Raw genomic sequence first — 144179 nt, forward strand, 5'->3', positions numbered from 1 at the left:
ATATATATATATATATATATATATATATATATAGATTTAGGAGAACTCCGTTTAAGTGTTACCAAGTCCATCCCAATTTCGAGTCAACAAAAATATTCGCTCATGTAAGGTGATTTATTAATAGCATCCAATTAGCCTAGTGACATGAGGTTAAACCGCAAACCAGACAAACGAGCTTCGTGTCTTTTGGGTGAAATGCATGTGTGCTTGGTAAAAGTAGAAAGTTGTGGAGGAGCGTGTGGGAGGAGGGGGGACCGCGCATGGAATCCAATGGCACAGGCAGGCGCGCGTTTCTCAATATTGCACAAGTGGAATGACGCGCTCGGGGACCCACTCCGAAACGCTCCTGTCCGCCTGGACTTGTGGCTAAGTTATGAAACCAAACTTGGCCTACTTTCATGCCAAACGCACACGGGTACCACATAAGACGCACAGTATGTCGGCGCAAGGATTGCTGAGTAGCGTTTTCTCGTGCTCGTTGAGCCCCAAGATCATGTCCAAGCGGAGACTGAGACAGACTCGGAGTTTGGATCCCGCTTTGATACGACACTTCGGGAGTGAGGATGAAGAGAAGCCACGGGAGCCCTACATAATTCAGGTAAAAAAGAACTATATTTCCTGACTAATAACGCTGCATCGGGCGATGGTGATGCGTAATCTGGAATTAAAGAAGTCATCAAAGAAAATGGTAGCCTACTTATGTATCTCGCAAAAAGTAAACGCGCATTTTATTGTAGTGGAATAGAAGAACAGCATGTGAGAAGAATGAAGACATTGCATTGTGGTGCGCCAGATATTTTTTGCGTTTACAACATCTCTCAAACTTGGTGGATAAAGATGCCAAACTTTTCCATGCTAGTTTCGTCATTTTTACGGCTGAATCAGTGCATTCTTTCAGAAGTGGCGATGTCAACCTGAGAGCAGCGTGTGGCAACTTGCTGGTTTATGTGTGTAACGCAGCCCTGTCACATTGTTGCACGTCTCCAAAAGCACAGGTAGAACATTGCTCATCACCAGGAAGGTGTGGCTCTGGCTAGGGTAAACTATAGTGCTTTGCCAACCTGGGTGATGGATTCATTGTTTATTTGTATTGGAAATGGTCTCTTCTTTGTTTTGTTTAGCAATTGCGATTTCAATCAGTAACTTTCCAGTTCTAGAACAACTTAATAAGTCACTTGAGCTAACATTTGTACTTTCACAATAACAGTAGGTTGTCTTCTATTTGGGATCTTCTCACACAGTAAGCACATTTTACTTAAAACTCTGCTTTTCGTATGTTTACATTTCACACCAATTGCATAATGGCAAAAGAAAAATTGCCTTACACTGTGTAAGTCATGACATCATGGCCTATCTGTCCAAGATGCTTTGACCGTGTTTCGCCAAAATCCAATCTGCTATACTTTCTCTGGTTGTCATGGCAATACTGTTTGTTTGATGGAAATATACTGCATACAGTGTAGTAGCCATTTAATGAATACCAGGCAGGCCTGTCTGTTCTCTGTCACGGTCATCAGCACTGGACCCATTCTACTGCCAGAGCCCTTAGAAATGTAATCACTGTAAATCTGGCTGGGGCTCATTAATACTGAAGACAGCTGTGTACCAGAGAGCACATCTAATACAATTTATGAGTTTAAGGAGTGCTTGTCCTCCATACCGTTACGCCCCCGCTGTCATGCCATGCTCTGTCATGCTCCAAACGGCGTAGAATCCAGTCTTTGACATTCATCAAGCCTAAGAGCCCCGCATTTGATCAAAACGAACAAACTGCAGTTGCAAGTGAATGTCATATCTTTACTGTTATTTTAAGTTGTGTTCAAACTCAACTTTTGCTCTGAGTTGGAGATTCTTGGAGACACGCACATGACAACTTCCATTGACAGTGTGGGCAAGCACCTGACCGTATGCAATGCCAACTTCAGGCCACCAGGCCTCAGTGGTGATGACGGTTGGGCTATGAGATCATTGCAAGTGCGTAAGTCAGCTAAAGTTCACTAAATTCCCCCTTTTGTGAGCAACTCATCTGCACGCACACTCAAACCAGGAGCCAGCTGCACACTGTAGAGCTCCTATACATGTTATGCAACTTTTGGAATACTGTTTTTGGAGTTCTATACAAAAATTTGCTCCGCGGATTGTAAATCACAAAGCATAGCCTTAATGCAGAGAGGATCATGGGATATCCTTCAATGATAAGTGTCACTGGTGCAGTCTGCGCTGGTGCTGCGTTTACTGGGCTTGTTTAAAGAGAGATACAGTATGACATATTGAGATGCTTCTAGGTGAAAAGTACATTTGTTTAAATCATGGAACTTTGTATAAGAAGCAAATGTTGCTAAAGTATAATATTTTCAAGCTATATAACTCACAAACACTGCTGCTAGCTATTACTTTAATAATACTGCAAACATTACCTCGTGACTGCAGTTGCCTCTTCTAAAACGACTCAAAGAACTCCTATACTGTAACTTCTGCAATGAAACTATAATGTATTTCCAAATATAAACAGAAAAGGCACACATTTGTTTTTAAAATCAAATAAAAATGAGACTGACTTGAAAACCTCCACTGCCCACTCCACTTTGCATTGTTTAAAAGACCTGTTGTGTTGATTTTGGTGTGTTCTACATGGCCTTATGTCTCATAGGCAATGCTTTGTACCAGAGGTGCAGTCACTGGGGTCTGGGGGCGAGCTGAGATGGAAAACAGGGACATCTGGTTTACATGAAGAAAGCCTCCACTCTTATTTCTCACAGTTGAGCAGCATGACCTGATCCTTGGCTACAGTCCCTCAGGCACATACCTCTTCCCACTGGAGAACCTCCGTGTGCATGGCAAGACACTAAACATTGCCGACTGACCACTGTGGAGTGTCCACTTTTGAGCCTGACAATAAAGAATACACAATGGAGTTTGCATAGGTTACTGTTTGGCATTGACTCGCTGAGAAGCCATTGTCATAACTCTCAATGTTATGTAACTACCTCTACCGTACGGCCTACTTAGTGCATGTCAAAGCATTCTCCAGTGCTTTGTAAATGGTTGTCTCAAATGACCACATCTAGAAAAATAGCAATGCCCCAAATTAAAAGCAGGATTTTTTCAGAACTGTGTTACGTGTGTTTCCAATGAGTCACCAAATGAAAGCCGTCCAGGCCGTTACATGATTCCCCTCTCCACCACAGCGGTGTTTGTTTCTCTTTGCTGAATCTCATGATATAGAGACAGCAACGGTTGACAGGTACTCTTGGCTTGTTAGCACTAAATGTCAATGGCATTCCAGTGAGCTGCAAGAAGGAGAAACAGCCTGAAGGCCAGAAAACCTGAAAAAAAAAAAAATGCTTGTTTTGCAAAGTCATGTGGATTTCAGTGGAGAAAATCTAATTGTGCAAATTGCAGGTGGATCATTTATAATATTAAAATCAGATTCTTTCCTTAGTTGCATAACAGATTAGATTCATTTACTAATAACATATTCTATACATAAAGCATTTAGAGAAATACAAAATGGGGTATATGAATGTAAGCCAATTTATGAAGGGGATCTCCATGAACTTCCCAACAAAATTCAATTATCTGACCCCTTTTTCCCCCTCTTCTTCTTTTTGTTAAAGCCCCAATGTCATTAATTTGCCTAGATACATGTTCGGACTCACTTTTCTGTTGTAATCTTGGGCTAAAATTCTTCTCTCAGGTCTCCAGTGAATGAAAAGTCATCCACCCTCTACTGTCGACAAAATGATTTGTTTTGCCGCATGCTTCCTGTTTACCTCTGCAGAACATGGTGCACTTGTTAAAAAATTCCCTGAAAGGACTGCAATCCAAGAGTTACACAAAGTCCTCCCAAGGTATTGACTGTCAAACTTTTGTATTATTGCAAAAAATATATATTAAATATTAAACATATTATTTAATTATTTAATATTTTTACAATACATATACAATGCTATATATTTAGTTGCCTAGTTTCGCATTCACATCTTTTAGCATCATCAGGTAAGAGGATATACAGTCGTGTTTACTCTGCAGATAAGTCCCTTTGTTAAGTTGTGACCTGACACTACTGACTCCTGACCCCTCCTGCTAAACCACTCCCAATCCATTTATCAGTGCCAGCACCAATGTTATTCATAGGACTCTGTCTCGCCGTCATTTAATCACTCCCTGGAGTAGTTCGACCCGTCTATGCCGCTGGAGCCGCATGGGCAGGAATCAGCATGCATTCTGGGGAATAGGTCTGAATTTGTGCGAGTTTTGGAGGAGAGGCGACTTTGCCAACTGCTGGATTTGGTCAAGTCATGGGGCAACCTTTTTTCTTGCGAAACGTCTCTTATCGTGTGAGTAACGTCTGCTTCTGGTGGCTGTTTCACTTTATCCATTGAAAAAAGTATAAATAAAAACCTTTACTGAAGAAGAAAAACTGAAGATATTTGTCATGTTCAAGAAAATCAATATATCAAATATCAATAATCAAATAACAATTGATAACAACTCAAAAGACTCTTTTAAATTCAGCATTTATAGGCATATAGTGTATTTTTTAATAAAGAATATTCAAGGACTATGTGCGTGGGTTTATCCGATGGCAAAGACTTTGGAAAGTTTGTTATGTACTGCTCCATTGAATAGTTTCCTGCACTCTGAAGAATATGTATCACGAACTGGATGCAGTTCAAGTGGATTTGATTTGTCTAATCTCACCTTCAATCTCTCTAAACTTCCTCCCATTGTGTACAAAAATGCTTTGTGTTGTCAGCTTTGAATTAGGTTCTGCGGTCGTTGAACTCAAGGAGTAAGACTTAAAGTTTCCAAAGTGACAAAACATTTAAATGAATACATTTGTAGGCCTTTTTGAATGTAGATCAACGACAAATTATACAATCTGATTGGAGTAGACCCTCCATAAATGTTGTTGTGGAACAAGATTAAAACATGAAGCTTGTTTTGACAAAGAATGACAATTTACTAATTTATTAATTTTGTGTTGGGTGTGGTAGACTGACTAAGACTCGACTGCTTTAAATTATATGACGTAGCATTTCCAATTTTCTTTCTTTGTCTTGAGCAAGTGACTCATTAAAAAGACAAATTGCGGGAACAAGGCCCAGGCTCGCATCACCACCACCATCGTTATCATCATCATCATCATCATGGTATCATCCTGGTACTTAAAGTGACTATACAGAGTTTAAAAATGTTAAAATTAAGTATTTTCCTCTCCCTACATGTTCCAGCCATGTCCTAATGTGTAGAATGAGCTCAGACCTGTTCGCCACAACTGCCTCTAAAATCCTGCACTGTCACCCAAAAAGGTTTTAATTTGGGTCCGAAGTGCCGTCATGCACGAGCTTAATAAAGAACCTGCAGTTACTCGCAAGGCCTGAGATGGCAGCAGTGAGAATAAAAATGACCAACTTGCATCTAGTCCTTTTAAGCGGAAAGTCAAAAGAAACAAGTGAGTCAACACTTAGATTACAGCACATCTGCTCACCTAACACATAGAGACATGGTGTTTGATTATCAGTATAACTATAGCAGTGAACCCTGTGACATATTTCCATGGCTAAGCATGTTAATGGTTTGATGCCCTGTGCTACGTGATATGTAGTGTGCATGTACACGCAGTAGAGTGGTCAGCACTGCACTCTCGTCAAGGAGGTTACGTTTGATGCTTGCAGGTCAGCCCATTCACCTTCAGTGTGTGTACTGTATTTCCTCTCCACATTATATTACACTTCTTATCGTGCTGAGTTAATAAATAACTCAAAGTCTCCTTCTGGACTGACATAAGGCACAAGGGGTGCACAATATATCGGCAAATTATATTCATGGCAGTCATACATCTCACTGAGATTTGCATTCTTTGCTAACTCAGCCAGAAACGTGCAAAAGTTCAGTTTTAGTCATGATTTTACCTTGTCAATTTAGTACATTTAAAGACTTGTTTTGGCACAATTTGTTGATAACCATTTAGTTTATAATTTGTTGGACTTGAAATTGGGCTTATATTGCAATAAGACTGTCTTATTAATTTTCTCCTCCCTTTTTCATTTGTGTGTGTGTTCGTGTGTGTGTGCGTGCGCGTGCGTGTGTGCATATCACTTAAGTAATTGCACCTTTTTATAGCAGTTTATTCTTTGTACGGCTATAAATCTGAGTGAGCTGAATTGTTCAAAACAAGTCTCTTGAGAAGAGCATCCTCTGTAACATCAGAAGATGGAAGATGGCAGACTGATTATGCAAAAGGAGCCTCGTCAGCCTTATAGCATAATTGGCATTCCTTTTTTTGAGATTTTTGTTTCATTCTACTCTCCAAACATTGCTCCATCCTTAGATATTCATTTCTCGGTGCTCAGCCAGTCAGTTAATTGTTATAGCCAAAACTGAATCTTCAGTCTGTGGTTCTCAATCTGTGGTACATGTACCACGATGGTATTTGGGCTTCCTCAGTAAGGGCCATCTGCAAATTTAGTCCGTATTCATTTTTATTAGAGAAAATGTCATGCAGCAGGGGGCTCCAAGCTTTCTTTACCCTGTGAGTTATTTTTATCAAACATAAATGTCAGAAAGCTCCTGGAAGGAGCTTTCTGACACTTGTGTGAGACTTAGGTGGATTTACGCAATATTCTTGAGTTTCCTTGTTATACTTTACTATATTTACTGTGCTGATTGCATTTGACATATTCAGAACAACACAAAAATGCATCTAAGATGTGGCTCAAGCATATTTAGAAATGTAGAAAGTCCCTGTCATACAGTAATCATTAACATTAAGTGTATTTCTGATTCACACACAGTTTAGACATCATATATTTCTCATTTAATCCTTTTTTAGGCCCGGTTTAGGCCTAGTCTGGCCTTGATCTGGGCCTGGTGGTACTTAGGAGGTCAATATATATTTTGTGGTACTTGGTGTAAGTCATCTCTACTGTATGAGGATTCTGAAGTGCTTTTTTAATCTTCCCAAAAACCTTAAAATATGACTTAGAACGTTTTGCTAAAAGGTTGACTACGTATGATACAGAATACAACTGCAGGTATGGTCAAAAGAAGTCAGTAAAGCGGAGGGGTCCATCAATGTGCAAGTCTTTGTGTATTTAAGGATGTGAGCCCAGCATGTTGCCTATGTGTTAAATCGCTAATTGAAGCTACTGTTCTACTGTAAAACATGTTGCTCTGGCAAAGTCCCTAATTCTCATTTAATTGGAGCGAACCATTTAAGTGTAAGCCTTATCCCGAACATGACTTACTAAGCCTCTTTGGTAGATGGCTCATATGATTGGCTTTACTGTACTGGATCAAAGCCCTGTAATCTCCTGCTGGAAGAAGATGCACAGAGGTAGAGACCCTCGCATCATTTACAACATTTCTGGTACTTATCCCTCGGAAAGTGTGCGATCCCTTACTGCATTTGCCAATGAAGAAGCCTAATGAGCTGTGCTGTCATCTTTTGCTGACAATAAATAATGCAGGAACAAATGAAGAGTGCAACTAAATTAAATGCTGCAGGCAATTTAGTGGAGTAGAAAATTAATAAAGTGTATTCTCATGATTATTTAAAGCATAATAAACAGAAAAAAAGTGACAAACAGAAAATTAAACATTAGTGAACATTTTGTATCATTTAGTAGATATTGAACAAGGAATTCCCATAATTCACGCTCAAATTAGTTCTGATAACTTTGCATAACAAGGCATGGCATTGATGTATTGATGCTACTGATATGATCTCATTTATTATTCTGCGGCTGTTTCTGTTCAGGATGACTTCACCTGGAACAGCGTGTCGGGACGGCGCGTTGGCCTGAGGCCAGTCCCACTGCAAAGCCTCTCAGAGCTGGAGAGGGTTCGACTGCAGGATGTGGCCTTCAGGAGATTGCTTCAGGATTGTGACCTTGGCTGCCACATCACCATCCCCAAATGTAAGCGCTCACAGCACACAGCAGCAGCACGCAGGCTGTCCCAGATGGTTATTAGGCTGTTTCAGGCAAAGCGTAGATTAAAGATACCATGATGTCTGCTTTTATCAGACTGGCAAGACTAAGTAAAACTCGACCAGATGCTCATGGAACATGGCAAGCAAATTGATGTGATGATGTTAAATTTACAAAATAGGGTTGAATAAACAGAACAGAATTTCAGTATAAGAAGCTGCAAGTGTTTTTTTTATGAAGATGTACATTTATTTAACTACTGAAGTAAATCTGTTTTATTTATTTATTTATTTGAGCATACATTTTGCTCAAAAGGAGTAGGCTGAAGCAAAAGCTTATGAGCGCCTACCCCCAACTCAAAATGATGAACTTTTCATTTCTCATAGTATAATCAGTGTAAACAAAACAACAACAAGGAACAATAGCAAAGAAACAAAACAAAAAATGAAGAACTCGTTTCTTTTCAGAACAGCTTTTTGACTCACAACCTGTTGAAAAATAAATAAAGTGCAATTAGGTATATGAATAATCATTACATAAATCACCCAATCAGTAATACAAATGTTTTATGTCCGTTTTAATTTCGCTTTCATCATTCAAATTTATGAAGATATTACTAAGTAGCTCTTCATAAAAAATGCCAATGGACAAATAAATGAATACATCAATGCCATTGTGGCACTGTCAAAAGTTACAACATGTGTTTCTGAAGTCAGTTGACCCAACTGTCCATCTAAACATCCATCTTCCTCAGCTTATCAGTTGCCCAGTTGTGGGGCAGCCTGGATCACACTACACCAGTCCCTTATGGTTCCTTCTGCAGGTGGTGGGTCTCCGGGAGAACCCCACAACGCTCCTTCAGGCTCAGCACTAGAAATGGCATGTTCTCTCTGTGTCTGCGTAGGTTTCCCCTGACACTAAAGACATTTATGATAGTCCAGGATCAATGATGTCTGTGTATGTGTGTATGAATGAATGGTGGTGATCGAACAGTCCGTGTGTGCAGCTGGGCTTCTGTCAACCTACTCCAAGGGACAATGTGGCTACATATAGTACATAGCTTGCCACCATTGTGTGGGGAGTGAATGAAGAAAAAATCCTTGAGAATCACTTTGGGTGACTTTTAACATAGTTAAAAAGTGCTCTACAAAAAAAGCTTCCATTCCAAGTGTGACAAAAGCAAAAATCAAAGCATATCAGACTACAATTTGACCTAATGAACTCTTAAATTAATATTTGTTAACAGATCTGTTTTGCTTTTTCAGATGACCAGAAACATAAGAAGTCCCTCAGGCAGAAGTTGGACTCGTTATCCAAAGAGAAAAACAAAGATAAAGGTGATTTGGCGTGTACTTTTGAAGCGTAATAATACCTTTATTTTGCCATCATTTTAATCCCACATCATCAACTCCTGTTTGATGTCTGATGTTCAAAGGATGTGCGACAGACTTCCATTTGCTACTTTCACTAGAGCTACTGACTTTTGCCAGACTCCTTCCCACTTCCAGTTTGCAGCTTTAGCCCACCTTCTAACGCTTGAAAGACACTTTGATCCTTTTGGCTAAGGCTCTGTAAAATCACCAAAGTAGACACACTCCACATTTTAGCCCCGCAGCGATTTAAATCTTCTGTACAGTAAAGGATGTCTCAGAGGGGCTGGGAGCTGCCCTGCCTACTGCAACAATCTGGCAGGAAAGTGATGTTTCTGTCAGACGGGCAGTCGGGGGAAATAACCAAAACAATCTTAAGTGCTGGTTCATTCATTATGGGCCTCTCCTCTGCCTCTTTTTCCTCTGCAGCCCTTTGTTTACAAAGTCACTTCTAAAACTATGTGCTCTCCATTTTAAGACTATGCACTGCAAACCATGCTGCTAGAGGCAGGACTACCAATATAACTCATATGATTTGGAACATGCATGTTGAGTTTTATATAATTTCCATTTGACCGAAGGACTTTTTATAATAATAATAATCATAATCATAATATAATAATAATAATAATAATAATAATAATAATAATAATAATAATAATAATAATAATAATAATAATAATAATAATAATAATAATAATGCATTGATTTTATATATTTTTATACTTTTCTGGACACTCATGCTTTACACTGCATTATTCATACACTCCATACTTGGTGGTGGTAAGCTACTATTGTAGCCACAGCTGCCCTGGGGTAGACTGACTGAAGCAAGGCAACCAGTCTGCGCCATCGGCCCCTCCGACCACCACCAACCACTCACTCACTACATTCAACCAGGCTACCTGGTGTTCCCAAACGGTCTCCCATCCAAGTTCCGACCAGGTCCTTCCCTGCTTAGCTTCCAAGGTCTGACGGGATCAGGCATAGCAAAGGCAGTATGATATAATAGTCTATTTTAATTAGATTTTAATTAGACTTCATTATAAATCTCTGACTGAGTGATATCTTTCTTAATATCTTAACCTTGAACATGCTCAATACAGTAGGATAATCCTCTTGCTTGGCATTATTGTCTCTACTCCGAACCATGAGCCTCACTGCGCTGCGGTCGCGCCCTGCCTTAAACTATTTTCTGTAATTCTTATAGTTAGATAATAATGATGGATGCTTCAATTATACATGCAATGCAATTACATTATTATTTAATTGCATCATTTTGTATTATTAACTGTAAAACTTTGATTTATCCTTGCACATAATATGTTGGTTGGAATTATTAATTAAAAAATAGGTTCATTTTTTCCAGACTTCTCAGGTCCTGACTGTTTGGCCCTTATACGGTCAAACATGTGTTTTGTTCGTTGATTTAGACCCATAGGCTTAGATTTAGGTATAATATATGGAGAGCCATATGCGGTCTGAAGTGCTACTTGGTGTGAAAACTGTGCCGTGCTATTTTTAGAACCTTCTGTACAATACTTTACGGCCTTTGGGTGAAACATGTTCCTTCAAGTATTACACTCTAATCCATATTCAACAAGCCTCAAAGGACCCGCAGCCACAGCACGATCTTTAAACCCCTCCTTGCCCTTTTTGCTCGCGCAGAGACGTCGCCCCAAGCGTTTGGTATAGCGCTGTCCCAGGTCATAGCCAACGACCACGTGCACAAGCAGCGGCACGATCCCTCCAGGGCCGAGCACAGCGATCCCAGTGAACTGATGCTCTCCTTCCTCCACCTCACCTCAAGCTTCAAAAGGGCTAACAAAGACCTTTCCAGCAGCAACTCGTCTCTCAGCTCCACATGCGAGACCCCCATTGAGTCTCCATTACGCTGCACAGCTGACCCCGCTCCGAGGACGCGCAGGAGGGTAAGGCAGCTCCCGTCAATACCACGCACAGGTCTGAGAAGTGTGAGAAAGCAGCAGGGGTAGAACTGATTACATTTGTGTATTTGATTGACTGACCTTTTTGGGACACACACTTGGAATAATGCATATGTATTACAGTAAGCCTCTTGTGGTTGTGTGTCACTGACGGACATCTGGACTGCAAGATAAACGTTTGGTTTCAAGACTTTTGTGAATGAATGTAATCTGAAATGGTAGACTATGACTGAAACCTACCAACTCTGCAGTTCAAGGTTGAGCAGTTCAACCAGCTAAACTTCTGAAAAAGTCTAGACATCATGAATAACAAGCCACAACGCGCTTTCACTCCATCACATCCCGGCGTTGAATAAATCTCCACATATTGTCAAAAAAGCAGCAGGGGATTTGTCTGATTACACTTGCACTTTCGATTTCTCTGTGACCTTCTTAGATATTCACTCAGTCGAGGGACTCTGTGCTCCAGCTGTGTGCTCCTTCACTGTATTGTGGTCACCTTCTCCGTTGACAGGGTGGAGTGTCCGTGGATTGCATCACTGACCTCGACGATAACCAGTCCCGTCTGCTGGAGGCCTTGCAGCTGTCTCTTCCCGCGGAGAGAAAGAAGCGGCGCGACAAAAAGCTCAGCCTCAACCCAATTTACAGACAGGTGCCTCGAGTGGTCGATCTTTGTTGCCAACACCTGGAGAAATATGGTACTCTTTAACTTGGAGGTTTTATAAAGCGAATTCGTATGAGCCCTGGACTTTGCACACTCAACTTTCTCCATCTTTCCCTTTTCAGGCCTGCAGACTGTGGGGATTTTCCGTGTGGGCAGTTCAAAGAAAAGAGTTAGGCAGGTAGGGTTTCAAGGACAATTTGTAACAGCCTTTTTCATCCCTATAACCATTGACTCTTGATTTCTTGGTGTGTTTCGCGGTTTGTCTTGGCTCCAGCTCCGTGAGGATTTTGATCAAGGGTGGGAGGTCAATTTAGACGAAGAGCACAGCGTCCACGATGTCGCTGCGCTGCTAAAAGAATTTCTCAGGGACATGCCAGACCCCCTTCTGACAAGAGAGCTCTACACGGCCTTCATCCATACAATGAGTAAGTGCTCCAAACACAGCAGCTCTAGTTTTGTTTGAACACGATGCACAACTAATAATGCTTTCTAGGTAGACACTTTGTCTAAAAAGTTCAATTTAAATAGCATTTGTAATCTTTTTCTGTTGTTCTCCACAGTGCTGGACCTTTCGGATCAGGACAGAATCATCCAGCTCCTGCTCTTTCTACTGCCGCCCTGTAACAGTGACACACTCCAGCGGTTGCTTTGTTTGCTGTCTACTGTGGCTACACATTCAAAAGACACCGTGGACAAGGAGGGACAAGAGGTAAACAAGCGATGGCTTCGAAATGTGTACCCTGGTTATTCTCCCACCTTCCAAAGCGCATGTGTGTCCCGGTGACTCCAAACACTTGGAAGGTCATTCACCAAAGCGTTTGCTCATGTGCAAATGTGGATCAGCAGCAGAGTCAGTTTTGCATTTTTCCTCATGCGATATTCTCTCATTTACCTGTCCCTAACGCTACAGGCAATATCAAATAGTAAATTTGGTGCAACAGGCCCACAAAATAACATATTCTATTTTTCAGCTAGCACTTGCTCTTTAGCACCTGCCTTGATAAATTGGCCTTGACTCTTGGTTATAGAAACAATCATAGTTCGGATAGATATTTGTACAGGTTTTGAGATGCCAATTGCAATCTCTCACACAATACCATCACAAGCTTTAGAATCAATACAAGCAGAGTTTAGTGTGTTTTATATGATCTCCTAAACTTTAAGCTATTATCTCTTAAACTTTAAAAATCCCTGTAAACCAACATAATGGTTTCCCATGGATATGAAAGCAGTTAATTCTTGGCTTCAGTCCTAGAGCATACGTACTGTACCAGGGCACAGGGAGCCTCTGAACAGCAAGTCTTATTGTTAGTGGCAGACACTTGTTAGGCACACATTCCCAGCGGTTCCTGGGTGCAATAAGCCGCCTGTCCTCCACAAAGGCTCTTATAATGTTATTGTGACCTCCTGTGCCATCCAGCTTTATTGCGTTAAGCCCCTAAACGGAGCGCGAAGGACAATTTAGTTCAATTATCTTCTCGTAAACAATTTTATACATCAGCTCCGAACAGAATATTATTACAAATGTTGAGATAAATGAGGAGGGTTCATGCCTTTCTAGATTTTAGATTGAATCTCAAATGGAAGTCAGGGGACAATACAGTAGAAGTATGTGGGCGGTTTATTATTATTCAAATCTTTTTATTGTTTTTAAATTTAAGAACAACAAACACAAACAACACATAACAATAAAACAGCGGCAGTCGGTGCTCACAAATAAGGACAAAGACAGATGAAACAAAAGGGAGACATCTAATTAAGCATAAGTGATATTGTTAGAGATGATCGTTATCAACAAAATAAAATGGTTACATACATGATACAAAAGGTAGAAAGAAAGTAAGTAAAGAGATATGGGCTATACTCTGAAATCAGACTTAAAAAAATTGAGGAATGGTTGCCAGATCTTGTAGTATGTTTGGAGGGAGCCATTCACGGTATGTCGCAAATGTTCTAATTTTAAATGAGACATGACTTCCTCCATTAGGCCCTTTAAAGAAGGTGGAGCATTTTTTTTCCAATTGAGTAGAATCAAGCGTCTTGCCAGTAATGTTATAAAAGCTGTTGCACAGGCCTGATGCCCCGTTACAAAAATAATTGGTGGAACAACCCCAAACAAAGCTGTAACACAATTTGGTGCAATATTTTTCCTACATACAAATGAAATTGCTATAAATATTCCACCCCAAAAAGAATTAAGTGTGGGACAACCCCAAAACATATGACTTAAGTTAGCTGGGCCATAGCCACACCTTGTACAAGACCAATGTATGTGGGCGGTTTGTTGTTATTCAGGTCAGTCATGTTGAACTTCACTTTTTTGTTTGTTCAGAATTGCTCAAAATCGAGATATTAACATCTACAAACGTGTGTTAACATTGAGTTATAAAATCACTTATTTGTTTTGACTCTCAGTGGGACTCGGGGACACCGAGTCTGCAATGATATTGATTGTTGTCCTGATCTTTGTCCAGGTCACAGGAAACAAAATGACGCCACTCAATTTAGCCACCATTTTTGGGCCAAATCTCCTCCACAAGCTAAAGAGCTCGGACAAGGAGTTTGTGGTGGAAAGCCTGGCGCGCGTTGAGGAGAGCACAGCCGTCATCAGCCTGGTGCAGCGGATGATCGATACGCATGACACTCTTTTTATGGTAAGTGCGCTTCGGTGTCACAGCGCTGATGTACAGCAGACAGGCGGCGTTTAAACAGAGCTGCGCCAACGAAAGCACCGGGTTTAACTGCCGAACACTACTGCGCTTAGTCATTTGTATTCACACTGTATCGACCAGTTTATAGGTCGTGTCTGAGCTCAACAAAGTGGAACCATCTAATGAAATGTGAAATTAACTTCATAGGCCATAACTACCATGCTTATAGAATCACTTATAAAACCAAGTAAAAGAAATAATAAAACTAAGAGTGCATGTAATTCATTCAATAGGAGGACATTTCCAACATATTATCCAGTAAACTGTCCACTGCGAGAATACCAAGTGAAAAGCCAGACGGAATATTTAAATAGAGACATTTGTTCATGAGCTGTGACCGTGTGCAAGGTCAGACTCCTCGTCTTCTTTACCCTCTGTCTGTGCCTTTATAGAGAATCGTAAAGAGTTTTTTATTAGTCCCTCTGAGAAAAAAAAAAGACCATTAGACACTCACTATGCATCATTAGTGCTGCTGTGTAAGTATCTTTAAATGCTACCCTCTTCGCTGCTTATAATACAATGAGTGTTTATATTCAGGTTTTGTATGGGGTTTTAGTGTCCTTACTCGATGCACTTGTGTCGTCTGTAAATCAGTGGTTCTCACTTGGTGGGTCGGGACCCAAAAGAGTGTCTCAGGACCATTCTCAGTGGTTGCCCAAAATGACTGTTGATGAATTGATTTGTTGGATTTTGTTAGTCAGGCTTATGATCAGGCAAATGCAGTATTACGTATATTTTAAAATAGGGCCAAACAACCAAATTATTATTATTATTTTTTTTTACTATAGGCTGAAATCAATGTTATTTATTTAGGTCTGATAGAACTATTGCTATTTTTCAGAATCATATGCTTGCCAAATTTATTCAAAAAAATATAAGACTTTTTTGTGTGTTTGTTTTTTACCGTTTTAATGTAATGTTCCTTTTCTAATGGTCTTTGCATTTAACAAAATCTTTCTATCTTTCAAAAAGAGTTGTAAGTTTTATCTTCCATGTTTCAGTGCCTTGTTTGTTGCTCAGAATAGACAAACTAAATGGGCTCCAATAAGCCCACTTCACTGTTTATTCCAGGCATTTAGGGGAGTCATAGAATTTTACTCCTTCTAAATTCTCGGTGCACCTGTAACAATGTCTGCCTTTAGTCATAAAATCAAAGTAATCACAAATCTAGTGTTTTTATGTCTCAAATAAAAGTGTAATTGCCCCCCCAGGTACCGGCTGACCTGCAAAATGAAGTGCTGAAGAGTTTGCTGGAAACGGATCCCGATGTAGTTGATTACCTGCTAAGGAGAAAAGCTTCACAGAATTCGTATGTTTTCATTCTAAGCTGATAGATTGCAATGATATTGTTGTCACAACTCAAGCCAGTGGTTCCCAAAGTGGGGGTCGGCATCCACAGGGCCGTCACAAATTGCTGAGCTCAGTGCCTCTTGCTGTAATTGTTTTGAACCTTGAAATGAGTACAAGCACCAATTACTTTTTACTGAGTGGAGGTTGTGACCTAAAGAGTAAAGATTGCCAGCTCTACGCCACAAAAATAATACGACAAATTTGTAGCAAGCAACCTATTGTATTTCTTATTTCTTTAGGAACCCAGACCTCATTAGACCAGAGGACCACTTGTGTCTGACAGACAGGTGCTTATCCAGTGACTCTATCAAGGCGTCGAGTGGAGAGGTGTCTCCCTATGACAACAACTCGCCCGTCTTCGGCAACCACCTGATGTGTGAATTCCCAGGCGACAGCACCTCACTGTCATCAAAGCCCAGGGACCATTCATCTGGCAATAGTTCTCCTGTGCTTTCTACAGACAAGCAAGGTACGGGGCTGTTATTCAAAGCGGGTGTAAATTATCTTGTCCCTTTTACTGTTACTACTTGCTAATAATTGATTAAGTATAGCTTTGACAAACCTGCAGCAGTAATTTTCAACCAGTGTGCCTTGAGGGATTTTGTCAGGTGTGCCTTGCAAAAGCTTCCAGTTCCAATTAACTGCTTCACCCAGCCATTTTATCTTGTTATTTGCTATAATAGTGTTCTCTACAACACTAATCTGCTACAGCTTTTCTTACTACATATTGTAATGAATGTTCATCTGGGGTTTTTTTTTTTTAATCACTCATTAAATCCGCCTTTCTTGTGTGTTTGGTCAACTTTTCCCCCCTAGTCACCAATGACCCTTTCTGGGACGACTGGCATGAGTTGTTCCACCGGGACTTCAGAGGTCATCGCGTAACGGGTAAGTCCGCCTCTGCGTGCCGACGATGCAGATGTTACAGAGAGGGGCGATAAATGCCGGACCTTAATTAGTGTTTTCTCCTAGGCTCTGCTGGTGACACGTCGGAATGCGAGTCTTATGGATCATCCGAGGGGCTGAACAGTCACCAAGGCAACAACAAGCTGCCCGTCACCACAACAAAAACCTTATTGGGTGGGCTGGAGTTCAAGCCACACCTCCCAGTGACTCGAAGCAGCAGCGGGCCTCAAGACCACAGAGGACAGAGACAAACAGAAGCACCATTACATCAAGGGAAGCGCGGCCAATCAGGAGCAGTGAGCGCAGAAAACCTGGCAGAAAGGACAGGGCACTCAGCTGGGCCATTTTTTAAGGTCAGGACAGATGGCCACTCTCCTCTTTATCACTGTGCAGCGCTGAGAGAGAGCCACATTTCTCACTCCACACCTTCACTTGTTAAATATCAGCCACAAGGTCTTGACTTTCAGAGCCAGCAATTGTCCCAGCAGAGCACAGACTCCCAGACTGCACCCGCTGCCCATTTGCCAGAGCCGGGCCAGGACGGTGTAGACGGCAATGAATGGAACTCCGAGAGGTGGCATATATGGAAAATCTTGTCCAAGGAAAATGCAGATGCCCTACCAGAAACACTGGTGTGACACACATGTCACAAGACTTTATAGACAGACGTGTGAACCTGTGCACATTATATTGTACATCGAAATAATTATGAAGATGCAATTTTTAGTACAGTGATTTTACAATGTTATTTTGCTGTATATACAATAAATGTTTTTATGACAACTTCATAAAAAACTTTCTGACAGTTTCTGTATGTATATTTATAGAACTAAATCTTATCTGATGGTGAATGTACATGCATTGTTTTGTACTTGTCTTATTCGATAAAATGTGACATAATTTACCCACTTTATTTAAATAAAGTCATTAATGTATATAAGTGTTACTTGGAACTTTCTCAGTCTATACATGTGTATGTCTGCGGTGCACCACTTCTTTGGATGGTCACCATGTGATTTTTAATATGTGATGTTCTAACTCCATATAATAGTGTGGTTTCTTTTCTACAACTATTATTTTATTAAAATTAGAAAGTGTCTTAATGTTCTGTCCTGTGTTATTATCCGGAGCCTAAATGTGTCACCACATTATTGCAGAATAGTTATGCTAGCTATAATGATGTTTTTTACCAATGGATCAAAAAAAAAAAAAAAAAAAAAAACGATATTAGTGTTATTGGATATCATGCTAAACATACACTTCAATTTATGAAGAAATCTTTGTGCAGTACTCAGACTGGCCACTAGATGCCAATATAAGACCAACAATTCTTGCAAGGCACACGTGGGCTGAGAGCAACTTCTCCTGTGGCGTTTGCTCAGAAACAATTTGCCGTTTTGAAGGTAAACCTCTACCATTATCTTTGTGTGTTCAGATGTTTACATTGGTTAGAGTTATGCAGCTGCTGTGCCTGCCATGTTGAGAAGTGAGATCTTCTGGTTGCTTTTGGGATCTCACTGATATTCAGCTATAAAAGCATATTCATTACTATCATTAACAAACAGTTGTACATTTAACCTAGTAAACCACTAACTCGTTCAACTGGGGATTTACTTCTGGGTCAGACCCAGATTTGCGGTTCTGGGTCGAGTCTTCCTTCTCTTCTGTTTGGGCCAAGGCTCTATTTGACTGGACCAAAGAGACCGAACAGGCCGCCTGGCTGTGTTTTACCGAAAGCTCAAGCCCCGGTCATTCGCTTCAATTCTCTCTGAGATTTATTACAAAGGACAGACTTTCCACGGTCCCTTTTCCAAAAAGCGACAAAACAGCCAGGAGTGAAGTGCCAGTGTGTCTTTCTTTCTTTCAATGGTATAAACTGTCTCGATCAACATCAAATATTCTATTTCACATCTTATCAGTGTTGCTCTGATGGATGTAAGCTGATCCTCTGGCTGTGGATTCTCAACAGGGGGTCCATCAAGTCTGCCTCTGCTCTCTGGCATGAAGAGGCGCTCCAGGAGGACAAGGCAAGGTCACAGCCAAAAAGAGACACCAAAGTCTGGTTACAAGAGAGCACTGGCCCGGCTGCGTCAAGGTCGAGATGGATGCATAAATCTCAGCAGGACTAAAATAGCCCCTGGTTAGACTCATTAAGGTTATTGTTGTGTACACTGGGCTCTGTTTGGATCGGGATAAAAGTTAAAGCAGTTTCTGCTGCTTTTTTTTATGTAGTAAATTCTTGAGCTACAATGTTTCAGTTCTGGTTAAATAGAAGACTTAATTATCCTTCAGGGAACCTTTCCCTGTATTTGACTTCCTCCATTCTCTGCATTTGCTCCTCCTGCAGAGAAACCTGTCAGGAGCAGTGGGCAACCACAGTACAGCTGCCTCAGTGTTACAGGCTTTAGGATTATTCCAAAGTTTCTGTCAGATATGGACAGAAAATCCATTGAAAGGCCCCTCACAATATTAAAAATAGGATTTGTTGTATTAGTTCGGAATATTTCTTCCATATTATATTTAAATAATTACTGGAAACATTGCTGTCTTTTCTGGAACAACAGGGCTTGCATATTAAAAAGAGGAAAATAGAAGCGCTTCCTGGAACTACATGGAGTATGATTAAGAGCCATAGAAAGAACACTATGTGGGCTATATAACAGGGCTTCCATACTTAAAATCTGATGACATTTTGTCCATGTTGCCCCAGTCTTTTGTTTTGTGCTTGGTACCAGAGCAGACCACAATGTCTAGGCTACTCATAATAGGCATAGCCATTTCATACTCTACTACCGCCAATGCTGTTGATGTTGTTTAAAATGTACAGTACACTGGACTGAATAATTATTTAAACATACATACTGTATATAATCACATTTCTAGTGATTTTCAATACACGGTGAGGCTTGTTTTAAAGCTGTGCCAGTCATAGCTCAAACTTCTTACTCCCACTGAAAAGTAGTTGTGTCTTCCAATGGTACAAAAGTCCTCCTTTCCATTGCATTTTGTTGTCTACTTGTATGTGTAATTACGGCCAAAGTTCTACTGAATCTTTCAGTAGAATCAAATGTTCAAGCCCCTTGCGTCGAGTTTCTGTTTGTGATTTTGGCCTTTGTTTTCTGCCTTTTCTTCTAAGCAGCTTGCAAAAAACAATAAAAAAAAAAATAAACCCTTCACATCACATTTTTCTTGCTGTTTCTTTCAGACTGCTGCTGTCGGCTCACTCGTGGACCTCTGAGTTTCTGCTTCTCCACCTACAGAGAGGTAATTATTTCCAGCTCTGTCACAGCAGTGGACAGAAACAGAATTTTTGTCCTAAACACTATAAAACATTCTTAAAAAGTTTGCTACGGTCTTTTGTAACTATTGGTATGCAGAACGTGTTCTAGACGCAATGGAAGATCAAGTCAGGTCAGCTTCGATGTGTCAAGTGAGTGGGCCGGGAAATTAATGACTTACTGAGCGTACTGTAAACCTTACTATCAAAAAGCACTTAAAAGTTGCCCTCCATGGTAACTATCTGAAACAAGCTGGCCTTTCCTTCTGAGATTTTAATTATAATCAGGTCTGATCCTTCTTTAATAACAGTTATTAATTTAGTGGAATTATAGCCGTGTGAACTTCTTTATTCGTCAGTGTGAAGTCTTAAGAGTGTGCAGTTGACAGTGTGCTGCAGACTGGGATGGTTAAATGTTGATAGATTTCCCCAGAGTGCAGTGACTGCAGGAGACAGGAGCTCCCCTGAGACCACTGAAACCTATGAATCTTCAAAAATGGCACTCACACTTTTTCATGTAGAAAGTACGAATAGCCCCAAAATCACTGTCAAATAATTGGACTTTACTGGGGCTAAGCAATGAAACAATACACATAAATACAATATAATATAAAAAGGTCACACGCTCTAATACTAGCATGCATTCACTGTGGCATTGTTAGTTAGTTTGTCAGTTTGTTTATTTGAGCAATTTACATTCATCTTTCAAAGTTTATAACTATACAGTGTTGTGGATGCTCAAAATGGAGTAGGCTAAAGAAATAAAGCTTATATGTGCCTACCCCATATTCAATTCAAGATACATTTACATAGCATAATATATTATATGGTCTGCATTACATTGACTTTGGATGTAAACAATTCCTTCCTGAGCTGAACAGATACAGATTAGCAACCATACAATCATCAGTTTTAAACTTCGACTTTGACAAAATAAACGGTACATAGGATGAAGTTTGCCTAAAAGAAGCTTTACAACTTACCTTTGAAGATGTAATAAGAGATTAATTACACTGTTTCTTTCCAATCTATTGTTGTTTCTAATTATTAAATTCAAAACAATTTACATTATTATTAGGGCTCTGCATTGCATAGGAACCGGTATATTCTATTCTCTATACTCTATTCTTTTAGTCTTGTTACTTCCTTGTTGCCATTACCATCTCCACTACAGTGTAGTTGTTTTTTTTCTCTTTTCTTGTATAGTATTGCATTAAAATGCTAGAGTGTCGAATGGGCCAGCTGCCCTAACTTACTGCTCTTTCCCAAAGCCTAGGTGTCTTCACTTGCCTTGGTCTGATGTGGGCGTGGTCAGGCAGCCACATCATCACTCGCTGCCCAAGAGCTATTCCAATGTTCAAGTCGAGGCATGAGTCCTCCCTTTAATTAATTCACTTTCAAATTTTTATTTCTTAAGTTTTTAGTCCCCCTTTCAAGTTTTATTTGGTATTTTCAGATAGGTTTAATCATCTTTGACTACTTTTTATTCATTTATTCTTAATTGTCATTACTTTCATCAACTCCCCTGTATGAAACATACTCTAAGTGTGTGTTGAAGTGTGTTCCATTTTGGACCAAGGCAGTACACTTGCCTTGGACTGGAAGGAAGGAAGTTTGGAGGCACTGCCTTCAACACCAAGGCAAGGCGAGGTACTAAGGCTTTGGGAAACAGCCATTGATTATGTGGATGATCTTTGTATCCTACACTGTGAGATGTGTTAAAAGAGACAAGACTTTATGAGCCTGTTGGGGCTCAGTGTCTTGCCTTCCCTCATTTGCTTATGTTTTGTTTAAGTAGAAATAGCAATGACAACAACTGATAACAGCGGCAACAACAGCCTAGTTTGGTATTTTAGTTTTGTTAAGCTTCCCTTTTCACAAACTACAGTGTGCATAGTGTGCGCACTAAAAACATATTCACAAAAGATAATTTGCGTTTCAATAAGCTTCTGCAATGTAAAAGATCCAGTGTTGCATACATTTTATACCAAGATCTTGTATTGATGATGAGAGAGTGCGGCCACAGCGCAAAGCCTTCTCCAGCACATCCCAAAGATTCTGGGTTATGATCTGGACCCGATCAATCCTGGCATTGTCGCCTTGGAATAAACCCGTGCCAGCGGGGAAGAAGAGATTGATGGAATAACTTTTCATTCAGGATGTTCAGGTAGTCAGCTGATTCTTTGGGCACATAGTGTTGCTGAACTTCGACCTGACCTGCAGCAGAAGCGCTGCACTGTGGTCATTATGCATTCCATTCTTGGTGGTGATAAACTACTATTGTAGCCACAGTTGCTGTTTACTTTTTTTGTTGGAATTTTTCCCCCCAATATTTTATAAATTTTTCATAAATAATAACACAAACCTTAGGGGAGGTGCTTTAAATTTACACTAATTTCACATAAAACAAGCTTTTTATACAAAGTCTTACTGATGAAATATATTCAGACCACCGTTGCCATTTATTCTGAAATTTGTCAGCTACAGTTTACTTTTGAATTTTGAATAATTCCACAAAAAGACCAACAAATTTATGCCATAACAAAAAAAACACCTTTCTTGGCAGTGGTACCGGTAATTGAGTAAAAAATAAAAACGTCTGCCACGGAAGGTCAAATCTCATCAAAGGTCACATAAATAAATCATTTTGTCAGAAGTGAGTGCATGCTTCACATTTAGAGAGGCTTGTGAATTGGGACTTGGCCTTCTGCGCTCCTTGCTTTCCTTTTTCGCGACGAGGCTGTAGTACCGACTGAATTTTTGTCGTGAAAGCGTCAAACATGCCCCACTTGCTCTGTTTGAGAGACTGACGCTCATTGACATATCTGCAGTAATTGCGCTGCTGTCATTATGATCCTTAACCAAGCGTAAATAGCATCCGCTGGAGAGTTGTGCAAACGATCTTATAGTTCTCCAATATGACTCAACAGCAGCGCATGACTTAATTATGAGGCCTCTAATTGTCCCATAAAATCATAAACTGAGATAATTAGGTTTGTACTCATTCCATTGTCCTCATCGTTTTAGGCAAATTGTGCTTTGATGAGTTAAAAATATTACTTTTTGGTTCCATCATACTCGGTGCTGTGAATTGCCCAAGTGCTAGAAAGTAATGTGTGGCATTTAGGATAAGTAGGAGTAAATGATCTTAAAATTTAGGGACACCTGCCACTATTGTTCAATAAAAAGGGTGTTTTCTATGGAAATGCTAGTCATTGGTTTAATTTGCTCTGAGCCAGTTTGTGTATTACCCAATTATAGTTGTCTAAGCACATAGTAATTGCATCCTGTCCTGTGTTGCCTTTTTTAGTGTGAATTATAATTCCTCTAACATGATCTCATCAATGCAAGCTTCGAATTGTGTTTTTATGGTGACTCATATGTCCAGGGAAGGATCCTCATTTGGGCGGAGACGGCGCTCCCTCGCTAAATAACAATTCTTCTTTGTTGCCTGCTGGCTACAATGAATCCCAAACCTTATTCCCCCCCCCCACTCCTCGCCTGATAACTTAATGTAGCTGCTTCTGGCAATGAAGCAAAGCCCTTTATCTATATTAACTGCTGCCTTACAATACATCACAGGCAAATCCAGTTTTCTCACAGCGCTTTTTGTCCATAGCAGCGTGAACCAATGGAGGAGCGGGACCTTGTCTACAGGTACAGGTTGACTCCAAGAGGTCTGTCTCTGTTTAAAAGTGTAGTCACCATTTACTTCTCCGCGCGCTTGTTTAAGGGAGTGACAGGTTACACATGTGACAAGCCTCCATACACGAGTCTATTTAAAGTCACACGGAGGTAAATGATAAGTGACAAGGCCGAAGTGACAGCAAATCACAGAACAACATCTGTTCAGCACCCCAGAGGAATAGGGTCCAAAACTTAGCGCGTTGCACGCCACGTTCCCTGTCAGTGACTTGAACGCAGCGTCAAAACACATGTCATGTTTTTGTGATTGACAGGATGTTGTGTGATTCTCGGTCTGCTTCGATTTGAGGTAAATGTTAATTGCGATGAAGATGAGGAATTTTACAAAGTATTGTATATTTCACCATTAACACAAAGTAGAGATTAAGTTCATGTTAAGGCTATACGATATGAGAAATGCATGTGATATTCAATAATTGTCTGTAATGTCGCAATAATATAATGTCATCACTGTATGTTCCATTAAAATTTCATAAAACACAGTGAAAGTACTAAATCAGTGCCAAATCAAGCCTAATATGTAGCTAAACAGAACATTTGCACATTTTTAAATGACCATACGCGCTTTTGGTTATTGTTTTATTGTAGACAAACATTTGGCCATATATTGTGCAGCCCCAGTTCACCTACTTCAACAGTTTGTTTAGCTATTGTTCTTGGCTTCTTTCTTTCTTATTCTGTAGCTTCCAATGTTTTTTTTTTTTTTTTTGTCCTTTCCATAGTGCTAGATTGCCAATTATTCCCCTGAACCCTTGCTATGTCCATAACAGTTCACATCCTACAATAAGACATTTTTGTATGTATTTTGCAAACTCTAAACGTCTCCTCACTGTCTCTGATTCGAAAGGTTAACTAGGACGGCTCCCTCATGCTCTTGTGTAAACCTGCTGCGCCTCAGACAGGCCCGTGTACGTGTGTGTCAGCGAGGTATACGTCCACGCCCCAGTCATCAGCTCTGAGAGTGTGTAGGCAGACAGCACACCCCCAGCTCCTGTGTCAGGCCCCTGTCTCCTGTCTGTTCCACCTTAGGGGAAGTGCCAGCTGTCTGCGAGACGCACTCTGTACAAGGCTTGAATTAGACCAGAAAAGACATCCACCGCTGCAGCCATGGAGAGGCAGGTAAGACCATCAGCGGGAGAAGTCACCGACATTTGATCAAAGCTGTTAGCAGGAGAGAGTGCATTGAATAAAATGGGTGACTTGTGATGGTCTAATGTGGAATTGTTAATCGCATAGTGGGTAGGGTTTCTACATCTCTTTAAGGGCTCAGATGTTGAGGGTTCGATGATCTTCCTGACGGGGTTCTTTGGTCTTTATTTATCAAAAAGTGTTGCGAAGTTAGAAGTTGTTACAGCAAACAAAAGTTACTGGACATATTTCAAATATTTCCACAAATCCCTTGGGCAATATTGTTTTTTAGTACAAATGTAATACTACTTTTAGTTTTGGTAACTAAAAAGTATTTTTTTCCCCATGTCTCTTGTGCCAAATAGCTGTGGATAGGAAACTCTGGTGATTCAGTTTTGTAGTTCCCCCAAAACATCTTGTTCGGCTGTTTTCATAAACACCATGGTTAACTGTACAGACCCCTTTCATTCACTAAATCACAGCTTCAGTTGAGTTTATAATCTACAAACTGATTTATTATACTAATAGGTGTCATTCTGCAGCAGAAACTGGCTTGAACTTTACATCAGCTGCCAAATCACACCAAAGTAAACGTTTTAAAAATGGAGCATTTTATAGTGATGGCAGTATTAAAAGAAGAACTTAGTAACTTGTTTAATAAATCCTTTTCATTGTCCCTCTGGGGGTAATACAAGTGTTAATGGAATCATTGGGGGGTCTTTCAACTCCCCCGGTGTCTCTGGCCAGAATTGCAACTTTCCTGCCTCCCAGTCGGAGTCACCAATACACACTAATAGAATCACGAAGGAGAAGCTAACAGGCTCACGGGAAAGGCTGTTTGAAGTTTGAGTGAAAAAAAATATCATTGTGTCATTGGATGTGCTTTGTCTTTTCTTTTTTTTTTTGGCTCTCAACCTTTTTTTTAGCCACAACCCACAATCTAAGAACCACTGTTTGATTGATAATCTTTGACACCTCAATACTACTGCCAGCAACAGTTGGAATTTCAAGTTTAAAGGGATATTTCAGGATTTTTGACATAGGGCCTCATTTCCTAGTTATCCAGAGTGTTGTTGATTTCTGGAGATATATATTTTTTTATTTCATGCAGTCCTTATATTTGAAGAGTTTAGTGATGCTAGGCTAGTGCTATGCTAGTGCATGTCTATGGTAACTAGTAGCCTACATTAAAAACAGTCTGACCCAAGCACAGTGGACCTGAGGCAGATCATGTATTACACCAGTTTACCCATATAAATGTAAGCTGATATTTTTGAATTATCAGCTTACTGGTTGTAAGTGGTGGAGTGACCTGCTAGGTTACCGGATCTACAGTAATTTGTTTACCTGCGGCCGGCATTACTACACGTGGAATTCACAAAGGAGCTTTCTACAAGTCAGATATGGCAACATTTGGAGGACTACCCAATGACTTTGAAGAGGTTAATGAGGGCAACTAGTTACCATAGTCATGTGCTAGCTTAGCACTGGCCTCGCACCACTAAACTCTTCAAATATAAGGACTGCATGAATTAAACACAATATATATCTCCAGAAATCAACAGCACTCTGGATAACTAGGAAATGAGGCCCTATGTCAAAAATCCTGAACTATTCCTTTAATTCCAACTTTTATCTCACTGAACTAATCCCTCAGCTGCGCCTTAACAAATGTCTCATTCTTCGTATTGTAATGAATTGTGCACCTGTGTCTATTGGCTCTTTGCAGCAGTCAGCGCTGTGGGCCTGGTTTTTGTGAGTTTTGGGAGTCTGTGCTTGTACAGCGCCAGTAACTGTGGGTGGGAATGTACTTCTTACGAACGTCTTGTGACCCCGCTGCACTGAAAATCCAAAAACATATATTCTCAGATTTGACCAGTCATACCTCTGCAACTGTTTAATTCAATTGAAACTCCAGGAATGTGCTTTCGGAGGCCAAGACGAGACTGATTTTATAATGCATTTTCCCAATAGCGCCTTGGTGAATTTCAGATGCAATGTTGAGTCTGAGTCTGAAACGAATGAGAGAAATGGCCAGCTTTTTTATCCCCCACAAGTGTCTCTGACAAACCTCTTGGATCGACCAGCAATGGCACTCGCAGCAGCACGTCTTATTGAGAGCAAATGGAAACATCCTTTGGCCCGTGCGCAGTCACCAACAGCTGGGATTGTGCCCTTGGCTTCTCCCAGTCTCCTTGAACGCATCGCAACACAACAGATGTTCAGATTTCCTCCAGTGAGCCTTGGAGAAAGAATAGTAATAGTGATCAATGTGAGCTTTTTGGTTCTTCAGGGCTGTCATACGCTCTGTGTTGAGTGTGTTGAGTTTTATTTATATGTGAGTTTTTTAGGCAGTTGTAGGAAGGCGAGGTGAGAAGAAATGCTTCAGGAACGGCGTCACTGATCACTTGTTTGCTCTAATTATAAGAACGTGACACAGGCTTTCTCCTGTTGCATCCCTCAAAAGCTGGAAGCAATTATAGAGTGCTCCCGGCGCAGAGTGCTACAGGCGCTCACCGCATGCTTTCAAAAGGAGGCTGTTTTTTAGTAAAAAGTCTTTTTTTCAGTTTGTGGGCTGTGGCGAGGAAATAAACAAAATGACAAATACACAATGTTGACTGTACAAAGACAAGAAAAGCTGTGGGAAATCGACTATAGCTGGGTAAGAATAGTTGCCCTGAATGTGGTAAGCTTGAGGAAAAATACTTCTATATACAGTATGCATAGTACACTGCCATTTCTAAATGTTCAAGATAGCACTGTCTACTGTATAGAAGTGAATAAAGTTCTGTGCTTGCTTGGAAAAGTATCTTGCTGAGCCATTTTCAAGTGAGATGAAGGGAATGTATTGCCCTTAGGCCTTTTTTCTGATACTAACCAATATTTGAAGTCTTATCAGTGTAATGTTATGCTCTCAGTTTGTGTATAACAAAATAGCATACAGGAAAGCAATGAAGATAAGAAAGAGTACATTTTTGCTGTGCTCTTGCACCAAAATAAAACTTTTTTTTTTCTCTCTCCATTGGTTCATACTCCTGTTCCATTGCACTTATCATCATAACCACCATATTTCAGGAAGAAAGGCGTGGACAAATACATTTAGACGCAAACATATGACACCTAATACAGTTGCACACTAGCTTTTATATGGCATCTAACAGTCTTTTCTTTAGCCATGCGCTGTAAGGCCGGTAATGATTATGGTTGTGAAAATGGGCTCCTGAAAAAAGGCTACTCCACACAGCAGAAAGGCCAGAAAGTACTGTAATGCTATGGTACATTTACTGCTGCAGTTGTGTCTCCTCAAAGTGTAGGCCCATGGCTTTTAGAGTAAATGATCTACTCCCAGTATAGAGTATAGAGGAAGAAAGAGATGTATCCCTTTCAGTTCGCAAAACTTCAGACTGTATAAATAAAATGTTATAGTCTATATTAAAATTTCTATAAACTATATTGTACTTTATCTACTGTTGACATTTGATTGTTTCTGGAGGCATGAACCCACTTCCAATAGAGCCCCAGATCGCTCACTGGGAGAGAATCAATTCCAGGTCAATGGCCACCACAGTCCCATATGCTCTGCCAGTAAGTCATACAATAAACTTAATGCAAGTAGACATTTATAAATTGATTCGCCAAAGTATCGTTTCCTGTGTTATATTCTGATTTAGAGCCATCGATTGCAGGGGGAAATAAGCATCCCTCTAAAGCCGAGATAGGTGCTAATTGGCTTGCTATTATTGAGCTTGTTTACTCTGGTGTTGTTTCGATTGTCTGTTGCCAAGTTATGGACAGTGTGGCTCGGGGAAGGGAGTAATTAAAATCTTGAACCCTCGCCATTATTAGGCCACACAACTATGCATTCCTTATGTTTGCAGGTTTGTTGCCAAAAGAGGGAGACTAGCTGTACTGTTTTCGAATGTATTTTAGTTAGGAAACAATTATTAGCCCTTTTAGATCGATGCTTGCCCTCCTCCAAAAGACAATGCCAGAACTCAGTCAGGCGTGGTCGCTCCGACTCCACTCCAATTATGGCCCGCCGGGTAAACAACGTGATAGAGCCATTCCCTGTAAGCGTTATCTAATTGTGGCCGTGCTTTGCGTGATTTATTCCCATGTAAATGTATATCGGACGCAGTCATGCATCAAGGCCCCGGAGACTGACCCCATCTGCTGTAGGCCCTGTTTGTGTCTTTCCATCAAAAGTGCATTCCCCTTGAGGTACAGCACGCAACCCCCCCAAGGCATGCCCATTTGCTATGTCTTTGTCTCATTGCGAGGTTGTAGAGAGAGAGGGGAGGAGGAGGAGGAAGGGGGGGGGGGGGGGGGGGCACACTAATGGTGTCTGTATCCATGGAGTGACCCAGTGGAAGGAGGCAGTTCCTGGTTGTGTTTTACGCCTGCCCGAGCATCAAACGGCATGGGGCGCAGATTGGATTGGGGAGTGCCACAAATAAGGGAAGGGTAGAGTGGATAAGTCAGGCTGCTTCCCCATGTTGGTGTAATAGTGTTTCCAGCAGTAATACCAGATTGAGTTGTCACTTGGAGACTAACCTTTCACCCGCATCGGAGATCAGATCTAGCAGCATGTAAGTCCCGCTTCTTTGGCTCCACGCGAGTTGTCATGCGTCGCTTCAGTGGGTTGTACTACTAGTGGCTTTGCGAGGAATGTGGGGTTTTGTTGTTGTGGATGTTTGCATGCTCCGAGGCCTACTTCAGAAAGGCAGGTCAAATGTGAAAGCAGGCTGGAGATGATGATGTTGATGATGAATTGAACGTTTTTTGGGTTTAGTTTTTTACTTCCTTTTTGAGAATGGATGGGGGACATAAGACGATGTGAACACACACTGAGCGATTGCCAGTTCTACCCTTGAATATCGATGACTCCTACTTCTTGTGTAATGTATTCATTGTTTGTACTTTTGTCTCATAAAATTACCACTTCACTGGAGTAGAACTATAATTAGAACTTCACCTGTCATAAGCACTTTGGCCTCCCTAACCAGAGTACAAAAGAGTTTGAACTCAAGAAGAAAACTACTAATTAAGGATGAAAGAACAACAATGTAACTCAGTAACTACTATTCTATGAACTGTCTGCTATTTCAAGCTTGTTTACACCTGTGATTTACTTGTGTTTGGTTTATTTTGGATTACTTTGGTATTGATTCTTCATACCTTGCAAATAATCTCCTGATCCCTGATCATCAGAGCGATTATGATCCACAATGCAGATAAATAGTATTCCCCAACCCATCCCTGACCTTATCTGAAAGTGCATTCAAAATTAGCTTAACCTTTTGAGTAATATTGTTTGTAGACAGACAGGCAAACTTGCAGGAATAAGCAATAGCAACTAACAAACTTTTACATCTAAACATTATTTTACTGCATATACACTGGTTTGCGTGTCACTGACGGAGGCTCTACACTGCATACAGAATTATTAGGCAACATTCTGTGAACTTGGTCTATCAAAAACAATAGTACACTTCACACCTGACTATGCAAATTAAAGGCCACCTCATAGATTTGTTAGGAAAAATCCTAAAAACAAGAAATTACACATCACACATGTCTATTTTCATAAATTTAGTAAAAAATATGAACAAACAACTGACAATTTACAAAAAAAAAGATTTCTGACTTTACTAAAATCAAGCTCAATGACTAATTTACCTCTCTCTTTTGTAAAATATCACATTCAAATCTTTTGTCCATCTTGTCTTGTTTTATGATCTACTTTTTGTGCCGCAGCAACCACATTTTGCAGAGCCCTATTTTGTTCTGCTTTGCTGCAAATGTACCATTAAAGTAGAGCACTGCCGATCTCACTAGGTTTTAGGTCAGGCAAGGAGGGGTGCCAGGTCATTATTATTTCATCTTTAAGGCCTTGAATGTTGAGCCATGTAGTGGATTACTTTGATGTATGAGATGTTGCATTGTAGCATGAAATCATGGTTTTCTTGAAAGGTTCAGAGTTTTCCTGTACCGCTGCTTTTGTGAACCTGCCAGTAGGTTTGGAAGTTGAGTGTGAGGCCACTGGAGTGGAGCTTTGTGTATATTTCTGCTCCCGCCACAGATCTCTCCTCCTTGTCCAGCCAGAATTACTGTCATCTCATTAGCCTATGAAAACAATTTGTTCATTATTAAGCTTATGTGTAGTGTTTATTGGTGGAGCGGTTTCATCCTTTCTTATGATGGCACTTAACTTTCAAGAGTGCTGCATTGCCTCTGATAACCTTTTTACATGTTTTAATCATTTTCTGAATTTTTTAGATCTTTTTCTTGTCCACTTTGGCAGACAAAAAGAATCTGTATAATAATGGAGCAGCAGTGTCTTTCGAATCCTGGCTCCTGCAGGTGCAAACTGTTGCTGTGTCCTTGGGCAAGAGACTTCATCAGCGTTGAGGGACAGATTTGCAGCCTCTCTTCCTCCAGTCTACCCCAGGGCCGCTGTGGCTACATGAATAGCTTACCACCACTGAGTGTAGAATGATGAATAGTGACTACAGTGTAGCGCTTTGAGAAACCTGTCAATACTGGATTGTAAAGTGCGTAACATGTGTAGGCCATTATTATGATGATGATTATTATTATTAGGCCCGAGTGCCAACAGGGCTGGTTGTTTTTATGATTTGTAATGATTCGGCACACCAACTTAAGCCACACCTCCCTCCAATTACCCAGTAACTCATCACTGAAGATGCTTCAAGCTAAAAGGCTTTCAATTTTACACAGTTTTTACACAGTTGGAAAATGTGGAAAACAATGACCAAATAACTGACTGACCTAATTGTTCTGCATGCTGTGTTGTTCAATTAGTGTTGTGACGTCTATTTCCTTCATTTTTAACCACCTTTTGTTCCAATCATATATATATATCTCAACACAACACCTTTGTTTTATGCAAATGAGCGTAATAATGTTGCCGCTCGGAGGTGAAGCATGGCCCTGTCCCGTGATGACAGGTAACAAATGACTGCTGTCTCTTTGACAAATTCGCCTTTTCACTGTTCCTGATTAAAGTTTATTTAGCATCAGATTGCAAAGCCAATTCTTATCTGCTCCCTCAAGAGGGCTATTCTGGCCCCTTCTTTATTCCGGTTATTACAGCTCAGACTGTCAGCCAACAGCAGAAAGATTGCCTCTGGCAGGAAATGGCCTTATTGAGACGAGAAATGCATATTTACTGTTTGTACTGAATCATCTTCACTTTTTGAGCTCTGTTTTTGAATGATAAGGAATAGGCACAGTGCAATGTTGTAGTTTTGCATTTTTCCAATTATTGAAACAATGTGATAATTTATAACAAATTAATGGTGGCTTTAAGTTAGCACTAAGCAAGTTGTTTACCTTAATAAATCCTTTTTGTAGTCCCTCTGGGGGTAATACAAGTGTTAATGGGATGATTGGGGGGTCTTTCATCGCCCCCTGGTGTCTCTGGCCAGAACACCATCCTTGCGACTTTCCCTGCACCGGGTCGGAGGCACAATACACACTAATGGAATCACGAAGAAGGAGCTAACAGGCTAACGGGCAGAGCTAACTGCGGGATAGCGCCACTTTAGCAGTTTTACAGCCAAGTTTGAATGAAAAAAATGATCTCCATTGTGTAATTGGGTTGTGGCACAATGTACAATATCCCTCTCTCCCTTTGTCTTTTCTGTCAGTGTAAAAAAAAAAAGTAAAAGAAAACACAACATGCTATGACACCTGTGGTGGTGCTTATGGCCTCTGGGGGCATGAGTTCCGTAGTTCTGCTTTTATTTATTTATTATTAATTATTGCTTTTATATTTCTACTTAATTAGTTCTTCCACCTTGACAGAGATGTGTAAATAATGTGTGTGTGTAAGTAACTTTCTAAGGCCTATAGTTACTGAGTTGCATAAGTCCAAAAAGTGAAATGCTCTGATTGTCACTTTCTCCTGTGCATTTTCCGAATGACCCATAGAAAGTAAGAGCTGGAACTTTCTCCCTGAAGAAGCCTGCTAGTGGTTACATGTGAGAAACACCCAGCACACCATTTTAATAACTAGACTTTTTGAATTAATTAGCCTCTTGAAATACAGGCTTTTTTAGAGAAACTGTAAAGCCCAGACACGTTTTTTTTTACTGATGTCAAATTCTTCAAACATGACTATTTTTACTTATGAAAACACTTTGTCTCTGAACTGCTGAGGCTGTTATTGTGGGTTTGTGTGTGCTGCAATATGCGGTGAGAGTGGTTTCAGACACGTCTTTGGCCTCGGGCTGCGGCGGTAACACTTTGTTCCTCGTTGCTGGTGTTATTGGACTAGTGTCACTATTGTGAGGCGTGGCGTGGGAATAATGTCAACTGCAGTAAGATGGTGTCTGTCGGTTTTGGAGAGGAAGAATTGGTTGTGTTGCATGTAAAAGTGTCTCTCACTCACTGATTGAGACAGCCAATAGACGTCAGCCTGGCCTAATTTATCAACGAATCTTCTGTTGGCAGATTTAGTCATGGTGAGAATTAGCCCTCTTCGGGCATTGTTCCGCTAAAAGTCTTTACAAAACGCTACAGACTTTTTTGCAGATTGGCACGAGATGTTTTGAAGGAAGTGGAGAGTGACAGACAGCAGCGGGCATGACTGAGAAACAAACAAGCTGTGAAGGAGGAGAGGAGAGCTGAGAGGGTTTTGCCAGTGAAAAGATTAGAGTGGCATTTGGCTGCGACGCCAAGATGCATCGTTGCTCTTGCCACGCCGTCATGGCAACCAACGCCTCACGCTCTCCTCCCCGGTCGCCCCGCTGAGGGTCCAGACTGCACCAAAATGCCATTTAAGGATCTGTTAATTATTCTTATTGACCTCAAGCCATGGATAGTTCGTCTGTGATATTATCTTGAATGTCTTCTTTTGATCTCAATGCAAAACATGTCCCTCTAAAGGTTTGGTGAAGTATATCAGAAGTAGATTTATACATTGTCCAACTTGACTATGAATGTGTTTGTGTGACACTGTGGTGATGGTTGTTGAAGCTGAAGGTGCAGGTGCAGGTTGGCAGCCACTTTTCCAGCAGTTTGCCCTGGGAAATGACTGACCTGAATCCTGTGACATGTGTTCACAAATAGACCAATGCATTGTAACCATCTTGTACTGTAAATGATTCTTAATGATTAACACACTAAATAATTTGGCCAATCTGAGACCAGTGGCACTAACTTCATTCACAAAAAGTTCAAACAATAACTTTTAGTATTCTGTGTGGAGTTTGCATGTTCTCCCCGTGGTGAATTTTCCTCGATTGGTGCTTTGATTCCTCCCATCAACCTAAAACATGCGCAATAGGTTAATGCTATGAACCCTTAGTTCAACATTTGGAGATGGTTCCCCAGGTGCTGTGCTGCAACTACCCACAGCTCTTACCAGGTTCCCCCAGCTGCATTGAAATCATTATGCGGGCAATAATATAGTATAGTATACCTTCACTTTTAAGCCACAGCGTGTAACATTTCCTCTCCTAAGACCTGACTTGTAACTTTATGGGGAGTGGGACGTATGGAAAAAAAACAGGTAATCTAAGCAGGTTTTGATCCAAGTTGTGATGCTCTTGGTCCAGGTAGAGCATTGAAGGAAGTGACTTGTTTGTCAAATAAATCATTTTTCACCATTTCCCCTCCCCATTTTTGCCCATTTTTTTCTCTACTCTTCAAAAATTATATATATATTTTTTTTATTATTTTTGCTCCAATTTTTTTCTTGTTTTCCCAATATTTCCCCCCTCATTTTACTCATTTTTTATTACTAATATTTTCCCTTTTTCCCCCATTCCCCCCCAATGTATTCCCCTTATTTTTGCCACAATTCCTAACCCATTTCCCCCATTTTTATTCCCAAATTATTGCCAATTTTTCCACACAGTTCTTGACATTGGAGATGAACTCGATATTGTAAATTTGCAGATCTTCCACACATTATTGTTCTGTTTTCTGGTTCGAGATCACAAATATTTTAGTATAGGTATCGTTCAGGTATCGGTATCGGAAAAAATGCAACAGTACCTAGCCCTAGCAATAAATACTCTCAGATCTTGCTTTTACATTTGTTGTCACTGTTTATATATACTTTTCTAGCCAATACTCCCTTCTATACACCCAGTTTTCTATCACAGTACTGTCAATATAAAGCCAGTGTTAAGCATCCATGTACAGTGAGCGTCCCTAGACCTATAGTGTCCCCATTTGTCACAGGTGGCACTTGTTCCCTCGTGGCCAATCAAGAGGATCTTCCCCCCGTCGATAAAACAGCAGCCCCTTGCACACCTCATCATCAGACGTGATTGACAGCGTCCCAAAGGAAGGCTGGGGTGAGCGTGGGGGAGGCAGGCGGGGGGTGCTGGGAGGTTGGTGGTGTGGGATGTATTTACCTCCCATGCCTCTGTCTCTTTCTCTCTCTCATGGGAACTAAGTTAATGATCCCAGCCAAAATCATACAAAGAGCCTGAGAAGTCGGTGCGCGGCTGAACCATTTGGAGCAGTTTTGGGCTTTAGAAAAGGATTAGAAGCTGCAGTGAGCCTGTGTGAGGGGACTTTGCAGAGATAGCAGTGAGAGGCAGTCGAAAAAGTGAGAAGCTAAAAAGGAGGCTTGTGAGGAAAGCCACATTTTTTTCTTCCTTTTTTTTTTTGTTGAATAAATCTTTCCCCCTGGCTTTTGCTTGTGTCTTCATCTGTCACCAAGAGCATGGACTGCCTTCTGCAAACTGTGAGGTAAGCAGTTACTGTATCACCGATGCGTCTCCGCTCCTGACAGCCTGAAGTGCTTTTAAAGTTTATAGAAGTAAATTATAGATGACAATAGCACTAGAAAGCGAATTACATCGACGTTTCCGCATAGTTTGCATGATTGGACACTATACTGTTCAGATACGTAGAAGAACCTTCCAAAGTAGTCAGCTGGACTGACTCGTTTAGTTGGGAATATTTTTCCGGAAAACTGCAGCTACGCGTCAAACCAAAGGTGGCAGTAGCGAGTAAAAAACTTCCATCTAGTCCATTTAATTGATCGGGAATGTACATTTATTTCTTTGTTTCTTTGACCATCGACAAGTTCATCTTTTTAAGATCTGAGCCGGGATTTGGATATGGAATATATATAGCTTGAATATTTGCCTAATTATCTGCATGTTTTAGTATGATGGAAATTGAACCTGAGACCCTTTCGCTGTGAAGCAAGGAGGGTCTTAAAGCAGAACTAAGTAACTCATGCCCCTACAGGCCATAAGTGTCACTGCATGTTGCGTTTTCAACTCAACTCAATTACACATATTTTTTTCTGCTCAAATTTGGCTGTAAACCCTGCTAAAGCGCTTTGCCCGTTAGCCTTTTAGCTTCTCTTCGTGTTACCATTAGTGTGTATTGGTGGCTTCGACCCCGAGGCAGAACAGTTGCTAGCATGGTTTTCTGGCCAGAGACACCAGGGGGAGATGAAAGACCGGCCAATCATTCCATCAACACTTGTATTACCCCCAGAGGGACTACGAAAAGGATTTTTTAGGGTAAACAAGTTACTTAGTTCTGCTATACCACAAACTTCTAAGCTTATGACACTCAATGCAGTTCAGTTTAGTACAAGTTTACCATTGTGAGGTATAAATTATGTTGGAAAAAGACTTAACCGTGAACTCTAGATCGTGAACTATAGATATGTTTTGCCAGTCTGCTCTGAAGTAGTTTTGAAGTTCAAGGAAGTTGGGTAAACTGAACTATAAAATTCCTCCACCACACTTGCATTCAGTATGTTTTCAGCTATTGCTCCAAGCTCAAGTTGTTACGCATTTTTCTTGAGATATGGTTTGAAGACAGTTTGAAAACTGCAAGTGTAGATTACCTTGGTTAATATTGATATCTGGATTTGAATTATTTCAGAAATTGTATGTGGGTTTAAGCAGAAAAAACATGCTGTGAGGCTAGAAAACTTCACGTATCTTTTTTTTTGTTCTTGTGATGTATTTAGTAAAGATACTAACAAGGACAATTCTGTACCATTGTGTTTGTGTGTGTGTTTTTCACTCACTAAAACCAGTGATTAATCAGCAGATTTGCCGTTAAAAGACAACTAGAAATTTCTTTGTTGATTTTCTAATAACACATCTTTCTTAGGTGACAGTCTGTAGGGTTTGTGAAGTTTGAGAAAGTTGCATACATTATAGATTGCCTTGACAATGGCGTGCAGTCAATACCTGGAACAGAATTATCTCTGCAATCCCGCGTGGATTGCACAATTGACTATGCACTGTTTTTTACCAAAGTTACTAAGTGTTTACATTGTTTATGCCGCACTTTTTAACGATTATCATTACACCCTGACAACGCCCAAATCAAAGCTGTTTCTATTGCTCTTTCAATACTGTAATTGAGGGCCTTGGGCTAAACTGAAACTTAAGGAGTCTTGGCAACAGTCTCCAGTTAATTCCAATCGATATCTTCCCTTTGTGATGCTGCCTGGCCACAAAAAAATTACATCTGTTTAACCTCTGTATCCATTATAGAGACGTGGTGTGTCGGACCAGGTTGTGTCAGTTTTTCATAGGTTCTTAACAATAACTGAGGAAATAGATCAGACTTTATGGGATCAGCTTTACTTTCTGGATTTGGGTGGCTGTTGTCCGCACATGTTTGTGTCGGGAACATTTTTGATTTTGCCAAAAGCTATGGAGAACAGATGCCAAGAGAAACTTGAGACAACTTTCAACACTTTCTAAGTCAACAGGCTCAGCCGCACAGTGCATTCCTGTGTGTTATTTTTGCCAGGAAATGTTGCCGCAGAAAAGCAAAGATGTTATTTAATGTCAAAATTAAGTTTGCAAAGTAATTCTAAGTAATATCGAATCGCAGTCTAGAGCTGTAAAGTTAGGTACTTTATTTAACTGTTAAAAACCCGGCTTGATGTCACTGTACATTACATTGTCCAAACCACTTTATTTCTGGAGCACATTTTATAAACAAGCGATTCCAAGTGCTGCACGTGACTAGATTGATAGCAGTATATTCATTCACACCATGAACTCAAAATCATCAAAACAGTGTCATTAATTCTGCCTATGATGGTGATAAATCGATTAAACAGAAAAACAAGAACACTCCTAGCAAATATAATTTTGTGAATGCGGGCACATATTATTCCCCTGCTTTTTTTATTTAAATGTGTAAACACCATGATTGTGTGTGTGCTTGCGTGTGGGGTGTGTGGTTATGTTTGTGCGTGACTGGATAAAACAGAGAGAGAGAGAGAGAGAGAGAGAGAGAGAGAGAGAGAGAAATTGGGAGTATCATGGCAGTCTTATGATTTTAAGATTAGTTTCAACCTAAACAGTGACTTAGCAATTGCAGAATCAATATTGAAGGAAAAGAAGGAGAGAAGTAGAGCCAACTGAGAAAATGAGTAATGCAGAGATGTGTTGGAGAGGTGTAGTAGACATGGTAACAACAATAGCAGTGATGATAAAGAAGAGTATTTCATCAGAGGTCTAATAGTAATGCTGTTGCCATGAAATCTCGAATAGAATACACATTTCTATCCGCTATTCGTGCTTGCGAGTTATATTGACTTACCATTGATTGATCTATGTTTATAGCTGTGAAATTAACAAACAACAACACATCTTTGCTTAACCAGCGAGATGCCTTATTGTTTGTAAAGTGTGTCTTGATTTGCAATGATTTCAATGCGGCATGGTGTGGTTATGCTATGCTGAGGCAATAACATGGAAAAATATGCCACGCTAGTTGTAATCATTACTTTATTTTATGCACTAGTTCATTTTGTTGATGGGAGTTTCACGTTTCACACATTGTCGCATGTATTACCATGACACTTTTTGCATAGTGGCACATAATGGCACCACTGTTCCATTGGTTTCTAATTTCTGGCTTTTTAGTATTGGGATTTCAAAATGACAAAAATCTATTGTTTGCTTCCATGGCAATACTCCATGTGCTCATAGCCCCGAGTGCTTCACTGAAACAGCTCCAGTCCTGCCCCTCCCGCTCTGATTGGCTAATGTAATAACTTGCAGCCCACAGTGCGTGCATGGGATAGGTGCCGTTGTGAGAGAAGAGAGTTGAGAAGGGGCGGAAAGTTTCGATCATCCTTTTGAGTTTGGAGCCGACTTTGACAACAGGGTTTGAGGGTCATAGACACTGGAAACCCTAGCTGCTTTGGGAGTTCAGGTTGTTGCGTCGGATCACCTTTGTAGATCAACCCGAAGTGACAGAAAGCGACTCTTTCTCCCCTCGCCTGTATACGGATGTCACCATGTCCCAGGTAAGTCAGAGGTAGATTCTTTGTTGGTTTAAAAGAAAAGATTCATGTTTTTCGCCATTCTGTTACTTGTTTTATTTTTTTCCTGACCAAAACAGTGAGTCACAGCGTGTTTCGAAGCCTGCGGGGCCAGAGCTCTTTCAAACACAGTGGTTGTTTGGCCTTGTTGTGCTCTCAGATGCCTTCATGTTTAGCAGCACATAATACTGGAGGGATTGAGTGACTAAGTTTGAAGGCTATGGGAAATGTTTTATGATTGTAAATGCTTAGAATATAGTGCGTGCAGGCTAACTGAATCCTCTCTGTGGGTCAGTCTATGAGTAAACATTGAACTGGATTTCTGGAAACTGCATGCCCTTACAGTGCACATGTGGGACACAGTGGGTTCAGGAAGTATCTGTAACTCCCCTCTTTTATGCTATGTCTTCACGTCTAATACGGAAAGTTTCTATATGAGCAATGAAGTTCCTTAACTTTGATGAAAAATAGGTCAAAACAGCACTGCTAATGGGTCTGTAGTTGCTGTATATGGTCTGAAGAATGCAGTCATGATGACCATTTAGTTAACATTTTCCTATTTCCTTTTTAAATCCATATAAATTATTTTAGTATCAGACTACAGATGACTTAGAGCTTACAGAAAGATGGATAATTTATGTAACCTTGACCAGATGAATAGCATACCTTTCATTCTCTGATAAGATAACAGATATTGAGGGACAAGAATCTGTTCTTTTGAAAGTAGCCGACAAAGTAGTTTATTGTTTAACATGTCTTGAAAAAGCCTGAGCTTTTACTGTTGAGTAGGTGGTTTCCCATATAAATAGTTACTCATTTGTTAGCACAAAGCTAACCCCGCCCCCAGACCATGCTTTGATCTACCATGGGACAATTTTACCGCCTTATCATTCTTTTTATGTAAACTTTAACTCACCAGATTGCTGTTCATATTATTTTTGAATGTATCTGTTGTTACAGTACACTTGATACCCAATATCTATTTGCAGTTCTCCCTTACTGCCACACGATGTCCCTCTTTTAATGCCCTTGACACAGATCCCCAAGTTAAGTGGCTGCTTCTTGCTGGGGCATCAAATCAGCTAATAAGATCAACAGGGACACCGTGTGTAGCTCGTATTTGGCTTTGCGAGTTTTTTTTCTTTTTAGCTTATTTTCACAGCAGATTTATTGACGCGGGCTTAGATTTTGAAAGCGACACTGAGTTCTTGGGGGTTGTGGGGAAGGATGCGGTGCTTTCCCCAGAAGCCACATGCCACAGTGTTCCAAGAGGAAATGAATTTGGTGTAGCCTCCAATTGTTGCTTGGTTGACCTCAGGCCTGCTGTTAAGTAGATTAGGAGACCTGCCCACCAGGGGAAATAAAATACAAATTAATACTGTATTTAGCATATGTCTTAAGACTAAATTCTTTTGATATGAGCCCAAATCAAACAACATTGTATGTCTGTTGTTTAAGTATTGAATAGTTTTTAGTTTGAACTATATCCATGAATTTGAATACTAACCATGAAAATAACTCTCTTGCCATATCAAGGCTTAGCCTTTGTAGTGGAAAACAAAACATTTATCAAAGTGATGGTGTTTCAGGACTCAAAAGTGGATCTCGGGACCATTTTCAGTCGGCCATGGGTCTTTGTAAAAAAATAGTGTTGATAAATTGTTTTTGGTAGCAACTAGCAAGCCTAATATGAGTGCTTGTATCACCAAACTGTATACTATACTAATACTAATATTCTATAACTTACCACCCGCCTTAAATTAGTATATTCTCTCCAGTTCAGCTTTAGCCAAATCTAAAAGCTGACAGCCTTTTGGCCCGTGTCATGCCTCATTTGAAAGCTAAGACCTACAAAACTGATCTAAACTGATCTTTTTCCTTGCGTTGTTGCCGTGTTGTTGTCACTTTTTTCGCTTTCTTTTTCTTCACATTTTTGCCACTCTTTTGCTGCACTTGTTACTCTCTTTGTTGCGCTTTTGCTGATATTTTTTGCCACTTTTTAATTGCGTTTTTGTTGCACCTTCATCGCTCTTTTGTCACATTCCTGTAGCTTATTCGTTGCGCTTTTTCGTTGATTTCCCTCTCGTTATTGTCGCCATTTTGCTGCTTTTTTTCAAGACACGGTTAAATTTGGGCAATGCCTAACTGGAGATAATGTGCTCGGTTCAGGTGGAGGTTCAGAGGTTAAGAAGGGACATTTAGCAAATTGTTGGAGCCGGGCCTCAAACCCATGACGCTGAGATCGGAACAGTATTCTGTGCACGTGTCAGCAGCCGTCAACATTATACTGGCTGCGCTGCGGTTTGAATCTGGTCCTAATTTGCATCTCTTAAACATTCATTCCACATTAAGCTTTATGAAAATTGGTCTTTGATATGTCATTTCTTATTATATATGCAATCTGTAAGTTATGGCCCCTAAGCTCGACTGTGCATAATATTAACGCCAGTAAATGTTTGCTAACTGCAGTTAAATCATCAGCATAAAGAACTATATAATTCCTTTACTTCACCCTCCTGTCTTTTTCTATGGTCCAGCTAATAGCCTTATTGTAGCCTATGATTAAAGGTCTTTTAATTGTAGTCAACCCGTGCCAGGCCCAGCTCTGCTAATCTGGGTGATGCGTGCAGCTGCAGACCAGGTATTTGTCAGTGTAATCAGCTGGCCACTGCTGCTCCAGCTGTAAATCTTGTTACTGGGGAGTGAGAGTGAGTGGGCCACTGCTGAGCTGGCTGCTTCAGGAGGCTGCAGCTGGCCACCCATCGGTCACAGTGCAGCACAGACAGGATTAAGGATAAATATGTTAGGTGTCTGCCCCGGGAAAAAGACAAAGAGCAATATAAGGCTCCGTGCAGCAGCTGAATACATGCTTTAGAGCCATCATTAAGGGCGATAAAAGGCCATAACCAAAAGGATTAGAAAGTGCTTTAGCACAAAATATACTGTGTGAGACTGTAATTGCTTAATCTCACAATGACCTATTATTCCACAGTCAAATTTAACTTCTTATGTCCAAGTCCTGATGCCACCTCCACCCACTCTTATACTGGACTCATTCTTTGGTTACATTTGCACACACTCTTTTCATCAGTGAGCGATGTAATACCAAAGTAAAAGTACTATACTGCATGGTTACAACAATGGCTGGAGGGATGGTGGTTTGAATCCTGCTTCCACTAGTTCGCACTGTTGTCATTCTGTTCAACAAGACACAATATACATGATGTGTAATTCTACTGAAAGATGATATTATTTACATATTACTGAGAAGTGAACAATTCCTGTGGAGGCATGTTGAGGCATGTTTAGGCATGTTGAGGTATGTTGCTGTGGTTTACTGATTATAATTGTCTCCAAAGTAAACAGCACTGGTAGAACCTGTGGTACATCATTATTATAGCACATTATTATTACACTCTTGCATTGCATTGAAAGGCAGTACCATAGACTTCGTATTAATAGACTTACTCACCCCTCCACATTTACATTAAGTACTCCATGATGGCAGCTCAGTCTTTGCCTTATTTTGCGAACTGCATTTGTAGTTTATGTGTTCCACATTGTTTTGCTGGATACTTTAGTACATCTTTGCAGTGTTTTTGTGAGGTCCAGTGGATTTATTTTTACTGAAGAGAGTCCATCCTATTGCCAGATTTATAAACGTAAACAAACAGCAAGCTTATGAGCTAAAGACATTTGAGACCTACACATTTTCCTCTTCTGAAACATTGAAAAGGCATCAAGAGCCCCCTCTCCCCACACCTGCAGCACAGTGGAGGCGTCACAAGATGTGCCACAGGAAACAAAAAAGGGGCAAACGAGGAGAAGATGGTGAAAGACTGTTGTGGAGCAAAGCGGAGGGAGCTGCGCAGGAGGAAGAGGAAGGAGGAGGAGCTGACCAGAGCAGGACACTGCTCTGGAACAGGGACAAACCCAGGAGGCGGTGCACCGTTTCAGAGGAGCACTGAAGGCAGCCAGCCAGGTTTCCTCTGGGTACTCCGGTTACCCTACCTCCAAAACATGCTGGTCAGGTTGGCCCACAATGTCGGAGCGCTCAGTCGCAGCAGCTCAGGACTAATCCAACACCTGAATGCAATTTCGTTGTACAATTGTACAATGAAAAATAAAGCTCTTACTTACTTACTCCTACAGAACATTTTCCAATAAAGGCAGGAAATTCCGCCCCCGTGAGGCGGGCTGAGCAGCAGCAAGCTGCCATCGTGCTCCAGTGCCTGTTAATCAAAGTCCAGAGCTAAGACAAAACAAAAAACAGCATTGTTTAATCATTTGTAGCAGTCTGATATAAACAGTAAATACTTCAAAATCATTTGTATTGGTCCACATTGATGAACAAAACAAAACAATTTTTTTTACGAACACCTTTTGAAACAGCACAACTACCAAAGGTGACATGAGTGGTGCATATGCCATACAAATTTTGGGTAGTATATGTACATTGGGTAGTATATGTACAATATCACTGTTATTAACAATTGGAATACCCTAAAATGTGATTGCAAATCACTGTTTTTCAGTGTAACCACTTTGAATTATGGTAAAATGCACTTAGTCTGGAACATTCCAGTTCATATGTTGCTGCTTCATAAGAGCAACATGAGCTTCATTTTGTTCCTAATGATCATAACCGATAATGCTACTTTTGCAGTAGGTTGTAAAAAAGAAAAGAAGCATTTGGGAATGGACCTAGTGTTAACAGGTAATGTTTGGTCAAAGTAAAGTCAAAGCAAAATTGCTAAATCTCCAAGGAGATGAGCTTTAGTGAGCCGAGTGATGTCCCACTCCCTGCAAAGTTAGCAGTCAGGTCCAGCTGAGCCTCCTCACAGTAAAAAATATGTTAAATTAATAGGTATTTACGTATTTTACTCTATTGTTGTTCAATTGAAATGTCTTTAAATTAGAGACAAACCAAATTACCATGACATTGATCGTCTTACCTCCTGATTGTGTAAAGTGCTTTTAAGGAAACAGTCCCATGTCTGCTTCAGTTTACAACATGAGTAGATATGTAGACTATCTGGCAAAGTTTACTTGTTATGTGGACAGGTATTAAGGGCATTACTTATTCCTAAAAGGCTAACTTTGTTCATCTTGTATTTTCTGAAATGTCAGATGCTTCTACAACAATCTCATGTGCTTCCCATCTATATAATTGCCATGTCAAACTAATCTCCATATTTAGAGCTTGCAAATCTATCCATGTCTGCGTATATTTCTGTCAGAATGAAAAAGGCGATACAAACACAGAAACACATACTAATTAGCCTATTTTAATTTCCTGTGTAATTATGCGTTACATCTCTCCTTCCCCCTTTTTTGAGCGCTTTATTTTTGACGCCGAGGGAATGCCACTCACATCCCACACTCACCTCCCAGGCAGAGTATGCTGACACCCACCACTTTGTCTGAACTTTTAGCGCTTCTTTAATATTTACAGTCTGCCTGTGCTTGCTCTCAGCCAGGAGCATAAGTACTCCAGGGACCGCCCTTTTTTTCTTTTTTTTGACTGACAGGAGAATTCAAAGTCAGCCCAGGGGGGGTTAAGACTGCAAACATACAGGCAAGCAGTGCGCAGTGAGCAGACGAAACCTCAGCGATTCCCCACGTGAGGAAGAAGAAGCGCTATTGCCAGGACATTGGTGTACATAGCGCTCCCTGTCAACTATGTGTCTCTTCTCATTTGCAGTCACGTCCCTCATTCGGGCTGTACGGCTTAGCACACTACATGAGGTTGATGGGAGTGTTTCAAATCACTCAGGGTTTAGATCTGTCTTTGTGAATAGCTCTCAAGTGTCCTTTACTCATCTCTTTGAAGCTCTAGTGGCCAAAGAAGCTCACTGTGAAAAAAGAGGAATGAGGAGACAAGGAGAGGTGAAACTGATCTAGGCGGTTTGAATGGGCAGGGCTGGGGACACTGTAACCTGGCTGTAAGGGCATTGGCAACTCTCATTCTTGTGTCTTTTGTGTAGGTTCAGCACATATTTAAAGAGCTGCTTTTTTCAGGTATTCGTGTTCATCGCTATCTTGCATGTTGTTGGTTAGAATACTGATATTGATCTAAATCAGCTGAAACTACATTTTCAGTAGTTTCCCTTCGTGGAACCCTTCTTGATAATCCAAGCTAAGATAAACTCCTCCCACTCCCCCCTCCTCTTGCTCCCCTTCGCTACACAGCTCTTTCAATAAAGAGAGAAAGAAAATAAACACACACCACTCGGTATGTGTGGCTATGTGTCGTTTCACTTCGCTTAGCAAGAGATCGAAAGGTTAGGAGAGCATTTCCTGAATGTGTAGGAAGGAGGAGCTTTTGGGAGTGTCCGCCGCGCTGCTAACGATAGCCACTGGTCCAAAGATTGCTCTAAGATTTGCTAGCCCCTAAAAAGTCAAAGTCAGTAGTACCCCCCTTTAAACCCAGTTTAATCATTTGTAGCAGTTTGTAATATACTTTCAATGCACTTGCATTGGTCCACATTAATAAAAAAATGAAAACAAATTCTACAACAACAGTTTTTAAAAACAGCGCAATATGAAACTTAAACTGTTTTTTTTTTTTTTTTAGGTTTTTCATTCAAATTCAGTTGTTGTAAGAAATGTAAAACATGAACTCAAACACTATTAGAATTCTGCCCAATATAATATTGAATAAAAGAAGGGTATGCTTTCTGAACTTGTGCTGACTTAGCCTTTCCTCTCATCCCTCAAATGCAAACCCGCTATGTTTCTGTGCCGTCTGCTGTCCTCTTCCAGTACTGGCCAGCGCTCCGGCTGTAGGTGGAGCTGGCTTTCCTGGAATTGTCGGGCAACTTTTCCTGTTGTGCTTGCTACCACTCTGCTCCAGTCTTTTTTGCCCAATGACTGCTCTGGTCGAAGGATTACTGGCCTAGGAGGACTTGTACCATCTGGATGTCCCTCTCTAACAACTTTTGGGGTTTCATGGCGGATGCATATGTTGTGATGGGTATATTTTAATGAATCGGGACAGAAGGCTTCTTACAGCAGAGATGTGTCGGCAGTGCAAGCAAGTGCGAAATCCATCGGTGGGTAAACTATGTATGAATGGACTGCGTAATGTGCTCCAGGCAGTAAGCAGTAGCTTTCTGCCACAATATTGGTTTACAAGATTTGGTGACTTCAGTATATTTGATAACATAGACGATGACATCAGAGGATTAGACTCTGCATTGTATTAGTCGTACAAAGCTTTTTACTTATTCGTATGTGGGACAGTGGTGGAATTGGGTCAAAATTGGTATCGATGTATCGATCTAGAGTTCCTATGATGTAGTGAAACTTTTTGCACTCTTTCCATAGTCTCATTGCAATATGGGTTAGTTTATAATACAGTATAGTAAGTATTGTAATCATAATTTTAGAGCAATGTTTTGATTCTTGCTATTGTTGATTTTTGTGGTTAAATGGAAATGAAGATATATCGTCAACAATATTTGAAAATCTCTACCAACGAACAAAAAACAAGTAATAATAATTTTGCACTTTTCAAAAACGAAATAAAACTTATATAAGCAACATCGACATGAATACATTTTAATAAAGTAATTAAATCATAATAAAAAAATAAAAATAAAATCTCAGCGAGCAAAATAATCATCCGGTCGAACCATAACACAATCATAACAGAACTCTATAATGTACTTCTCTGTACTTCTCTGCGGAAAGCTACTGTATTAAAACCATGTTAGTTAGACGACCTCCATTTGCATTGTCCATATAGATTACATAACAAAGTGCGACCCCCCCACACACACACACACACACACACACCTTTGAATCAGTGGCATGGAATTAAGCAGCCACAGGTGCATCACAGCCGGTCGCCACAAATCCCACAGCTCTGTGCAGTGACACAGCTAAATATGTGTGGGTATTCCAATAGGAGCTGAATAGAACTGACCAAAGTAGCTCTGAGATAATTGCTGTAACCCTGCGACTTCAGAGAGGGGGCTACTTGTGGCCAAACCGTGCTGATAATGAGCCCTGGCTTCTTCACACATAATGAGTCAGAGGTAGGGTTCACATGGAGCACAGTGTGTCCGCTCGCAGCTGTGGGTGTCTGAATGGGTGAGAACAAAGGCTTAGTGTCTGTGATAGCGTTGCGCCCCAGCCATCAGCAAGCAGGCCAATATACTTCTGCTTGGCTGAGTTGTCAGCCCTGCTACGTAGTACAGTAGGCATAGGAACACATGGAGACGGGCTAGACGCTTGAGAACGCTGCCAAAGCCAAATAAGCAACAGAGTATCGTCAGGCAAGAGTGGCCACACAGGCTGCATTCTCATAGATTTTTACATCTTCTGGTTTTGTTGTCTATTGTCTCCCTACTATGAGATTTCTAAATGGATATATTTTTTTAATGATTCAGTCAGTATTATATGGTAACTTGCCCTTGCCCTTCCACTAGTTCTTTACATAAGAACTACTACAGTAGACATATTCAATCCACTATTTTCTCAGGTTATTTTATTGATTGAGCTAAGGTTACACAGTTCAGTTCAGCTGGCTGTGAAAAAATAAAGGTTTACATTCCATCCTTAAGTGCTAACATTCCGTCATTTGCCATCTCCACTAAACTAAAAGTCTTCTGCGCCTGTTTTCACAGATAGCTGCTCAGCTTCCGTGGATTTCGCTGTCGGCCCCACTGCTTTTCGCCTGAAGATGGAAACACTGGAGTCAGAACTGACCTGCCCAATTTGTCTGGAGCTCTTTGAGGACCCGCTGCTCTTGCCTTGCGCACACAGCCTTTGTTTCAACTGTGCCCACCGCATCCTGGTCTCACACTGCACCCCTAGTGAGCCCATCCACTCCATCAGCGCCTTCCAGTGCCCCACCTGCCGCTATGTCATCACTCTCAACCAGAAAGGCCTAGACGGACTCAAGCGCAACGTGACTCTCCAGAACATCATCGACCGCTATCAGAAGGCCTCCCTGAGCGGGCCCAACTCCCCGAGCGAGACCCGCCGGGACCGCCCCACCGCAGACTGTTATGCCAAGATGGCCGACAGAGTTCAGTGTCAATTCTGTGAGCAGGACCCCCCGCAGGACGCTGTAAAGACTTGCGTTACCTGCGAAGTGTCCTATTGCGAGGAGTGTCTCAAAGCCACGCACCCCAATAAGAAGCCGTTCACGGGCCACAGGCTGATCGAGCCCCTGCGGGATTCCCACCTGCGCGGGCTCATGTGTGTGGAGCACGAGGAGGAGAAGGTCAACATGTACTGTGTGACGGACGAACAGTTGATCTGCGCGCTCTGTAAGCTGGTGGGCCGCCACAGGGACCACCAAGTAGCCGCCCTCGGTGATAGATTTGATAAACTCAAGGTAAGACGGAAAAAAAAAGAGTCCTAAAAACAGACACTATTTGGAATGAACTGTTGTGCTTTCATGTGGCATGTGGCTCTTGTCAGTATTCCGTCATACCTCAATAATGGCGTTACTGTTCAGTGCTTGTTAAATACGAATGTTAAAAGAACGGAGCTTGTTAATATTTAATTAATGTGGTAGCATCATATTCCTAACTTTCTGAATGCATCCTGATTGGTTGCAGAAATAAGTTCATAAACACGGTTTCAGGGAGCTGGAGTAACCCAGTAATATATAATATAGCAGTAAAAAAAGGTACTGGCCCTTTTATAATCTACTGTACTGTCAAATTGCTTTTTGATGGTAGATTTTTATGAGTTGGATGGCACTGTGGGTCAAGCGTTGAAACATCAGTCAAGTGCATACTGTTGTTGTGTCCCTGGGAAAGACACTCATTTTACTTACAGCTTCCACATTATATGAGTGGTTGGATTATAAAGGACATCTGCCGTAAATCTGCCAAATCCATGTGTAGTCTACTGTTGGAATTGAATAGGAGCTAAAGGATTGAATTGAACAAGACAGAGGTATTGTTTGAGTGCTGCGCATGCTAAATATCATCAACCGCAGTATCATATTTTCCACATTTAAGTCAGTGTCTGTGAAAGATGGATGCATGTGTGCCTTATTAAAACTAAACTTGAATTGAGCGCCGCAGTTAACAAGAGAAGCTCTGAACAAAAGCATGAATGTTGTATGATAATTGGTACAGGCGCACGCTATGTTATCTCCGACTGAAGAATATTAATTATGAGGTTCAGAGGCGGTCTCCCTCTTGGCCGGCCTTAAATGACTCCCAATACGCAGCGGGCCCTCACAGTTTGAGTGGAATCCAGTGCCTCACTCTGAGCAGATGGGTGACATCAATAAGACATGAAAAGGCACGATTAGTGGCAGCGTATAACAAGGTAGCTCTGGAATTCTAGTTTTATTTCTGCAGTATGAGCTCCTGTCATTTATTCAGATACCAGCTTTTGTATTAAGTAGGCAGTCAAACTGTATTCTCCATCTTTAAAACATTTAAATGCACATTTTACCTCATAAGGTGCTAAATTGCATGTACTACTTGAAATTAGCACTTGTTATCCTACAGCAAGCACTTGATTTTTTATCTCTAGAAACTGTGTGCACATGTAAACCTGATACGTTAATGAGTTTGCGCTGTGTTCTTTTAATGTTCATGAGTGACAAAAAGCTCAACTGCACAAGCTTTTTGCGCCACTTTAACACGCACTACCAATTCTGCATGCCTACTCCTAAATTTACCGGGTTCCTCTGCATAAGCATGAAATTTGAATGCGTCCCTTTGTCCATGTGAGTGTGCACACTCTCCGTGCATGTCTTGTAATGGATTATAAAAAAAAACTGTATCACAAAATACTTTTAAAGCTTCTTTGTACCTGTCCTGTACCTGCTCCATTCATTCACATGCTTGGTTACCCTGCACTGGCAGCCATTTCCTTTGTGTGGTAAAACAGACTACAGAGGGCAGTCTTAACGCTTTTCCCTTTGTGCGGTCATGCTTTTGTTGAGCAGAACCCCCCCGGACGCTTTCTCTGCGTGGGGCGTGATGATTCAGGCCAGGATGCAGATCAGGTGACCATTTCTTTAATTCCACACTCTTGACAGATTCATATCAGGGAATTTAGTGACCCCCACGTGCCCTTTGCACAACAGAGTTGGTGAAAGTAACTATACCCAGCACCATTGTGTAGGATCTGCCACACAGTAAGCTAAGCCCCTGCTTTTGTAGCTGTTATTAATATGCAGCATTGTGTCGAGGCTGCTGGATGGTGGATGGTTATCTGATTGAGTTTTTAATGAATGTGCTAACGCCATTCTCTCCCACTTAATAAGTTAATCTGTCGGAGCTGTGTTTACATTATTGGGTTTACAAATAGAGCTAAGATGAATAGAATCCATTTTACCTCATTAGAAATTGTTACGGCTATTATTGCTTTTCCCACTTGATCGTGCATTCCGTTTCCAGCAGCTTACGTCGCAATAATAGGCATCTTCTTTCATGTGTTATTTTACTCGGAGATGTTAAATGTGGAAAAAATATAGGGGAAATTTCCTCAAAGTGGAATCGTTACGGGACAGGACACGGATGGGGTGAATCTGGGATTCTAGTAAATTGTGGTTGGACATGCTTTTAGAGAAGCTTTGACAGCACCCAAATGTTGTAATCATTTTTAACCTCTAACTTATTTTCTGTTATACTGGTATTAACAAAATTAGGTTTTGGGGGAAAAAAGGCAGAACTAAGTAACTTGTTTACCTTAATAAATCTTTTCGTAGTCCCTCTGGGGGTAATACAAGTGTTAATGGGATGATTGGGGGGTCTCATCTCCCCATGGTGTCTCTGGCAAGAAAACCACAATTGCAACTTTCCCAGCGTCCAGTCAGAGACACCAATACACACTAATGGAATCACAAAGAAGAAGCTAACAGGCTAACGGGCAAAGCTAACTGTGGGCTAGCGCCACTTTAACAGTATTTACAGCCAAGTTTGCGTGAAAAATATTATCTCCATTGCTGGATGTACAATATCCCTCTCTCCCTTTGTCTTTTCCATCAACGTAGTATTTACTCTCACGGACAATTAATGAGTAAAAAAACATAACATGCTACGACATCTGCAGTGGCGCTCATGGCCATGGAGTTACTTTGTTCTGCTTTAAGTCAGTACACTTTCTGGCATTTCTTCTTTCTTCTATCTGTCTGGGATAACTAAATTTTACTCTCAGTGCATTTCTTAAAGTTCACCTTTAATCTTCATTCCTTCTATATTTTGATTCCCAAGTCTAAACCTAGATATGGCAAGCATAACTTGATGACAGTGCTGCATTTAATTTGCTGTGTCGATTGAGGTGAGGTGAGATACATTCTTTATTTACTCCAGAGGGAAATTTGTCCTGTGTATTTCCCCCACAGTGCAGCGCCAGGTGACTCATCTCCAGGTCTTCAGTATACGTTTATGGTCTGGAGCGTATTCTTCATTGTGCATGTTTTGAGTTGATATTTAGAAAATGTAACCAGACGTTGAGAGAACATGTGAATGAATGCAAATGACTAAACCAAGTGAGATTGTGGCCATGTGGCTTTATAATCACATACAGCAGTAGCGCTAGTGACAGGATGACGTGTAACCTTTGACAATTGATAAAATTCCAAACTTTGACACAGGATAGAATTGCAGGTCCTGACAGTGACCGGGTTCAGACCGGGTGAGGAAGGAAGAGAGAGTGGCCAAAGAAAAGGTGTGGGGCCACGGACTTTTCCATATCAAAGGAAGCTGCTTGTCTTTCCCTTTCATCAGGTCGAAATCCTTTTAGAAAAACAGCTCCATTACTGGGACACAATGCAATGCAAAGAAAGCACCATGAACGATATCTGTTGTTGAAATGATATAAGTTAAGGGAATTCCCTCAGTATATAAATTAGTAATATTTTGTGAGCAGTTAAGTGTAAAGTGCACATGCCTGAAATTACAATGCACAGCTCATGTACCTTTAGCTATTCTATTTGTGGAGGATGAAAAATTATGAGAACTTGCAGAGATAGCTGCGATCGCATTCCAAGAAAGACCATTTATTTAAGACAGTGGCCAAACAGAAGTCCACAAATTCAAAGAGGTGACATGCTGCTTCCATGGCTCTTTCCCATATCTCTCAAGCCTTAAACAGAGTTTACAGAGCATTATATAGTTAGCATAGTGTAGACCAAACAAAAACAAATGCTTAGGCCAGCTGTGCTCAGTCTGTCCTTCGCTCATATCTTAATGTACAAAGTTATATTGTCTGGGTCAGATTAATCTCAGCATTCTGAAACATAACAAGGTTAAAAACAAAATGACTGAAATATCTCCACAGTAATTCCACAGAGATTTCATTTCTTTTTTGAGCTACAGTTGATTTTAAATATACTGTATGTGTTTGTATGTATTATTTTGTCTGGTTTTCACACATTGACATTGTATTTGTACAGATCTTATAGTCAAGTATTACTATTATTTATTTGTATTTAATATGATTATCTGTATCTGTATCTAGTAATAATAATAATAATAATAATAATAATAATAATAATAATAATAATAATAATAATAATAATAATAATAATAATAATAATAATAATAATGCATCGGTTTTATATAGCGCTTTTCTGGACACTCAAAGACGCTTTACATTGCACTATTCGTTCACTCCATACGGTGGTGGCAAGCTACTCTTGTAGCCACAGCTGCCCTGGGGGAGACTGACAGAACCGAGGCAACCAGTCTCTGCCATCGGCCCCTCCGGCCACCACCAACCAATCACTCACGCACTAGATTCGCTAGGCTTCCTTGTGTTCCCAAACGGTCTCCCATCCAGCTCCTGCCAGGCCCTTCCCTGCTTAGCTTCCAAGGTCTGACGGGATTGAGCATAGCACTATGGCCTGTATAGGACCTCTACAATCAAATTATATCGACACATTCAGTAAAAGTAGTGAGGGTAAAGCGCCTTTGTCTTCATTACACAATTGTACTGCAGAACTGCATAGATAGTTAGTTCTGAGCTGCTGCTATTCAATGGGCCAACCTGACCAGCATGTTTGGAGGAAGGGGAAACCGCAACATAGTTTTGTCAATATACTGTATATACTGTTGAAAAATAGAATGGTCTTTCTCTGAATATGTCTTTTAAAGAGGTTTCTTTCACCTGGAGCTACCCTGTTTAGCCCAACAGCAACAATTCCATCAGACTATCCCATATTGTAAAACCATTCCAATAATGTCTGCCTATTTGCCCCGACATGCAGTTTTTACTAATTAACCCTTAGTTAAAAATTCATATCTGATTAGCAGTGTAATTCATGTCTACCATGGGATATAGTCCAATTACAGCCGCAGATTAAGTTTGAAACAGAAGCCTTTGATCTGGCTCAGTGATTAGCACAGTTGGGCGTTAGTTGTCCAAATCAGTGGCAGATGTTCGGCTAAGCTCCGCGGCCTTAGCCTCAACAATCATGGGATCTTTGGCACGCTGTGAGCACTGGGGGTCCCTTCACTCATCACAGACCCACTACAATCAGTCTGATCCTGTAGCCCTGCTTTGTGTGGATCTGTGTGCGAGTCATAGGTGCACACAGTGAATTACAATCGAATCGAAATCGCAGTTTTAATGGTCGCAATTACCAACTCGCCAAGATTACAGTTCTTTGCGAACAGTAATACAGCTGTTCTCCACATTTCAGCCTTATCTCAAATGTTAATGATCCTGCACATGTTAAAACATGTACAATTGCAGTACATCCCTACTATGTGTGCATCATGGCTTTTGCTTGTTATAGATTTGTGTATTAATATTGTCTCTCACTCAACTCTCCTCTAGGATTTATCTGGTTGCTTGCGCTTTGATGGGGAGACAGTGTCTAATGAAATATTCCTTTTCAATTTTGTTTTCGCAGCAAGCATTGGATTCCAATCTGAGCAATCTAATCAAGAGGACCAGCGAATTGGAAACGCTGATGGGCAAACTTATCCAAACCTGCCAGCACGTGGAGGTGAGGCTGTTAATCTGTCCATGCTCAGGTGAAGGGACGTAGATTCTGCAGACAACAACTCATTAAATTATTAACACTGATGAATTGTGTTTTTCACAAGTCAACCGAATTAAATGCTCATTAATCAAATTAATAATGTATGTAATAACAAAGTGCGCTCACCAGAAAATAGTTCAAGGGAAATGTGAGTCCAACAGATACAACTACCATACTTTGTTTTTTTAAAGTCGATATTTAGTCCTTGCACTAGTGGTTGGTAGCACTGGCAGGCACTGCAGTCACCTTTTAAGTCAGCTAGTCCCAGGACAGCTGTGACTACACTGTGGGAAGCAAATTAATAACAGCACTTTGAGCCAGGGGAGTGTCCAAATTTGTGTCAGTGGGGTGGCCCAGGGGTGGCCCGTGGTTCTGCGGGGGTGGCAGAAGGACTAGCTCAACTGTTTTAGGATTTAAGGCCTTGGGCTGGTTCATAGTTTTCAAAGTTTTACATACAGTATTTGGGGCCAGCCAAGTCCCAGGACCCAGATAATAAAAGTACAATTGAAAATAGCTAAAATTCAACTAAAATCAAATTAAACTTGTTACTGTTACACAACCTCTTTCCCTCTGAGTGAGTCGGCCCCAGAGCCAATCAACATCCAGAGGCGCCCGTGCAACACTTGGTCGCCCTCTAGACACGCCCCTGTTTCAACAAGGTTGTTTAGTTTGTAAAGTGCTCTATAGAACCAAAACATTCCAATGATTAAAGCATATTCTGCATTTCTCACTTTGATCCTTCCTGTATCTGTCTGCAGGTCAAAACATTCCCCCCAATAAAAGTGGATAAAAAGTAACTCTCATGGGCCTGACCCATAGGCGGAAAAGAAGAGGAATAATATAAATATTTGTTATGGATTTCTTGGGGCTGGGAAGTCTTGGCAATTTACAAAACAAACCAATGCTGTAGGTTAAAAAAAAAGAGTTTTCACTGTCCCCAGAAGCAACAATCCATAAAACATAGAAATAAGAGAATATGCAAAGCTGCTTTGGTCTGCGAACTGGTGATGTGCTGTAAATATCTTACAGACCCCATGTGTACCCACTAGAAATATTATATTGTTATCATCCTCTAGTATATCAGTGTATAATCTTCCTTGCCTTTGCTTAACATACATTTTATGAAGTCAGAGGATGATTGCTTTGGCATAATTAAGTGAAATTAATCGATCAGGGGCAGATTGCTGTACTCAGCCTGGCCAGTCAAGGGGAGGCTACATAAATTATCAGCTTCATCCTGCCGTTATCCTGTCATACGGGGGTTTATTACATATTGATTAATTGCGCAGTCAGTAATGCAGTGTACGTTGAAATTATGATGGTCTTAGCCACAGAGCAGCTTGACATATTGCAGGGCCAAGTAAATTACTACTTCCCCGGTGCTATATCTCTCCGCAGATTATGCTTTTATGTGTCCCTTATGTTTTATTTTTGTATGTGCTCCAGGTAAATGCAACAAGACAGGAAAACAAGCTGCTGGAGGAGTGTGACCTGCTGATTAATATCGTACAACAGAGAAGACAAATTATAGCCAGCAAGATAAAGGAGGGCAAGGTATTGTTTATAACCTCTTGAGTCTTATGAATAAAGATCCACTTTTTTATTTCTATAGCGTTCAGTGGCTTCTAGTGAAACGCTTTATAGATACAGCCACGTAACATACTGTAGTAATCGCGCCTATTTTACTATAAATATGCAGATTAAAAATGAGGATTGCCTTCAGGATGCATACCATTGCAGATTGCATTGTAAAGGGATGGAGTGTCTGCCCTTTCCCTCTAACTAAATGTCTTTTTCCACTAAAATATGGTATACTAAGATATAAAATTGGTCTACCACAGAATAACGTGTTAAAATATTAGTTTTATTAGTTTTAATATTTGTACACTAAATGGGGAGTGTTCAGATCTTGGTCTTGGTCAAACGGAACAGGGCAAAGTGTCCAGTTAAGTGTTTTCTGGACTATAAGTCGCACTTTTTTTCATAGTTTGGCTGGGAGTGCGACTTATACTCAGGTGCGACTTATATATCAAAATATATAATTTCACATATTTGTTATTTTTACACTGACAGCCGCTAGAGGGTGCTCTCGGCCTGTGTACCAGTGTCTCCTAACACTGAACACAGATTGCAAGCTGCAAGTAGTGAAATATGCAGCTGAAAACGGTAATCAAGCTGTAGAAAGAAAGTTTGGAGTGAGCTTGTGAGGGATTGGCGAAAAGCGGAGGTTACTCTTACTAATACTTACTAATTGCGGGCTTAAAGCTAGATGACCACAGCTAGAGGAACGAGTTCGCAAATGGGTGCTTGAACAATGTGCTGCCGGGAGAGGCTTGTCAATGGTGCACCAGGGTGTTTTTTTCTTCTTCCTTATGCATTTTTTGGCTGGTGTGACTTATACTCCAGTCCGGAAAATACAGGAAGCGTTTTGAGCGCTCATGGAAATCAGCATCTGGCTACTAGTGCTATGGACATTTATAGTCATGCACCTCTGTTATAATTTCATGCCTGATTTGTGTCTCTCAGGTGTAGCTTCATGCAATCAGGCAAAGCAGTTGTGCCTAATTTCTCTTACTTCCATTTCATTTACAACATTACTGACACAGATTTAGGCCTACATATTTTCCCTAACATATCAAAAACTGTGACACACTTCGTGCTGTATAATTATAGACTTGAGCAAGCCGTGTTTGTTCACCGCAACTTAGCCCACAAAAATGATGCTCTCTGATCTTTTACTTTTCAAAAATCTAGTTTGTGCCAACATCCCCTTAGGTTTGCATATATTATTACTTTTTCAGAGATGTGCCACACACTGCTCATATTAAAGACTTCAGACTTTACTGGGTTGCTTTTATCCTCTGCTGCCACTAAATCATTACTAATACCTCTGAAGTTCTTCTGGCACCTTATCTGCAGTGTACATTTTTATGTTCCCGGGCTCATGAATCATTTCACCTTTTCTATATGTTATTAGAGAGGCAATGCGGTGTTCAGTGTTGGAGTGGGTTGACTTCCCTACCACATTCTGTATGGGAGAAATCGTTATTTTCTTCGCGGGTTTGGAAATATCAAAACTTTCTGCCTGAAATACTTGTTCCATAACGCAATAGGATTGAAGATTGTGGATTCTCTAAATAGGAATGTTAAAATATAGAGTGGGGAAAGCGTTTAATAATTTAATGTATAAGCTTATGGCCGGGTTCTTCTGTGTTCACTGGTCAAAACTGGGTGCAAATTGCTGCCTCATCCAACCCAGAAGAGAGTACGTGTATCTTTATTATATCATTTGATGAGAACACAATTTATTAAGATCCTTGCTGTGTATTTCTGTAGTCAATTGATGGGAAATGCGGTATTACTTTAACATTAATCCTTTTTTTTAATTTTTATCATATCCAACATTTTACAAAACCTACTGAATATCAAAGTTGTTTTGAACCATTTCTTCTAATACTATACAAGCAGCACAATGGGGACTTACCCAGCTTCCAATGTATTTAAAGACTTTTAAAACCACAAATTAGCGAGATGCATTGCGTGCCTCTCACGGTTCTCAAGCATTTGCTCCCTGACACAAAAGAGCTCCTTCATTATTGAACATGGCCTTCCTGAGCACTTTGGAGTTTAACATTTTTAAACATAGTCCAATGGTGTGTATTAAGCATGACAGGAAATATTACTGAACTTATTTTTGCATTGGGCTGTGTAGCTCAGTAGTCCAATCGTATGCTATGTGTCTTCTTGCTGTTGTCAGTCTATACGTCTGAGAAAACTGGCCCAGCAGATCGGCAGCTGCAAGCAATGCATCGAAAGGTCCTCGTCCCTCATCGCTCAGGCCGACCAGACCCTGAAGGAGACAGATCACACTCGCTTCCTGCAGACAGCCAAAAGCATCTGTGAGAGGTGAGAAAACAGGCGCCGCGTGACGCCCCTAAAAGCCCTATCCAGGCTCACCACTTTGGTATTACAGGGTCTCCATGGCAACCGCGTCCTCGCAAATCCTGCTGCCGGAGATCAACTTGAACGACAACTTTGACACTTTCGCTTTGGACTTCACAAGGGAGAAGAAGATGTTGGAAAGTTTGGATTACCTCACAGGTAAATTGATATGAAGACCTTGTAGTCAAAGTGAAAGACAAGAATCTCGATTACAATTATTTTAAATCTCAAAAAGGCTGGGATACTTAAAACCAAATGCAATATTAAAAATATCCAAGGGTTAGTTACAGACTTTTCTCCAAGCAAAACATAAACAGATTCTTTCCTGCTTGAAACCCATAGATAGATGTGCATTATTATGATAATGAACACACACGGGTGTCATGCATGTATACACGCCACACCGGGTTAGTATTAATAGAATATCTCAAATGCAATTCTAAACCCTTTCAATCAAGAGCTTAATTTTAACTTAAATAAGAAACTATGTTTTAAGGTCCAAAGGTATGGTGTACTTACAATGGCAAATAATCCACTAAAACTAATCACTTGTTCTTTTGCTGACCCCTTGTGGTTGTTTTTTTTTTTTTGCCCCTATGTCTCAATGGCCAAGAATCTTCCAAATAATAAACAAATCCAAGAATCTTGATATTGCACCGTTTACACAAAACAGCAAATCATTTTGAACCTGTTCTTACAAGCACCAATTATATTGCCGGCAAACAAACCCCTTTTGGCAGGTAGAGTAAAGCCAAGGGTTGTGGGATATTTGAACTGGCAGTTTAATAGCTATGAAAGTGAAAGCCAACCGTGATTATGTTGTACTGAATGGGAGTGGAGTGCATTTGTGATTGCTCCTTGTTTTGTGACTCTCAGCGGATTGCCGTGTGATGCTGGTTTTGCTCTGTACTCATGTATGCAGAATGGATTTGACATTGATTACCGATGCAGGACAACATTTGTTTTCTGTTTTCTCTTTGTAGCTCCAAATCCACCCCAAATCCGCGAGGAATTATGTACAGCCTCTTATGACACCATCACAGTTCACTGGACTTCAGACGATGAGTTTGCAGTTGTTTCCTATGAACTACAATACACAATATTCTCCAACCAATCCAATGTTGTCAGTGAGTTCAAATGTTTTTGTTTTTTTTATTGTATCTTGTTGTACAATAGAATGACATTGAAGAGATAAAAAGAAATCTTTTTGCGGAGAACCTTCAGTTGCTTTGTGACAAAGACATGAACATTCAAGGCTTTTGTGCATAATGAGTTTGGATTATCTAGAAGAGGATAAAGGAAATGATAATATTCAATTCATGCGTCAAATATTGTTTTTTTTTAAGTAGAAGCAGCTTGCTGGAGAAAATTCTTTCAGAAAGGTCACAGCTTGTTCAGTCAGGCAATTTACTTCCATCTGCTTCATTCTTCATGCATACTTCAATGAGTGCGACTAAGCTGCTATAGATTGGAACAGAGCATACAATTAGATGGGATTTTGTCTCTTCTTCATCTGAATACTGAACAAGGCCACACTCAGCAAGAGGTTTAATTATAGTCTGGCCTGTTCTGTAGCAGTGACTTTTGTGTTTTTGTGTGATTTCTGCAGGTCTGTGTAACTCGGCTGATAGCTGGATGATAGTGCCAAACATCAAGCAGAACCACTACACTGTACACGGTCTCCAGTGTGGCACTAGGTATATTTTCATAGTGAAGGCAATCAACCAGGCAGGAAACCGCGGCAGTGAGCCAGTCAAGCTGAAGACTAACAGTGAGTCTCATGGCGTGTAACTTTAATTTAATCATTTTTCTTAGTGGTCTAAAATAATATTTCTTCAGGCCAGCCCTTCAAGTTGGACCCAAGAACGGCTCACAGGAAGCTGAGAATATCCCATGATAATCTGACAGTAGAAAGAGATGAAACTTCATCCAAGAAGAGCCACAGTCAGGACCGTTTCTCCAGCCACAGCAGCTATGGAGTCACCGGGAATGTGTACATTGACAGCGGTCGGCATTACTGGGAGGCTTTAATAGGAGGGAGCACATGGTGAGACCATTTTGCAGCTTTACATTTAGTCTTGAGCTTTATTTTGACCTTTTGGTGCTCCTTTTACAAATGAAAGCAAGTCAGAGAGGTCAGTATACTTTGAGGATACTTGAGTACCTTCGGCATTATCGTGAGCGGTACGGTAGCTCAGCGGTCAGTGCTTGTGCTTCACAGATAGAATGTCCCCGGTTCGATTCCCACCTGGACGGGGCCTTTCTGTGTGGAGCGTGCATGTTCTCCCTGTGTCTGCGTAGGTTTCCTATTATAAAACATGTACAATAGGCCAGGATGAGTGAGAGTGTGTTTGAGAGTGTGACTGGGGGACAACGGATGCAAATTAGCTGACTACAATCCGGTGTGGCGTGTTTACATGCATTAGAGCCATGTGTGATCATTAACATACACTGTCCCAAGCAAATAAACTATAGACAAACATTAGCTAAAACAATTTAAAAAGTTGGAAAAAAAGAGCATTGATTCACTGCTGGTATATACACTGCTGCAGCACACAACACACTGCAGTGTCCAAATGCTTTTATGTGAACGGTACATTTCCATTTGCTAATTATTACAGAATTTGCTAGGACTAGCAGAAATATTTGAGGTTTTGATGACACAATCCAGCTCTATCTGACTCAGGCAGAGTACACCCTGGAAAGTGAATAGCCAAGATTTCAACACAAAGACAGGGATTTAGTTTCGTCTATTTGCCTAAATGTTTGCAGATTGTGTTAGACATGCTCGTGACTCAATAATTTGGTGCACAAAGATAAAATTGTGAAATTGTGAATTGTGGAGAAAAAAAAAAAGTGACTTGATGCTGTACAGCTGCCAAGCAATTTATCACATTTTACTCACCAAGTTCTTTGAGGGGCTGTCTGAAAAGTACTGGAGACAATTTTGAAGAACATTTTTCTTCTCTTCATTCAGGTTTGCTGTGGGCATCGCCTACAAGTCAGCACCTAAACATGAGTGGGTCGGGAAGAACTCTGCATCTTGGGTACTGTCTCGCTGCAACAACTCGTGGGTGGTGCGTCACAACTGCAAAGAGATGCCCATTGAACCGTCGCCCCACCTGCGGCGCCTCGGGGTGTTGCTGGATTATGACTGTGGATGTCTTTCGTTTTATGACGCTGTGGCCTCTCAGCACTTGTACACATTTGACATCGCCTTTTCCCAGCCTGTGTGCCCCGTGATTAACGTCTGGAACAGATGTGTAACTATCCTCTCAGGGCTGCCAATTCCTGATTATTTGGACGGCATGGACTACAACAACTGATATTTATTTTCCATGTGAAAAACAGCACAAAGTCTGCACTATTGTCTATGAAATATGAAAATGGAATGAATTGCCAGATTTAACATCTAAAAATTAAAAATAGATTTAGAATCATTTCAAAATATATATTTGTTGATGTTTTTTGTTTTTTTTGCTTTGCACTTTTATTTCTTAAATTGTTATGATATGGTTGCTTGTGAAATGTTGAGCATGCACTTTGGTGCTCTTTTTAAAAGAAGAGTAGGTTATTTTGAAATGTACAAAAGACATTTGTAAGCCATGGCACTTTAAATAACACAATATTTTATAAATAAATATCATTCAGTTATGTATCGAAATTAGTAGCTAACACCCATCCTCACAGATACCATGAGCAATTTGTGAATTTTACTAAAATTATTTTGCTGTATGTGTCATTAGCCAACAACAATTTTCCTTTATGACAATAAAATGATATTATTCTTATTGTGTTCATGTGTGATGGTTACAATTATTAACATTTAATTATATTTCTGAATGACAGAGAAAATACAGTCACATAGCCTAATCAGGTCTAATCAAGCCCAAAATACATTTATATGAATCATGTCATAGTGATCATGATTCACTTTGACATCTCTTTTTGTACTCGTCTGGCACAGCATGAATTTTGCAGCAGCTCCTTTCAACCACGTAAGACCGGAGAAATAACCATGAACTTTGAGTGACCTCTGTCTACACCAGACTCCTGCAGACAAAGAAGCAATAAGCCCATTGAATGTGCTGCCTCTGGGAGATACAAGGATCCTTTTGTAGCAAGATTTACTAAAAAAAAGCAAGCCTTGGCTGGATGGCATCCTTTTTATTTCCCTCGAAACGTAAGATGAATGAGCTGTTTGACTTTACTAAAAGCCTGATCATCACTGAGAAATGTTACTTCAAAAAGATAAACTGTGAGACAGAAGCAAAGCCGTGCACCTCAGAGCCTCTTAGTTACTGGATTTACTACTGAGGGATATTATTTATAATAGATCCATGGGGTAGTGTAGTGAAATTAAAATTATGAATGACTGGACCGCCCTGTCATTCACCAGACTCCGCCCACAATCCCGGAACAGGAAGTGGGTCTGCCGTGCTGACGTTGGTGTTGTCCAAAGTGATGATGGCGTCCATAGAGCAGTCCCTCCTGGATCTAACAGATAAAGAAACCCGGGAGAAGTTGTCCTTATGGGACCGCCGTGCGGACGCCATGGCCCCTCTGACGGAGAGGCAGACAGACTCTGTGCTGGAGCTTCGAGCCGCTGCAGAGACGCTGCCTGTGCCTTCTGAGGTGAGATGCTAAGGCTAGTTAGCCATGCAGCTAACTTACAAGACTTTAGGACTGTTAGCTCATATAATAAGCTTTCACAGTGTCCTTTTCAACCTCTAATGTGAATAGTATGACAGCAGAATGAGGGTGTCGTTTGTAGTTCATCACTCGATTGTGTTGTTTTTTTGCCTAGTGCCATTTGCCACGTCAAGCTCAATCACACGAGCTGTCACTTGTGTTTTGTTTTGTTTTGTTTTGTTTTGTAGCTGCCCATTGAGGACCTGTGCAGCCTGTCGTCCCGCTCTTTACAGTCATTTTCTGCCACAGTCCCCGCATCCACAGAGGACGTGCTACAGAAGGGCTTTCAGATGCTGGACATGGAGAATGACAGGATAGAAACTGCACAGCAGGTGACTGGAAGCATTGTGCACATCTCAACTGCGTCACACTCAATAATGGTGGTTATATTATGATACTTGAATGTTTCGCAGTTTTTTGCCTGGTTTGCCAAGTTACAAGCCAGTATGGACCAAGATGAGAGCGCCAAATACAGGTGCTTGCTTGTATTTAATGACAATGTCATAATGAATTGAAGAATACAATAGGATTATACTTACTATGATTATACAGTACTAATATAGACGTTATTGGTAGATTCACAATATATTGTGTTATATTTACTATAGTCTTTTTGATTATCAGTAATGTAGCATCACTATTTAACAACATGATATCTTATTTGACATCAGGAAAACAAGGGATGATCTTTATTGCTACCAGGAGCAATGTGATGCTATTCTTGAAGACGTCAGTGCAGCTTTAGACCAATTGGACTCCCTTCAGAAACAGTATCTGTTTGTGTCCAACAAGACGGGCACTCTGCATGAAGCCTGTGAACAGCTCCTCAAAGAGCAGGTAAGCTCCGACTGCCGACCTGAGCTTGACAATATATGTTATCTAGTAGGTTATCACTTTGTTGATTTTTGGCCCCATCATTTTGCAATTTGCAAAAAATAAGTATTAACGTTTCTCCTGATGTACTGTATATGTGAGGTGGGTTTTCCTTATTTATTTATTTATTTATTTTTGCCTGCAGTCAGAGCTTGTTGATCTGGCTGAGAGCATTCAACAGAAGCTGTCGTATTTTAATGAGTTGGAAAATATCAACACGGTAAGTTTGTAATATCCCAAATCTTTGTTGAAGTTGATTTTCATATTTATTTCCTGTAACCAGCTTTTTGTTGGTTTACCACTTAGGATGCACATCTTTTGTCTGAAACTTTCCAAAACATAATTGACATTTATCAGTTGGCATTCACATTTAACTACGGAGTGGCAATGCTTTTTATTTAAATGTAATATCTTTCCTTTTTAGAAACTCAACTCACCAACTCTATCTGTAAATAGTGAAGGCTTTATACCAATGTTGTCTAAACTTGATGACTGCATTGAATATGTTTCCTCCCATGTAAGTAGCTGCTTTTTGTGTTGTACAATATCTGATTGTTTATATAAATGTTTGAGTAGTTTTTAGTATAGAGGTTATACACATGATGTCATAATGTTCTGCAGTGAGTGTCAAAATCTGTTTGAGTGGCTCTGTTGAGTTGTGAAGTTTCTTATGGGGATATTGGGGTTTGCCACTCAGTCTGGAATGAAAATAAAATACAAATAAAAGGTCAGGTGTGAAGAAATGTATAGATTCAATAAGTTTTTTTTTTCAAGGAAATGCCTGTGGAGTAATCTAACACCTTTTCTTCTCCACAGCCTAATTTTAAGGACTATCCAGTTTATATGGCGAAGTTTAAACAATGTCTTTCAAAAGCTATGCACTTTATGAAGATTCATATAGTAAACACTATGCAGAACCTTACAAGTCAGTTAACAAAAAGGGTAAGAGTTACTGATTTGTTGTTTTTACAGTTTATCCAGAAACATGCTCACATTTGGGATTTTTTTCTTCAGGATCCAATGGGCTTAGCAAACGCAGACAATGCTTTTACACTTTATTATGTTAAGTTTCGAGCAGCTGCACCTAAAGTTCGAGTGAGTTTAAAACTTCTCTAAAGCAATATGAACATTACATTTTTGTCTGTACTTTTTGTCTGAACTTAAATTAATCCTTTTTTTTCTTCAGACATTAATTGAACAGATTGAACAACGAGCTGAGAAGATTCCAGAGTAAGTTTAATAGATATTTTTCCTCGTATCACTCTGCATAGTTGCAAGAATTGAACCCATCTCTTGAAAATTTGCAGATATCACCACCTTTTAGATGAGATACACCAGTGCTACCTCGATCAGAGAGAGCAGCTGCTAAGTCCCAGCATTACATCCACCATTTCAGACCTGACCACCCAAAACAGCAAAGATCACTGCGCTCTGGTAAGGCACAGCTAAGCTGCCCTTTGCTTGTGTCATGTGGCATTTAAGTGTAATAACAGTGGTCAGGACAGAGAACAATTTCTCTCTGCATTTTTGTTTCAAATTTCCAATCTTTGCACTTATGGATGATTATGATCAACAGCTCAACTAACTGCTTTTTAGTACCAGTTAAAAGCTGAGCAGCAGCATTTTGGACAAGTTTAGGGCGGGCGAGAGATGACTCATTGAGCCCAACATAAAGTGCATTGCAATAGTCCAAGCGGTTTGTTATAAAAGCATGGATTTAAATTTCAAATGATGGCTGGAAAGAAATGGTTTGGCTTTTGGATAGTTGTCTGAGCTGATATTAACTGGACTTAACAACAGAGCTGATCTGTGCATCGAGCTTCACACTGTGGGTGTTAGGTATGGATCTTAAGGACCGAGATCCACATGAGAGGAGGGGGCATGATTTGGACCAAACAGCAGGACCTCAGTCTTTTTATCAGTAAAATGAAGAAAGTTTAAAGGATCTATATCATGCTATTTTAGCCATTCCAAAGTTAAGTATAGGCATGTATATGATATATTGTACCTCTACCACTATGGAGCACTCATTTTTGTGATAAATATAAGTGTTTTCTGGAGGTATTTTTCAAACCCGGAAGACACAACGCTTCGATTCAGTTAACTCCGCCCCCTCTCTCCGCACATATAACTTTACCGTATTATAAATAAACTTATAAATAAGTGAAATTGCTTCACGATGCAGTTATACGGAGTTGACATCTGCAACACAGCTTCATAAATGGCTAACACACATGCTAATATGCTAACACACATGCTAACCCGCGTTTCGATTGACTCACCGCTCTGGTGTATCGCTGTTTACATTGTGGGACTCGCGTTGGCTATAAAAGTTAATCCACTTTGATTCTGGCGAAGGTTCACCAAACATCCATCAGTGACAGTCACAGAAAAACAATAATTTGGTGATAGTCGCTGAATCCCGGAGAAAAAAACAGCTAGACGAGTGGCCTCTCCTTGAAAAAGGTTGAATAAACTCCCGTCCTCGTAGCCAAACGCGCTTCTTTTTCTCCGCGACATTATCGTTAGGTAAGAGTAAAGAACAGGTGTGTCCAGAATAGATGACAACGAGCTCCATCTTCACACCTGCAGTGCAAACATGACGTCTGTTCAGACGCTCAGGGATGTGTTTGTTTTGGCCACAGCTGACCTGGAAGCACCTCGGGCACATCCTTTTTATTTTTTTTATTTTTATTATTATTATTTTTTTTCTCTTTGTTTCTCTCTTACGACAGAAATAATGAAAAAGCTATTTTACATATTAAAATCACGCTGTAAGGCATTACATTACAGACGCCGAGCACTTCCGTTCCGCTGTGTCGACACAACGGAGCACATCAGTCGTTCACCAGGAGAGGGAGGCGCAGCTGCTCAGAGAGCAGGATTCAGGAGGATTGCGGAGAGCTGGGTGAATGAAGCCACAAACCACTCTGGGGGTGTTTTTGATAAGGAAATAGCATAACAACATGGCTAAAAGCTCCAAAAAGTCGATTTTGCATGATATAGGACCTTTAAGGACATCCAACCATTGATTTCCTCAATACATTTTAAAAGACGGTTGGCACGGTAACCATTTTCTGGTTTTAAAGGCACATCAATCTGGCTCTCGTCAGCATAGAGATGAAAAGTGACACTACTCACTTATTTAACACATTTTTGATTATAATTGGTTGCTACTGGAATAAGAGGTGTATTTGATGTTGGCTTTTGATCTTTGAACTGACTTGAGATATTTTCCACGAGAACTTAAAATGACAAGAACAGGACATGTTGTGTTAATCGGAGAGAATCATTGTTGGTACAGTTGTTACAAGTTTTATTGACCTTAAGTTCAACATCATAATTACGGCCAAGCTATTTTTTCCTCTTATTAGTCATTTTTTACCTCATTGACACTTCACAGAGAATCATTTTGGCACCTTACCTGACTGCTTATTTGACACTGTTTTGGCATTTAAAGGCATCACACTAATTGGCTTGATGGGGACGTGATAATTAAAGGTCAGGATTTCATGCAATGACGGCGTCCTCCTTACTGGCACACCACCTGTCCAGGCTTTTTATAATAAAACTTGAAAGGTTATGTATCTTGTTAATGATTGTCCTAATTGGTGTCTGCATCATTTATAGGTAAAGTGTTCTCGGGCTTTTGAAGAGCTGCCAAAAGCCACACAATCTCAAGCAATGTCAACAGTTCTCACCTTGCGTTTTGTCTGGGCAGGTTCGCAGCGGCTGTGCATTTATGGTGCACGTGTGCCAGGACGAACATCAACTCTACAATGAGTTCTTCTCCAAGCCTACACCCAAACTAGAGTAAGTAATACTCTGCTTTAGTGGTAGTAACATGATTCCAGCCAGCGCTGCCATTTTCTGTTTGCTGAAGGCGTCCTTTGACTTTGCTCGATTGCCATTTTCATTGTAAGCGGTGCCTGATGGTTCCACTAGTGCTCCACAGCTTGTATAGACACATTGTATTCTATGTGAGAACGGAAATGTTAATTGATTCTCTGCGAGCCATTATTAGCTTGCTTTTGTTCAGCTATAAGAAAACCTTGAAAAATTACACAGTTTAAATTAGTCCAAGGCACAAAGAGAAAACAATTATGTTATTTCTCCCACAGCGAGTTGTTGGCGAAGTTGTGTTTGTCTTTATATGACGTCCTCCGGCCAATGATAATCCACATCATCCACCTGGAAACACTTTCTGAGCTCTGCAGCATCCTCAGGAATGAGATGCTGGAAGATCATGTCCAAAACAATAGTAAGTTCATTGTTTTAAATGCTTCTGTAACGAAGAAATCCCATGTTACAGTGAAGTAGGTTGTTATTTCAGCAGAGTAGTGAAAGTATGCGCTCTTGGAACTGACTCTGCGACGTGATCCGCTTCTCTTTGAAACGTGAAGACTGACACTTTTATTGTTCGGCTCCATGTCTTGTTCGTTCTTTGTCAACTGTTCATTTTTTTTTTTTTTTTGGTCACACCAACTCCGACATTGATTTTCAGTCTCTTCAGTGTGCAGACCCCACAGGCCTTGTATCAAATAGATCTATTTAGAGCCATGGATGGGGAGTTTTGTCAGTGATTCACCTGTAAGCTGACCTCTGCCTCCTCTTGTGTAGCCACACAGTTGGGAGCCTTTGATGCTGTTGTGAAGCAGATGCTGGAGGATGTCCAGGAACGGCTGGTGTATAGGACGCATATTTACATCCAGACAGACATCACGGGATATAACCCAGCCCCCGGGGACCTGGCCTATCCAGAAAAACTGGAAATGATGGAAGTATGTTTTTTATAGCTACTTATAAATGTCAACATATTACAAAGGAATGGTCAGGGTCCTAACAGCAATATTGCTGTTAGATTTTTAAAAAGCTTACAATCTACATTTATCACGCTTTCATTTCTTTGAATCAAGGTCTCAAAAATGTAAAACGTTGCAAGTTCCTGCTATCAGCATAACGGTCTAAAATGAATGCAGACAGAGTTTGACTTATTTTGTGTTTGTAAGAAAAAGGTTAATTGGTGCTAGGGTCTTAAAAGCTTTAATTCTGTCGTTAGAAAAGCAAACCTTGATGCTTTCTCAGATTAGTGCACACTGCACTTTGAATCTGCTGCTCCTTATGAACTTTGTACTACCAAAGTCAGGGGGCACATCCTCAACTATTGTCGGACTTAAAGAACAAGCTGTCAATCGCTTTTGTTCTTTTCTGTAGACTTTGACTGTGGGTGGGAGCCAGATAATTAATGCAACACATAAAAAGTTGTACTTCAGCTTGTGAATGTCAGAAGTGCACCAACTTAAATTGCGTTTCTTTTTAGTTTCAATATCTGCAAAAGCCAAGGTTTTACCTCTTTGAAACGCTTGTATTGTTTTATGTTGACGGCTTTGATTATCCGAATGTGCTAGGTCTTGAAAACGTCTTCACTTGTACAAGACACGCTGCCTTTGAGACCGGTGCCGAAATGAGTTTTTTTTTTTTTTTTTTCTTTTTTTTTTAAACATCTACACCTTTTGATGTCGCTTTTGTCTCCCCGTGTTTGGTCCTCATCAGAGAATAGCTCAGAGCTTGAAGGAGGAGCAGATGAAGCAGATGTCACAGGAGTACGCGTTTTCTGATGTACAGCTGGAGGATGGCATCAGCAGAAGAAACAGTAACGCTGGTCAGTGTCACTCATTTGTGGCTTTGAATGGGCGTACATGGCAGTAATTGGTTAAATGGCGGCGTTTGATTGGTGCAGGAAGTGTCGAAGCGTCTCGCCTACAGACGTCCATCTCTCCCGCTGATCTGCACGGCATGTGGTACCCCACTGTTAGAAGAACTCTCGTTTGTCTGTCCAAACTCTACAGATGCATAGAGGTGAGTCTTTCTACTAACTGTACTCTCTTTCATCACTGTTTGTACCACATTAATAATAATAGCAATATCCATTATTGCACGGTGATAACCACATGCTAAAACACACTTAACTTTTAACAACAAACTTTACACAAACTAATTGGGAGAATTTGTGCCATTACTATAACAACAATCTCTCTGTAAAAGACATTGGACTTTTTTGTATTCATTTTTCTGTTTAGAAGCTCATTAGTGCAAAGTCGTTTTACTATGAAGTGATTAAAAATGCTCTAAGGTAAAAAAGGAAACTAATCTACAATCCACTCTTACAATTAGGATCATGTTCACTGATCTTTCACTATCCCGATTTTTTATTTTTTTTTTACTTTACGAATTCTCATGAGAACTCAATTTTCCATTTCTGTGTTTTTAATATAACTTTGTCCTTTTTTTTCCCTCCCAGCGCGTCGTCTTCCAAGGTTTATCTCAAGAGGCCTTATCTGCCTGCATCCAATCTCTGCTCAAAGCTTCAGATATCATCCTCAAAAACAAGGTGCAAATTCATACCATACTGATGTGCGCGACTCTCAGATTGTTGTCAGAAATGTGCTATTCCGAAAAAATTTCTTCCTTTAATCTCCCTCCCGTTCTCCCCCCTTCGAGCCACAGAAGATTTAACTAATGCTGATGGAATGTCATTAAAACTGTAATTTAATAGGCGTTTTATATGCTTTATGGAGCACTCAACAGACCTTGCTTTTATTGATTGATTTTTTTTTTACCTTCAAATTTGCCGTCAATATCTGCGGCAACTTGGCCCGTTTCACTCCAACACTTCAAATTAAAGCCGTAGCATCCATCTCCGGGGACGTGTCTCCCCCTCCCAAAGCTGATGTCTTTTTTCCCATTGTTTTAGCCGAGCAATAAATAGTTTAAGCTGCCTCTCCCTTTTTGTCACACTAACACCTCCCTCAGCAGCCATGATTAAACAGCAGTTATTAATTAGCGATATTCCCTTATCGCCTCGGAGCCAGTGCTTTTTATGTCCTCAGAAGCTCGGATAGTCAGCAGATGATGCCCTTTTGTTTTGGCAGCCCGCAGTGTGGATTTAACCGTGCGCTGTCATTTTTTTTCCTCTTTTCTCCTCTCCTCCCATAGACACACATAGATGGGCAACTTTTCCTGATCAAGCACCTGCTGATAATGCGCGAACAGATTGCCCCATTTCACACCGATTTTGCCATCAAGGAAATCTCACTGGACCTGAAGAAAACACGAGGTAGGATAATTAAAGGTGCAGGGGAACATTGGTGTTCAGCTTCATAAAGCCGGTCATTACACTCTCCTGCTCATTAAGCAACTTGTGCCTATCACATGCACCGGTGGCAACAATTAATGCGGAAATGACAGTGTAATGCAACACCATAATGTGCATTAACTGATGGCTCACGGGGCAGAGCTGCCCCCCCCCCCCCCTCTCCTCCCTCTGCTCAGTCAAGGTCATGTAACATTCATCGCACTAGAGGGCACTCTGGTGCTGCTCCAGCCCCACACGTAACCTGTCTTGCTCTTTTGTTTCAGACGCTGCCTTCAAAATCCTCAACCCTAAGGCTGTTCCCAAACTCTTCCGCCTTAATAGTCACAATGCCATCCTGGAGTTCCTATTGGAGGTGGAGCTCTATTTTTTTTTTCCTCCCTCCATTTTTATTAACCACACAATGCACTTTATAGACTGTGATAGCTTCCTTTTTTTATAGAGATAGCGTCATTTGCTAGTGCTAAAGTCTCTCCTCTCCGGCCCCCAGGGAACACCGGAGATAAAGGAGCACTACATTGACTCGAAGAAGGATGTGGACCGGCACTTGAAGTTCAGCTGTGAGCAGTTCATCCAGCAGCAGACTCAGATCTTTGTGGGGAGCCTCGAGGAGTTTCTCACCAAGGTAACGCTACTCTGAACGAAGACTTTTAGCCGCCGGCAGCGACAACCTACCCTGACCTACACTTTCTACAGCTTATACCTTTGCACAAAAATGTAGCGAATCATTTGCGTCATTACAGAGCTCTGTGTTTAACCAGCAGCTTAGTCAGTCAGTGCGTTGTTTGTTTAAATGTATACAAAATTTAGAAAGTTCAGAGCACTCTTGTAACTTTGTGTACTATTTTCCAATGGTTTATTCCACCCTGTACCTGTAATTTCAACTCCGCCTCAGGGATAGTGCTCTACTCTTTTTAATACTGCATCTTGCTTTGAATGCTTCCAGGTTGCAGCTCTCAAAACGACGGCTATCCAGGGTGGTCCGACATACAATCTGGCTCAGCAACCTTGGGCACAGCCAGGTAAGATTTGTCTCAGGAAACGCCACTGGCCTCCTGCTGCAATTCATCAAAACTGCTATAGCGCTTGCTAGAGGGCATGTCAATGTTTTTTTTTCCTTTTTTTTCTCTTTTTTCTCAGCAGTCTTTTTCCCCCCTCTTTTTCAGCAAAGATCAACGATATTGTGATGGCTACCTACCGGGTGATGAAGAGCAAGCTGCCAAGCACTTTGCAGAGCATGTCCTTGTACTTGGCCAATAGAGACACAGAATTCATTCTTTTCAAGCCTGTCAGGGTAAGTGGAGACAACCCAATGCAGCGGTTTGCAAATGATTGTTTGAAAATCCCATAATTTTTGAACTAACCGCTGTATTCAATCATACAGTGAAGGTCAAAATAAATCTAATAGCCGTGCGCATTTTTGAAATTCGAACAGTGATGAATTTTGCACAGCAGTGTTAATAATTTAGTCTACTTTAATTTCAAAAGGTACATAGAGGATGGTGGCGCTAAAGTCAAATCCATTCAACTCGGAGTAGAAATGTCTCTACAAAAACAACCCTATTTTCATAATTAGCCCGTGTTGGATGAAAACCTCATCTGAAATGTGAAATGATTTTTTTTTTTTCCCTGACCCTTTTTTGCTTGAGCCGGTCCTGCAGCTTGTGCCTTTAGCCACAAGCTATTAGCATAATTGAACTCTAATAGATGGATATTTGTGCTGCCTGTGTAATGTTCATCAAGGTGCCAGGTGAACCCGAATGAGAGGGAGAAACAAAATTCAGCGGTTGACATGGAAACAGGATGGCGAAGGGGACGGAGGCCAGATGGAAATGCGGTGTTAATTTCTCTCCAGCTCTGGGTAATAATATGATGGCTTTTTCCACAGAATAACATCCAGCAGGTATTCCAGAGACTGCACGCGTTGCTGCAGGAGGAATACAGCGGAGAGGACCTTCAAATCATCGCGTGTCCATCGATGGAGCAGGTACAGCCCCAAAAGGCAACCCAAACACGTTTTAATAATTCTCTGCCTCACACCGCTACCAGCAACTTGAGTAGACATTACAGCCAGATAGATAACGCATAGCAGCTTTAGCCGCCACATCAAGCTCTTTTTCATATCCCTCCCCGGCTCTCTCTCTCTCTCTCTCTCTCTCTCTCTTTCAGATTAACCTTCTGCTGTCTGTGAATAAGTAATGCTTAAGTTTGGTGTCGAAATCCAATGAACTCCCGGATGGCACTGTGATGTCGCAACTCCAGCCCGTGACCAGGAGCCAGGTCTGTGAGATGACGAGAGCGCTGCGCTAAAAGTGCAAGCGGAAAGAGGACAGAAGGACAGAAAAATAAAAGAGACATCTCCACATGGCCGAAGACGCCAAACCGGCTGTGTTCAAGAGTATCGCGTGAATAGGTCGCATTTTAGTCAAATCAAAATACTGCCTTTCTGGGGGATTTTAGCGGCGAGAGAACTTTCTGAACAAGAGTGGTTGTCAGAGGGAGTGTGTATCTCTTAAGCTTTTGAAGAATTTGCGCACTACAGTATACGGGGTTGGTGGGAAAGCTGGCTGGAGAAGGGTTTTTTTGTGAGTCAAGTGAAACGTACTCATTTTTATTTCCTTGATGGATTAGGAAGGATGAAAATAATATGCTGCAAAAATCTTTATTTTTTTTTTCATTTTTAAATGCAACGGTCATGTAATATTTAAATGAACTCTGTTATGGGTTACTCCAGGGCTCTCAGGTCTCCTGATCAAAGGCCTCCCAATTTGTAAAAGATACTTTCACATTCTTACCCTCGTTTTGTTATTTCCTTGCTAATGTCTAAAAGTTTTTTACATTTGTTTTATACGTAGGTTCGTTAAAATACTGATTTGTTGGAATAAGCAGCTTTGCACTGTGCTCATGTTTCCTGAATGTCTTAGAGTAACAAAGGAAGCGGGACTCTGTCAGTAACGTTGGTTTCATGCGTTCCTTGTGAGATAATTTGTACAGCTCTACTATTTATGAACTTTCTGATTAAAAGAAGATTAATGATGCTCTGTGGCTTTCTTTCGAGCAGGCATGCCAGTCCGTTTACATCGACGGAATACTAAAGAGTCATTTCACACAAACGGGGGAGCCGCTATTCAAGGACACTATCAGCTTTAGGGGGTCTTCTTGGCAGACAGTGGCTGGTTCATTGGCAGCCGCCGTCTTTCCATCTGTGGGATGAGGCTTTGCTGGGGCCTGACCTTCCATGGACTGACAGTCTTTTGATAGGTGATGAGGGACCGCGTGTTCTGCAGCGGGGCATTGATCTCTGCACTCCTCTGCTGCAAATACCTCTGAAGCATGTCAGGCTCTGGCAGCGCTAGACCTTTGCCTCGGTTCAACTGTGTGACAGCATGGAAATAAAAAATTCAAACCACATTCAATTATTTGGCCAAAAACTCTGACGATTTCTTGCATCATGCCACAAATGAATATTAACTACGAGCCGGAGTTGGATGCTTTTACATTTGACTTCCATATTAAGGTGAGGCGCGTGGTTCCCAGCGGTGAAAGTGGGGTAACTCCTCTCCTGGGATCGGACAGGTTGACGTTGGGGCTTACTGTCAGGCGGAGGGGGTTACCCGGGTGGAGCCTCCTGCTTATCCAGCCAGCACATTTCCCAGTGGCACTGTAGAAGATGCCTGTTTAAGATGCGAGATTCACCCTAATTGTAAGAAGACACTCATGAACAATAAGAATGCTGTTGCCTCATCCTCATAGGTCATCATATCTGTCTGCTCTCTGCACTTGGAAGCAGATAAGCAAGCGCACTATAAGCCAAAGTTATTTTAATAGAGTGAGAATTTTTCTGCAAAAGATAACTAATGAATTCCCTGAGGTGAGATAGGTCAGAGAAAGCTTGTTTTCCTTGACCGTCAATACTACATTAATTCTATGTGCTGTACAGCCTAAAGAGGAGCTGTTGGCAGTATATTTCATAAAAGCCCTCAAAACTGAGTACAGAAATAAATGAATACTTTTACTCTTAATGAGAGTAGTTTAACTGTACAGCAGGTGTCACCAACCTCATGCCCACAGGCACCCAGATGCCCTTTGGCACTTCCTCTGTAGCCCCTGGAACTTGTTAAAACACAGCAGTTCACTTTCTTGCAATCTGAGGTAATGCACCATTTCTATTCTTCTGTCTGATTATTTGTTTGAAATTGGGAATTTGTGATATGATCTAGTAATTCCTCATTCATACACCAATGCAGACACTCGAGGCAAGGAGGGTGAAGTGTCTTGCCCAAGGACACAACGACGGTGTGCATTTGTGGGAGCTGGGATTCGAACCCACGACCTTCCGATAACGAGACGGCCCACTCTACCAAGTCTTCATCTTATCTCTTTAAGTCTTGTGGATATTATCTAGTGCCAAAATAATCATGTAAACATCGAAGGATTCATTTGTTCATTGACCTCACTGTAAGCAGAATTAGGGGTAACGTATTACAAACGTAACGACTTATAAAAATATATTACGTTTTTCAGTAACTAAGGAATATAACATTACTTACATTTACACCGAATTGTAAGAACGAAAAAAGCCAAACTCACCCCAAATAACGGATACTGGTGAATAAGATCTGCAGTTGCATGCATGGCATTTTTACTATTTTTCAGTTTATATTTTGCCAAAAGTAACTCAAAGTAGTTTAACTCAGCTAAAGTTTTCAAACAGTAATATGTAATACAAACATATTACACTTTTTAAGGCTGTAGCTACCAATACACAATATATTACAGTTTTAAAGTATATTACCCAACACTGTAAGCGCAATTTTACTGCCATCTTGCAAGGACAAACATGACAAACAGTGGGACAAAGCTGTGAAAGTTGCATTGAGAAGTAAAAATACAATGTGTAGTCCAGAAAAGTGTTTCAAGAGTCAAAACTGAATAATGGCATTTGCAGTTACACCGCCTACCATGAAAAATTGTCGCCACAAGAAAAACGCTCTTATATTATCTTGGACCGCCTTTAGCTTTGATTTCAGCACATATTCATTGTTTCACTAAGCTGCTGCAAAGTCAAAAGGTCCAGTGTTGCATTCATTTTTAACCAAGAGCTTGTATTAATGATGGGAGACTGACCGCTGCAAAAAAAAAGAAAAGGGAAAAATCCTGGGATTAAGATCTGGACTGTGAAAATTATGTCTCATGCTTCACTCTTTCACAATGTGAGTTAGTCGAAATCCAAGGTATTGTCATCTTAGAATCTGCCGGTGCCATCAGGGAAGAAGAACTCCTTTGATGGAATAACCCGGTAAATCAGGAATCTCATTCTCTGGGCACATTGTGTTGCTGAACCTAGACCTGACCAACTACAGCGACCCCAGATCATAACAGTTAAATCCAGGTGGCGACATGTAAAACATGCTCATTTTCTTCATGTTCTTCCCCAGTAATTCCCAAAGTGGGAGTCACAAGCACTGAGCTGGGGGTCCAACAATATTTGATATAAAAACAGCATAGATTTATGAACAGAGGACACATACGCACAAAACCAGATTTCAATGTTGTTGTTCATAAAAAGACACATTTGCATTTTTTTCTCACTGTCTGACATGAAACCAGAATTAACTTTTATATTTTTTAAGTCAGTTAGAATTAAAAAAATATATATTTATGTCTGCTAAATGCCAGAAGAATGAGAGATAGAATTTTCGACACGGTTTTATGTTTTCTATTTACAAAACCAAAAGTTTACATACATTTCATTAATATTTGGTAGAATTGCCTTTAAACTGTATAACTTGGGTCAAACATTTTGGATATCCTTCCACAAGCTTCTCACAATAGTTAGGAGTTTTGGTCCTTTTGTCCAAACTGAACTGGTGTAACTGAGCCAAATGTATAGGCCACCTTGCGTGCCTATGCCTTTTCAGCTCTGCCCATACATTTTCAACTGGATTGAGATCATTACTTTGAGATGGCCACTTCAAAACATTGACGTTGTTATCCTTAAGCCACTTTGTGACCAGTTTGGCAGTTTGCTTTGGGTCACTGTCCAGTTGGACGACCCATCTGTGCCAAAGCTTTAACTTCCTGGCTGATTGAGATGTTTCTCCAATATTTACACATTATGTTCTTTCTTCATGATGTCATCTATTTTGTGAAGTGCACCAGTCCCTCCTGCAGCAAAACAACTCCACAGCATGATGCTGCCACCCCCCTATTTCACAGTTGGGATGGTGTTCTCAGGCTTGCAAGATTCCCCCGTTTCCTCTAAACGCTATGATGGTCATTATGGCCCAAAATTATTATTATTATTTTCCATCAAACCACAGGATATGTCTCCAAAAATTAAAGTCTTTATTCTTTTTTTATTTATTTTAAAACTCCAAACTGTTTCTTTTGGAGTGAGGGCTTCTTCCTGGCAGAGTATCATCTCAGCCCATGTCGGTACAGGACTCGTTTCACTCTGGATTATGACAAACTCTTACCAGGTTCAGCATCTTCACCAGGTCTTTTGCATTTGCTCTTGGGTTGATATCCACATTTCAGACACAGCACGTTTATCTCTGGGACACAGAACCCGACTTCTTTCTGATCTGCATAATGACTGGTCATTTCCATCATTGTTTTAACCAATGTACCTGGCATTCAAGTGTCTTGAAACTGCACCCAAGGATGAACCAGACTTGTGCTTCCAAGGACATGACATCGTCATCTGGCCTTTCCCAAACGCGTAATGTTAGTGTATCTAAACTTTTGGTTTTGTAAAAAAGTAACAAACAAATTTGTAGAAAATTCTAGCTCTCATTATTCTGGCATTTGACTCTTTTTTTTTTTTTTTTATTCTAATTGAACAGTGAGAAAAAAAAAGCAAATGTGTCTTTTTATGAAGTGCATGTAAACATATGGTTAACGCTGTATATGATTCCTTTTTACAGTGGAGGGTCCCGTCTTGGTATTTGGGAGGTTGCAGCCTGAAAAGTTTGGGACCCCCATCCTAACCCTGATGAGGAATAATACTGCCAATTTCTAGCAATTCAAATATATTTTTGATAGTTACATCCTCCTGACATTGCAGCAAATAAAATTCATATTCTTCCAATTTCTTAAAACCTCGGACCATTCATCTTTAATGCTTGTCACCCTTTAGACTACTCACCTCTAACTTTTCTTTGAAACTTCAGCCAGTCCTTTTCAATCTCTAGAATAGAAGCAGAAGATGTGAAAGAGCTACAGTGGCATAGAATTTAATTTAAGAAGCATTTAGCGTTTTAAACCAGTAATAGACAAGAGTGATCCTGACCTTTGATCTTTCTGCTTTACTGGGTTTTCAATCAGTCATGGTTACTTCTGCACTGCACCCTTCAGCAAGTTTCTGGATAAGTTCCATGCCTTTTTAACAACTGAAAAATGAGGGCAGAGAGGATAAGGTTAGAAACGTATATCCTTCAACCGCTAGTGCTGGCATCTCAGACCATTAAATACTGTGATATACAGAGTGACGATAGTTAAAGTGTTCATCTACGAATCCAAACAGAGACAGTTTAATGGTCGTTTCCTTGGGCAAGACACCTCACCATAGTTGAATTATTGTATTAGAAGAAGAAACTTTGTTTATACAGCACCGTTCACAGATAAAATCGCAAAGTGCTTCACAATGAACAAGTGAATCAAAAGCAAGTATTACACACATTTCAATAGAAACAGTTGTACGCCATTGTCAATGAAATGATTAGTTTATTTGAACAAGGACATTGAACATTTGTAATTTCTGTAAATGTGCAAGTTAGAGCTATAAAGGTACAGTAGTTTTCAACAGAAGTAGCTTTCCACTATGAATGATGCATAATAGAGCTTTATAAAGAAGAGGTTAAGGTAAAATATTCACCTGCTCTTCAAAGCCACAAGAGGTAACCTAAAGTGGGCAGCTGAAGAGCAGCACCCAGAGGAAACACACCCAAGAACTCAGTGGCCATGTCACTGAAAAATCAAATGCATTACTGATTTGATTTTTTATTATGACTTTGATTACAACTTGTTTGCATATAATCATTTTAGCTGAATTTGTGTTTATTGGATGATCTATATTCTCATTTATTGACCATAAACTGTAATGTCAACTAGGGGTGCGCCATATTATATCGCATATCGTTATCGCTATATAATGTTTTGATATCGTTGTCATTTTTTTTTATCGTGGACGATATAATTTATGTTACGCTCAGCTCCATCAGAGCAGCATAAACACTGGGACAGGTGCTTAAAAAGTAAAATGAAATGAAAAGGATGTAAAATAGATGAGATTTGCGAGGAAATTAGTATGCTGTTAAAAAACAAAAGAAAAAAATATCACTGAATTGATCTTCCCAATAGGTGTAAGATTTGGATTTTGAAGTAATTTGTCCGTTGTCAATTATATCATTATCGTGATATAGATTTTAGGCCATATCGCCCTGCCCGAATGTCAACTCGCTTGCTCTCCCTGCTCTTCTAGGTCAAATCTGCCTGTTTGATCTATGGTCACGTGTGGTTTCTGAGGCTGCTGGCAGTTCTTATAACTAATGTTCAATGCGGTCTCCTTCTGGAGAGTTCCTGAGCCCTGTGTGAGTGTGTGATCTGAAGACATTCTTGACAAAAAATATGTTTTATCAAAAGCCTATTCTGCTGTCACTGCCGCATGTTGCAGTTAATGAGGTGTTTAAAACACATCTGGTATGTTGGAGATGCCAGGCAGCATCAGTGACATTGTGATATGTGGAAATCGCGCATTAATTCCAAGTTCCGTTTTAAGAACCCCTCTATTTATAGTTAAAGCAGAGAAAAGGGGAGCAATTTTAAGGACGCCACTTTTCCACCAAACCCCGTCCAGATTAGTCAAAAGATGTGGAGAGGCGCTGGGGGATTTTCCTTTCCTAAGTGAGTCCAACACTTCATTATCTGGGGATATCTTCCAACTTCATGTTTTTAGGAGCGCTCTGTAGAAGACGGGGGGAAAAAAACAAAGACGCTTCATTATTTATTAAATTCTTTGAGGTTAACTTGTGCTTTATGAATAAATCAAAACCGTGAAACTCCATGTCTCTGGATACCGTGTCATATCATCCTTCATAAGCGGAAACTTGGGATAAAGCATTGTGACAAGGGCAGAGAAGACAGCGAAAAGTTGAATTCCCTCACAAATCTCTTCAGGAGTGAGAAAGAAATTCTATTGAGTTTGTGGGTCTATAAAGAAAACATTAAAGTATCCGAGTGGAAATATGTCTCACCTATCTATGTCCTACAGTGAAGCTTTTACCAAGTCAAGGACACTCCATTGAGCAGTCTCCCTTTATGTACTCACAGAAAAGCCAAACTCCTATTCACCGCATGGTATTCATCCACCTTCCAACATCTGCTCGCATGTCACCTCGAAAATTTCTCAGAAAAGGCTTTTGATGTCTCTAAGCTTGAATATTTATAGTCCGCAAATGCAAAAATAATGAAAGATTATCAGCGACATGCACCGTCATTTACCAGCCAAGGTCAGGGATTAATAATTTGCATAAAAATTTGAACAAATCTCACCTTGAATACTCGCTTTCATGTCGCCGGGCCGCGGTATGTCTCTGCTGATCTTGGCGGCCGCTCTTCCATCAAACGCGTCCATTGTCACAGATTCAAAGAGGTGACACTGCGAGGAGATTATAAGATACAAAGTGTACAGGGCATACAGCAGATAGAGAAAGCTAACTACAATGGGAAGCCTTATTTCAGACTGTGATCAAAATTCATCTGTCATAACAAATCTCTGTACGCCATTATGCTTCAAAGAATGTCATTTATTGTTTATGGAAATGGTTCTCAGAGAGGTTTTGTCTTTCGTGGAAAGCATTAGTTCTGCTCTTTATTACGAACCCAAGATGTGGCAACTTTCAGTCAAGTCTTTGAAATCCTACGGAAATAACATTTATCATAGAAAGGAAAAGTTTCAAGAACCCTTTGGAGTTTTGGTAGAAATTAAGCTTCAGCGCAAATTCAACCTGGAAGACCTACCTGCAGCATTCATTCATCGCCTCCTCACCGGCAGCTCTTCGCCAATTATCCAATCATAGCCCCATCTCGAGCCGCGCCTTCGCGACAGCCAATCACTGCAGCAGCTCGCACCTGCTTCAGCCACTCATCGCCCAGGATCTCCTTCTTAAGCTTCCTCGTCCATCACTCGGCCGTTTCCTGGCTGTGCTGCGACCCTCCTCCGCCCCTCCTCGGCCTGACCTTTCCTTGGCTCTGCTCGTCGTTGTCATCTGGCCGTCCCGGGTCTCGCCCTCTACCACCATCAGTGTCCAGACTCCGGGGGAGGATTCTGTCAATCTCTCATCATCAAAACGAATTTCATATCATTAATTCAATCTTCCTATTATGATTCATGTCCAGTAAAATACTTAATGACAATTTCAGGTTGAAATAAACTCCAGGTTTATTATTAGGCAATTTGGATGCTGAAAGTAAAAATCAACACCAACTTGTGACAGCAGTGTTTTGACTTCAGAGATGGGCTGAATGAGCAGGATTACTCAATGAATGTATGAATATGACGACAATATATTAAAAAACAAATCTTTAAAGTCAGTTCAGGAATACCGGCTCTTTACAATCATTTCTGTAATGAATCGTGAGCAGAGCTGTAGCGTGGTGTCAGAAGTGTAGATTGATTTGCTTTTAGTAGAAACCATACAGTACCATGAGTTCTATGGCTTGAAAAGTCAGTCCAGATCTCTGTTCTGAGTACAGATCAAGAGGGACAATGGTCTTTCTACATCTGGAGAATTACAGGTTCAAATCCAAAGGTCAGGCTTTATGAGCAATACTGATGAATACTGGTGTTGGCTGGAGAGGTGGAAACTTGACTCACCGCCATCCGTAGGTGAAGTAATTATATACGTATATAGCAAGTCTGACAGAAGATGCAGGTCTTCAATCTGGACCTAACCTTTTCCTCTCAACTAACCTTTATTTCTGTTGTGATTTGAAGAGCCAATGACTTTGCACACTCATACACCTGATGCAGTTTGATTATTATTAACAGATCTGGGTATGTGAGATATATTTATCACTTCTAAACGGTGTATCATATTGCACAAGAAGCCCACTATTTTGAGCTAAATCTACTTTAATAAGCCATCTTTATTTCCATGTTTTTGGGTTTCTTTTTTTAAGTAAAGCTTGAGATTTTCTTGGAGATACTCTGAAAAAATAAGCCCGTACGTCAAGCGCAGCCCCTGAAAACCACAACAAAAGATGAAGATACAGTGGATTCCGACAGCTCATGAGTGGTCAGATTCAAACAGCATGTTTTCCTTCTGCTGTACCATAGCAACCACCGCAGAACAACACGTCTCCAAAGACCCCCATTAAAACTAAAATGAGACAGACAGAAAACTGCAATTAGCCTCAAAATCCACCTTTGTTTTCTTATCTCCTCCTTGTGTCTGTGGTGTTCCCACTGGATTATAAATCTCATTAAGTCAATTTTATCATATCTTGCTTTTCTTTTAGCAACAAATTGTCCTCACCGGTTTGATGGTTATAGCGGGCTGTGAGCAGTGTGTAAAATTTGCAATGATAGTGCTAATTGATTTGTGTACAGCGCGTGTGCTTTGGTAGACGCTAAATTACTTTAATTGCAAATAAAGGGTGAGAAAACACAGAATGTTCTGGCCGGCTTTTGCTAATAGTTTGTTTACATGGTTGAAAATAGCCTCAATTTGCTGGACCAAGCACTGGAATAAAAAAAAGAAGATAATGTGCACTGTGAAATCCTGAGTTTAATTTTAAGTACAGATGCAGCGTGATGACCGATTAGTAAGTACTCGAAGTGCGCCTCATGTTTTCGCCTTTGTTCTTCTATGAAAGAGAAAGGTGTTGTTTGGGAGCATCGACCCGTGTCATCTACGGCTGTCCAACGGGGACATATTGTTATCTATAAATAGGCCTCATACATCAAGTCCCATAAAACCATCATTTAAGTGTCAGAAGAGAAAGCCTCTTGTGTAGGACTCCTTTTGTCCATGTTCTTTCAGCTCTGTTGTCCAACATCTCCCATCTGTCTTTGATATAGAAACAGTCAGTTGTGTGATTTAGCCTAGATGTGACTAAAATGTAATTACATTTAACGAGAAAAAAACTTTTCTTTTTTATCATATTCATTTAAAACGAGCTGACACCGGCAGTCTCCGAAGGACATGCTCTGATTACAGAAGTCCATTCACTTCTTCTCCTATTAAACAAATATAAAGGTATTCACTCTCACTATTTACGCTTGTTTGCTTTTGAAATGACATTAAAAGTCTTTTCCCGAGTCACCTTTCTCTTTAATATACCCCGTCTTACCTGATGTGCCTTGGCTGACTTTTTTTTCCTGCAGTTGTGGCTTAATGTTGTGCTGATTTGCAGGATGCTGTGACACAGGGCAGGCGAGAAGTAAATCTCAGAGCTCTTCATTCGGACATATTTCTCCAGGGCCGGCTAGTTAAGCGGCTCGGGACAAATGGGCTGCAATAGAAAAAAGACACCTCACTTAGCAATACGTCTCTGCGCAGAGGAAGACTCTGAAGGTGCTCGCTGTGAATTTACTGCAAATGATTAGAGGGCGCCGCGACTTGATGGTTACATTTTCAAATCTTTGTTGTCTGTTTTTTGGAGGTTGCCAAGTTGCCGGACAGGTAATTCACCACAAATCCGGGGGTGCTTTGCTGTAAAGTATTTCAATCTTTAAGGTCAATAGTCCATCGAGTATGAGGGAGAGGTGAAGAGGCGGGCGCGAGCAGGTCAGGATGGGCGGTAAAAGTGCCAGATGTGATGTGTGATGAAAGAGTGCGAGCCAGATTGAAAGGAAAGGTGAACAAGACACAGTGTTGGAGTTTGGACTTTAAAGGCGTCGGTGCGTCAGAGATAGACAGGGCGCAGATGTTCTTTCACAACCCATGTTAGAGTTTGGGGTCAGGCTCACATTTTGGATTGGTGCACCACTTAGGAAATATTTCAAGTCATCTTACAAATAGCCTTCTACATTTTACATAATCATAAACGTCATTCAGCTTAATGGAAAAATAAGGAAAATGTGATGTGTGTGTGCCTTTTTTCAAGTTTTAACCTCTTACCACCCGCCTTAACTGCGCACATTTTCTCTCCAGTTCGGCTCTACCCAAATCTTAAAGCTTTTTGAGGCTGTATCATGTCTCATTTGAATGCTAAGACCCACAAAACATTTTTTTTAGTCCTTCCTTTTTTCACATTCTTCTTCATCTAATTTTTGCCACTTTTTGGTGAGTTTTTGTCACTTTTTTGTTGCTCTTTTGTTGTGGCCTTATTTTTAAGAGGTTAAAGGAACAGGCCCTCGTTTTTGCATACTGAGATAAAAGGGTGAGTGCACACATTTCATAGAACTATACTTAAATAGGTAACTTGGATTTCTTGCCTTTGCTGAGATGAGTTGATGCGCAACTGTCTGGTCTTTTCGCGCGTGCAACGTCCGTGAAGTAAAGTCGAAGTGCTCCTAAGGTATTATTACGCCTTACAATATAGTTCCCCTTTTGATCAGCTTAGAAAATCGACATGCTTAATTTAGTTCCTTTAAGCCCTGGATGCTTTGAATAAAATACATTAGCCTGCACAACACTATCTGACCTTCTTGCTGCACATGCCGTTAACTACAAATCACTGACAATTTGCACCTAAACGAAACAACCCAAACAACAATAACAAAAAGCTTTTCCAGGCTTCTTCTATGAACTTTGAGGCGGATGTAGTTGTTGTGTATTCGGCTGCCTGATGAATCACTTTATCTGTGGTCAATGGTCATCATGTTTTGTCCTTTTGTGTTTTGTGTTTCGACGCAATAATGGGCTGTTTTCAAAACCGACAGACCAACTAGTAGGCTAGACTGGAATACACCAAGTGAGCAGTGTTTCTTTAGATTCTTGGCTTGAGATGCTTTGAAAATGTAAGACACGAAATGAAGGTTTTTCACTTCACCTTTCTTTTGCTAAACGCCAGAGAAATGACCCAGAGAGTTTTGCCGTGGTTGACGGTGCACAGAGGTGACGGTAGGCGCCGAAGCATGGGGCACGCACACGCTGATCCGTGGCTCTGAGGGAAAGGTGAGAGCGGTTCAAAGGGAAGACCGTGTCAAAATCCGCGCCCTGCGCCGTTCCAGCACCGACCTTCAGCAGGAGACGGGCTTTAATACCAACCACGCCACAGACGGCTAATAATAAAGCCTATAGCAGGTGAACTGCTAAAAGAAAAATAAGAACACAGGATCATTTAAGATGCACATGGCATTTCCTCATTTCTCTGCGGTGAGCTAAACTGGGGGTATGTTTCTCATTTAGCCTCATTCATTTTATAAATGAGCATAATACACATCCTGCCTGTGGGGTGAAGTCACAGCAGGAACAATCAAAGTCAAAATACTAATTTAGAAGCATTTGTGCCATAGGCCTGTGCAGGGGTTCTCATTCAGACTTCAGACTGCATTCTTGTCTTTGCACAAACATGCATTCTCGCTCCTTGTAATGTTGCATTTGGTATCTTGTGTTGTCAATGTGGGCCTATTCCAATCACAAGAAAGGGAGAGGGGGTCATGAATGCATGACATTGGTTAATTACAATGAATGTCACATGAGGTGTCCTGTAGGCTACTACCTGCAGGTGATTGCAGGCATAGAAATAGTCATGATTTAGAGGTTTTTTTTTTTTTTTTTAAAGTTCAGCACCATATTGGAACCATACTGTGTGTGATTTGTCAACAGTTGTGTACTGCTGATGATCCCCCCAAATTCTGACCAGGATTGTTTTCTGGTGACAACCGGCCAATAATTAACAAAGCTGTTGACAGTTGTAGTGTCATAATCATTTGGCTTTGTTTTATCTAAATAGTTGTTTGATAAAAATTTACCTCAGTAGGCAGAGTTTGGTTTTGCTAATCTGGGTAAATCTCTCCAAAAGGAAAGTGACTCAGTAAAAAATGCCTTTGACACAGAGCTCCACGTCTTTGTCCTCCAACAAAATGTAAGTGACACAGTCTCTCTCCACAGACAATATAATAATGGCAGCTTTCCCAGAAGAATAACGTGTTCTATTAAGGATCATTAACATTGTGCAAACCTTTTTTTTTCCCCTCTACAAAGGGAGTAAATGTGCGCCGCCTCTCTTTAAGTGCTCCAACCTAGTCCTTGATCCCCACATTGAGGCCGACTTAAAAGGATACAAACATGACTTGTTTCAGCCGGACATGTGGTGAGAAAACAGTTTACATTTTCATTATGTCCTGCTGTTTTGTGTGTAAATATGATAACATTTATAAAAGGCTAATGTAAAAAAGGAAAAAAAAACATTTTAGCCACTATTTGTAGAAAAGTTTCTTTCTTCTTTAGTGAGTCTGTTATTGAAGAACAGGTTTAGGTTTGTCTTGTCCTTTTGATAGGAATGATCAGAGGAGAGCATAACAATGTAACACATGGAGGCAAAAGACAATATCCCATATACTGTACCACACAGTAAAATGCACACAATGTAAATCCTGCTCATTGTTGTTTATATAGAATGATGTGATTTGAAACCCAGCAAAAGACTGTGTTTACGTCGGGAATTGCCAAAAGAAACAAACTGTAATATCTAACATGAATACTAGGGCACCACTACTACGACACATCCTACTACATGGGTATTCTCAAACTGGGCTCAAGGTGCAGTTTTATCCTTAACAAAGTGTACGAAATTGTCCCAAATTGTTTATGTAATCCACAGCCTCTTCTGTGTTATGGTGGATGCATGTACAGTAATAACTCAGTGTGTTCAAAATGGACAGGGAGAACCTATTACTCGCCTCTCTCTCTCCCTTTTGCTGCTTCTTATTCCTTCTCACTTATTCTCGCTGTATGAGGCTCCACACCAATCTCTGCACTGCCTCCTCCTGTGCTTACTCCCCCCCCCCCCCCCCCCAATCCCCCCCCCCCTCTATAAAAAGGTCTTTCATTGTTTCACCTCACAAACAAAAGGGCTAAAAATACAGAGAACTTGAGCAATGAATGTTGCCATAAACAGAAAGCGATTCTATAAAACCCTTCGGTGACTGTTCATTATTTTGGAGAGAATTTATTTTCGTACGGTTGAAGCCAAAAGGGCCCGCCTCACCATCTCAATCCTTATTTCATTTTCCAATAGTTCGGAGAGGCTGACAAAGCGGCTCGCAGTGGCCACTCAGAGCAAGATGCACATCCTGTTTAGATTCAACCTCTGGAACCTACATCGCGGCGAAAAATAGATTCACAGTCACCTCTCCACCTCTGATATTATGGCCTGCACATGGGGCTATTACTGAGAGAAAATGAAAAAGGCCATCACTATCATTTCCAGCCGCTATGACCAATATGAAGCCACTGGACTAAATCGACAGTACCTTTTTCTGTATAAGGAGTTTGTTCTGGCTAAGGTGTGTGTGGAGCGCCCAGACAAGAGGTAGGAAATATATGCACTTTACCCTCTATCAGGGGAGACGGTTTCCCCAGTGATTGTTAGTCTGTCAGAAAAATGTCTACAAAGATTTCTTATTATTGGAGTTATTATTATTATTTTTGGTCAGAATGGGCTACATTGTTAGTTTGTATCATTGGAAGTTAGGGATTTGTCAGAAAAAAGACGTGTATTGCAGGTGTGTGTCTTTGGAAAGGAACTGAACCTATGAGGTGACACTGTTTCAGATGGTGTAGAGTGAATATACAGTATGGCTGACGAGTTCATTTTGTAGTTGTGTCCATGTGCAAGACACTTATACCTTGCGTAAGTATTAAAGCAGTACTAAGTACATGTAACTTGTTTACCTTATAATCCTTTTCGTAGTCCCTCTGGGGGTAATACAAGTGTTAATGGGATGATTGGGGGGGTCTTTCATCTCCCCCTGGTGTCTCTGGCCAGAAAACCACAATTGCAACTTCGCTGCCACCGGATCAGTGTCACCAATACACGCTAATGGAATCACGAAGACGAAGCTAACAGGCTAACAGGCAAAGTTAACTGTGGGCTAGTGCCTCTTAAAAAGTATTTACAGCCAAGTTTGAGTGAAAAAAAGGATCTCCATTGTGTAATTGAATGTACAATATTCCTTTCTCTCTTTGTCTTTTCCGTCAGTGTAGTATTTACTCTCATGGACAATTAATAAGTAAAAAATTGCAACATGCTACGAAACCTGCAGTGGCGCTTATGGCCTCCGGGGGCATGAGTTACTGAGTACTGCTTTAATGTGTGACTGGTGGTGGTTGATGTGGCCGATGCTGAGTCAGTGTAAGATCAGATAAACATAATTGTTCTTTGAGGGGAAATTTGTCTCGAGCCCGTAGCGAAGGCACTGCTGTGTAAGAATATTCACAAAATAGAAAAAAGACAGTACAACACAACACAGTCATTGCAAATTAGATCAAATAATGTTAGTGCTGCGCTTGTACCTGAGGGCAGCGGTGAGTAAAGCTTACACCACTGGGTGTGAACTGGGGTGGACAAATACAATTTAAAGCTCCTTTGAGTGTTAGGCTAGATACCGTTGGTCACTTCTGTAATATTTGCTCAATCTCTTTAATGCATTTGCTGAACATTTATTTGAACAGATACATTTTTTACATTACAGGTTTGCAGAGTTGGTGTAACTTTCAAACTCTGGACTCTGTCATACTTCTGTTTGTTCTTGAATATTTGTTCAAGCTCTCACTCCATCGTAGTACAGATTTGAAAATCATCAACAGTCGACAATATTTATGGACCTGACTGTATATTCTCTTCTGTAATATTTTGTAATATCAGACAAAATGGTCTTCTGTTAACAAATCAGTGAATTATGCTTTATTTTTCTCCTGATCACTTTGACTGATTTAATTAAGAACATTGTGCTGCTAATGTTGAGCAATCCCACAGATGAGCGCCTGGGAAATATTTCTTTATGAGATTGAGTAAGTGCCTTGTTGGAGCTTTGCAGTTTACAGTGTGATGCAATGTTTTCAAAGAAGCACTCATTCCACTGATTGATTGATTTATTTCACCAGGAAAGCCCCACTGAAATTTAGCATCTCATTTCTCGGGGAGTCCTGGCCCCAGAGGGAAACCTATTGTATATGTTTTTAGTGGTAGGGGAGGTTACCTACGCAGACACGGGAGAATATGCTAACACCACACAGAAAAGCCCTGAGGGATCAAACCTGGGACCTTCTCTCTGTTAGGCACGACTTGTAAATGTGGACAATTCACTCTGTCCAAATGTCATTTGGTGAAAAGTTCCGAAATCTGCGAGTGATTTGATGTATCATTTTTGGCCTGACACTCGCTGGGCAAATCGTTTCTGGGACAGGTTTCCTTTCAAAATGTGAGCGACGGTGTCCATGTTCAGCACTTGTGCCTTGGAAGATCGCGGTGGTGTTTTTTTTTCGATTTTTCTCTTGAACTGTACTGAAAAAGAGAAATAATTAGGAATTTGACAGATGTCTAAGTCAGGACAGGTGACCCCCTCTGCGCCCGGAGTGATGACATAGCTTACCTTGACAGCTGAATGAAAGGCTCCGCTCCACCCACAACCAATCTGTCTGGGTCTGAGTGCTCACCGAGGTAATGAATGTTCACCCCGCGCCTGTGCCTCCATGAACTTGAGCGTGATCAGGAGACGGGCGCGCAGATAGGGAGAGGAAAGAGAAGCACTGCAGCTGAGGTTATTACCAAAAAAAGTTTTATCTACATTTTTTGGGGGGGAATCTCCTGTGCAAAAGACCCGAATGGATTTTAAATGCATTTGATGGACCTTTTAATGTAGTGTAGAAGCTGTAATTCAAATCGTATGAATGAAATATGACTTCTGTTGTCCATATACAATGAAAGAGACCGAGCAACCTTCAAAGTTAACTTTCTTGAAGGTTGATAGTGATTTAAGATGAAAACCAATTACTGTATTTGTCGATTTTTCTGTACAATTTGATCTCATCTTTTGGGCACAGTTAATGGTATAGAAATCAAAAAAGCAGCTCTATAGATTCATTTAGTCTGGCCCTTGCTCACTGTACAATGTTCTGATTTATTAGTTTTCATATCATAGAAAAGAAATGAGGGGGTGAATCAAATAGGTTCTTGGGGGAAACTGGAGCCTGCTCGGAGATTAATTAGTTTTACTGGGAGTGAGAAGTGTTATTTTCTCCAAACTTTCCATTTTCCCAACTTTCTGTTACCCATCTTGTTGCGAGATGATATTATATCTGAAAGTAAATATGTGCTGTACTGTATAATATTGTTGAAGAGTATCATTAGGTCTTTAGTAGAAAATTATAGGTTGCTCTCTCTATGCTTTCCTTTAGGTGAATGATGTGGCTGTCTCCTCAGGCCTGTGTGCATAAGAAAAGGTGACATTAATGCAGAGTATGTAGAATGTCGAGCGTTGTGCGGATGTCATACTTTTCCCCTACCCACTCAGCTGTCGCACTTTCTTTAATCGGTTGTTCTTGGGGAAAGTGGCGGCGCATACATCCTGAAGGTCACTTGACATTAGAGAGGCACAAATTTCCATGTTCAAAAGAGCGCAGGGAGAAAAGCGTTGGATATGGTATTAACAATGGGATCTTTCTGCTTGTCATATGCGTCGTGCTCCTCCTCCAGGCGCTGCAGGTTGTCATAAAGCTGTCGAGGGAAGAAGTCACCTTCCTCAGCACTCTCAGATGCTCTATCTCTCTGGAAGCAGCTCGCAGACTGGCTCATTTTAAAAAACACACAATATGTCATTGAACGCTAAAGTCTCCAGAGGACATTGGGGGAATGTAGCATGATTCTATTTCAATCGTTCTTTTTGTTATTGTTCTACTACTGCAGGCGCCCGGCAGGAGTCTCGCCCCCAAAGTCTTCAATTCTATTACATTTTTATCTCAATGGCCTCTGACTGAGTGGATATAGGTGCTTAAACAAAGAGGCAACCATTTCACCCCATGTGCTGCTTTCTTTATTAAATAAGAAAATGTGTTTTGAGTGAAGGTGGGACAAACAGTAACATAATATCTTTGCTAAAACCTATAAAATGATCTCACTCTGTGATAACAGACAGTCCTATTGTTACAACCTGGCTCTGCTTGGATTAAAAGTTGTAACAAAAACCAAGATGTAAAATGGATAAATAAAGTTGTAATTTAGTAAAAGGAGTGTAAAAGGTAAATCTAACAAAAAAACAAACTAAGGCTATTTACTATATTTACAACTTTACAGAAGATAACTAAACCTAAGGAAACCAAACACAAAACAAAGTTACTGAAATAAGCTAAGTGTCTCAAAACAAGCGTCCTATACAAAAGCGGGAGACACAACTTAAAGAACTCAATAACGAGTGTTTCTAGAAAACAGTATTTTCTATAGTATTTTCTAACACAAAGGAACACAGACAAAAATGGCACACTGGCCACATAAACCAGCAGCCCCGAAGGGCAGGTGAGCTCTGCATTTAAAGGTGTGGCAGCAATGGATGTCAAACGATTGGTCAGGTGTTCTGAAGCCGCATGAATCAGCAACAAAGCAGCAGCCAACCAGCAGATCAGAGCGGGAAACCAGTCCTCCAATCCCAAGGCAAGGGCTTCCACTGCCATAGGTGGAGAAGACATGGGTCAGCCACACCCACAAATGAACTCAGAAGGAGGGAGTCTGGAGGCCTGGGGGCATAACAACCCTTCAACAGCAAAGTGACTTAAGAATAACAATGCTTTGAAGTGGTCATCACAAAGTCCTGATCTTAATCCAGGTGATAATGTATGGGCAGATCTGAAAAGGCATGTACATGCAAGGTGGCCAACAAATTTGGCTCAGTTACACCAGTTCTGTTTGGACGAATGGACTAAAACTCCTGCCAACTATTGTGAGAAGCTTGTGGAAGGAAATCCAAATGTTTGATCCAAGTTACAGAGTTTAAAGGCAATGCTACCAATATGAATGAAATGTAAACTTTTGGTTTTGTAAAAAGTAATATGAAAAACCGTGTAGAAAAGTAGCAAGTAGTAGCAAGTAGCAATATTTGTTTATATTTTAATTAGTAAAAAGTTGATAAAAGTTAATTCTGGTTTCATGTCAGACAGTGAGACAAAAATATGCCTTTTTATGAAGTGTATGTAAACATATGGTTCCCACTGTATATCAAATAAGAACATGTCTTTTGAGTGAAGGAGGGACAAACAGCTGTAACATAATATCGTTGCTAAAACCTATAAAATGATCTCACTCGGTGATAGCAGACAATACCCTTCAACAGCTTGCTTTTGTTTGGGGTGATGCATCAAGGGAAGTAATTACAGTCACTACTGACGGATCGATGAGTAATGCTGACAATAATACCTCACTCCTATAAAAGACAGATTTTCCTCTGCAGGCTTCCAACATTTATGGCGAGCAGCGATACAAAGACGAGCCCTTTGTGGTAAACATCTTGCCTGTTTTGTAGTTATTACACAGGAGCTATTTCATGCTGTGCTTGGCGGTGTGCTACTGAAGGTAAACTGGCATCCCGTGTATCACAATGTATCAAGCTTATTTATGTTTGCTTTTTTTTCAACGCTAATCCCTTACCTCACCAGCGGCGCGTGTTGTAAATCTCAGTGTGCTAATTATTTCCACGCTTTTCTTTTCAGTTCCAAATCCTTTTCTGCGCCTGGAGAGGAAAACCAACAACAATGTGGACTGTGCTGCTCGCGCTTTGTTTGGGAAATATTCTGGTCACAGGAGAAGCCCGTGATCAGTATTCACAGCCGCTCTCTGTAATTGAACTCACTGAAACCACGGCGTCCCCTGGTCTTTTAATACAAGAAAAACAGAAATCCAACAGCTCAATCCATCCTCCTCGAGAAGCGGGACCAAAAGTACCTCTGCCTCCCATGTGCTCGGAGCCGGCCCGAGTCAGAGACGCCTTCAAATATGTCAACACCGCCGTCTCCCTCCTAGTGTTTGTAATAGGAATCCTGGGGAATGCTGCCTTATTAAAGATCATATCCGTAAACAAGTCCATGAGAAGCGGCCCGAACATTCTCATCGGCAGCCTGGCGTTAGGAGATCTGGTGCACATTGTGATTGACATCCCAATCAACACGTACAGGGTGAGTTTTTCAAAGCACCACCTGGGCTCTTTCAGTTTTTTTTCTTTTGTTCCAATAAGCTAACCTTGAACTGATTGCCGGGGTTTGTTTTGGTAACAGCTGATAGCAGAAGACTGGCCGTTTGGATTGGTTATGTGCAAACTGGTGCCCTTTGTGCAGAAAACCTCCGTGGGCATCACAGTGTTGAGCCTCTGCGCCCTAAGTGTTGACAGGTAAGAAGATAAGCTGCTCTCAGCAAGAGAATAGCATCCAATCTCGCGGCACTATCTACATCAGAGCAGATAGATTTGCTTAGCATTAGTAGCCCTTGAAATATTCTTTGGCCAAAGTATGTATCGCCTTTACAGACAGAAGTCCCCTGGGCTAAAACAGTTTTTTCATATTGATTTTGCAGATACCGTGCCGTGGTATCCTGGAATCGAATCAAAGGCCTTGGGGTGTCAGCGTGGACAGCCCTGGAAATAGCCCTGATATGGGTTGTTTCCCTCGTACTCGCCGTGCCTGAAGTGATGGGGTTTGATATGATAACCATGGACTATAAAGGCAGACATCTGAGGGTATGCCTCCTGCATCCCATGCAAAGCTCCCCATTCATGCAGGTAATGTGATTGTTCCCACCACATCAAAACACTTCCCTTTATACTGAGCTTAGTGGGTAGAAGGAAGAACGGATGGTAACAGAGAATGACCTTTGTAAGAAAGATGAACAAATAATTATCTTTTAACCCCAACAAATCATCTGGAATTGATTCAGCCACCTTTTTTTTTGGTCTAGGATATATAAAATAAACACAGTGCTTCTCATATTTGCTACAAGATAATCATTCAAAAATTATCTTCATTTTGCTGACCTACAAAAGTGTCACGGTCTCCCTTATATAAAAACAACAAAGCACAATAAAACCTCTAAGGATTTATGATTCTTAAAGTAACCGTTTTTCATTTATTAAGCATGTGTATCGTTATAAATTCAAGTGCGCCACGTCAATGCCGCCACAATGCCACCTCTTCAACCTCGCGGCCGAAAAATGTATTTCTCCAACATCGGAAAAAAAACAAACAAACACGGAGTCACATCGTGTCACGCCGCCACAGCGACTGACGGATTCTCTTGTCGCGTCTCATCCACAGCTGTATAAATCAGTGAAGGACTGGTGGCTCTTTGGCTTCTACTTCTGCATGCCTCTGCTGTGGACCGCTGTCTTCTACACGCTCATGACCAGGAAAATGCTGAGGAAGAACGCCGAGGCTTTAACCGACCACACCAAGCAGGTTATTTGTCACCACTTTGTCACATAAATCAACTTTACAGCACCCACTATCACTCTGAGCTGATCATATCATTGCCGCCGCAGAGACGGGAAGTTGCCAAGACCGTGTTCTGCTTGGTGATTGTTTTTGCGCTCTGCTGGCTGCCTTTGTATCTGAGCAGGATCCTGAAAAAAACAATTTACGATCACAAGGATCCAAACCGGTGTCAACTCTTGAGGTGAGAATTGAAGCGAAGTTTTAATCTATTCATCCTTCTTGCACACTATAATGTCTTAATGAATGTTTTCACCACAGTGTTTTCCTCATCCTGGACTATTTTGGCATCAATATGGCCTCTCTCAACTCGTGCATCAACCCCATTGCTTTGTACATTGTCAGCAAAAGATTTAAAAAATGTTTTAAGGTAAGAGACACATAAAGCTTTATTTCCAAATGAACAAACAAAGAGTGTCAGACCGTCAAAGCCTTTGTCCTATTGCGGATCACATTTAATCTAATGGGTTTTGCACAGGGCTTAAGCCAGTTTCTAATGACGTGATGCCTTTATGTCTGAACATCATGCTACGTTTTTGATCAGATCTGTGTGTCACGGAGGACAGATTGACTCATGTCTATAAAGTGGGCAGACAGGAGCAAACAATGTCTTCGGGGGATAAGTGAGAATGGTGTGGAAAAAAATGCGCCTGATGCTTGGCAAGCTACCAGACAGTCTGTCAGTGAATCAGAATGATGTCTTACAAGCACCGGAAAAAAACAAAAAAAAACATGGCTTCAAGGCAATTTCGAAAAGGGAAATAATTCAAAAGCGTTTTATTGTATTCACAGATCAAAAAGTGCACATCCAAAACACACTTTGATTCGCCTTGGCTGTCATCAGCGCACAGCGTTGCATTGAAATAAGTACTCCAAGATTCCTCATCATCTTATGTTTGATAAAGTATGCGTTCAACTTTTGGGTGAAGTGCGGCATCTTTGTTCTCTGCAAAAAACAAAAACTAGACGTAGACTTAAAATGAGAGTGTACAGATCAAACAGAATGATCGTATGTTGAAAATGTATCTTTTTTTTTCTACTGTGATCTACGTCGTATGCCATAAATCACGATGTCAAAGCGAACAGCATTACTTCACTCCTGTTAAATTACACGGCCGCTGATCCACTCAACACATGAGCCGGTGTGACTCTTTTCAGTGCTGTAAATATGTGTTGCACAAATGTCTTTTTTGTGTGCGCGTCCCCCCCAGGCATGCCTGTGCAGTTGGCGTCTACCTCTTCAAGCTGTTAGGCGTGACGAGGTGCAGTCTGTTTTGAAGTCCAGAATGCATGATCAGGCCACGGAGAATCCACATCAAAGCCTGGACTCCCAGGACCACACCTCCTCTACCTGAGCGGAGACACCTCAGCGCTGCCACAGATGGAGCCCTGCAAAGACTGTGTATTCTGTGTATATTACTGTGTATGTGTATATAGTTTTATAGTGTACAGAGAAGGTGGGACACTGTAAAATGGAATCAAAGCACAAAGTATAGCTGCTTTAAAAAGTGATTGCAGCAACACATACCAAACAAGTGGTGACAAGGTTAAAGCTCTAATCAAATTATTTTCTTCGAGTAAACTTCGATTGGCACCATAAAGCTACTTTGTAAACATTTGTGAAAGGAAAACAGACTATAATGCGCTGTTGTGTGTCTAAATAGAACACATTTTCCTCCAGCGCAAATGAGGAAGTCAGAGGCTAAATTTGCATGGTGTTACCCTTGGGGGTCCGTCCTGTTCACGACTGAACTCTTTCTCTTTTTGAACTCTGGATGACAAGTGCCTCTATTATCGGGATATGTGAAGGGTATTAGATTGTAGGAAAAGTCACTACATATTCACAAAATACTAGCTGCTGAAATTGCTGATGATTTTGCCATTGTCACCATGCAGAATTCAACTAAACTTATAATGTAGAATGTGATCTAATAAACACAAAACCGTTTCGGCCAGTGACGGTTTTCTCTTGACTGACAAATACTCATTTTATTCCCAGTCTCATTAGTCAAGTGAATAAATCAAGTAGTTGCTGTTTTTAAATACTCACAGTTATGACTTTTTGGTGATCCTGCCTCTTCTCATGTGAGATTGCCGGCCTTCATTTGAAGCAGCATGAAATGTGCCTTGACTACACTGTATATATTATACATTTTATGTGAAGTCCAAAACTTTGGATTTGACTTTTAATTTAGTTTAAGTGTGGACCATTACAGACTACTTGAACTGCTGTGTTCAGGGCATTCCAATTTCCTAGTCTGGGTCGGGAGATGGAGCAAACTTGAGCAGAAATATTTCAACATTATCTAAATTTTTTATACGCCTAAGGGGAAATCCCAATATAGCAGGTCATTACGACAGCAATATTTAATGGCAATACAAGTACCACATACTTGTAATATCTTGCGCCACTTATGTCTATCAACTTTCTGGCATCTCTGTGAAGGTTCCGGCGCGGTTATATAAAGTCTGTCACAAATGCCGCCTTGCACGTCTTTTGTCCTGCTGTCGTCGGTTGAACATCTGCTTTGGCATGAGCAACCTGGAGTCAGACCGTTCACACTATTCACCCTCCGGGGCTGACTCACTCCAATCCATTACATCAGATTTTACCTACTACCTCCCTGTATCATGCATCACCGTGCTCAAATCACTGTTTGGGGCATGATGTTAACCTGGCACCCATCAGCAGGCATCTTGTCACGGCTTGGCTGCTGCATAACTTTAATTCCCCCCATTGACTGGAAACAGGAAAGACAATGTAAACCTCAAAACATCTGCCCAATAGAGCATCAGAATTATTGTTCAATAGATTTGCTGAATTATTAGTCTAATAATGTGTGGATTTTATCGTACGAAGTGAGTTTATAGTCTACTCTCTGCTGTTGAAACCTTGAGCGCATAAAACCCGTTGGCACAAGTAGATTGCGTCTCTCGCGCTGAATGACTGATTGATGGTGTCCTATTTTTAATGCATTGTTAAATGTGTAATGCACGGAGACACTTTATAAAAGACCTGAGAGTGGGGAAGAAGGAAAACGGAGATGACAGAATGAGGTCAGGAGGAGAGACACGGAGGGGAGGGTAGGGGGGGGGGTAGAGATGAGCACCTGATAGGTCTCCCTGTCACAGGACAAGGCAAGCACAAATAGAGCGCGCTCCTGCAGCTAATGCCGTATCACTCGGCAAAACTGTCTCGACCTCGAACGCAGGAATGAACGCCTATTAAAAGTTTTCAAAGTAAGTCGAGCCCACTAGTCGCTACTGTTTGTGAGGAATCAGGGAAATGCTCTAATAAGACCTTGTGATGTTGGGAGAGACAAGACAGGCTTTAAAAGGTGATGAAATTGGATTTTCTGTACGCGCTTGCAGTGTACTGATTTTTCACTTCTGCAGGTGTTATTAAACCTATTTTTTCTGTTTTATGTTCTGTTAAATTTTATCGCACCCCGGTATTAGCAACATAAATTCTCTTGCACTGTACGCTGCACTCTAATTGCCTCCAGTATTTAAACACATCCAACAGTTGAACAGATAAACTATTCCTCAGTATGTAATTAGGTTAGGCATTGAGGTGTTGCATGTGGAGATTTAACAGCATAGGAAATTTGGCTGAGGCTGCCGTTGAACTCAATACATCTGTTTTATTTTTCTATTCACGTTATACAAGCTTTCTTTTTTTATTTTTAACAGCATCTTTTAGGTTGCACAATTAACTCTCCACCTGCATCTATCTTGTTTGTCAGTTGTTAGTAAGATTGTAAAAGGTTAAGTGGAATTAAAATAGATAACAGTAATTGGCGAAGGAAGACAAACCATTCGTTTTTCGCAGTAATTTGCCATCACTTTGAATTCGGAGTGTGTGAAAAAAACAATATACACTGCATTCCAAATGGTTATGCAAATGATATTTCAGTGTCATAAAGGTAATTAAAAAAAAAAAACGTCAACAACGTCGACATCAATCTCAGACACCTGTGATAATTAGTGGTCAGTTAAGCCCAGTTAAGGGAAAAACATCTGAAAAAGGGCATTCATCAAGGTGTAGGACCTTACAGAGGCTTACAGTTGTGCATAAACCTTCTATCCGGCCTCCCCTAAACTGTTCATTGAATGCTGATGAACAGAAGCAGCCACAGTGGGCCCAGAAATAAATGAAGACTCATCTTCAAAGAGTCTTGTTCACTGATGAGTGCAGTGCAACCCTGGATGGTCAGATGGATGGAGTAGTGGATGGTTGCTGAATGGCCACCATGTCCAAACAAGGCTGTGACGTCAGCAAGGTGGGGGCGGAGTCATGTTTTGGGCCAGAATCATGGGGAGAGAGCTGGTTGGGCCTTTTAGGATCCCTTAAGGTGTGAAAATGACCTCTGAAAAATATGTGGAGTTTCTGACTGACCACCTTCTTCCATGGTACAAAAAGAAGAGCCGTGCTTTCCCGAACAAAATCATCTTCATGCCTGACAACGCACCATGTCATGCTGTAAAGAATACCTCTGCATCATTGGCTGCTATGGGCATGAAAGGAGACAAACTCATGATGTGGACCCCATCCTACCCTGATCTCAACCCTATTGAGAACCTTTGGAGCCTCAACAAGCAAAACCTCTATGAGGGTGGGTGGCAGTTCATATCCAAACGGCAGCTACGGGAGGCTATTCTGACATCCTGCAAAGAAACCCAAACAGAAACTCTCCAAAAACTCACAAGTTTAATGGATTTAAGAATTTTGAAGCTGCTATCAAGTGAGAGGTCCTATGTTTAAATGTAATTTGACCTGTTTGCTTTTGATTTCAGTTAATATTACCTGCAAATTCAATAAATGACCATTTTCAGTTCTTTACAACCTATAAAATGCATTGAAACGCTGTTGTGCATAACAATTTGGAAGAGTAAATTTTAAGCTTTAAGTTTGTTATATATATATATATTTGAATAAAATACTGTTATCATTGGGAGGTTTTTTTCAATCACATTCAAATGGTCCTCTAACAGTTAAAGACTGACTGTCATTTGAGTTGACAATTTAGAAAATCTGAGAAAAATGTACTTTGCATAATAATTTAGAACACAGTGTAATGTTTGAGGAGGTTTAAACTTTGGCATGTTTTCAACACATGAAGATCCCATGGACACAAGAAAATAATGGAATTACATAAACAATTACAGCCTATGCTGTTTGCTAATTGAGACCTTTCAATTTGATTTGTTGGCGATTCATTGCGATGGATGTGGACTAACCATAAATACAGCTTTTGGCAAAGGTCACATCACCAGTGGAGAAAGTATTTTTGAGACGATGGCTCAAAGGTGAATCCGTAATGCCAAGCCAGATTTCACTTCTACATGTCCAGATAGGATTTTATATTTGGGTAGTTCTTGAGTGTGCATAACTGTCAAGCAGGTTATTCTGGATTAGCATCTGTTGTGTGAATGTCCATAATAGTCTCATCAAAATCTAATCTATCCCCTTTCATCATCTGCACTGCTCTAAATGCATTAATCAATTGAACAAATGTTGCTTTGATGCCAGTTGACTTGAGGTGCATCCAAATCCACACCAGCCACTGCCAGTAGTGTTTTATTGTCAGTTTGGAACACCATTTGAGCTAATAACAATGTTCCTGTTTGTTCAATCTTGTCATGCACTTTTTTTCTCTCCAAGAATAGCTCTAAAGCTGATGTTATGTTTTCATACATGTTCTAAATAGGGAGAAAATCCCTGGTGCCCATGTTCGCCACACTTAATGAACTAATTTGTGTATGTAAATTTCCTCACATGGTTTGGCATGTTAAAGGGATTGGCTGAAACCGACATTTCAAGCGTTGAATAGCTGTTTTACATTTTGATATCGCCACATTGAGCGACCTGTTTGCTGCCCCGCTAACATTACTCTTGGCGTACAAAGTGCATGAGGAAACAAAACGGTTACACGTGCCACATAAAGCCAGTGGGTGGCTGTGTAAGCATCTAATTGATTATCTCGCAGCAGAATCATTTGATTAAGGCTCTTGCTTAAGACATTTCTGTTTGCTCATCTTATTCTTAAGTTGTAGAGTAATGTCAGTAAAGTGTGCATCCGACTGCAAATGTGTTTGTTTGTGATTAGTCTTGCCAGAGAATGTTTTTTTCCCTGAGTGGAAGAAGTCGCTAGTGTGCCGCTCCAACCCCCACATGCGAGTATTGCTTTTTAAAGATACCCTCTCCTGAACCTCTCTGTTCTCACATAAGAGAGAGTTGGTCTCTAAGGCTTTGACTGTTGGATGCTACCTCACTGGGCCGGATAAGAGAGTTCAAACTGCTCATTTACCTTGATGCCAATTTGGTCTGCTTTTTGAACTAGCAGAACTTGGGAATAAAAATGCGTTCAGAAGTCGGTCTGGTGGGATTTTGACTGTTATAAACCGTGGCATTTAGTGTGACCTACATAGGTTTAGAGCTATTCTACCTTTTGATGCATGTGTAACACCATGCTCATCCATGGCACATTCTTTATACTGTATGTGATCGAAATTAAATATTCTGTTTATTGGATATGAGAAACAACTAGTCAGTGTTTGAAGTACATCTGTGTTGGACTCTTTTATCAATCACTGTGGCTTCTGGATATTACTATTATAGTGCTGTACTTGGTAATGCAAATGTTTATTGTCTTGAGTTATTTGTACCCCTTTTCCTAAAGCTGCAGATTTTCTTTTCTTGTAGTACAAGGCAGGCTATAAAACGGCACCTTCATCTGCCATTATATAAAACATCTCGTGATCAACGGTCAATTAGATATGATGGAGTTAAAGTCTGGAACAGACATATCCATCTTCTGGATTCATCCACCTCATTATACATGTATAAAAACAAACTAAAACATAAATTATTGGCTGACTATTTGTGCTGACTACAGAGCAGAGACTCATAAAGGAAATGATTGTATGAGTATTGTATATTTGACACGATGTATTTATATTTGACTCTGTATTTTTGTACTATGTAGTGACTTAGCATGGGTTTACATTACTCTGAATCTTATTTAATTGTTTACTTGGGAGTGGTGTTGTTATAAGCCTATAGGCTTCTACCTCTCCCATGCACATGCTATTATTATTATTAATTGTTTTGTTGTATATTCATACATCCGAATGGATGCTTTTTATGTTCTTTATTTTTTTCTTTTTAACTAGTTATGCTAAAGTGCTAAATAAAAAAAATAAAAAAATAGATAAAAAAAAACCTATCCAGAGTGTTGTTAATTTCTGGAGACATATTTTTTAAATTCATGCAGTCCTTATATTTGAAGAGTTTAGTGGTGCTAGGCTAGTGCTAGGCTAGTGCATGTCTATGGTAACTAGTAGCCTGCATTAAAAACCTCTTCAAAATCAACGGGTAGTCCTCCAAACGTTGCCATATCTGATTTGCAGAAAGCTCCTATGTGAATTCCATGTGTAGTAATGCCGGCCGCAGGTAAACAAACTACTGTAGATCCGGTAACCTAGCAGATCACTCTGCCGCTGAGTAGCTTGCAACCAGGACGCTGATGCTGCTCAAATACAAGGTCTTTCAAACGCAAAATGGTTATATTTAAAAAAAATAATATAAGTGATTTGCCGCAGGTGCACTGTGCTTGGTTTTTAATGCAGGCTACTAGTTACCATAGACATGCACTAGCCTTGCACTAGCCTAGCACCACTAAACTCTTCAAATATAAGGACTGCATGAATAAAAAAAAAAAAAAAAATCAACAACACTCTGGATAACTAGGAAATGTCAAAAAAATAGTATCCGCCACACGCACACAAACAGTGTATGCTCTTCACTCCCCCAATGGTCCAAAGTAATATTACTATGCAAAGACAATTACAGAGGCCAGTCTAAATATATTTTGACATGCACCCTCAAGCAGTGTGTCTGTTACTTTGCCTAATATTGATTTGTATAATGGCCGCTGTCAATGAAGACTTAACCTTAATGGAGTTTTGCAGCTCCAGCAATGCGCGTTTCTAATCTCATCAGGGAGATCTCAGACAAACAGTCTTTGATGATGAAGCTCATGGTTAGACATTACATGTTTCCTTTTGCTTTTGTGCTCGTTCAGCACAACATAATGCAGAGCCTAAGTATTGTGTCCGACAGCTCGGATTGAAAAGGCAAATGGAGTGATTGACGATGGCCTGAGGAGAATTGCACCCCACATGATGTTAAATTACATTCTGCATCAATGGGGAGGTTAATAATGTGATATAAAACTATACCACAATGTTTTACTTTTTTTTTTTTTTTTTACACAGCAGTCTTTTATGTTGTACTAACATTTCCTTTTCTGTATAACATTGGATTTCTTTTCAAAAACATGTCCACAAATGTTCAACTTGATCATTTTGACTGATTTTATTCATGAATTTAGTGATTTAACCTGGAAAGTCCTATTGGGATTTTTAGAATCTTCTTTTCTGGACAGCTCCAGCTCCATTAGTGAAGATATTGTACATGTTTTAATAGTAGGGCAAACTGAAGCAGACATTCCCATTTTTCAAGATTTTTTTTTTTTCAGTAATTCCACTTAAAAAGAATGGGCTCACTGACTACCACCTGTTCTATAACAGGACTGCACCTGCCATCGCAATACTGCTGAATAAGATTTAACTAAAACTAAATCAAGTGTCATTTTATTGAGCCCAGTTTTTATAGATTCCTGTTCCATAAAGCACTTCGAATGTCTTTGTGTAAAGTGTGATATACAAATAAACCTGCCTATCCTTGTCCGACCTAAAGCAATGTTGGGGGGTAACATATTACAACAGGAACGAGTTACAGACATATACTACTTCTTTCAGTAACTAAAGAATATAACATATTACTTAAACTAAATACGGTAATATATTATTAGCCATTATACAATTCAAATAACTTGAGTTGTGAGTGGATTTGAATATATTGAAATGAAATGTATCACAAAATCAAGTTGAAACTTGGTGTTTAAGATATTAAGTTGGTCTCCCTAATGTCGTCAAAACAAAACATCAGAGAATGGGGATGGCAATGGAAAAGGAAATCATTGACTGCACTTTTACTCAATGGCATTATTACTATTTTCAGTTTACATTTTGCCAAAAATAACTCAGAAGTAACTGAGTAGTAGTGTAACTACATTTTTGAAACCGTAATATGTAATACAAACATATCACATTCTTGCTTAAAAAAAAATTACATATTTCAACTGGACTTTATTTTGATTTGTTGTTTCGTTTCAACAGTCATCCAACTGTCGACCGGGGGTTAAGGGGTTAAACTGGAATCGGTTTTCCCGGGGGTTAAGGGGTTAAACAGGAATCTGTTTCCCCGGGGGTTAAGGGGTTAAACGGGAATCGGTTTTCCCGGGGGTTAAGGGAAGTGAAGAGGTGAAGATTTACGGACAGGAAAACGTTTGAAACAATGGGCTGTACCTACAGCACAGACGGGCGGCCTCCAGAACGACGATGTGTAAGAGCTGGATTAATCAACAGAAGTCTTGTTTTTTCCCTCCGATGTTTTAAGGCGTTCACACAAAGTTTACAGCATTTAGTGGTTATATTACGCATCCGCACACAGCCCAGTGACAGCGGGACTGAAGGCTCTGGAATCTATTTTGAGCAGGGGCGAATCCGAGTATACAGGGGCTGGGGCATTACAGGGGAACCACTGACAGAAAAACTGCCAGAGACCAATAAAGATAAAAAATATTATTTATATTAAAAACAGCTCATGTTTAAAAGACTCTGTTTCATTTTTTTTTTTTAAGTCGGCCCCCTTCCTTAAAATGCTGTCCTGGTAATTTTGTACATAGACTGGAGCATTTAAAATATTTGTTTTTGGAATTTTGTGGCAATTAAATATTAATTAGACTTTAAATCCAAATCCATGAGATTTTAAAAAGTTTGATTTTAGCCTAAATTCCAAATTGCTATATCTTGAGAAAGCACTTGTTATTTTCAAGATCAAACACATTTTGAAAAGTAGACACGCTGACGTTTGTGACTTGAGGTGACTCGACAAAAGATTACTTGACTTGAAAGTGACCCCATGACCGATTGACTTGGACCGTCACGACTTTGACTTGACTCGAGACTTGCATTTAGTGACCTCTGGTCTGAGCCTTACAGTAACAATATATATATATAGTCTCTGATATAATTTTAACAACCTGAAAACCAATGATTTCCTCCCACAGTGTTAAAAAAACCTCACATTTCTATACCGTTTTGAATAAAAGCTGACATTGAACAAACAGCGCAGTGGTTGGTGTCTGCCACCATAGCAGCCGCACAGATGACAGTGACACTCTCCTGCTGTGGATGGAGAGAGCCTGATGTCAGCGGAGCCCTCCTTTATAATCTGGAGACGCACACACTCCCTGATAGTGCTCCCCATCGCGTCGCCCCGACTCCCCAGACTGTGGATTTAATTAAACGCTGTGAAATTAATTAATCTGTGGGGTGGCAGGTAAAAGGACTTCTCACTGGAGCCGCTCTCACATCCAAAGACAAGCATTTCACGTGCACTGACACTGGTTAATTAGTGGTATGTCCTATAATAGTTACAGGGACGCAACCAATTTCGGAACTTAGCTTGGCATGGTGGGGGGAAAAAAGCCATGCAAATGATCAAAATAGCAGCTCCATGAAAATCAAAGTGTAAACCTGTGTTTGATCTGTTCTATCAATTAATTAAAAATTCCAGTCCTGTATAATAATGTGGTGCAAATGAGATGGAAATGAGATAAAATATTCATTTAGTTATCTGGGGAATCTGCCTAGAGGGTTTTTCAGTCTTTCGGTCTGGCTCAAAACGCTGTCCATATGGCAATTATGTACAGTAGTGTTGCAGGAGAATTGGTGTGATGCCTACTGGCGGGGAGCTGGAGCCTGCCTGTGACAAACTGCGGCTCGGATCTGATCTGAGTAGAGGGAGATAATGAGGCTGTTGTAAGCCTTAAGTATGGAGCCTGCCCCGAGGGTGGCGTATCGGCTGCCTCCGCTGTCGCACGTGCTGCCGAGGATTAAAAACACATTGACTCTTTTTTCTTCATAAACTTTGTCAGTGCTTCCCACAACTCTTTGGACAACTTGGGCTTTCATGTGGGAAGCCCCTTGACGTTGCTTTGTGGAGGAGCGCAGTGTGTTGCTTTCACACTTTGCAGATGAGAAGTCCTGGTTTGGTTTGCGCTTTGAGGCTATCTATAGTTTTCTTTTGGAGTACCTCACTAGAGGATGGCGACATTCTGGGGTGCATCATACGCTTGATTTAATATTGATTCTATTGACCCAGATGTAGCTTCAGTACATTTTTCATCACGTAGGAAAGCATTTAACATAAACATTGTGTCCATAGGTCCATAGGCATACATGAGTTGTTACTGGAATGTTGTTGTTTATTTCCTTAGATGCCCTTCCTTCAGCACTGGCTCTCAGCACAGTTATCATTTACCTCGTGTGGCCCTGTTCAATTCTGCTCGTCAGTTTTATTGTGTGCCAGCAATGTGTGACACCTTTGTAAATATTTTTCTCTTTCAAACCTTACACGTTCTTATGATTCTGGTCACTTGTGCGTAGCCCGCCATGTTGATTTCCATGTCGCACGAGTAGGTCACATTTCTGGTGAAAATACAAAAGACAGTGACATTTGTGCTGGCTCCCGAGTGCCTTAATTCTACTCCTACGCTCCACTGCACTGCTCGAAGTTGGCAAAACTTGCCACCAATAGCTTGACAACAACACGCCTGCTCCCAATGCAACTCTGACAAAGCTCCCAGACCGTAATGGGCAAGCAGCTGGAGTTCACTTAACAGCCATCAGCCTCAATAAAAAAGGCCTTTGCCAACTCCCACAGAGAGGCTTGCTTTGGTTTTGCATTGTGGTCGGAGTGGTTTATTATAGTATTCAAATGGACAGAAATGAAGAAAGTGTACATCTACTCTGACCCACTTTTATTAAGTACTCCAGCCTCTTATGAAGGATCGAAAAGCTACATCAATGACACACAAAACTATCAAACTAAAACATCTTGTTCATAATCAAACCCTCCAAGATTGTTTTCTCTACAGGAATAAACAGAAAAAATATATCGGAAATGAGAACTTGTCAAGTCCATTGTGCTATAAAAGAGTTTAGAGTTGTGTCATCACACTGCTCTGAATGTTCAGCTAGTGTCGGGGATTAGAGAGTAGTGTGTTGTATTAATAGCTTTCTGTGGCTCTTTTCTGTATTGTTTTGTCTCTTGTTATTCTGGACGCTGTTTGGCTCAATTTATAACAATTGCTCCTGGACTGTAGGCTATTGTTTTATTGATAGGTATGGAACACCACTTGGTTATTTGTGGTTCAGCACATGCAGTAATGCTTTTAGGTTATTAATGTAATGCTGAAGGGACATATGTTACTGCAGGCACAGGAGAACAGAGTTAAGTGCTGTCAAGGTAAGGTATAGTAGTTAGCTGGTCGTTGGAAAGTTGTGGCAACAATCAATTTCTATCCCTAACTATGTGACAAATTGATCTGACCACATTAGCATTACAGTTGATTGTATTTTGGTAAACAAGCCTGTGAAGTGAAGCCAACAGGATAACAAACCACAAGGCTCTCGGGGTTAATTGGTCAGTGATGTGACAGTCAACCCAGATGCTTGGCACCAATAACAAAGGAGAAAAGTAACAAGGGCGAGGAAATTATACATTATATTCTGATACATACAAACTGGTGCTGGCCACTAAAATAAGTCTATCATCAATTGTTCAGCTAAGGTTTTTGTAAAAGTTGTTGTGAGGTTATGTCAACTCTGAGGAGCACTGGATGTCTTTGAGAGCTAGCACTGCCTGGTCAAATGGTAATGCTTTACAAAAAAGGGTACATTTATTCATGCATAAATCTTGATGAATGCAGCATGAATTTATCATCAAATAACACGAGTTCATCAGGCTTTATTAGTAAATAATAATGTGCATTATGATTTCTGTGCAGGAGATACAGACCAAGCTTTCTATAAACTTACAGCTAAAATAAAAAAATCATTAGTTCACCATGAGTTCATAATAAATGTGGCCCTTAATAAAGCTTTTCCACTTATATAACTTCACTGATATGAACCCATGTTTTAAAAGAGCAATTGGAAAACAGAGAACTAAAATGAACTTCATTACTCCGGTTTCCCTTTCCACTAAAAACATGTACAACAGGTGAATCCTCCAGCCAGATGATATTGACCATCAGCCTGGCTTCACATCTTGAGATGGGACTCCGGGTGCTGCACTGTGGTCGCCCACTGCTCCTTACAGTTTGCCCCATGCAGCGGCATTGAAGGATGGGTCAAATGCAGAGGACAAATTTCCCTACGGGGACAATTAAGTACCTCACCTAACCTTACCTTACATTGCCTTACCTTACTTTACCTTACCTTCCCTTGCCTTGCTTTGCCTTGCCTTGCCTTGCCTTGCCTTGCCTTGCTTCTCCAACCTTGTGAGTGGTTGGTGGTGGTGGGAAGGGCTGATGGTGCAGATTGGTAGCCTCACTTCCATCAGTCTACCCCAGGGCAGTGTGGCCACAATAGCATGGAGCAAATTAATAATAATAACTAAAGTGAGAAACACTTTGAGAAACTTATGACACAGGCTTGTAAAGTGCAATGATTTAAGCAGTTAAATTATTATTTGTAATCATATTTTCTTGTTAAAGCACAGGAACGTATTGAACCTATAAACTCATAATAAACTAATTATTTAATTTTTGCTTTAAGTTTATACAAAGTTTGGTCCTCGCTCGTCTGCATCTTCAACACAATCATCATGATCATCAATGAGTTCATTGCCTTTATGAAGTATTTACTCTTGAAGCCTGATGAGCTTAAGTATTTGAGGATAAACTCATAATGATGAAACCTTATTATAAAGCGTTACCCATAAAGGAGTATGGCTCCTGGAGTTTTTGGTAAACAATCACTCTTAAATTTTGTGTCTAAGTCTTGCCCTCAGAGGAGTGTTTAATCAGCTCTTGAACCAGAGGAACATCAGGTTGACAAAGCCCCTTAGACGACAGGGAAACCTCTCGTCTAGAAGATAACGATTTGAATAATTGTGTGACTATGGAATATGCCTGGACTACCGAGGGACTTAGGCACCTTTCAACTTGTGTTGTTCATTTCAGACAATATAGAATAACATTTATAGGACCGTAGGCACAGACAAAGCATAAATTCAAGTAATGGTTTATTCACCATCTACCCAAGGGCTCAGGCTCCAGCAGCAACACCGTGCTAACTAGCTGCATCACTTTACCCTGACAGCATTTAGCCTTGTACATGTACCTTCACTAGCAAAAGCATCTGACAGTCGCTAAAGCTGTTTCATAGATGACTAATATATTTGTTACAAAGAAACTTAGAACTTATAAATATTCCACCAATGTATGTTAATGTTATGCAAATAATTTATTCGCCATTAGTTGAGTTTATGAATTATTAAATTTTGAATGCCATTATGGTGGTGATACGGGGAATTCATCAGGAATATTTTATATAAAGTTGATGGATCGAGTTGTAAATGTCGCATGCAGGTCAGCTAGTTTAATAAGTCATCATTGTGAGACCTGTGCTGTGTCATAAAGATAAGTGGCTTGCTTAAGTAAGTAAATCTCGACGACATGTGCCGCAGTGGAGTGGGTAACTGTCACACGTACACAGTGAGCTTAAAAAAAACACACACAAAAAAACAATGGCACGAGTCCCACTCTGTGTCCAATTTAGAGCGACATCTCTCCACAGGTCTGGGTTTGTGAGAGAGAGGACACCATGCAACCCTGTGCAATCTGCAGGAGAGAGCCTGCAGTGAGCACCGTAATTGAGTTACCAGGAGAATGGCTATAATGTTTCATTACAGAGACAGTGCCATTTACTGGATGCAGCCAGCCTCTACGGACAATATTTACAGGCTACAGCGAAATCAACAAGACAACCTCATCATATAATACCACCCGGTGTTTCATTAATGCTCATTTGGAGGTTGCATACTGAATAAGCATGGAAATATAAATGGATTGAAGCAGGGGGCCAAGTTGAGAGACCAGCAAATGGCAGCAGGAGTCAGGGTACTGGCGGGCAGTGCAGCGAGTGGTCACTCAAGCGTGGGATTAAAAAGCATTTAAGCCTTGTACCAGACCCCCCCCTCACCCAGCCATGTTATTCCTGACCAATTCAGACGATGAAGGAAAAAAGGCAGAGACGTGAGGTGCCTGTGTTGTTACTCCTGCAAAACTAAGTGTTACAGGTTTTCTCCACGCCAGCATCTATAAATGTATTGCAGTGCTTTCTTGCAGAAAAAAACATAATGAGATGAGCCTAAAAGGGTTTCTGTGTTCTGGTTAAGGTGCAAAATGGACTGTCACTACTATTTATTTCATTCATGTCCTGGATGTAATGGAAAACATGCAATCAAATGTAGGACACGGCTAGTGGAGTGGTTCACTTCACACTGCTATTCACACTTCTAATGCCTCCTGGGCAACAACGTGCAAATTTATGACAAGCTATTGACATATTTATGGGGAGAGCTAGTGAGTGCGCAGCCTTGATTAGCACACCAAATAAATCAGTGCTTCCTGAATGCATTGTGCCAGGGCCAGAAGGATGTAGGTAAAGCTTTTGATTCAGTGGTCACCTGGGCTCTCACTCTGGTGCTTGTTTTGATGGGGCATGATGAAAGCGCAGGTGGATGTGAGCTCTCCTCACCCTGGGCTGCCGTGGACTCAGTCTGTGCAGCACCATTAGCACTGGAGTGGAGGTTAGCCGAGTCTGCTGGGCACAGTGGGTCAGTGCTCACAAAGCTCTGTTTGTTCCCGGCCCGCAGGGCTCCCAGGGTGAGTCGGGCCCAGAGCGGACACAAACAAAAAGGCGCCAGTGTCTCACACACCCAAGCCGCCCTGAACACATTACTTTTCTTATTCTCCATGGGGCTACATTTCTCTTCGTCGAAGAGGAATGGCTAAGGGAAACACGTTTTTTAAAAAACAGGGCCTCGGGATAACTAAACGCCTGTTGTTCAGAGACATTTTTTGTTTAAATGCCATTTTGAGTTGTTGCTTGTGCTGCTGTTTTTTTTTCCACTTGTGTGTTTCATGTCCTTTTGTCTTTCTCAGACTTGGAGCTTTTTGTCTTGTGTGGCTATATCAACATATTGTTGAAGTGCCGACAGAAACAGGCATATATCATGCCATATTCAGATGCTACACGTCACATACACATGTATTATGCTGTGCGGCTGCACCCAATGCAAATCAGATTCAAAAATAAATGTCTGCGCTTCATTAATAATTCTCTGGTGCTCTTGTGTTGGTGCTGTCAGCCGATGACTTTTAGAGATGAAATAATGTTCAGGATAGTCTCTGAGCCGCTGTCAGGTCACACAGTCGGTGTTGTGCTGCAATCTGCAGTCCAAGTATAACTCCATTATTGAAGGGACTTTAAAATGGGAGCCGTGTGACACACAGCAGGATGATTTAGTTTAATGACCATAGCAGTGACAGCGCTGTGATGGAAATTGGACTCCCCCTGCAAATTTACATCACTTGAGGGTACTTGGGGCTCTTTTAGCGGCTGCACTCCAGAGCACGAGCCATCAGGAGGTCCTGGATATGTCATGCTTGTCACCTTCCTTTAAGTGCATCTGCAGACGTGGGAGAGGGATTAATATTATATAGCCTACGGAAGCACAGAGGCCGTCTTATCAGCACTGCAGATGTGATAAGCACCTCTACCCCCACGAAAACCAGCGACCATCTCTGAGCAAAGAGACAAGCATCTCTTTGTGTTGTGTTTCTCTCACACTGCTCTGTATCAATGGGGCTTCAGCGGCAATTTGCTGCAATTTCACATCTGTTGTAATTTCATGTGCCCGGATCACCCTCTGTGAAATCGTCTTGATCACAACACGGCTCCCTTTAATTATTTAGAAAGTTGGCACATGTCTTTAGAGATAGTAATCTGATTCTTTCTGATTTAGTCACATTCAGCAGTGCCTCGTAAGCCTCTATGATCAGAGTGGAACAGCTCTGATTTCTATGCTGTTTTTGTTGCCTCTGAAAACACGGGATTTACCCACACAGGAAAATGTTTATTTATTTAATAAAACGTCACTTTTCGTGAAATGTTTTCCATCACTGCCATGACACTCATCTCACATTAGTTCACATCAATGCAGATGTCAGTGTGCACAAATTGCATTGCCCTCAGACTGATTCTCAGCTGTGAATGGAAGTTATGGCAACCATCGCTGTCACTTCAGTTTTATCAGAAAAGCACCCAGTGGAACCATGGAAACAACATGTGACAGAAAAAACATCTACATCAAAGCTGCCATGTACTGTAATTAGATTTTATTGAAGCCAGCTCAGGCAGAAAAGGTGCTGGCTGCAGCGACACTGGATCTCTCCATACATTCCAGTACAGTGCATTAAGCCTCTGTGTTACATGACACAAATATAGTATATAGCTCAATGATAAATCTGCTGCTGCAAAGAGGTATTTGGCATTTATGTACTCTAATCTGACTATGCACAAGAAGTCGAACACGTCTGGGAAAGGGAAGTAAGTGGAAAGCTCTTGGTAATTCATTCACTTCAATCTGCGTATCATTCAGAAAGCACCTGCTTCCCATTTACAGTCAAATAAAGGCAGGATTTTATATACTGTATGCACTCAAGCCAAATGTTTTTGAGGGGTTTAAATTACATACGACTCACATGTTATCACATCTTATTTGCAAGATTCCACAAATACACCAACATAAAAAAACAATAGTCACAACAGTTCAATGTGAGGCAGCAAGACAAATAGAACATTTTAATAAAGGGCAGTAGCTTAGGAATCAGCACAGAACTGAATGAAATAAATGAAGAGATCTCTCTTTGTTTCACAAAAAGGAATGGCTAATAGCTTGTGTTCATGTGAAATAATGGTTGTCCATAAATGCCCACCACAAGAAATGAAGTTGTAAATATTTATTTATTTTTTGGTTTGTTCAAATACACTACTTTGAATCAGTATTATCCCTACAGTCATAATTATTTTTTACAAGGAAAATGTCACCCTTTCTATTCGAGGGCTGCATGAGCTCTTCTGATCTATAAAGGGGGCCGGGGCGGGGACACATTGAACTTTGGGGATGGCATTATTCATTTACGCTGGGACTAATTGCTGGCAGTTGAAATGACCTTGAGTCTCAAGAGTATTATGGCAAATTTGTCCATCCGATCCCTGACAAACACAACTCATCCCTACACCAGCCCCAGGATTCTTGCCACCCACCAGCGACACGGCATGATGACGCGGCAGGCCACCTGACAGCCCCTGTAGTGGTACGGCCACGGCCAGTGCCCATAGAGCGGCTCGCAGATCCTCTGGCAGTGAGTGTAGCCTCGTTGGCATTCGGCGCAGCAGATCCCCCGGTGGTCCAGCATGGGGTCAAAGGCCACGACGCCTTCTTCTTTGGCCCCTCCGCTCGGAGTCTGCCGAAAACACACCCTCGTAATACTGAGAGACAGATAGACATACAGCCCTCTAAGCATTTCTTTTGGGAGATACATCAGGAAGTGCGAAGCCTGCTGCCTGTCTGATGCATTTACATGTTCACATGATTCATGGTTCACAGCTACTTAGGGCCTGAGGCAGGTTGCACCCTGGATAATAGCCAGTAAACAATGAAAACTGAAATACACCCATTCAACCTTCTCCATTCTGATGCAGATATTTAAGATTCACTGTCTGTCTTGTCTGGTCTGGAGAGAAAAAAGAGAAGGCCACAGTTTCTTTCTTTTGCTTTGTGAATTCACTGTTGGTAGAACATGTTGGTAGTCTCGTGCAGTCTCGTGCTGAAACAAAACTGGGAAATGTGTGTGTTTTATTGGTATATATAGATACTTTTTTGCTGTATACTACTCTACTCTCCACAGCTCACCAATTGCTTTTTTCTATGTGACTTGTGTTGGTCCCAAGCCCATCTTAAAAAAAGAACGAAAAGAAAAAGTCAAGAAAGGTTTATGGAGTAAAAGATACAGGATAATGAAAGTCACGTATTGAGTCATGGTTGGGATAAAGGATAAATCAATAAGCCAAAGAGTTGTGATATTTCATTAGGTACTAAGTGCATTGTAACAGTATTGTCTCAAGGCCATAGGCATGTATTGCATTTCCAAGCCGTAGTCCAGATGCCGCACTGTGATGACCCTGAAAAAAGGAAAAGCCATAAGGAAGGATAAAATGTTAGTGCAGGTAGCAGATGCTCTCCTCCATGCAGCACGGGGGATGTCCCTTTATGTGGTTACCTATAGCTTCCAAAACCATTCTGTTTCTGCACTGGCCCATCTCAAAATCAAAACCTCCTGAGATCTTAAAAGAAAAAACAAAAAAAAAGCATGGTTTGATATTCACTTTATGCTTTGAAAGTACTACTCATTTAGAAAGTCTTTATACAAATCCATGCACATTTGCAATTCTAATGCCCCAACAAAACTTTCTCATCTGCTCCGAGATGTGAGCCTATTCTCTTAGGCTACATGAAAATTTATAAGTGGCAAGACTTTTTTTTTTCCCTTCCATTTTAGTCCACAAGTTCATGAAGTCAAAATGGCATCTGCTACCCCCAGTGACCTGTAGTTACACCCGCCAATACCATACCTACTCATAGCGACCGCCACCTCCGAAGCAACAGCTGCCACAGCTCCAGGTGCGCCTCAATGCTCACTTTAAACCACTGCTTGGCAGTACTCGCCGTATGAGTAGGTTTTCTTCTTGAGCAGTGGACCAACTTTTAACAGGTCAAAGAGTCCCTCACCCAACCCTCGGAGCACAATGAGCAGTTCCTGTCCCCTGGGCTCGGTAGGTCACGGCACAAACTTCAAGTACAGTGAGTTAGAACTAACAAGAACACGGCCTCCAAAAAACGCTCCGTTAATGCCCAGCCCTTTTCCACAGAGTACATTATTCACAAATCAATAGTGCTCTCACCATTCAGCCAGCCTTGATTTAGCCTGTGTTGAGTTAAGGAATCTTAGAACAAGTATGGATTACGAAACAAAGTCCAATCAAATGAATGCAGCTGGACATTTCTTGATTAGATGACCGACTGTTTTGGGAATCGCGGTTTAATTCTGCTATTAAGCCGTAAATTACCCAGACATGCTGACGGACATTTTGGGGCCTGAGGTAAGAAGGCTGTGAGGGGTCCCAACTGCGAATGAAGAAAATGAGTATATCGGTTTGTAAAATGCGAGGCAAATGTTAAAGCTAAACAAACAAAACAAAGCCTTCGTTCTTACTTGAAAGAAAAAAAAAAATCAGACACCTTGACTGTTGCTTTAAGTGCTGCCTTAGGCCTCGTGTTGATGAATTATCCAGCGTCTCAGAAACAGTGTTATGGATGCCGTAGCACTCACATGGTATGGGTTTTCGGGGTTGAATGCTGACCCGGCAGACTGCAGCCCATTGTCTTCCTGCTCTGCTCCGGCTCTGGGGGCTTCCTCCTCGGAGCCCCTCTCTCCTTTTGCAGCTGGCCCGGTCCGGCGCGCGTTAACCTGCCGCCCGGCTCTCTCCGCCTCCCTCCGGTGCCGCCGCACTCCATCTGTCAAAGCAGTCGCAAGAGGCGCAGGGTACTGGGTCAATATCCACAAGACGTTCCTCCCAGTGCAAGCCTTACATAGCCGGGACCGTCTCTAAGGCCTCCTGAATTATTCAATTAGCAGCAGTGATACCAGCCTGCACTTTTGCATATTTCACCATCATTCTTTTTTAATACAAGAGGCACGATTTTGACTGTATGTTCAAGATGTTCTGGCGGAGTTCGTGTCAAGACTTTATGGTGTACAAGAGTGTCAGAGAGGGTTGAGAACATGTCTGGATGTTGATGTTTGCTGTACTCAAATTGTGCTGAGCGAAAGTATTGCTACTTTGAAAGCATTGCTTATGTGCATTGAAATATAGAGGTAATAATGCAGTCCCTATGAATAATACAACAGCTAACAACAACTTCTCCTGTTCAAACTTCATCCACTAACTCTTCTTTTACTGCTATTACTATGACAACCACGGCTTTTGCAAGGTATAAAAATGGTTCCCTCTATACAGGAGACCCATTGCTTTGTCTTTGATTGGTCTTTTTGCCTTACTCGTTATAAAGTGTACTTGTAGTCGGTTCCATACAACTTAATAATCCATATACCTTTGGTTTATTACCTTGTAACTTAAGTCTTGTTTCCCATGCTCCTATAGTTCTGATTCTGAGTCATCTCTTTGTTATGGGACCCATGGCTCCATTAGGGACCTTTACCCTTAGCTGACATTAACTAGGGTGCAAAATTAAAATGATGGACCTTTTTTTTGTGACAAACTGAAAACAAAACATGTGTAACCGTATGCATAAGAAATTGGCAGCTGTTTCTGTTTTGTAAATACACTGGGATAGGCGCAATAAGTTTTAGCCTCTGCCTATACCATTTCAGACTTTATGTATACATATTTCCTCGAGTTATCTGTAAAATGTTTAAATGTCTGAATAAATTAAAGCAGTACTAAGTAACTGGTTTACCTTAACAAATCCTTTCTGTAGTCCCTCTGGGGGTAATACAAAGGTTATTAGGATGATTGGGGGTCTTTCACCTCCAACTGGTGTCTCTGGCCAGAAAATCACAATTGCAACTTTGCTGCCTCCGGGTCGGCGGCACAATACACACTAATGGAATCATGAAGAAGAAGCTAACAGGCTAACGGGCAAAGCTAACTGTGGGCTAGTGCCACTTAAACAGTATCAGCCATATACATATACATATACATATACATATATATATATATATATATATATATATATATATATATATATATATATATATATATATATATATACATACATACACAATATCCCTCTCTCCCTTTGTCTTTTCTAGTGGAGCACACTGAGACAAAGGGAAAACTTCACAGAGAGGACCCACCAGGCCTGGGAATCACACCATCGACATGAGATTAAAGACAACTAGCTGCTGTCCCTTTAAAAGTGTTGAGACTGTACCCTTTGATTCCACTTTTGTCTGTGTAGAGACTCAATATGAGCATATTTTTGTTATTGAATGAGTGCCAGCATTTGATTTTTAGTAGTGATGATTTGCTGGGGCCAAGGATATAAACAACTTATTTGATAGTTCTTACCTGTTTCATGTCACAATGTTTACTTGTACTAGAATTGAAAGCCTCAGAAATGTTCTATTCAACTGGCTTTCATAAATATTTTTAATGACTGCAGAAGTGATGAAGGAAAGAAGGTAACCTTGTGGGTCAGCTGGTTGGAGCCAGTAGATGGGCAGATCTTCGCAGAGACTGACAATCTTTTTGCTCAGGACCTTGGTGTCTTTCAGTGGTTGATCCATCACCACCCATGTCATGATGTCCTCCTCCGATCGCACCGGCAAAATTTCATCTCTCTGCATAGCACAAAGGCGCAGAGCTTTCCTTGAAATGTTCAAAAGAAACACAAAATAGCAACAATGTGCCTGTGTTTGTGTGCGTGTGAATAAATACCGGGTCAGGCGTCAGTAGCTCTCTGTTCTCAGTTTCCACGTCTGGCAGGTTGTCTTTGATTTGGGATTTTATATAGCACTTGTCTCCACCAAAGAAGCGGATCCCGGTTATTCCCTGTTCCAAATCACAGAGATGCCATGTTTACACTCAGGGCTGCGCGACTTTGCTCAGCACACACAAAGTCTCGTCAAGCGGAGAGAGAAAAAGAAAAAAAAACAGGAACAAGGACAAACTCACTCACACTTTGAAAGTCGTGGATCTCCAACGCTTCAGCCCCGTCTCCTGCTTTAAATCTCTCTAGGTTATTGTCAGAATCAATTTCGGCCGATGCCTCCCTCAGCTCCCCATTGATGTTCATACTGTAGCGCACATTGTAAACCTGCAGGCGCTCAAAGGGAGGTGTGGAAATGACTGGTTAGTTTTTTAAAAGTCACTCATGAGATAACATGAAAACAACAAACAATATGTGTGTAATGTAAGCTCATTAGACCCCAAGATAAAACAAATACTTAAAACGTCTCTTATGATTTGGCTGTAATGCAATTTGTATGGCGAAATTAAGCACGCGTTTACACACTGTAACTTTAGTGATTATGGTAATCCATATAATTATGATCATTAATCAGACTCGGCTGCAATTAACGTACACTGTATCTCATGTAGAGATCTGCATGTAATATCCTTCATTACAGATAAAGCTTACGGTTCTGTCGGTGACCTTCCAGAAGAACAAAGCGGCCACAGATGCACATAACAATAAAACAGCCGTGAGGACAAGAGCCAGGGCACCGAACCTCAGGAGAGGGCTGAGCACGCCGGAGGGCCGACTCGGGCTGGACATGTAGACCTTTAAGAGAAAGCAAATATATATTAGTACTGCGCTCAGGCTCCCAAACAAATCTCAATGGTTAAAGAATCCTCTGTGAAAAAGACTAAGATAACAAACACTACAGCAAATCTGAATGCGCACAAAACAGAAAAGGTAGTGAAGAATTATAATCATCATAGATCATTTAAACACAACATAAAAACATGACATCTTGTCATTTACACTCATTATAGACATACAGCATATCAGAGTCAGCTCATTTGCTTTGCCTTCCAAACCGTATCCAACAATCTTGTGTGTGTGTGGAAAGTTAGCGCTTGTCAGGTAATTGACATCTTATCCACAGCTCACTAAAACTTTTGCGCCGGAACAATAACGCAACAAAGTGCATTTGTAAATAAAGCGTGTTACTTACTGGAATAGGATGTTGAAAACAGTTCACTTTGTCTGCAGGCTCTCTCATGGCGGCCAGTGCAATTCCTCCTCTTCACTCTGATGCCTCTGTCAGATCCAGGTTAAGCTCGGAGGCCTCCAGGCACTAATGTGAGAATGACGTACACTTGATGCAACACATTCTTCATATAAATGTTACCTGTGGCGTTTCATTGGGAATTAATGGGTGGCTGAAGCAAGATGACCATCCTCCCGGTAAGTGCTTTAGAAGCAGGGGGTGAGGCAGACTCTGTTGCCGTGTCGACCAAACCCATCCATCAGTACAGTCAATGTTTGAAACTCACGTCAACAAACCCAAATCACAATTCTTGGTTTGTAGGACTATTGAAGTTTTGTGTTTGGGGGGGAGTTTGAAAGTTTCATCATGAAAATTGAACATGTTTTCAGAAACCCACTTGTTTATCGCTGAAAATCCAATTCATTATTCAATATATAGAAAGGATATGAAGACTGAAGAGCGGGATACATAATTTATGGAGGTATCCAGTGGTGAGATTGCAGATTACGGTTTCACCCTGGCATTCGTTCTGGTCGATAAACCTGAGAGAGATAGGTCTTATTTTTGCCTGAGTAGATTCAACCTTTCACCTTACCGAAGGACATTGACAAGCGAGAGCCTCACGAAAAACACACCTCAACAATGGAACTGTGTAGATAAACAGTAATCTCTTTGACTTGTAAAAAAATGTAGAGATTCAAAGACATGAATGTACACTAAATCTCCAGAGGTCCTTTATGTGCTTCACAACAATTCTTAAAAATGTATCTAAAATTGAAGCTATTCTACAGAACATACCCGGTTACATTTTACTGCTTCACAAAAGCTGAAACTGTTGTAAACTACATCAAATATGGTCCTCATGATCAACTGGACACAGTCATGGGAGCAATATTGTTCTTGACTGTGGGAGTGGCAGCAAAACTGACAAATAGACAAAAACTTCTGATGTCTTTCTCCAGCTTTACATGTCACTTTTTCTTCGACTAACACATACAATATGCGTTGTTTAAATGCAATCACGCACCACTGTTTGTCTTACTGTTTTGACAGAGCTCCGTTTTGTTCAGCCGCATGCTTCTGAGTTTTACACTGTGTGCCTGTATTATTTATGAAGCAGATTCCAGTGTCATGTTGACTTTTTAGATGTTTTATCAAGTGGCTTGTTTTGAAGAAGCCAGCGTTGTGCTTCTTGACATTTTACTAAAGTGTTATATGGAGTTTGCTGTACTTTTATCTTGTTCAGTTACTGTAAAATGTCCTCAAGCTGTGCTGTGCACTGAAAAGAAACTTTCAGTGGTAGAAAGTACAATATTGGGAGAAAGTAGCAGTACTAATAGTACTCATAGTACTAATAGTACTACTACTATCGGGCTATAAAAAGATCAGCACCTGGATTTATCTGGTTATTATGAGGTTCTGGCTGTTGGTCAGGCCGAGGTTCAGTAACACTATGGGCTCGATCTTGTGTTTCAAAACGCAGACTATAGCATAACATTTTGCGCTGAGCAGGAGCCACTTTGTTATCTTGCAGCTCCAGACTCAGTGCATTTAAGTGGGAAGTACGTTGGGTGGAGAAACGCTTTTTCCTCCAACCATACTCCGTGGAAGAGAGAGGGGTTGTGGGGGAGTGGGGGGTGAACATTTGTTTAGCGTTTACGACCAGGCTGATCCGAGCCACAGCAGGACTGGCATAGACTACATTTCTTTCTCTCAAGACATGAACATTGTTTAGCTCTCGATGGGGTTAATAACCTGTTTAATTTGACCTGTGAGAGCCTAAGGCATAAGGAAGAACACAAGACAGTGCGATGTAAACGAGGAAATGAATGTCAGCAGTGCTCCCATCAGAGCAGTCATCTCCTCCTCTTGCAGCTCATAGCTCCTGTGCACCCTGTCCGCCAGGCACAAGATCTGGCCCATTGTGCGCAAACAATGAGACTATCAGAACATTTTGAATGACCAGTTTATTCCATCAGTGGATTTCTATTGGTCCAGACGAGACTGTCATCTTGCATGTGTGCAGCTGTTGACTCATGTGACTGCATTCAGTGGTTAAAGGGCGTCACCTTTAAAAAAGAAGGCGACTGAGGCACTGCTTCACCTTTGCAGCCTCATCAGCTTCTCCATCTTTACATTGCATGCCTCATGTACTTAATTCAGCATTTGAGCAACATCCTTTTTAAGCTCTCACAGAACAAATTACAGAATTTATCCCACCATGAGTTAGACACTGTCTGTGTCCCAAGAGAGAGAGAGAATATACTGGCAGTGCGGGGATATCCACATGGCAGAAACGTGATTCAAACAAAAGCGCATGTCCACCCCACACCAAAAACTAGACATGATGTTAAAATATATATATTTTCAACTACTATTTTCCCCCCCGAAAAGGTGGGTGGGACGATATCTATAGAAGTTGAACTTTGTATTTAGGTTCACTTTGCTTTTACTCAGGTACTAGATTTTGTAAACAGTAGTGTATTAGATCCATTTGCACTTTTTTCATGTCTAAATCTACTTTAATAATTATAAAGAGTTCTATTTATGCGAAATGTTCCAAATAGCAAAGGCTGTACCATGATGCCAACCTTCTCTTGAAAAGACTTCCCATTATGAGCCGACTTTGTATTTTCTTTCCGAAACGGTGAGTTTTGTGAATTGGCTACATGAGATCCGGTCAAGGTTACTTGCTTCTTATAATAACTAAGACGAAAACTCACTGTAGGAATAAAATGGATTCAAATGTGACATGCTGCTGTTGCTTGGAAACAGATGGAAGCACATTTTTGGGATAATTGCCACGCTGCAGAGCAATCAGAAAGGTGACGAGATCCTTTGACCAGAGTTAACAACATTGTGTACCATGGAAAGAATGGACTTTGACACGGGCTTATGCTTGCTGTCAATTTTGCCGTGAATGTAAAGAAAAACAGGAAAAACTAGTAGGTTTTATTTCTTGAGGATTAAGAGGATTTGCAGATGCATTCGGTCGGTTAAATTAGGTTATTGTGTAGGACAATAGGGAGTTAACAAGAAGCTTGGACACCCACACATTTACTGATCAGGCAAAACATTATGAAAGCGAGCTTATTATTATTTTTACTTTTCTTTTTTCAATGCCAAAATGTGTTGCATCTGTCATTGGGAAGTTAACATGATGATTAGATTTGGGTAAAGCCGAACAGTTGAAAATGCACTTGGTTCAGCTGAGGGGTCTCCTTGATGCATTGGTATCAACTGTCCCTTCCTTTGGTAACTGCAGTTCGGGCCCATTTATCAGCCATCAAATTGTCAAACCCACTCAAATAACTCTCCCGGTGAGGTGTCAGTCACAATACGTGGCTGATTGTACCCGACATACTGTAAGTCTGCAAAAAAAAAAAAAAGAAAACTGGTAGGATGTGGTGACTTCCACTTTCTTTGTGGAGTTTGTATGTTCTCACTGTAACTGGGTGGGTTTGCTCCGAGTGCTCCAGTTTCCCTCGTCAATTCAAAACATGCACAAAAAGCTAACCCAGCATACAGATTTCCCCACAAATAACAGCTCAAAATCCCCACAGGTTTGGCCAAATGCAGAGGACAGATATTAGGGGGACGATGAATGAATGAATGGACATGACCTTCGTTATACAGTGGTCATAATGTTACGCTTCACAGCTGCAAACACATTTCTGAATCTCAAAACCAAACCCAATACCATTTCGACCATTTATTTGTGCAACAGTGTGACAAAAAATCTTCCACAAACATGTTGATTGTTTTCACAGCAGAGAAGCCCCTTCACCTTTCCCCCTTTTTTCCACAGGTGATCATGCCCCTTAATATATTAATAATAACACATGCTTTTCAAAAATCCGTAATAAAGTCTTTGTACATGATTATGAAAAATATATTATATACAAAATCTTGCATATTACACAATAAACAGTCTTAAAATGAGCCAAGACACGGATGATTACAAAACAGAAACAAAACAAAAAAACTGAGAAAAAAAAAAGAAAAAAAGCACCGCAACATGGAGTTTGAAAGCTTTGTACAATATCATCACCACATTTAGAGTTTGTTCTTTTATGAATTATTGTACTCAGGAATCGAGAGCTCGTCTGTTTCTTGTATCCGGGCCGGTGTGGGTGGCCCGACCAAGATGTAGTCAAATTCTTGGTGTTGCACTTGTTCGTAAACGCTTTGAAGCACATTTGGCTTGGGTAAATGCGAGGGGTAGTAGTTCTCCCGCCTGGCGTCCCGAGGGAGCGAGGCGGTCTTGTTGAAAGTGGACAGGTGAGGTGCGCAGGCCATGCTGGTGTTGGGTCTCGAGGCGGAGGGGCTCCAGCAGCGGTCCGAGTGGCCGAGGACTTTACATTCACTGGTGCAGGCCCAAAGACCTATGGAGAGGGTACAGAGGAGAAGATGTCAGGCCAAGTGTGCATTGTCTGTCATCCACAATACATGTTTGCACAACCTCTTTCATGGGTCTGCACTGTGTTTGCAAAGAGGACATATTGGATGACCGTTACAATGCCATGCTTGACAGTTTCAAGGTAGTTTTTTTTTCTTTTGCTCTTATTTCTCATCTCTGTTCTGCCTATTTCTATTACAGGGTCACGACAAGAAAACAGTCTGTGATGTTCGGGGTTTGGGTTTATGCAATGCTTTTTCTATTTTTTTAATTTGAAATCATGAGGAATATGTTGTGAACAACTTACTCACCAATTTTCGATCTGTTTTTCTAAATTATTATACAACTAAATCATACCAAAAATCATTATTGAATATTGCAAATCAGCCCGAATGTCAAAGAAGTACATTTTATAGTTAGTGCTTGGCCTTGATACATACAAACATTGCATATCAATGGAAAAGGGCTTTTAACATGCAAATGGAAGCGAGATGCAACTTTGGATTATATTGTTATACTTGTTTCATATCATTTCTATATACATTAATCTACAACTAAAGCTGGTGCACATTGTGATTATCATTTTATTGTCCATTATGTCCCAACCCAGCCACACAGCTGTAACTGGAGAGGACAGTGTCTTGTCTTGCCCAGGGACACAAAAACAGTACGTGCTTTGAACATTGCACTATAGCCTGCTTTCTTGTGTTTATGGTATTGGTGTTGATTGTCTTCACAAGCTGAAACAGGTGAAACTACAGGAGTAGTGTGCAGCGGCAGGAGTGCGTTGTGTGTTATTGACTTACTGTTTGTGGGCGGCGACTCCTTCTTGTGCACGTCTGCGCTGATGTCACTGTCGCTGTCATTGAAGTCGCTGTCCCCTTTGCCACTGTCCTTGCCGCTGATGTGGGGATCCCGGGCTGAGATAGTGGTGAACGAATTGCCCTTCCAGATGGTGATAGGCCTGACCGTCTCTTTGCCATACCCAGGTAGTGTGGAGTAGCCCTGCAAAGACAAAGATACAACATGTTAAAATACGTTTTTTGTGTGAACGTTTTAAGGTACAAAGAATTGGGGGAATCTGTGCTATATACAGGAGTAAGGATGCAAGAAAAGATACTGACTTTATTGACTGATGGAAGAAATGGTGGTTTTAGCTGATTTTTGACGCTTATGCTAAATGAAGTGCTTTGAACTTGATATTTATTTGGATGACAGATATGGGTATTCAACACACACCAGTCTCTTGGCGAAGCTCTGCACATAAAAGCCATTTCACTTCTGTTTTTCATCATTACAGTGTGTTTTTACAGTGATACATCTGCTTGTTCCGGCTATTACTCATTTTGCCCATTAACCTGAAGGTTTGTGGTTTCATCCCCACTGGCAGTGCGCACTATACAAGACACTATACCAGCCTTGCTTCTATGTTGGTGCATTAGAGTGAATGGTCTTTGAAACAAAGTTCTTAAGAGTGCGCAGCAGTGTGGAAAAAAAAAACAATACAAATGACTCATGCATCCAGTTATGAGTAAGAAAACTGTGAATGACTTGGCCTACCTTTAATTTCCCCTCCACTGTCCTGCTGTTGGGCTCAAAGATGCCCACGGCCTGCCTGGCATCCTCGCAACGGGCCTCTGTGGTGGTGTTGCCGCTCGCCAACGGAGCCGTCTCGGGGAATGGATGGGCATCAAACACTTTTCCTTTGTGGTTGGCGATCAATGAATCAATATGGCCGCTCTCCACTTTCCTCTCCACGCGTGGTGCGTCTTCTTTCTCCTCGTACCCGCTCTCCCTTGGCTCCTTCCTGCGCCGGCTGCAAATGGTCGTAATGAGCACGATAGCCAAGAGGAGGAGAGAGCAACTTCCTGCCAGGACGATAATAATGGCCACGGACATGTCCCACTCAAAGTAATCCTCGCTGCTATTCTCAGCAACAGAGGAAGGCATGCTGGGTAGACTCCCCTCAATAAAACTCAAGTGGATGACTGCTGTGGAAGTTTGCGCCGGGAAGCCGTTGTCACTCACCGCTATGGTGACTTTGACAGTGTCTGAAATATCATAGGCAAGCTGCCGGCTCGCATGCAATTTGCCTGTGTCCTTGTTAATAGAGAAGCCCAGGTGTCCCCCCTCGGTGATTTTATAGGACAGCTGCGCGTTTATGCCTTCATCAGCATCTGTGGCCTTTATGTGGGTTACCAAGTAGCCCGCAGGTGCGTCTTTAGGCAGGAAAACCTCGGCGGATCCTTTGTAAAGCGGGGGCTCTATTATAGACGGCTGGTTGTCATTTTGGTCCACTATTTTTAGTCGAATGACAGCGGTGCTCTGGAGCTGTGGCGACCCTCCATCTGTGGCCTTTACGTGGATGTCTAGCTGCTTCATCACTTCATGATTAAAACTTCTCAGCGCGTATATAGAGCCAGAAACGGAGTTGAGAGAGACGTACGTGTTGACAGGGGAGCCCATTATGACACTGTCCACAAGTCTGTAAGTGATTTTGCCATTTAGCCCCAAGTCTGCGTCAGTGGCTTCTACAGTGGTAATAAAGGCGCCGGGGGCATTGTTCTCCACAACTGACACCTCATAGACGGACTTTGTGAAGTGCGGGGCGTTGTCATTCTCGTCAGTCAGCCTAATGGTGTACTGGGTGATTTTTCTCAAAGGGGGTGTCCCGAAATCTTCAGCCATCACAGTCAAGTTATACTCGCTGATTCTCTCCCTGTCTAGCGGCGCTGCTGTCACTATCATGTAGCTGTCTTCGTACGCCTGGCGGAGTTTGAAGTGATCGTGTCCATAGAGCGTGCAGTGCACTTGGCTGTTCACCCCGGAGTCTCTGTCCGAGGTGCTGATGAGCGCCACGAGGCTGTCCTTCTCCGCCGCCTCGCTGATGTGCGCAATGCCCGTGGTGATGGAGGTCATGGGGGTGATGCTGATTTCTGGGGCATTGTCGTTTACATCAGTTATGTGGATTACGATTTTGCACACAGAGGGGATAGGGTTGGCACCCAAATCAGTCGCCTGTACATCAAGCTCATAAGTGCGTTTCTCCTCAAAGTCCACTGGGTTTTTAAGCGTTAAGTGGCCGGATTTATTATCCACTTGGAAAAGTTCTCTTATTTCATGAGAAACCTTTCCGAAAGCGTAAAGTACTTCCCCGTTCAGTCCCTCATCAGCATCAACTGCGTTTAAGTCCAGGATAACGGTGCCCACTGGGGCGTCCTCGGGCAAACTGACAGAGAAGCTGCTCTGGTCAAACACGGGGCTGTTGTCATTAAAGTCAGCCACTTTCACTGTGATTTTCGCGGAGCCGGATCTGGGCGGGCTGCCCCCGTCTGCGGCCACCAGCTCCACGGTGTAAGAGGACTGAGTCTCTCTGTCTAGCTCCTTCATTAGCACCAATTCCGCATATTTAACCCCATCCGCTCTCTGGAGCACATCTATGGTGAAGTGACTGTTGACAGAGATCTGATAGCTCTGGATATAGTTAGAGCCCACATCTGCGTCTACAGCTGGGTCTAGCGGGATCCGGGAGCCCACCACTGCATTCTCAGAGATTTCTACTATAGACTCCCTGTTTGGAAACTCCGGGGAGTTGTCATTGATGTCCTTTATTTCCACCTCAACGTGAATCAATTTGTAGCGCTCTTTGGAAAAATTGACCACATCAAAAGTAATGAGACACTGTGGAGAGTGCCTACACAGTCTCTCCCTGTCAATTCGTTCTCCCACGCTCAACTCCCCATCGCTTTCTCTCACCCTGATGAATGAATCGTTGAATTGTTTCATCATCCTGAAATTGGACTTAGATGAGTGAGACAGACTCAAGGACATGTCCTTGGCCAGGTTCCCGATGACAGTGCCCGGCGCGTTCTCCTCGTTAGTCTGATAGCGCATAGTATTTCCCTCGGACGCAGTCAGCGAAACAAAGAGAAAGTGGCTAAGGAAAAGAATAAAAATCCACCGGTTCAAACAAGTTAAAGTCTTGAGTCCCATCATTCTGGCGGAGCGGTCCGTCTCGGTGCGCAGCCTCATCCTCTCTGAAAGCTCTGCGCTCACGTCTGGAGCCAACTCTCCATACAGCCGCCGCTCTAATCAACTCACAACTGTGCCCAAAGTGAAAGTTACTCGCTCCTTGCGCGCAGCAGCCACTCAGATACGCTTGTTGCCTCGCCTTCAGCACAGCTCAAAACTCTGCAGTGGCGGGGTTTATACGAGTCTTCATGCTAATGAGTAGAAGTGTGACCAATCCCTCGCTTTAGAATTAAAAATACCCCTCTAAGCCTGTTTTCAGAGCTGCAACTTACAGAATGGAGCCGCTGCAATAGGCTCTTGCTCGGAGACACGACCCGCACCCTTCTCACCCTTCCACAGCTAATAGAGACTTGCTGCGCACATTTAACAAAAAAACACACACCATTATTTAGGTAGGCAATGTCCCTACAGTACTATGCGCACACTTTACGCACGGGTACCAGCACAGACAGCTCAATTGCTTCTAACTAGCGATCGTTTTTTCGGTTGAGAACATCTTAATTATCGGGTGACACACTCCATGATGAACTGTCAGCTCGTGTGAGGGAGCAGTTGCCCCATCCATCACTTAAGACAACAGCAAAGGGCACTTTTCTGGGGAGAGAAAGGCACAGACCATACGTCTTTCAGGCAACACGCAGGTTACTGGGGAAACCGTTTTTTAATTTTAATGACACCTACAGCCTCCACCATGTTCCTTGTGTGAAACCCAGATTCACTGCCCTATAAAATATGCATCTGCCATTTACATATGCACCACAGATGCCAGATAGGAGACATATGGATGAACGATGAGACTCAGTTTTATTCAAAAGTTTCTATTGACTTGTAATGTATTCATAACACAATTGTAACCCGTCCCACTGTAAGTAAACTAAAGTATGGCAAACATGAGTTGGGGGGATGTCTGCGTGGTGCACTACAGCTGAATGGAGAGTTGTATTATAGTCTCATTTGAAGCAGAGGTGGATAAGACAAGTCCATGATGATGTGTGTTGTGTCCAAGGCCCTTCCTATTTCTAATCCACTGATGTGTTCAAGCATGTGGATCTGTTTTCAGTGCCAATCATGATGTCCGTTTGAATGCTCATCTATTAATTCAACATTTCACGACACTAATGAAACTAATGAAATGTTATTTATTTGCTTTGTTATTGAAATATTGAAAAAAAAAGAAATGCTTTTTTTTTTGTCTTTATTTGATTTTCCCCTTGAAACTACATTTTATTTTATTACAAAAAGTGCACAAGTCAGTCCGGTATATATGCTGGATTTGTCTTCGTTTAATGTTTGCATTTTGTGCCATGGGTTAAGAAAGAAGACTCACATAATATTACTCATATTCAACATTGTGTTGATTTGATGAATGTGGTTTTGATGCACTGGCATAGCTCTTTTCATCATGCAATTCCAGTCATTCTTCAAAACAAAGTGGGTACAACCTGAGTCTGGCATAATCTGCACAAGAGCAGTATTCAGTTTGCATGGGACATTTGTTTTTGTCACCCCATTGTTCCTAATATGTTTTTCAAAGCTCTGGGATTTATAAAGTGACTGTATAGTGCACTTCTTGACACTATTTATGCTACACATCCAGATTTTTCCCCATGCATAATCTGTAAATGCAAAAGGGGTACATGTTTGTGTCTAATCTGGAACCTTCCTCAAGCCCCTATTAAAATCCCATAGCCTAAGGATGAACTTGAAATGGCGGCATAAGCTAAGCCCTATGTCCAGACATGTGTACCAGATGTCGCTAAAGCTCTTTGACTGTATAAAAGCAAAGGGGTCATGTCATCGTATATATGGTTTTAGCATAAACAATTTTGTTTTGTACTGCAGTATTTACCGCCTACAACCCAAATGCTGAAATAAATCAACAAATCAATAAACGCAGAGACCGTGAATACAAATAAAACACGCAATGATCTGCAAATATATATTTGTTCTTTTTCTCCAGATAATAAGGGCACATCAACTACTGACAAAAATTCTTGTATCATTAAAACAATTATTTTGACAGCGGCACCATATCTCAAACAAGGCAGGGAAAGGGACAAATCTTTTTCCAATCCTTTTCCGAATTTGAGCAGCCATTAAAATCAATAACAATCATAATTTTCCTCTTAATATATATATATAACATCCTCACACTGTATCCCATGGCAAATCCTTTGACACCAAGTGTGGATTTAGCATATGGATTTAATGCCATATGTCCTTATTGACACAAGCCTCATGCCACTCATTTACCATGAGTGACATAAATACTGTATATCCCACTGACTGAAATCATGAGATGAGCAAACCACTGCATCCTGCGTTTTCCTTACAGTTTGCCATATGAACCAACTGTCCAATTACATAGTTATACAGAAAGTGCATTTACAGTATGCGCACTGAGTTCAGGAACGCTGTAAGCTGGAGTCAACAGTCAAGCCTCGTTAGTCTGTAGATGCGCGGAATATAACAACCCGCTGCTCGCATGAAAACATTTGTCCGGCTGTTTATTGACACGTATCTCAATGAGACAGAATTTGCACCAATTACGTGTGGGCGGGCGAGCGCTCTCCTGTCAGGTGGGTTCGAAACCTCAGCTGGAGTTTGATGATTGATTTTTCTTCATCGCCATAAATAATGTTTGTTTTTTTCCTCCATTTTCTCGCACGTGCCGCCCTAAGCAATCACAGAAACAATATGGTGCTTACACATATGGATGGTTGTAATAATAAGCTATAGCTGGACCTTTGCCTCGAGATTATCTCCCATCCACGCCCGCAATCGTAAGAGAACTCAGAGTACTGTAGAATAATTGCTTGAGTGTGTTGGCGTGGACAATTCATTTACACAGCCACAACGCCACCGACACAGTATCGGCACAGTAAGTGTAATTTGGAGCAATAGCATTAAAATAACAATAATTATCGGAAACGTGGTAGAAATCCCCACTGAGACTCTTATGCTAATGGCATAGGCTGAGGTAAACAACATTGTAGGAGGGACACATTACAGGAAAAGCCATACAACTAATGAAAAAGCGCACAGTGACGCCATGCATTCACTTCATAAAGTATAGATTTACACTGTGGGGGAAGAAGGCAATGGCTGATTATATTCTTAACTTGATGATATTTTGAACTTGTGCTAAATACAGTAATTAACGTTTTGATTGCAACACAGTGTCTTGTGACAAAAGGTTTTCTTTTTACTTGCAGAGTGGGGGAGAAAATAGGGCCAGATTACTTATTGTGCAAAAGGCAATTGGAAACGGGCAAATGTGTTCGTAATGGCATATTATTGCAATTAGGAGCAAAGCTATTTAATTACCAAAGAAAACATGGTGTCATTTTGAATCACTGAACATTTAAACTCAGTTTAATAGCAAAGAATGAAACAAATATGTTTTTGTTTTCTTTGTTTTTGTCATTGTGTATTGTCCTTTTTATTGTGTTTTGTCCTTTTTATGATCTGTAGACCTTTCTGTTGTTTCAATGCAGTAAAACCCACGCATCGATACAAAAAGTGAAGTGAAGAATGCGTTCATCTCTTCCACTTCCGTCACGTTACAACATAAGAAATGCATTGGGATCAAACTGTATAAAGGTGTTTGTACTGTATGTTCATACGGTTGTTTTAACAGCAAGTCTTCCTTCCTTAAACTGATCAACAAGCTTGTGACCGTAAATAATCAGTTGCATGGAGGAAAACTTGAGGTAACCATGGATACTTTGTTGCACCTCAGTGAGTTTGATGATTTAAGCGCTGATTGTGGTAATACGTATGAGACCAGATGGTTAAGAGATGAAGGTTAGGAATTGGAATCAGATTAAAGGGAATCCTACCTGATTGGGAAACAAAATAAAAATGCAAACATATGTCTTTGGAATAGGCTTGGGCAATAGTTATTTCTTATGGCGGTGGTAGAAGTAGAATCTGACTTACAGAGTCAGTTACACACTTACAGAGCTCCTTGTCAGACAAGAAGCCAAACGTTGTCAGTTCAAAAGAAGTCAGAACAAAAAACGACTTGAAAATATTTCTACAATGGAAAACTCATCCGTGACTGAGAGCTTGCACAAATATGTTAACATCGAATACAATTTGAAATACATCCATTGAATTCAATATTTTTTTGCTACATTACGTACCATAATTTTTAGGTTGTTTGATAAGCAATACGTTCTAAATTGCTTGTTGTGTTGTTATTAAGTTTGTGGTTCATTTGAATGCGTTCTTTTCTTTTTCTTTTTTGATTCTGAAATAGGGTACCATCTAACTACTTCAATAAATAATGTGTTGTGTCTAAATTTGGCTGTGCCCTTCTGAGAAATGAGCTTGAGCAAAAAGAAAGACAGTACAATCATTGGAATAACTAATGGCAATACAAAGTGAATGAGTTTACAGTTAGAGACAAACATGCCCATCAATACATGTGAGTGAGGATGAGGAGTGACAGTCTGTGACATTTATGACACTTGTGGCAAATCACATTTTCATCACTTTCAGACGACTGGAGTTCAGCTCAGGTCTTAACAGGCTTTCTGCTTCAATTCACCGCTATACGTTATTTCACCTCAGAGCTGAATTTAACCTACAGCGAACTTGCAGAAAGAATGTTGCCTGGTTGCACAGTAACAAACACAAGTACTAATCAACCATCTGTTTTTCAATGTCATAGCAATTTAAGTCAGTTAGTCAGATAGTTGTTCTTGTACAATCAATAATAAAGAAATATGACGTCAAATGTACACGAAACAACATTTGGTTGTATTGTGCTCGCAATGCCTGATATTTACAGAACTTGTTTAATAAATGGCTGCAAAAAATTCAATTGTAAATCATAAATTATAATTGTGAAAGGATTTGAATAAAGTGATTTCCATTGGAAAGAAACAATACAGACATAATCTCTGTAATCACTCATATGGTCATGGTCAAAAACAATTAGAATGGAAAACAATTTGGAGAAAAATCTAAACTTTCTCTAATTATTCAAAAACTACTTTAAGAAATGCTAAATTATGAATATAGTTTTCTAATAAATATAGATACAAAGACATGGAGAGGAGCAAAGTGATTCAATAGCCCATAAATACATAAAAAACCCCGGAGAATGTTAACATGATGCTTCATGTTAGCATCGTGCTAATGCTGACGCTAACTAGCATCCATATGGACCTGATTTAGACTTGACTTTATTTGTGTGTGATAAATAAGTTTATATTTCACCAGAAAATGGCAAAAAATTGTGAAAATTGTGTTTCCCAAAAGATTCTGTTTTCCCCCTCGGCGAGGCCACGCCCCCTTCTCTGACGCTCTGTATCTATAAAACAATCTACTTTTTCCACAAGCAGCAAGCTAATAAATATATGGCAGTGTTAAATGTGTAATTTTACTGTTACAGCTTTGGTTGAGTTTATAGACTTTAAAATTTAGAGGACACTTTCATTTAGAGGACACTTTCAAATGTCATCCATTTCGCAACAAGATACAGAACAATTGAGATTCTTCTGCAGTAGGGGAAGATATGACCAAAGTGAAAAGGATTACAAAAAACTGCAACTCCAAGTATGCTTTTGAAGACCGAGGGGACGTTATCATTCTTATTTGTTAACTATTAATGACTTGTAAGATTAATTAGTTAGTTAAAGTTTTTTTGGGGGGATAACAACCATTTCTAAAGCATGTTTTCACAGTACACTATTGAATGTATCCAGTGACTATAATGTGCGCCATATGACAGTGCCTTTCCCCCAGCTGCCCCAAAGCCATAGATCTCAATGCTACATTATTGTCTGTCACAAAATAATAGCATTCCATAAGAAATCTCCCTGCATCTCACTATTGATTCTTCTGAGGACAGGAGCATTTGTTATAAACAGAAAGTCTCTGAGAACACAGACCTCAGCTATTGCACTCACCCTTTCTCGCGTTGGTGAGTCTCACACATTTGGTCTATACATTTGAACCCCAAGACATATAAATCTCTCTGGCGTAAATAAGTTAGTCATTTGGGCCATTACTGACCGCCCTGAGGACATGCTTGGTATTTTTACGCAAGCTCTCTTATCACAGCCTTCAAAACAAATGCTGAGTAACTGATCAGCACATAGCGATGAAGTAAACTTTCAGTTGCATTATATACAGGGTTTATTATTTTGTATTATTGGTTTGAAGTCACATACCCTTCCAAACTATTTCTTTACTTAGGCTTGGGGCGGGCAGAAAATGTACATTGAGTCTTCATGGTTTGATACAAATGCACTTTATTGATCCATGTGTAATATACAGTATGTTTTAAAGTAGCTTTTATTGTGGGTATAAGACTTAGTGAGTTGACAACACCTTGGCAGCTACATCAAGTTCGACTCCCACGCATAGTTCTCATTTGGAATATGCCTTTTGAAATCCAACAGATGTGCCTAATCACATAGCAATTACAATGCAGTATCCATAATAATGACAAATAGTATGCAAAAAAGAAACATACTTGCAGTTACAGTTCACTAAGTGGCTACTGTTGTCATTGTTATTCCTCAAGGCTGCACACTGTCTCTTCTGTGGGCTGATATCTTCCCTTTGTTCAACATGTAGATACACAGCCTCATAATTGGTGAGAATTCAAGCAGTCTACTGTATCTATCAAAGCCATCAAATGGAAAAAAGAAAAACAAAGTTACAGTGGCCCTGGGGATTGCATAATTTCAAAGCAAAGACATTATATATCAGACAATGCTGCCACAATAAAGGAATGGGAAGAGGCCACTGGAGAGGGGGGGTTGATATAAAAAATGGTTTCTTCTTTTGGCTGCGGCTTCATATGTAGGCTGATTTTTCTTCTAATGAGAACAGAGGTGACGGTGGATCGGTGTGGGCGAGTCTCTTTGGATTACATTAAACCAGGTCAAACGGCTGCGCTGATAGATGGGCTGCTGTATAGGACAATGCAGCGACGGGTTGAACTGGGGCGCACCGTTGTTTATGTAAATATGATTAGGCTCCTAAATGCTTGTTTAACGGTGCTAAAGGTTATTTCACAGATGGTGCTTTTTCCTGGGAGTAAACAGTTACTGGAAGAAGCATTTGCATATTCTAGTTTAATTGCGCCGCCTGGTAATGGGGAGGTTAAAAAGTACAGAGAATTAATTCAGCTGGAAAAAAAAAGATCCTGTGAACCCAAAGGCCTGTTAGGATTGCAAGCTATTTGTTGGTATTTTATCAGGTTCAAAAGGCACAAAAGACCATTTAAAAAGGGAAAATCGCTGGAAATGCACTGTTGCCGCGTTAGTGCTTTTCCCTCTGAACATGGAGGTTTGGGGTTAAATTCTCCGAACTTGCTGAAGGACTTCACTCATGTGTTTTTGTAAGATCTTTTTTGGCCTGTTGGCTTCATTAGGCCGGGTGAAAACACACAATGCTGAAGTCGGCTATGTGATGCTATGTACTGTAGAGATGAATCTTTAAGTATAGGTATAAAACTTTTTCCTTGAATTGTATGGCAGTCAATGATTTAGAGCAGGGGTGTCAAACTCGTTTGGGTCGTGGGCCGAAATTCATCCCCCACAGTAGGTCGCGGGCCGCATATATTGTAAAGAACTGTGGCCTAATAAATAGCAAATTATTATTGCACTTCATCAACCTGTGCCACATGTTTCTGAAAGTGCTACATAAACATATAGTCAATGTTCATTCACTGCACACTCGATGGCATTAAGTGACTTTTGTAGCCACTGCCGCCCTGGGGCAGACTGACCATTTACCACATGGTTGTAATGTGCTGTTTATGATGGTCCTGATGGCTTATTATGTCAGTGCCCTTAGCTGGACACGTGTGGAATACTTTCCTTTTTTTAAATTTAAGCTGCCCCCTAGTGGGGGAAGTGAGCATTCTGGGTATTTCTTTAAAAAATCCATAACTCCAACACAGGAATGGACGAGAGACTTACTTTTTTTTTTGACATACTCAGAAATGACTGCTCTACAAAGTTTGTTTGTTTGTTTAGAAGAAGAAGAAGATCTTTATTATTTTATGTTTATTTATTTATCAGGACAGTGTACAATAACATTATGCTCGAGAGCAAAGATGACCATACCAGACTGTAGCTTCTCAAGCTAATTTCCATCTGTAGTCCTTGGGGGAAAGTGTCATAAATATACAGTGCAGTCAGGGGTCATTCATCAGCATCACATCCATAACAGATCACTCACTCGTCTCTTATTACATTTCATCATCATCCTCATCATCCTCATCATCATCCTCATCATCATCATCATCATCATCATCATCATCATCATCATCATCATCATCATCATCATCATCATCATCATCAACATCATCACCATCATCACATGTAAAAAACACAACAATATTCTTACCCTTACATGTTGTGACCTAATCATAAAAGTCCATAATCATAACATACATTTTACTTACAGTTTAATAATATCATTTGGAGCTAATGTTTGCAGCTCTGATTTTCCATAAACCAGTCCTTTACTTCTTTAGTAGAGGTTCTGAAATCTGTTACTTACTTCTTTTTGACATACTCAGAAATGACTGCTCTACAAAGGGCCACATTAAATCATCTCGTGTCTTGTCTTTGACACATGTGATTTAGAGAGATAGAGTTACTGTGCTCATGTGCTCAATGCCTTTTCTTATGGTAGTTTCCAACTAAAGCATTTCAAGTTTATCCTAGCTTTGGACTGACACAAAAAGTTTACTATATAGGACTGTGTGATTGAAAAATCCCCTACTATTTTCATCGACCTCAATTAATCAAAAAACGAAATCAATAAAGCTTCTACTAATATTGTCAAAATTACCCCAATGTTACTCCTCCAGACTCCAGGAACTGTTGCTGCCAGAGGATGGGCTGGAGATCTCAAGATTAAAAAGCCACATGCAATAACTGAGATTGGCCAAAGTTGAGATTGTGATTTTGATAACGTTGACTCCATGGGTCCCAAGAGATAAAAGATTAGGACTCTTTCAGTAAATAAGTTAAAACAAAATGCCTGTCTTTTTAATGGCCAAAGGTGCTCAAAATGGCATCCTAAAATCCATTCTGAGCACCTATGTGTGCACATAGTGAATAAAGGTGCGAGTGAATGATCAAAAAACAATGACCGAACAATAGATTGAATTAGACCAAAAAAAGTGGAAGTGGCAATAAATTAACACATTTTAAATATGAGCCAAGCACCGTATTTAACCATATTTACATTCAGGGCCAATCACATGATCACGTCATTAAAATTATCTGCATGAGACCGATGGAAAAAACGCGATAACATCCTTTTTACTCACGGAACATAATTATGTCAAGTGAAGCTATTTTCATTAAAAAGTTACTTGCCAATTACCCAACCGCCTCAAACAGAATCCCTTAGAAGGTGCAGGAAGCGAATAGAAAATGGCAAGAAGGAAGGATGAAAAAAGTCTTGCAGGGAAGATATTTCAAATTTACTGTTGGCCCACAGACACAATTCCATATTTAATGGGATTGTAAATGCGTTCAGTTTCAAGGGATGCCTTTGCATTTTAAGTTCTTCTAATCACTCCAGTCCATAATGTGCCTCCAGAAACGCCGCGATCGTCTGCGTTTGAGGAAGGCACTTAGCTCCGCGTTCTGTTACAAAGATTAGAAATCACAGGCAAATTACAGTGTGCCGGAGTGAAGCGCCACAGATGAAAAAAAAGAAAACATCTCCACTAGGAAATTCTGCAGTTTGCTAACATACGGCTTCAAATCTGATTTTTGGCCTCAGTATAGTATGCCTTGACTTGGAATATATTTTTTATAGACCATATTAACAAAAAGTAAAAATGCAACAGCAAATTAAAGCTTTATTCAAACATGCCACTTTCCGACAAATTATTGCTAGTCCCTTATTGACTTCGTTTTATTTCCAATTTTGTATTTCCACACATGCTGTTTTGGTTATAGACAATATCTAGTGGTGCAAATGGTAGAGTGGGTTGTCTCATTTACCGGAAGGTTGGGGGTTGGAATCCCAGCTCCTGCAGGTGCACGCTGTCATTGTGTCACACTTCACCCACCTTTCCTGTGTACATTGGTGTATGAATGAGAGTGTCAATGGGTGAGTGGTTCCTTGCTGCTTTGTTTGACTAATGTAGGTGGAAAAACTAACAATATCCCCTACACCATTAAAGGCCTATAGTTTGTTGGGGAAGACTCATCCATTCCTAAACTCAAACTATATGATATCACAAAAAGAGGACAGAATCCGAGGACCTCCGATACCTAAAAGTCCTTTATTAACCGAAACGCATCGGCATCTCTTTTTGTGATTCTACATTTTCTTGATCCTGAAGAGCACCTGACCTTTCATTTTTTCTACCCACTGAAGCTATCACTTTGTTCCTCTTTTAATAGGAAATATAATAATTAAAGCCACACAGCATTTCCACCTGGATAGACTCAGACAAAACCAGCGATTAGGAAGATTTATTGACATGAGTGTATTATTTTTAGTGATCAGGCATCAATATGTGAATTACAGTCAGTATGGATGAGCAGGTTGGAGTAAGGGACGTCTTCCCCTAGAGCTTGGACACTGGTGGTGGTATGGGAGACCGGTGAAGGATGAAGCAGGGTGAAGCCATGGATAGAAGAGACGGTGAAGGGGTGGAGGTGAGTCGCAGCACAGCTGGGAAGCGAACGAACCATGATTGCTGGAGGTTTAAAAGCAGAGCTGAGGCCGATGATGGGCTGAAGTGGAGGTGTGACTTTCACGGAAGCGATCATTGGCTGGAGGTAGGTGATGCTGAAATTAGTCTCCCAGGCTGAATTTACAATTAGGTGTACATTCTTGTGTTTTTAATGGTTGAAAAATATCTCCAAAAACATGCTTCCTAAAATTAGGACGCATGTTTTTAGAGATATTAGGAGTGGGACTTCACCAGTTCATGGAGATTGATGTTTTGCTTCGACTACAGGTAACATCACATATGACTTGAACACATCTTCTAAGGTCCTCTGCTAGTTTCTTTCTTTGAATAACTCCAAAAATAGGATTGACTTGCTAGCTGATTCTACATACTCATACAGCACATTTGGTGGCGTTTGTTGATGTTTTGAGTAGTTCATTTTTCTCGCCATATGGCATAACATAACATAAAGGAATGCTCCGCAATGTGGCTTTAATACAATCACTGTTTTATTTCTTAGTCTATTGGAAATAACATACATGATTTTTTTACGTCTCATACCCAGCTTTATGTTGATTTGTCCCAATTTGTCAGACGTACAGTGTTGTTGTTGTGCTGAGGTCTCATCGTGAACGTCCGGGATGTATTGTTTATGAAATAGGGTTACATGGAATTTGCATATCATTACATCATGTTTTATTAACACGCAATGATTCAACCATTTTAGCATTTTAATCCTGAATTGTTCTTTCTTTCTCTCTCTCTGTTGAATGTATGGGGAAGAGGCTTATCGGATTTACTTCACCTCACACACAACACAACACGGTAATGGGGTCACGGTCTCCTTCCATTTATCCCTCCCTTTTTGTCTTCCGCTGGTACCTATACTTCGCCGCATCTGATCCGTATAATTGCCCTATTGTGTCGCCGCCGTCGACGCGCTTCCACGGGGTCACGACCTCCACTAACCAATCCCCGCTCCGTCAACACTTATTCGAACACTTTGAAGTCGAACGACACCTCAGCAGGAGTCGGCGGAGAAGACATTATTAAGCGTGTATACATGATGAAAAGGACGAATGTTGTCTTTTCGCGTTCTTCAAAAAAACCCGCTTTTAGACTTCTCAAATCTCCAATGACCACTGAAACTCCCATAGGCCACATCAGCTCTTTTTGTTCTTGCAAGACACTCTCCGCTGATTAATTCCAAACATCAAAATAAAACTGGGCTGTTTTGCACCCGCCAAGCCTAGAGAGCTTTAGCGTTTTTTTTCTTCTTCCAACGTCACACAGAGAGCCGTTCTATCCCCCATCGGAAACCTTAAAATTCACCGTAGACGCCAATGTGATGTTTTATTGATTCTTCTCCTGGAGTTGCGGAGACAATAAGGAGAGTGAATATTTCATTTCTCCTCTTTATGTCGGGGCTCAGAGCTGTTGCGAGGCATTCTAGGTGTCTCTCTAGACGCGTCCCAAAGCAGGCATAAACAAAGTTATTAGATGAAGCAGGACATGGATTTTGAAGGGAAAGCGAGGCGAGCTATGATAATATACGCTGCGGCAATTCCGACTGTCATCTTTTATTGTTCTTCGGGGAGACCGCTGGTTGTTTGACTTTAAATGCTGCCATTAACACTGCCTATGAAAGATTTTTTTGTTTTATTTATTTTTTTCTTGCTAAACCTTTGCATATAAACGAGAATTTATGTTTAGGAATGAGGCGGCATACTGCGGGCTTTGCATACTGAAGATGGATCAACTTAAATATGTATAGTTAGAGCGACTTGAATTTAGGTCATCTCAGGGCTGAGATTTTCACACTGTTCTTTTGTTGAGGGAGGTGTCGCGTGTTTGTGAAGTGGCACGGGGGGCATAGTAGAGCCGTATGTATCCTCCAATGAATGCAGATGGAGCGAACAGCTTCTTGGTGAACATTTTTCTTCTTCCTAATATGGCTTTCCTGATGCTAGCGCCGCTGCGAGCTGCATGGCGTTCGAAGACATGTGCTTGGCGGGGACTAGATGAGGTATAATTATGTAAATTGCATTCAAAAAGGAAATCAGTGATAGCTCATGTGGAATGGAAGTGTCAACAAGGTGTCCACGAACGCCGGGAGAATTTGCTAATTAAACATGACACGGGGGCTGTCTCTCCTCTCCACGCTGGCAAAAAGTACACTATTAGTACAACGATCGGCTTCAAAAAATAATCGGCTTGCAAAAATAAATGGTTGAGAAGTGCTGTTTGAGAGCAGCAAGACTATCTTTTTTGGGGGGGCATGTGGCCTCGTCTTCAACTTGACATGAAGGACTCTGAATTTTTGAAGTCAAGAACCAGTCTCGACCACTGCTATTTATTCATCAGCATTATTGATCCAAAAGTCAAAACAACACTCTTGTTCACTAGGATTTCTTGACTCTACACAGTCCTCTGAGATCACATAGTTTCTGCCTTTAGCCTAGTAGCAGAATTTATGGAACCGTTTCTTTCTTTAAAACAAAAACAGCCATATTTACAGGAGGATATGTTTGTCATTTTAATCATGAGTACAATCCAACAGAAAAAAGGCAGAGAAAACATGTCAAAGAAGTGTTGCTTCAGTGCTGCGGCGCCTTTTAGCATAAACTAAAAAAACACTGACAGATGGTTGCAGTTTGAGATCAAATTGGAGGGTTATGAGTCATGATTTGTGAATTTGAAAACAATCCAGTTGTGATCAACATTAGATTGAACTTGTGCAGAATTTGAGCCTCCGAAAGATACAAAAGACGAGAAAATTACCTAATCGGTATGCACAATCTTTGTTTCAACTTTGGCTCCTAACATGTTAAATATCAAAATATAAACTACTGAAGGTTCATTTTTGCATAAACTCAAGCCAGTTGGAATCTGAGCGACAGCAAGAAAGGTTTTCGCGTTTCACTTTGACTAAATAACTGCATTAGACCATAGGCAGGGCAGATTGCGCAGTTCTCTCAATTAAAAATGTTTGGGGAAAAGGAAACAGCTGATTTTGGAGTTAGCATGACTAAATATGGTTCTTACATCGGACTCCCTTCCTTAAAGCAGAACTCAGTAACTCATGCCCCTAGAGGCCATAAGCACCACTGCAGGTGTCGTAGCGTGTTGCAGTGTTTTACTGTGAGAGTAAATACTACGCTGACAGAAAAGACAAAGGGAGAGAGGGATATTGTACATCCAATTACACAATGGAGATAATTTTTTCCACTCAAACTTGGCTGTAAATACTGTTTAAGTGGTGCTATCCAGCAGTTAGCTTTGCCTGTCAGCTTCTTCTTCATGATTCCATTAGTGTGTATTGGTGGTTCTGACCTGGAGGCAGCGAAGTTGCAATTACACTTTTCTGGCCAGAGACACCGGGGGAGATGAAAGACCCCCCAATCATCCCGTTAACACATGTATTACCCCCAGAGGGACTACGGAAAGGATGTATTAAGGTAAACAAGTTACTTAGTACTGCTTTAACTGTACAATCATGGTGAAGTATCTTGCCAAAGAGAACAACTGATGGTATCTCCTATCTCCTCAGGTGGGGTTCAGACTCTATAGCATTGACACAACATAGACCATTCATTCTTCAGTATGCACAATGTCCGGGTAAAATTATTGTCACTGTAGACACAAATTGTATGCCCAAAAATGGCATACAATTTGTGGAGTTCCAAACCTGTTGGAAAGTGGAGAAACTGTACTTGTACTCCCCGAATACCTGCCAGTTTTTATGTTCTATACAAAGCATTGGTATCCTTTCCATATACAGATTGTAAATTACTATGAAAAATGGTTAGTATTTTTTAATGGCAAAATGCATCATCCCTTGTTAACCTTAGGCATTATGTTACTACTGTCTTGTAAAGTGAAGTGCAACCAAAATATTCACGATTGCAAACAGTAACTTACATTGCTGGTATTGGCATATTGAAGTGCGAAAAGTCAAACTGCACAGCGGGGAGATTACCAAATCCAACCAACCTGTGCCACACATGTTTCCAGCCGAACAGCAATATGCCTCAGAAACCTTGGAGCACTGTTTTGGTCTCTGTTAGCTCGGCCCTGACTACACCACTAAAAATAATCTTCCATTTTGCCGGTGGAAGAGTAAAAAAAAAAAAAAAAAGGAGCGCACCCCGCAGGACTATTAAACTTTGTACACGTTGTTGACATGTGTGTAATGAAAGTGGCTGAACTTCAAACGGCTCGTCCGCGCCCGCCGCAGCCCCTTCTCCGACGCCGGGGTATGCACAAAAAAGAGGGGGGGATGATTTATTACAGCGCTTATTTGTCTGGCCCTCTAAATGCTTGAATTCAGCCTGACAGCCGGCGCAGATAAACTACTTTGCCTCGATGTCTGAAAAGCACTGTACCTGAAAAGCAAAGATTAATCCAATCCATCAGGAAAACAGAAACACATTTCCCTTCATATCTCACCCCAAAATGAAATATGTGCAGACGCTTCTCCTTATCTCCTGTACACGGATCTACAACAAAGACGCGGGGGGAATCGCCAAGCCCTATCGCCTATAGTGCCGGCTGTAGTCAAGGCACGTGACGCTCGCATAACACAATTAATGAAGTCGAGACAGAAAAAGAGAAAATGTGACTTGAATGACACTTGAGCTCTGGCAATGAGTAAAAAAAAAAAAAAAAAAAAATGTTCTGAAGTTTCTTGTTTCATACCATCCCCCACTTTGCTACGCAAGATGAATTGGCTTTTCAGATTTAAGAAAGTGCATGGCTGAAATACAAAGAGCGCCTCATCTATCAGGGCTGAATAGTGAGAGAAAATCCTATGGCTGCGAGGGAGGGGGGAAGTGGGGAAGGGGGGGGGGGGGGGCTCGGCAGGCGTTGTTGGTCCCTGATTACACTGTGGGCCAGCGCTGGTCCGCACGCTGGCGGCACAAACATCCATCCTCTCTTCTTCCACTTCAAATACTTTTCCAATCACTCGAGACACTTCCCCGCACCGCGAGACTCCATTCTAAAGACGTTCATTATTAAAAGTGCCAGAAGACTGTGTGCATCTGGAGCAGCTCGTTGCAGCTTGGTTTTTGTTTTGGTTTGGTTATTTAATGCGGAAATATGTTAACTTCGCAAAATCAGGCAACAGTGTTATAGGAACGCGTTGTGGTTTTGGATAGACAGAAATCATGCACAGAATAGGATACATTCTTGGAAGAGTCTGCAAGTGCCTAAACCTCTTAACCCCCGCCTTAACCAAGCGCATTTTCTCCAGTTCAGCTTTACCCAAATCCATAAGGTGTGACGCCTCATTTGAGCTCCTTTTTGCCGCTTTGTTCGAGAAGTTTTTAGATTTGGGTAAAGCCAAACAGGAGGAAATGTGCTCGGTTCAGGTGGGGGGTTAAGAGGTTGATCACCCACACCTGAACGAGCACATTTTTCTGCAGTTTGGCAATATAGGAAACCTAAACGAGGATGAAAACGCCACAAAAATGTGACCAAAAAAAGCCACAAAAGAGAGGCAAAAACGTGATAGAAACATGATTTAAAGAGACTAGATGCAAGTTGGCCATTTTATACTCACTACTGCTACCTCAGGTCATACGTGTAACTGCACCTTCTATATTAAGCTCGTGCATGAAGGAAATTCGGACCGAAGTAACAACTTTTTGAGTGACAGTGCAGGATTTTCGAGGCAGTTGTGGTGAACAGGTCTGAGCTAATTCTACACATTAGGACATGGCTGGAACATGTAGGGGGAGGAAAATACATAATATATATATATTTTTTAACTCAGTATAGTCCCTTTGAAGTTGACAAAAACACAACAAAAAAGTATGGATGCACCGATCTGATACTGGTATCGGATATCGGAGCCAATGCTGAAAAAAAAAAAAAAGATATTGGGTATCGGCTGCAAATATCCGATACTGAACACCTTGAAAACATAACTTTTATCACCTAAATCTTAGTGAACATGGGCATGCTGCATATCATTGGAAAGCTGAGTTTAATTTGCATGGCATTTTTGATCGCCATGCAAAATGCTGCGGTTAGCAAAAAGCTAACGAAAACTAATGCTGAAGCCAAGTGCTTGTTGTTAAATGGTTAGCCAAGAGTTTATCAATAGGTATAATTGATTAATTGATCTTAAAATGGAGAAAAGAGTCAATTCAATGTTTCACTCAGAGAAAGCCATTTTTAAGAAAGCGGTATCGGTAAATATCAGGTATCAGCTGATACTCAAAACCCAGTCGGTATCGGTAGCAAAAAAAGCTGGATCGGTGCATCAACAAAAGAGCAACAAAAGACGTGCCAGAAAAGCAAAAGACAAAAGATGGTAAGAGGTTTACTACACCAGAATACCTCGGAAAGTGTTCATGTCCATCCTGTGCCTCACTGAATTTCTTGTGTCATTTGTGCTACAGTATAACACAGGGTGTACTTTTACTTAAATCCATAGTTGAGGAAAATAAAACTGACTTGAGATACCCGGCAGTCTATAACAGGAATAAGCAGCAGACCCTTTACTGAAGATGTTATTATAGTCATGTCGTTTTCCCTCCCTCCACAACTGTGTACTTGACTGTGGGATTGTGCTTCGTGACACACACACAAAGGTTTGTTCAATTGTTAACGAACCTTGACCTCTGGACCCAAATGTACAATTATATATACAGTAGGACATCATGTTTCCGTCCTGTTAACCTATTACCACAATAACATGGCAGTTATTAATTCGATCAATCGACAGTGGTGATGTTATATCTGAGGTGTGTACCGGGTTTTCAAGGCTTCGTCATTCAAATTCTGAGCGGCTCCGCCACGGCAAATGTCAGCTTGAAGGGCGTTCTAGAAAGATGTGCGTGCTATGTCAATAAACGGCAAA

At 40.9% G+C, this 144179-nt stretch overlaps 6 protein-coding genes across 13 annotated transcripts; 4 read left to right on the top strand and 2 right to left on the bottom strand.

Moving 5' to 3' along the window:
• Positions 1-314: 314 nt before the first annotated feature.
• LOC306967994 (rho GTPase-activating protein 6) lies at positions 315-17654 on the top strand. Its single transcript, XM_079563222.1, has 13 exons — positions 315-598; positions 7766-7925; positions 9203-9274; positions 10976-11238; positions 11768-11951; positions 12040-12095; positions 12192-12342; positions 12478-12626; positions 14392-14571; positions 15840-15937; positions 16218-16447; positions 16795-16866; positions 16951-17654. Exons 1-13 carry the CDS (start codon positions 374-376, stop codon positions 17520-17522), a joined length of 2412 nt encoding a protein of 803 aa, XP_079419348.1. The 5' UTR covers positions 315-373; the 3' UTR covers positions 17523-17654.
• Positions 17655-18265: 611 nt separating this feature from the next.
• mid1 (midline 1) lies at positions 18266-61955 on the top strand. 7 transcript variants are annotated; one of them, XM_079563227.1, is made up of 12 exons: positions 18266-18287; positions 20090-20148; positions 47930-48645; positions 50224-50283; positions 54139-54234; positions 55717-55824; positions 58028-58176; positions 58244-58371; positions 59196-59339; positions 59822-59983; positions 60052-60259; positions 61190-61955. In XM_079563227.1, exons 3-12 carry the CDS (start codon positions 47986-47988, stop codon positions 61536-61538), a joined length of 2064 nt encoding a protein of 687 aa, XP_079419353.1. In that variant the 5' UTR covers positions 18266-18287; positions 20090-20148; positions 47930-47985; the 3' UTR covers positions 61539-61955. The 7 variants fall into 7 exon arrangements, with proteins under 7 accessions (XP_079419353.1, XP_079419351.1, XP_079419349.1 ...); XM_079563225.1 differs by lacking the exons at positions 18266-18287; positions 20090-20148 and adding an exon at positions 29443-29583; XM_079563223.1 differs by lacking the exons at positions 18266-18287; positions 20090-20148 and adding an exon at positions 35428-35725.
• A 697-nt stretch (positions 61956-62652) lies between these two features.
• On the top strand, positions 62653-73524 carry cog3 (component of oligomeric golgi complex 3). The gene is made up of 23 exons (XM_079562549.1): positions 62653-62847; positions 63093-63236; positions 63318-63379; positions 63576-63741; positions 63923-63997; positions 64202-64294; positions 64594-64719; positions 64792-64872; positions 64964-65007; positions 65085-65211; positions 67499-67590; positions 67899-68038; positions 68398-68558; positions 69331-69439; positions 69518-69636; positions 70079-70168; positions 70774-70894; positions 71197-71285; positions 71421-71555; positions 71877-71952; positions 72097-72224; positions 72819-72917; positions 73100-73524. The coding sequence occupies exons 1-23, from the start codon at positions 62677-62679 to the stop codon at positions 73127-73129; spliced, it is 2478 nt and encodes an 825-aa protein (XP_079418675.1). The 5' UTR covers positions 62653-62676; the 3' UTR covers positions 73130-73524.
• A 19094-nt stretch (positions 73525-92618) lies between these two features.
• On the top strand, positions 92619-95836 carry ednrbb (endothelin receptor type Bb). Its single transcript, XM_079563187.1, has 7 exons — positions 92619-93048; positions 93148-93260; positions 93443-93647; positions 94180-94320; positions 94404-94537; positions 94615-94723; positions 95565-95836. Exons 1-7 carry the CDS (start codon positions 92629-92631, stop codon positions 95706-95708), a joined length of 1266 nt encoding a protein of 421 aa, XP_079419313.1. The 5' UTR covers positions 92619-92628; the 3' UTR covers positions 95709-95836.
• A 16647-nt stretch (positions 95837-112483) lies between these two features.
• Positions 112484-118279, bottom strand: cnmd (chondromodulin). Its single transcript, XM_079563062.1, has 7 exons — positions 118170-118279; positions 117629-117772; positions 117167-117304; positions 116926-117039; positions 116675-116828; positions 114795-114979; positions 112484-112868 (listed from the first exon to the last, which is right to left on the bottom strand). The coding sequence occupies exons 1-7, from the start codon at positions 118215-118217 to the stop codon at positions 112638-112640; spliced, it is 1014 nt and encodes a 337-aa protein (XP_079419188.1). The 5' UTR covers positions 118218-118279; the 3' UTR covers positions 112484-112637.
• A 3544-nt stretch (positions 118280-121823) lies between these two features.
• On the bottom strand, positions 121824-126864 carry LOC306967518 (protocadherin 8). Of its 2 annotated transcripts, none has more exons than XM_079562599.1 (3): positions 124156-126864; positions 123411-123609; positions 121824-122590 (listed from the first exon to the last, which is right to left on the bottom strand). In XM_079562599.1, the coding sequence occupies exons 1-3, from the start codon at positions 126634-126636 to the stop codon at positions 122277-122279; spliced, it is 2994 nt and encodes a 997-aa protein (XP_079418725.1). In that variant the 5' UTR covers positions 126637-126864; the 3' UTR covers positions 121824-122276. The 2 variants fall into 2 exon arrangements, with proteins under 2 accessions (XP_079418725.1, XP_079418726.1); XM_079562600.1 differs by having other exon boundaries at positions 121827-122590; positions 124165-126856.
• Between the last annotated feature and the right edge of the window lie 17315 nt (positions 126865-144179).

The sequence above is a fragment of the Gobius niger genome (assembly GCF_951799975.1).
Source record: "Gobius niger genome assembly, chromosome: 9".
Classification (NCBI taxonomy): Eukaryota; Metazoa; Chordata; class Actinopteri; order Gobiiformes; family Gobiidae; genus Gobius; species Gobius niger.

Excerpts from the sequence above, each read along its gene's own strand:
- LOC306967994 (XM_079563222.1), top strand. The coding sequence starts at position 374 with ATGAAACCAAACTTGGCCTACTTTCATGCCAAACGCACACGGGTACCA. Across the intron at positions 11,239-11,767 it reads CTCCGAGGACGCGCAGGAGG|GGTGGAGTGTCCGTGGATTG; the intron begins GTAAGGCAGCTC and ends CTCCGTTGACAG. Across the intron at positions 15,938-16,217 it reads AGAAAAGCTTCACAGAATTC|GAACCCAGACCTCATTAGAC; the intron begins GTATGTTTTCAT and ends TTATTTCTTTAG.
- mid1 (XM_079563227.1), top strand. The coding sequence starts at position 47,986 with ATGGAAACACTGGAGTCAGAACTGACCTGCCCAATTTGTCTGGAGCTC. Across the intron at positions 48,646-50,223 it reads ATAGATTTGATAAACTCAAG|AACCCCCCCGGACGCTTTCT; the intron begins GTAAGACGGAAA and ends TTTGTTGAGCAG. Across the intron at positions 60,260-61,189 it reads TTAATAGGAGGGAGCACATG|GTTTGCTGTGGGCATCGCCT; the intron begins GTGAGACCATTT and ends CTCTTCATTCAG.
- cog3 (XM_079562549.1), top strand. The coding sequence starts at position 62,677 with ATGATGGCGTCCATAGAGCAGTCCCTCCTGGATCTAACAGATAAAGAA. Across the intron at positions 70,169-70,773 it reads ATATCATCCTCAAAAACAAG|ACACACATAGATGGGCAACT; the intron begins GTGCAAATTCAT and ends CTCCTCCCATAG. Across the intron at positions 71,286-71,420 it reads TCCTGGAGTTCCTATTGGAG|GGAACACCGGAGATAAAGGA; the intron begins GTGGAGCTCTAT and ends TCCGGCCCCCAG.
- ednrbb (XM_079563187.1), top strand. The coding sequence starts at position 92,629 with ATGTGGACTGTGCTGCTCGCGCTTTGTTTGGGAAATATTCTGGTCACA. Across the intron at positions 93,261-93,442 it reads TGCGCCCTAAGTGTTGACAG|ATACCGTGCCGTGGTATCCT; the intron begins GTAAGAAGATAA and ends TTGATTTTGCAG. Across the intron at positions 94,321-94,403 it reads TAACCGACCACACCAAGCAG|AGACGGGAAGTTGCCAAGAC; the intron begins GTTATTTGTCAC and ends TTGCCGCCGCAG.
- cnmd (XM_079563062.1), bottom strand. The coding sequence starts at position 118,217 with ATGAGAGAGCCTGCAGACAAAGTGAACTGTTTTCAACATCCTATTCCA. Across the intron at positions 117,040-117,166 it reads AGATCCACGACTTTCAAAGT|GGAATAACCGGGATCCGCTT; the intron begins GTGAGTGAGTTT and ends GATTTGGAACAG. Across the intron at positions 114,980-116,674 it reads CCAACCAGCTGACCCACAAG|ATGGAGTGCGGCGGCACCGG; the intron begins GTTACCTTCTTT and ends CTGCTTTGACAG.
- LOC306967518 (XM_079562599.1), bottom strand. The coding sequence starts at position 126,636 with ATGAGGCTGCGCACCGAGACGGACCGCTCCGCCAGAATGATGGGACTC. Across the intron at positions 123,610-124,155 it reads GGAAATTAAAGGTAGGCCAA|GGCTACTCCACACTACCTGG; the intron begins GTCATTCACAGT and ends TTGTCTTTGCAG. Across the intron at positions 122,591-123,410 it reads GGAGTCGCCGCCCACAAACA|GTCTTTGGGCCTGCACCAGT; the intron begins GTAAGTCAATAA and ends CCCTCTCCATAG.